Source organism: Melampsora larici-populina (genome assembly GCF_000204055.1).
Source record: "Melampsora larici-populina 98AG31 unplaced genomic scaffold MELLAscaffold_24, whole genome shotgun sequence".
NCBI lineage: Eukaryota > Fungi > Basidiomycota > Pucciniomycetes > Pucciniales > Melampsoraceae > Melampsora > Melampsora laricis-populina.
Window position 1 is genome coordinate 606498 of NW_006768788.1, and position 140523 is coordinate 747020.

The 140523-nt window shown below is 40.4% G+C and overlaps 33 protein-coding genes across 33 annotated transcripts; 16 read left to right on the plus strand and 17 right to left on the minus strand.

The window, feature by feature from the left end:
• Positions 1-2099: 2099 nt before the first annotated feature.
• On the plus strand, positions 2100-4942 carry MELLADRAFT_107604 (uncharacterized protein; the record flags this gene model as incomplete). The annotated part of the gene is made up of 4 exons (XM_007411213.1): positions 2100-2215; positions 2854-3521; positions 3596-4407; positions 4499-4942. 4 exons carry the CDS (start codon positions 2100-2102, stop codon positions 4940-4942), a joined length of 2040 nt encoding a protein of 679 aa, XP_007411275.1.
• A 1984-nt stretch (positions 4943-6926) lies between these two features.
• Positions 6927-8846, minus strand: MELLADRAFT_107605 (uncharacterized protein; the record flags this gene model as incomplete). Its single annotated transcript, XM_007411319.1, has 1 exon — positions 6927-8846. The coding sequence occupies one exon, from the start codon at positions 8844-8846 to the stop codon at positions 6927-6929; it is 1920 nt and encodes a 639-aa protein (XP_007411381.1).
• A 4240-nt stretch (positions 8847-13086) lies between these two features.
• MELLADRAFT_64146 (uncharacterized protein) lies at positions 13087-15128 on the minus strand (the record flags this gene model as incomplete). The annotated part of the gene is made up of 4 exons (XM_007411318.1): positions 13087-13203; positions 13299-13712; positions 14708-15015; positions 15050-15128. The coding sequence occupies 4 exons, from the start codon at positions 15126-15128 to the stop codon at positions 13087-13089; spliced, it is 918 nt and encodes a 305-aa protein (XP_007411380.1).
• Positions 15129-18578: 3450 nt separating this feature from the next.
• MELLADRAFT_116823 (uncharacterized protein) lies at positions 18579-20301 on the minus strand (the record flags this gene model as incomplete). The annotated part of the gene is made up of 2 exons (XM_007411317.1): positions 18579-19984; positions 20193-20301. The coding sequence occupies 2 exons, from the start codon at positions 20299-20301 to the stop codon at positions 18579-18581; spliced, it is 1515 nt and encodes a 504-aa protein (XP_007411379.1).
• A 1055-nt stretch (positions 20302-21356) lies between these two features.
• Positions 21357-21841, minus strand: MELLADRAFT_36777 (uncharacterized protein; the record flags this gene model as incomplete). Its single annotated transcript, XM_007411316.1, has 2 exons — positions 21357-21481; positions 21622-21841. The coding sequence occupies 2 exons, from the start codon at positions 21839-21841 to the stop codon at positions 21357-21359; spliced, it is 345 nt and encodes a 114-aa protein (XP_007411378.1).
• Positions 21842-22460: 619 nt separating this feature from the next.
• On the plus strand, positions 22461-23511 carry MELLADRAFT_48820 (uncharacterized protein; the record flags this gene model as incomplete). The annotated part of the gene is made up of 4 exons (XM_007411214.1): positions 22461-22646; positions 22721-22877; positions 22989-23048; positions 23147-23511. The coding sequence occupies 4 exons, from the start codon at positions 22644-22646 to the stop codon at positions 23509-23511; spliced, it is 585 nt and encodes a 194-aa protein (XP_007411276.1).
• Positions 23512-27062: 3551 nt separating this feature from the next.
• On the minus strand, positions 27063-27702 carry MELLADRAFT_107610 (uncharacterized protein; the record flags this gene model as incomplete). Its single annotated transcript, XM_007411315.1, has 3 exons — positions 27063-27186; positions 27256-27328; positions 27366-27702. 3 exons carry the CDS (start codon positions 27700-27702, stop codon positions 27063-27065), a joined length of 534 nt encoding a protein of 177 aa, XP_007411377.1.
• Positions 27703-27864: 162 nt separating this feature from the next.
• On the plus strand, positions 27865-29259 carry MELLADRAFT_107611 (uncharacterized protein; the record flags this gene model as incomplete). The annotated part of the gene is made up of 4 exons (XM_007411215.1): positions 27865-27938; positions 28095-28361; positions 28451-29025; positions 29102-29259. 4 exons carry the CDS (start codon positions 27865-27867, stop codon positions 29257-29259), a joined length of 1074 nt encoding a protein of 357 aa, XP_007411277.1.
• Positions 29260-30071: 812 nt separating this feature from the next.
• On the minus strand, positions 30072-31179 carry MELLADRAFT_107612 (uncharacterized protein; the record flags this gene model as incomplete). The annotated part of the gene is made up of 3 exons (XM_007411314.1): positions 30072-30651; positions 30734-30995; positions 31086-31179. The coding sequence occupies 3 exons, from the start codon at positions 31177-31179 to the stop codon at positions 30072-30074; spliced, it is 936 nt and encodes a 311-aa protein (XP_007411376.1).
• Positions 31180-32216: 1037 nt separating this feature from the next.
• MELLADRAFT_64152 (uncharacterized protein) lies at positions 32217-33328 on the minus strand (the record flags this gene model as incomplete). The annotated part of the gene is made up of 3 exons (XM_007411313.1): positions 32217-32799; positions 32871-33132; positions 33232-33328. 3 exons carry the CDS (start codon positions 33326-33328, stop codon positions 32217-32219), a joined length of 942 nt encoding a protein of 313 aa, XP_007411375.1.
• A 670-nt stretch (positions 33329-33998) lies between these two features.
• Positions 33999-34825, minus strand: MELLADRAFT_64153 (uncharacterized protein; the record flags this gene model as incomplete). The annotated part of the gene is made up of 2 exons (XM_007411312.1): positions 33999-34599; positions 34683-34825. The coding sequence occupies 2 exons, from the start codon at positions 34823-34825 to the stop codon at positions 33999-34001; spliced, it is 744 nt and encodes a 247-aa protein (XP_007411374.1).
• Positions 34826-36197: 1372 nt separating this feature from the next.
• Positions 36198-37765, minus strand: MELLADRAFT_78105 (uncharacterized protein; the record flags this gene model as incomplete). The annotated part of the gene is made up of 3 exons (XM_007411311.1): positions 36198-36881; positions 36961-37515; positions 37615-37765. 3 exons carry the CDS (start codon positions 37667-37669, stop codon positions 36631-36633), a joined length of 861 nt encoding a protein of 286 aa, XP_007411373.1.
• A 377-nt stretch (positions 37766-38142) lies between these two features.
• Positions 38143-39692, plus strand: MELLADRAFT_56405 (uncharacterized protein; the record flags this gene model as incomplete). Its single annotated transcript, XM_007411216.1, has 4 exons — positions 38143-38799; positions 38879-38937; positions 39104-39156; positions 39254-39692. 2 exons carry the CDS (start codon positions 38214-38216, stop codon positions 38881-38883), a joined length of 591 nt encoding a protein of 196 aa, XP_007411278.1.
• A 1867-nt stretch (positions 39693-41559) lies between these two features.
• On the plus strand, positions 41560-42921 carry MELLADRAFT_48823 (uncharacterized protein; the record flags this gene model as incomplete). The annotated part of the gene is made up of 4 exons (XM_007411217.1): positions 41560-41734; positions 41809-42055; positions 42132-42193; positions 42272-42921. 4 exons carry the CDS (start codon positions 41560-41562, stop codon positions 42550-42552), a joined length of 765 nt encoding a protein of 254 aa, XP_007411279.1.
• Positions 42922-43670: 749 nt separating this feature from the next.
• Positions 43671-45697, plus strand: MELLADRAFT_75016 (uncharacterized protein; the record flags this gene model as incomplete). Its single annotated transcript, XM_007411218.1, has 5 exons — positions 43671-44217; positions 44383-44470; positions 44541-44813; positions 44903-44992; positions 45064-45697. The coding sequence occupies 5 exons, from the start codon at positions 44036-44038 to the stop codon at positions 45130-45132; spliced, it is 702 nt and encodes a 233-aa protein (XP_007411280.1).
• A 2440-nt stretch (positions 45698-48137) lies between these two features.
• MELLADRAFT_72149 (uncharacterized protein) lies at positions 48138-49733 on the minus strand (the record flags this gene model as incomplete). Its single annotated transcript, XM_007411310.1, has 5 exons — positions 48138-48681; positions 48763-48978; positions 49052-49070; positions 49184-49254; positions 49331-49733. 5 exons carry the CDS (start codon positions 49481-49483, stop codon positions 48451-48453), a joined length of 690 nt encoding a protein of 229 aa, XP_007411372.1.
• An 8487-nt stretch (positions 49734-58220) lies between these two features.
• Positions 58221-58763, plus strand: MELLADRAFT_64159 (uncharacterized protein; the record flags this gene model as incomplete). Its single annotated transcript, XM_007411219.1, has 1 exon — positions 58221-58763. One exon carries the CDS (start codon positions 58221-58223, stop codon positions 58761-58763), a length of 543 nt encoding a protein of 180 aa, XP_007411281.1.
• Positions 58764-60205: 1442 nt separating this feature from the next.
• Positions 60206-60742, plus strand: MELLADRAFT_36743 (uncharacterized protein; the record flags this gene model as incomplete). The annotated part of the gene is made up of 1 exon (XM_007411220.1): positions 60206-60742. One exon carries the CDS (start codon positions 60206-60208, stop codon positions 60740-60742), a length of 537 nt encoding a protein of 178 aa, XP_007411282.1.
• A 1849-nt stretch (positions 60743-62591) lies between these two features.
• Positions 62592-63341, minus strand: MELLADRAFT_107622 (uncharacterized protein; the record flags this gene model as incomplete). Its single annotated transcript, XM_007411309.1, has 1 exon — positions 62592-63341. One exon carries the CDS (start codon positions 63339-63341, stop codon positions 62592-62594), a length of 750 nt encoding a protein of 249 aa, XP_007411371.1.
• Positions 63342-65060: 1719 nt separating this feature from the next.
• MELLADRAFT_78109 (uncharacterized protein) lies at positions 65061-67343 on the minus strand (the record flags this gene model as incomplete). The annotated part of the gene is made up of 4 exons (XM_007411308.1): positions 65061-66455; positions 66515-66870; positions 66945-67022; positions 67107-67343. 4 exons carry the CDS (start codon positions 67341-67343, stop codon positions 65333-65335), a joined length of 1794 nt encoding a protein of 597 aa, XP_007411370.1.
• A 6670-nt stretch (positions 67344-74013) lies between these two features.
• Positions 74014-77904, minus strand: MELLADRAFT_88045 (uncharacterized protein; the record flags this gene model as incomplete). The annotated part of the gene is made up of 8 exons (XM_007411307.1): positions 74014-74303; positions 74407-75702; positions 75774-76221; positions 76297-76389; positions 76502-76749; positions 76853-77045; positions 77161-77546; positions 77625-77904. 8 exons carry the CDS (start codon positions 77902-77904, stop codon positions 74014-74016), a joined length of 3234 nt encoding a protein of 1077 aa, XP_007411369.1.
• A 5601-nt stretch (positions 77905-83505) lies between these two features.
• MELLADRAFT_29046 (uncharacterized protein) lies at positions 83506-84176 on the plus strand (the record flags this gene model as incomplete). Its single annotated transcript, XM_007411221.1, has 2 exons — positions 83506-83643; positions 83763-84176. Coding segments are annotated over 2 exons (552 nt in total), but the record flags the coding sequence as incomplete, so codon positions are not given.
• Positions 84177-86146: 1970 nt separating this feature from the next.
• MELLADRAFT_72153 (uncharacterized protein) lies at positions 86147-87051 on the minus strand (the record flags this gene model as incomplete). Its single annotated transcript, XM_007411306.1, has 5 exons — positions 86147-86444; positions 86517-86625; positions 86718-86783; positions 86878-86919; positions 86993-87051. The coding sequence occupies 5 exons, from the start codon at positions 86993-86995 to the stop codon at positions 86263-86265; spliced, it is 402 nt and encodes a 133-aa protein (XP_007411368.1).
• Positions 87052-93249: 6198 nt separating this feature from the next.
• MELLADRAFT_88048 (uncharacterized protein) lies at positions 93250-95376 on the plus strand (the record flags this gene model as incomplete). The annotated part of the gene is made up of 7 exons (XM_007411222.1): positions 93250-93457; positions 93531-93599; positions 93664-94217; positions 94287-94352; positions 94410-94577; positions 94647-94974; positions 95048-95376. 7 exons carry the CDS (start codon positions 93250-93252, stop codon positions 95374-95376), a joined length of 1722 nt encoding a protein of 573 aa, XP_007411284.1.
• A 4217-nt stretch (positions 95377-99593) lies between these two features.
• On the plus strand, positions 99594-101333 carry MELLADRAFT_88049 (uncharacterized protein; the record flags this gene model as incomplete). Its single annotated transcript, XM_007411223.1, has 3 exons — positions 99594-100416; positions 100507-100947; positions 101068-101333. The coding sequence occupies 3 exons, from the start codon at positions 99594-99596 to the stop codon at positions 101331-101333; spliced, it is 1530 nt and encodes a 509-aa protein (XP_007411285.1).
• A 2139-nt stretch (positions 101334-103472) lies between these two features.
• On the minus strand, positions 103473-104522 carry MELLADRAFT_88050 (uncharacterized protein; the record flags this gene model as incomplete). Its single annotated transcript, XM_007411305.1, has 2 exons — positions 103473-104335; positions 104396-104522. The coding sequence occupies 2 exons, from the start codon at positions 104520-104522 to the stop codon at positions 103473-103475; spliced, it is 990 nt and encodes a 329-aa protein (XP_007411367.1).
• A 9058-nt stretch (positions 104523-113580) lies between these two features.
• Positions 113581-115479, plus strand: MELLADRAFT_64167 (uncharacterized protein; the record flags this gene model as incomplete). The annotated part of the gene is made up of 1 exon (XM_007411224.1): positions 113581-115479. The coding sequence occupies one exon, from the start codon at positions 113581-113583 to the stop codon at positions 115477-115479; it is 1899 nt and encodes a 632-aa protein (XP_007411286.1).
• Positions 115480-116700: 1221 nt separating this feature from the next.
• MELLADRAFT_56415 (uncharacterized protein) lies at positions 116701-118010 on the minus strand (the record flags this gene model as incomplete). The annotated part of the gene is made up of 3 exons (XM_007411304.1): positions 116701-117163; positions 117256-117485; positions 117578-118010. Coding segments are annotated over 2 exons (508 nt in total), but the record flags the coding sequence as incomplete, so codon positions are not given.
• Positions 118011-122036: 4026 nt separating this feature from the next.
• Positions 122037-122339, minus strand: MELLADRAFT_88052 (uncharacterized protein; the record flags this gene model as incomplete). The annotated part of the gene is made up of 1 exon (XM_007411303.1): positions 122037-122339. The coding sequence occupies one exon, from the start codon at positions 122337-122339 to the stop codon at positions 122037-122039; it is 303 nt and encodes a 100-aa protein (XP_007411365.1).
• A 294-nt stretch (positions 122340-122633) lies between these two features.
• Positions 122634-122909, plus strand: MELLADRAFT_88053 (uncharacterized protein; the record flags this gene model as incomplete). The annotated part of the gene is made up of 2 exons (XM_007411225.1): positions 122634-122788; positions 122852-122909. The coding sequence occupies 2 exons, from the start codon at positions 122634-122636 to the stop codon at positions 122907-122909; spliced, it is 213 nt and encodes a 70-aa protein (XP_007411287.1).
• A 2936-nt stretch (positions 122910-125845) lies between these two features.
• MELLADRAFT_107631 (uncharacterized protein) lies at positions 125846-127730 on the plus strand (the record flags this gene model as incomplete). The annotated part of the gene is made up of 3 exons (XM_007411226.1): positions 125846-126287; positions 126363-126875; positions 126991-127730. The coding sequence occupies 3 exons, from the start codon at positions 125846-125848 to the stop codon at positions 127728-127730; spliced, it is 1695 nt and encodes a 564-aa protein (XP_007411288.1).
• A 1357-nt stretch (positions 127731-129087) lies between these two features.
• Positions 129088-133596, plus strand: MELLADRAFT_107632 (uncharacterized protein; the record flags this gene model as incomplete). Its single annotated transcript, XM_007411227.1, has 6 exons — positions 129088-129526; positions 129619-129896; positions 132780-132955; positions 133066-133138; positions 133379-133486; positions 133531-133596. 6 exons carry the CDS (start codon positions 129088-129090, stop codon positions 133594-133596), a joined length of 1140 nt encoding a protein of 379 aa, XP_007411289.1.
• Positions 133597-139234: 5638 nt separating this feature from the next.
• MELLADRAFT_107633 (uncharacterized protein) lies at positions 139235-140020 on the plus strand (the record flags this gene model as incomplete). The annotated part of the gene is made up of 1 exon (XM_007411228.1): positions 139235-140020. The coding sequence occupies one exon, from the start codon at positions 139235-139237 to the stop codon at positions 140018-140020; it is 786 nt and encodes a 261-aa protein (XP_007411290.1).
• Positions 140021-140523: the final 503 nt, after the last annotated feature.

The window sequence follows — 140523 nt, forward strand, 5'->3', positions numbered from 1 at the left end:
GGAACAAGCACTTGTAGTTCACAATGTCAGCTCTCTGATCAGAGCTTCAAAACGATCCCAATGGGATGACGCCTACTTCCCATCAGAAAAACCGGTGTCAGACTCTTACGGATGCCTTTACAGGCAGCGTACAGCCCTTTAAGGTGTTTGAAGGCAATGTACACCTGTATATTACCTGTACAGCTTCCAGAGGAATCCGACCTAAGGAAAACCGGTGTCATATGTGATTTCAGGTCGGCGTGGTTTATCAATCGCCTATAATTTTTGTGATCTTATCTTTTTATTTTGTTTATTTTTTTTCTGAGGGACAGTGACATTACTGGTTTTTCCCTCTTTAAATTCCATTGATCACCATCCTCCTTTGAAGTTGCTCCACCCACCATCAACTCAAAGTCATCACTTCAGACACAAGTGTTGTCTTTGTATCATCAACTGCATCATGTTAATATGATTTATCATGACATTAAACTGGGCAACATCATGGTACACTTCTCTTTCCTTGATATTGATCTGATGATTGTTGTTGATTGGTACTGTGCATTTTGTCAATATACTTCCTTCACTATTTTTCATCAAATGTGCTGTTTTATTATAGATTCTTCTCTCCAAAGACTCATTGTTATCTTTGATTGCTGTAATCCCCTCCTTGTTTATTGTGTTTGTTCACAAATTTTTACACTTAAACATCCTTTATCACAGCTTTGCAGGGCTGATTTGTCCTTTGTTTATTCAATCTGTGTTTCAGTGTTGTCCATCTTCCTCCCATTCTTGATAACCCTCACTTGTGATTCATATTCACTAATTTCAATGTTTTCACTTGTGATCTATAGTTCCTTTGTTTACAGATTGTTTCCTTGTTAATCACCAGGTCAATCATCTTTTGGATTTTTATATTGAACTCAATTCCTTTCTCTGAGCCTTCAAATAATACTTTTTTTGATGTTCTCCCTCCTCATGTACCATATATAGTGTTTTTTGCAATGTAATAAACAAATGATTGATGGTAAATGTAATTATGTGAATGCATTCAAAAAGCCAAGCCTGATTTGTACAGGCAGACAGTGAGCCATGATGAGCCTATTGTCATTCTGATGTGAGTCATCTCATATCACAACAAGGTGAGACAACTCACTGGATAAATGGATGACTTACCTGACTCAAAAAATAGGTGTGCCATCACCTTGAGGATAGGTGGTTGTGTTAGGTGGTGCTTCCACTGGCGGTCATGTGTAACTCACAAAGAGTATGCTCTTATGAACAGTACATGTTTGAATGGCAGAGCAGGAATCTATTTTGTAATGTCTCATTGTAGTAGTAGTTATTTACATTCACCTTTATCACTTTTGTGGTGCGCTTATATGCGCAGATTATAGTAATGAGATGAATGCGTAGCTCAGGTTTGGCACTTGAGGGAAAACACCGGAGGCCGCTGAAGTGAGGTGGTCAACAAGTTACATTTCCTGGTGTACTAGTTTCCTATCAGTTTGCTGTTCAGTTAGTGTAATATGCAGATCAGCAATTTTGCACTTTAAAAAAAGGGAAACTGCTGTTGCGTATTAACAGGATTCAAAATATATCTTATGACGCTATTGTTTTTACTATTGAGCATTGAGGGAGATGCTAGTTACACTAGTTTTAAAAAAAATTGTCAAAAAAAAATTATTGAGCAGGGGCCCAAGCCTGGTGATTGAGCATTTTTAATTGAAAGTGGTGCCAAAGCATAACCAGATTCAAAAAAAGAAGCAAAAAGCCTGCAAGCAGTGCTGATGCTGTGTGGGCTCAGCTTGATTCAGATAATCTGTAGATCACCATCCAATTGTAATCAAAAATGCTCAACCACAAAGCTTGGGCCCCTAGCGTAAGGGTGGCTGGGTGGCAAATGCGTGAGCTGAAGGTCTTGCTTATAATAATCACGGACTCCCCTTGTCGTCTTGTCTCTCTCCAGCTCTCGCCACATTGGAGGTTATCGAAGGTGGTGGTTGGTTGACCTTCAATATGGAGAAGTTGACCGCACATTCTACAAGGGCCTACAAGGCGGGTAGAATCTGCCAAATGAGGTCGAGGTGGGAGCGCGCTCATCTCCGGATGTGTCATCTGAAATGAGTGGTGGATACTCAGGCGGGAGCTGGGAAAGTGGTTGTGGCTCGATTCGGCTCGTGGCTTGGACTCGCTCGCCAATCACAACAGAGTATGCTCTCGAATCGGTAAACGCAAGGTTAAAACAGTATGAATCTCTGCGAGTGACGACCCTTTATCGCTGATTTCCTTCAAAACTTGTTTTGCGATGACTTCGGATAGCGAAGTTATGCAAAAACGTTGTGATGTACGTTCACGACATGTGAGAATCTAACAAGAAAATACCTGTCATTTTGTGATTGATATTCCTGATTTCACATCATATGTCCTGGGCACCACCCGAGTCGACTTCGACCTTTTGCGAAAGATACATTGATTCTTGAAGACATATCCCAGGAAGAAAAAGAAGGCAAGAAAAGAAACCATTCAACAATACACTCCCGTCTTTCGCAATTTAAGAATACTTTCTCCTTAACCAGCCTTAACGCTTTTTTTCACAAATCGAGGAAAGAGTAAGGTGTAATCAATTCAAATCAAATTGATGCTAGAAGATATTGAGTGACTTGCGTTTTGTACTTCATATTCCTTTCGGCCGCTCAACTTGAGTATATCTCTTTCCTGAGAAGTTAGAACCGAATCAAATCCCTTATTTTCCTTTATAATTTCAAAATCAAAGTCCAATCCTTTACCGTTGATTTTAGTTTAATGGCCTGATTGTTGTTTTGGATCTCCACCATTCCAACGACTCCACACAGTACTTTCATTCTTTCTTTCCAGTCATTCTTTTATCCTTTCGAAAGCTGTTTTAAACAGCCTACGAATGGAAAAACTACGAAGAGGTCAATTCGCTTCGAATCCTGCTATCTCAAATCAAATTGAGCTCCTCAGAACTCGAGCTGTTGAATCTGAAGATGAGCTGTCGAAAATGGATAAAAGGCAAAACCCCGATCATCCGAGTCGACCCACAACGGAAAATGCTCATCAAACCACTTCAAAGCCTGCTTCTGATCCCAAAGAGCATGTAAAGTCACCCCCCACTCAGAAGAAATCTCAAAATAAACAACATAACGAACCGACCAAGCCACATAAAACAACACATACAGCTACAAACAAAAAAGAACAACATCGTCCAAATCACTCTCATAATCAACAAGCTAATCAGAAGCACGTTCCTCAGCGACAAGGATCTAATCAAAAACATGTCCCTTCGACAAAACATCCCAATAATCATAAACAACATCCTCCACCACATCAACCAGTAGCTGCCGTTCAACACAAAGCTCCACCGCCTCCAGCAGCTCCAGTTCACCAACCAGTAGTCAAACCAGCTGTAGTTCCACGTCCACACAATGTTGCCCCAGCCCCCGTTCAACAGGACAAAGTTTTACCACCACCTCAGGTAGCGGCTCCCTTGCCAGTTGGCAATCAGAACCCTGTTCCCATTCGTAAGTTCAAGTTTTGATTGACACTTCATTCAATCGGCCTGAGCTAACTTGCAGGATGTAAATGCATCTGATAGCTGTACCGATCGTGAAACCAGAAAACACATCGGACAAGGCTCTTCCAACCTTACCAGTGGTTTCTGCGGTCACTACGCCTAACAATAGCGCCACTGTTCCTGTGCAGGACGAGGGGAAGAATACCAGTCAAGGATCTAGTTACTCTACGCTTGCGGTACAGAACGGTAACAATACTCACAATTCCAATGTCACCTCACCTTTTGTTGATCCGACTCCACCGGAAAAAGTTTGGGGTCAATCTGCGATCTCTGACTCAACTACCACCGGACTTTCAAAGGCAGAAAAGGCTGCCGTGATTTTTTGTGTACCGCTGGGTGCTCTAATCTTATCTGCGGCTTTGTATAAACTTTGGAAAATCCGACGTTCTAAGCGTTCTAGAGTTGAGAGTATTTTAGTCACAAGATCTAGACCTACTACAATCTCGGACGTGATTGGTGGTCATGAAGCTGAAGAAAGTAGCTTTGGTCATCATTCTGCATTTCATTCTATGCAAAACGGATCACAACGTAATTCATCGTACCATTCGGCTAATACTCCACCTATGCCGATCAATGTGGCGATGCCTATGATCAACCGTGGAAGTGATGAAAAATTGAAAGAGAAGCCGATCAATCGTAAACATGAATTAATGGAACCTAATTTGAATATTCGAGGCAATGATTTAGCTTTCATCCGTCAAAGTGAAGAAACTGGTTATGAAGACAGTTTGGAGACTCGAGTAATGAGTCATGATGCAAATTCTCAAAGTGGTAATATTGCTATTGTTGCTAGAACCTTTGACCCATTTCTTCCGGATGAACTTGTGATCAACGTGAGTCAATTAAATTTCATGATCATGTTTTTATGCTTGATTTTGTGAACTAATTTCACAACGTTGTCAATTTCTTCTTTTGCTCTGATAGCCCGGTGACCGTGTTAGGGTAGAAATGGTATATGATGATGGTTGGTGTTTTGGTACGAATTTAGACGCAGATCGTCATAGAACGTCAGGAGGAAGTGCGGTCGTTTCGACTGGTGTCTTTCCACAAGACTGCTTGCAAAGACCAACAGATACAGATTCGGTCTCAGATAGAAGTCTTCCCGATGCTAATGCATCATGCCTGAATACATATCATACTTTCGGTAATCCTGAATCTGGTACCATAGAATGTCTTGAAACTACACAACAATCACCAATTCACTTTACTCCCAGATCCAACAAAGTCCCAGATAACCTCAAGAGTGATCAAACACCAAAGCCGACTCCTACTAAATCTTTGTCTGAAAAACCACCACGTGTTAGTAGTATGATTCAGGACCGCGACACTCAACTGCTTCAAGAGCTGGATACGGCTCTTAATCTCTAGATGAATTTTTGGTACAACTTCAAGTTCAAATAGAGATACTTCAAGGAGTCACAAATGGCTTCTCACAGACCTCCAACTACTTGTTCGATTTTTTACTTTTCACCTTCATCGCGTAATCAACTGGATATAAGTCCAGCGATACAGCTAATCTCTCTCTGTGGTTAGTGACTTATTCAAATGGACTCGTGGGTTCAGCATCCAGAACATCTTTCGGACTGTAGATCTGAAGCAGTCAGGTTTGTGTGAAGAAGTCAAGATGTTTTAGATTCTCGGTCCTTTTTTCTTTTTGAGTTCAAGCTGCAACTTGATCAACTTGACCTGTTGAACGATCTTATTGATATGGTCTTGGAGCTCTCCTTGATCTTCCCTTGAATATTTTCTATCATCTTTCATCATTTACTATATGCTAGTAAAAATCGCATCCTGTTTCACTTCTCTTGATTTTCATGACTCTTGAGATGTGCTTTGGATCAGGAGTAATTCTATGCATTTTATTTCTTTCTGACATATTTCGATCAATCTCGACTTTAATCCTCGTTCTTATACTCGTTTTTCTTTGTTGGTGATTGTGGATCAAATTTTCAATGACACATCTGGTTGTTCTTCTAAATCCTATGTGATCAAATACGCTCGTTTACATCATTTGATTGTTTTTTGACTAAAGGATATCTACCATTACCTTTTTGTCGAATGCGTCCCACTTTTCCCCTCTTCCCCTCTTCCCCCCTTCCCCCCTTCCTATCGCTGTTCACGTGTTTCTTTCTTGTTGATCTATTTGTAATTTCTTTCGCAAAAATTACAATTTGTGGTCATTGTTTTCAATTTTGAAATCTTGAGTCCCTGGAAATTGATTTGAAAGTTGTTGTGTTGCATATTCTTTTGTGTATGTATTTTGGGATCATCCTTTTTTAACAAACTTGAACGCATTTATCAATGAGTTTAGAAAAGCGAGCATGCATAGATCTTGAGGATCCGATAGCGGTTAGAGAATATATGGAAAGATGATACTTGTCTCCTCCTGGGCTTTTGATATCACTACTTCTTGGGCTTGACTCTGAGGATCACCTGAAGAAAAACAAGGGTGATGAATACTAGATCAAAAACCACAGTTGTAAACATTCTCAAGTTGCTGGGGTGCACTGACCTGCCAATGACTTGTGATTGGGGGCTGTGAATACAATTGAAGGATAGATTTAGCTAAGCACAGACCACACTATGAGGCCAATTGAATAGTGATGGCAAAGCACAGCGGAATTTCTGGAAGAAGTCTTCACATCCACTTTGGGTTCAGATGAGCCCTGGGTACCAGTCAAACAAGGAGAAAAACAATTGGTTGCCAGGTGTGGGAGTGGAATGGCAGCCTGCATAATTTGGTTAATAGTTCAGATTTGCTTAGGTACAGACCAGGCCAAGGTGAGAATCTACAATGAGAGCTGGACTGGATATGTTTTGTGTCTAGGATTGACTATAGCCATGAACCTCAACTGTAGACAAAACAAATGGTCTTGAATTGGGAATCTGTAGGGGGGTGTTGTATCACCAGTGTTTGATTCAGTTTCACACAGTCAGTCAGAAGTTAGAACACATCATTACTTAAGTAAAAGGTTCAATGTATGCATGTATTGTTGTTATATGTAATATGTCATCATGTCTACAACATCACATACAACCAGTATTACTCTTACCTCATATAAGCATATCTATTTCAAACATCTCTATATTAGTTTCTATATCTATTTGTTCTCTTCACACCACCAGTTGTCTGGGCACAAGTTGTTTCCACTTCATCCCAAACTTGGATCAACTCATCCAGATCCTATCAATATATATTTGTCTACGTTTCATATAAGTATAGTATCTAATTGTGTTGATTCCTATCATGTACAACACACTGTATCCTTCCAAGTGAAATATGATGATGCTTTTATTGATGGTTGCCCCAAACAAAATTTGGACCTTCAAAAGCTCAAGTGTCTCCCCCTGTTTATTGAAGTGAAATTGTGCCAGGTGATTGATACATGTGATTATGACTTCTAAGGGATAAGTTCCATTGTTCTATGCTTCCTAAAGGGATGCCTTGAATTGCAGTTTGAGTCTCCATGTATTCCTCTGAACCTGGCTTGCTTTGAGTTACTGACTTCATCCATGAATTAAACAAATAAGTAATACACTGCTTTGGAAATTTATTCTTACTCTTGTACCCAACAAGCCCATGAAAAAGAGCTTCAGGATTATCAGCTTGAGTGCCACACTCAAATTGTGCTGAATCATAGTTGAAGATGTTTTGAGAATCTTTTGTATGAAAATTTAACAACCTCCATTCAGAAAACTTCTTCTTGAGAAAATTCCATGCATTCATTATCAACCTCTCAAGTTGGGAATCAGTGAAGTGTTGTTTGTTCAGAACCCTTATCATGCCTAGTACCACAACAGTAACTCTGTACTCTGCCATGCTGACAGCTTTTGCTATGATACCCATCTCGTGGACCACTTCAGGTGCTATATCTTTTAGATGTGGATGTCCATTCATTGCCAAGTATATCTGATTTAGATCCCTGATCAGGTCTTCAAAGAAAATATGAACAGCTCTACACATTTCTCTGCCAATGGGTGTATGAAACTGTGCAGCATTGGAGCTCAGGAACAAGACATCTTGTGGTGATTTGGCTGTATCTCCATATGAATACCAATACTTTCTTGAAAACTGCTCTGCTCCCCAGAATGCATGGTTCCTGATATCTATCCTTCCATAAAGCCCACCTTGAAATGAGTTTGAATCAGCTTTACATACATCCACAAGTCTTTGTATATGTTGAGATATTCCATGCCTAGGTATGCCAGTGGTTTTTCTATTTTGTGACCAATATAAGGCAAGTAAATAAGCCAGCAAGAAAGGTACTTTATTGGGGTGATTAATTCTCTTCAGATACCTCAGGTGGAAATAAGGTTCCAATGCATATTGTGATTCAAATTTAATATCTTCCTGCAATGAAAAATCTCCAAGTTCTGCATTCTTCCAGGTCTGAAAGAAGTTTTCAAGGTAATCCCAGCCGTCATTCAAGAGAACTTCAAGATTATCCTTCCGGCTCCCTTCAGCCTCAAAGACCCTTATAAGACCAAGAAATACCATAACAACCCCATAGCTAGCATTCTTCACTGCCTGAGTTGCAGCTTTAATTGCTTCATGCTTATGTCCACATTTGAACTCCAAAGCCTTGTATATTTCATGAAAAGACTCAAATATTAAGTAACAAAGTGTTGGAGACAAATTTGCATTGTGAATCCCAACCTTCTGAAACAGGAAGAACTTGTTATTTGCACTGGGACTCTTCCTGACTTTCCAATAAGATTGTGAATGGACTCTTGGCCTTGGGACCTTGTTTGTAACTTCTTGTAAATTGAGCTTCCTAGGCAAAGGAACCCCCATATCAATTGTCTTAAATATATTTCTATCACTGTTCTCTACAACCTTTTGAATTTGTTTCTTCTTTTTTCTTGATTTGGATTGATCTGAAGCTGGTATCTGTTCCAATCCACTCTCTTCTTCCACTGGTGTTTCTTCTCTTAGGACATTTTCAATTTGTGAGTTTTCAATGGATGTGTGCATGTGTACACTTCCTTTTGATCCTGGAACTTGAGCAAGATAACATGAATCTGAGTAGAAATCTTCTGGTGGATTATAATCTGGAGGATAATCCACTTCCATCCAAGAAGTATCTTCTGAGGGACATTTTGGACTACCCAAAATTCCAGTTTCTAATTGAAGCCCTGTGCATAACCCAAGAGACAAGAACTTCAGAAAGAGTACAAGGAGAGGGATCCATGGCCACCAGGGTTTTAGTTTTCCATGGTTGTAAACTATCATGAATATTGTTGGATATAATGATTTTTCTGTTGCTGTCATGCTGGCACCAAGGAGCAGAGACATCTTTATATGTGTGTGCTAATATGTGATTGAAAGTTAAACCTTATCACATGGAACTGGATGGTGTGGTGATTGGTTCAAACATGTTAAGGATTGAGAATCACCCAGATCAAAATTATATTTCAGTGGGGTATCATTATGATTTTCAGATTTTGGTGGGCTTGATTGTTTTGTATCCTTATCATCTCATTAGCCGCAGTACTGTGAGGGTTGGGTATTCAAAAGAGTACTCAAAGCTCACTAAAATCTGGCAAGGTGGGTTTATAATTTTAAATAATTATAGTATATTTCAAATATAAGGTATTACAATAAAATTATAAGGAAAGAGAGAGGAAGAAAGAGGAGGGGAACTGGTCTGTTTGGATGAATCCAGACAGACTACAGTTAAATGACTCCTAAAAAGGAGGTTCAAGGGATTAATTATAATATTATATAATTATTGAAAGCTGGATCCAGGGCTTTCCTTCAATCTTCAATGGGACTGATTGAAGAGTGATAGAGGTCACAAATCTGGTTGTTATAAAGTCACCAACTTATGGTTGTTCCAAAGGTACACCAACCTTGAGTTGATATAGGTCACTAACCTGTAGTTGTTCTGAAGGTACACTAACCTGTGAGTTGATATAGGTCACTAACCTGTAGTTGTTCTGAAGGTAACTAACCTGATGTTTATTGGAAGGTCACTAACCTGGTAGGGGAGGTCTACTTAGGGGAAGTAGGGATCCAAAAGAGTGAAGAATAAGATTACTTTATCTTTTAGTCAGGAAGCTACTTTAAAGATATGAAGTGAATCACTAGTCTTATATTTATAAGACTTTTGATTATGTACTTCAAAGGAACTTTAAAGGGTTCTTTAAAAGAGATGTGTAATAATAATGCTTGAGGGAAAATCCTTGAAGGCTGAGAGAGGAGGGGTTTATATATCCTCCTCTCCAAACCTAATTGTAATGATATTTGATTGTATCATCACTGTGGTTTAGGGTTTAATAATTACTAGTAATTATTATTATTATTAATATAACATAATTACATATACGTGTTATGTATTTTATGTAGTATAAGCATTTTAACTCTTGACACTGAGTTATGAGGTGTAATTGGTATTTTATTACATGTTACATATGTTTTTAAGTGTATATACATATGTAATTGATGTTTGTATATGTTTTATTATATGTTACATGTGTTTTATAAGCTGTATGTACATGTAATAAGGTTTATAAGTAAAAGTACAATATTATAAGTTAGTTTTGGGTACATGTATATGTACCCAGGGCTGACAAGTACAAACTGACAACATTCATGTCTCAAATCTCCATCTTGATGTGCACAAGGCTTTTCAGGAGACATGATGAGCTCATATTAAGTTTCAATATTGTGGTACCAGCACTTTTTGAGAACAGAGAAGCTTCCAAAAAATTGGCATTCAATCCATTAGCCCCTCTCAAACCTGACCCAGTTCCAAAAATTCCTGGTTGACCCAGTTGTTTTTTGGTGGTAACTTTGTGTATCAAGTGGACATTTTTTGACAGCTCCCAGTCCAAAATTAAACCGGGCCAATTTGGTTTTTTGAACCTGGGTCAGGTTTGAGAGGAGCCAATGACCACAACTCACAAGCTCCAGGGTGGATCAAGCACTAGTCTATGTATGCCTATCACTAAACTAGAGTCTTGAACTGAGCTTCAACAACTATCTGCTTGACTTATGAAAGAATCTCTGGCCCTCTTTCAGACTTTAAAATCATGTTTTTCAAAGTTTCATACAGTTCATACCTTGACTGGACTACCTACCAGATATCTGGTGGTATGTTGTATACAGAACCAATTTTGTGTGAATATGTGTGCCAGCTAGAGTGCATCATTTCATGACTATTAAAAAAATCCTACTGCACAGGGGCTGCTTGATTGGGTTGCTGGGAGTTTTTTGCAGGATTTCCATATACAGTCATGGAACTTTAGCAAAAAATTCAAAAGCACTGTTTGTGGGTGCAGTGGTAAATGTCCTATGTTTCCCATCTGCATCTGGAATACCTGATTGCTTGGGCAAGAGCAGAGAAATACTTACTCTGACATAACCTGAGTCAACCACAAGAGTCACAATGGTTTCAAAAATGAAATCCATAGGGTTATTTCACCTAATATGTCTATTATGTCAACTGTTAGCTTGTGAGTCTTTCCATTGTTGAAAACATCTGTGAGTGGTCTATGTGAAATCCACAGAACACCCCCAACACCTTCACCATGATAAGAATTGTGGTACATCACCAACTTGGTTGGTCCAAAGTGAACACTGTGGATGATAGACTATACCCAAAGGCATGACAGTACTGTTGTTTTTCATGATACATTGGAGATATCTCATGTGGCTGTTTTTGGGAGTTATCCTTATGTCAAAGATACTGTTTCTTTGACACATGCAGTGGACAAGCTGAAGAATTGGAAATTTTTCTTTTCACCTCTTTGCTTCTGTTCTCCAGATGTCGAATCTCCCTGCCATCTCTGATATCTCACTCATTTGGACCAGCAGTCTATATCATCTCACATCCTCACAACTTTTCTCATACTCCTTTTTTAGAGCCCACCCACCACCAAGAAGGAGGTTTCAATCCAAGGTTGTAGCATAAGTCACCCCAACAGATTGGATTTGGTGACAGAGTATCTATTTTTGAAATCTTTTTTTTGAGATCTACTTTTTTTATCCAAGATTCTTACCATGTGTCTGTATGTCCAAATGTTGTTGTTTGTTTGTAGATAGGTTTGCCTAGCTCACTGTTCACAACACCGGGCCGCTGCGCTGCGCTGCGTAACAGCAACGGGGGGTTGCGGAGCAGCGCAACCTATCAGATTTCAAGCCATAATGGGCAGCGCAGTCAGCAACCGCGCTGCCCGTTGCGTTACCGTTGCGCAACCGGGGGGACAGGTGGGACAGGTGGGACGGCATAGCATTTGATTGCATCATGTTTATTAGGGGTGTACTACGTGTATATTGAAAGAAAGAAACTTTTTTTTAAACTGATTCGATTCATTTACCCATTTTGGTCTTCAACTTCCCACCAAAAGTCTTGATTGCATCGTTTACCTCGGTATACTTATGTGCTAAAGGCACCTCTTGAAGGATCCAAAGCCTCAATCCCACACAACATTCAATAGTTCGTGGGATTAAAGATGCACGGTCGGATGAGCATATATCTGCTGCAGCAGAGAAAGTCCATTCAACTGTGGCTGAGCTCGCCGGAAGAGACATATAGTCTCTGGCTAGAGCAGCCAAAACTGGAAAGACTGTACTGTTTGCCTGCAAAGAACAACATAAAGCAATGATGAATAAATTGATCATGCAAGGTTTTATATGAGAAAAACAAAAAAAATACCTTCCACCATGGCAAGATTGCTATGCTTTCACGGGCGTTGTCTTGGGCAGACATTGGATGTGACACCTTCAGGTAGGCTGCGACTTCATCTACCTCAACCTTGGGCTCTTGAGCTGTGAATAGCTGAAACACGCTATTGACCAAATGAGAGTCCGAGTTTTCCTTGGCCGGGGCTGGATTATTCTTGGGCTTAGCGGCTGACACCAGTTCTTTACGTTGCTTGTCAAATTTTGTTCGAAGGAGGTTTTCCGCACGGATGGTGTGGGGACTTTGAGCCCCAAAAGCCTTCTTGTAGAACTCGAGTCAAAAGAACGGGTTGAGGAGACTTGCCATTACAGTGGTATCGCATCGTAAAGCTTCTTCACGGTATTTATCAACACGAGATTGCATCGAGATAATCATTGGTAAGAGTGCATCACCCACTTGAAGGTCCTTTGCACGACTTGCAAGGTGCACCTTGAGTGCGTAGAACTCGGGAATGACCATCGATCTGGTGGGCCCATCCCCCTCCATTTGTTTGGTCAGGTTGAGGAAAGGCTGATGAGAAGCAAAATCATAAGTAAAAGAGTCCGACTTAGGAGTTGGTAAAGGTCATGGACTCACAGCAAGTTCATTAGTCAATTCCTCGAGGGAATTCCAGTTGTCCGGTGAGAAGTAAATCTCGTGGAAGTATCCACGAGGTTTTTGGGAACTCCTGTTGCGTCTCTTCCTACTACGCACATGTTCCAAGTCCTCAGCAAGAAGTTTGTTGACCACCTAACATGTGACAAGTGTATCATGTCAGCGCTAAAATACTATGGGAAGCAGGAAGATAAACCCACCTTCTGTGCCTGCACCAACCTGTTGAGGGAGTCAAATTCCGCGTTCCATCATGTGGCGTTGTAGCCCGGAATCAAAGGCAACAGTTTGAGATTGAGAGCCTTTGCCTTCCTCGCGAAATGTCGCCTCCAAGCCGCTGATTGAGCCACTCTGCGCGATATGAAGTTAGCCTACAAACAAAAAGAAAATAGCAGTCAGTTCCAATTTGGAGATCGATATGACCTTAAAGCGATATGTCAACTCACCTTACTGATCAAAACGTTGAGCTTGTTTGTGTGCTGTTTGGAAGTGGTGTTCTTGAAACACTCAGCACCTGAAGGCTCAGGTGCAGCTGCTGATTCAAGAGGGTCCTCCGCATCGTGATTATCCTTGACATCTTCATCATACTCTGGAGCCGAGAGTATGACCTCATGTTGTGAATCATGGTCAGTCTCGTACTCATCTTCTTCATCAGGTGTAACTTCAAGGTCGTGATCAGATTCGTCAGTATCGATATTGATGACTTTGGGTTGCTCTTCGCCTTCGTCTTTGTCTTCTTCGGCAATGACGGGCAACTTGCCAGTGATTGGAAAGGCTCCAAGGGTTGACTCACGCAGCTGGGTTCGTGATGGGGAAGTTTGTCCGAGTTTGGCTAGACCTCCTTTAACGGTGCAAGATATCTTGTGGAGGAAACACCGTGCATAGTCCGTTCTAGGGCTCCATGTGTAAGATCCTGTGGTAGAATTCGCATTGGTGTGTGATGCGTCAGGAAGTTTGTCTTCGGAAATTCGGAATTGAGTGTCCATCTCTTCGGCCATAGTTATGTTGTTCGAACCGGAATCGGTGACCTGGGCGAGCATGTGGTGGAATCAAAAGGGGAAACCATATCTAAATTAGTTTATTGTTCTAATGAAATATGGAAAAAAATGAAATACTCATCTTGTAATGAAGCTTATGCTTCTTCAGTGTGAACACCAACCAAGGGACGACTTGGTGTGGAGTTCCACGAGCTGAGTAGTTGTGTAATGAGGGTGGAAAATGCTTATAGCGGGGAACCACGAGAGTGGTTCCTCCCAGAATTGAGTTGTAGAAAGATTTGCATAATACTCTACAACTCACCGCTCCCTAAAGGATAAGCTTCTCTGCACCATAACACAACTCAGCTCTCTCTTTCAAGTTTCAAAAGTTTATTTCATTAATCTTTAAATTTCCACCCACCCACCCGGCAAAGTCGCAGGCGCCAGGTTTGAGAGATGAGACATTTTTCTCATCAACGCAAACCTGGAGGCCCTGCGGCGGCGCCCCCCCCGTACCTTAGAGTGACATAGAATCTTATGTTAGTCTAAGGGGGTAGGCGGAGATATAGATGATGTAATCAACATCGAATAACAAACTCCAGTAGAGTGGATAAAGTGAACCAACGGTTGAGCTAAACATTTGCCGTTGTGGTGCCAAGCAATCAGCTTGAGTGTAAGATGTCGCACTTGAAATCACCAGTTGTCGTCGATGAAAGCCACCAAAGCCCCTAGGAAGGCATGGATGTTGTTGGCAGTGGTCCAACCATTGTGAATCAGGGTAAACCTGCCCTTGTTCCTCTGCCACAAACACTATGTCAGTGAATTTGATCTTGGAAGGAGAAGGAGATAGTTGTCAAATACATCACCAATAGACTTACCAAGATCTCTTTCAATACGGTATCTTGCAATGACGTATACATCCCGGCTGCCTCTCTGGCCACCCAAGTTCGTCCAAAGATTTTGATGTTGCTTCTGATATATCGGAACGCCAGGCGGAGGTGGTAATCCTCGATACGGCTCCAAGGCAACGCCCCAGCGAGAATCCACACCGCAAGGATCTGATTCAAGGTTTCGTTTTTGAACTTAACCTTGGATTCTTTCGGATCAAAAAACTCCATCATTTGGCGTTGGCTTTCAGCTTTCTGCTTGCGTTCTTCATCGTAAGCTGAAGGCGGAAGATTTGCACCTGCGTCAATAGCATGCTGGTGTGCTGTACATACTGGTTGACGGCGAGTGACGGTGATGTAACCGTCTCAATGTGCCTTCAGGTTGCCGTTTGAGTCCAAAGATACTCGGCATGTTTGGCCGCACCAAAGGCAAGGATAAGATTGAGGTCTCTGGTCTTTGTTCTACCGACACGGTAGGACAAAGTGGTAAAAATGAAACACTATGAGATTCAAATAAGAGAATATAAAGGAAAAGACAAAGTTAAACTTAAACTCACATTGTTCTTTCCGAATTCCGGTTCACCAAAGTAATCTATAACCGCATCATACTCTAACTCTTGATCATCTTTCACTTTGAGAACCTTTGCTTGCTTGGCTTGTTGGCGCTGGGTGAGTCCATCATCCAAGTCTTGATTCATCTCGGTGTCCGAAGGTACACCTTCTTCGGTCAGCTGGTCATATATTAGATTGACACTGCTGTTAGTGATGTGGAATAACTGTTATCGCAAGTTCAAAAGAACTTTGCTTTCCTGAGGCTGTGTGTTTTTTGATTTGCTGGCCCTAGTCCTTTTCTTGGAAGTGATCGTCTGCGAGTTAGGCACTTCGCTTTTGCCTGAATTCTTTGCATCCTTAGATTTTTGACTCGATTTCTTCTGGCGAGACGTAGTAGATGATTGTGAATGTTGTGGAAGAGTTATAGTGATTCTGCTATCAGCCAAGGGCTGAATCATGGTAGAGAGACTTTTACGAGGAGTCGGTGGACGGCTGGAGCGACGTAAAGGAGTGGAAGACACATTATTCTGAGATTGTGAGGTATTATCCAGATCACGTTCGTCACCTGGGCTACTAGCCATGACGATTGAATAAGAAATAAGTTTGAAAGGATGAAAACCCGATAGAAAGTGTTGAAGGCTGGGCGATGGAGGGGAACTTGATATTGCCAACTTCCGGGACAAGGAAGGTCTGAAACGTTCGGGAATGAAGCATAGGGCTTCTTCAATCAAGGGTGATATCATCACCCTTGATTTGTTGAGGTGGATTTGCCTTTTTGAGATTAGTTGGGGTTGCTGATGAAGTGAGGTTGTGATTTAAGGTGAGAATGTGCTGATTGGTCAATGGATCGATGGGCAAAGGGTTGTACCATTAAACCCTTTGCCCAGCTACCCGGCCCGCTGCGGGGTTGCGCTGCCCGAGCCACGGCTGCGTCCGCACCGCAACCCCTTGGTTTTCAACTCAAATTGAGCAGCGCAGTTGGCAGCTGCAGAAACGCTGCGGTGCGGCACATAGCGGCTGTGGTGCGTTCCACTGCGTTGCGCGATTTTGGCAGCTCAGTGGCCCGGCGTTGCTGTTCAGAGCTCCCCCTCTGCAGTTTCTGGTGGTTTGATCCTACCCCCCTCAGCTCATCTTTGGGCAGATGCCCCCCAAGAAGTTCAAACCTCCCAATACTTGGAATGTTCTGGTTTACCTAGGCCATACAAAATACACATAGAGTCCACATCTATTACATTTGCAAATCAAAATAATATGTAATTAAATTTGATTACCTCATCTGATATCACTAAAGTTGAGAATGGAACATTAGGGGGTTTCAAGTCAAAAAATCTTTGTGAAACTTTTCAAAAAACAGACAAGTTTTTTAAATTTTACAGTGTTTTTTTTATGCAAATATATGGTCAACAGCATTTAGGACACCTAAAAAGGTGTCCTGATTTTTTTAAATTTACAGTATATTTTGCAACATTGGACAACTTGTTGGACTGTAAAATACTGTAAATTTCTTGACTTGGAACCCCCTATCGATTCAAGATAAATCACCAAAGGACCAACAGTGAATTGATTCTGTGGTGAATTCTGATGATTATATTGTTAATTGTCAATCATGTCCTTATCTTTCTTTGCTAATGACCAATCATCCTTTTCAATTTCATTGATATTGTGCAAAAAAAGTTGATTCAATGAGAAAGTTAAACCCAGTTCTTTTTTTCCAGGTCTGTCAAAATAAATGAGATTTGATCCCTCTAGAATAAGGGGGTTTCAAGTTAAAGGTTGTCATGTATTTTACACTAACCCTAACCCTAACCCTAACACATTCGGGGTTGGGTGAAAGGCCAACCAAGGTGTAGCCAGCAGTTCTGGCGCCATAGAATATGTAGGAATTCAGCTGAATTCAGCCACATTGTATCAACAAATGTCACAGATTTACTTTGCTGAGCTACCCAGGGCTAAGATAGAAATCTATGGTGTGTTGACGGATAGCTGTGACAGGAATCAAGCCAGCCAAACAAACAGGCTTTTCAAAAGCCTCTTTGTTTGGACAGACAAGTGTTTTTGAGCTGGTAGGCGGGTAGACTCAAAGAAAGGTGCGCTGGGCTTAGGGCACGTTCACTTAAGGAATTTCTGACCAAAAATCACATTCTGTAAAATTTTTAAAGCAAAAATGAAACATGCGCCACCAAATAGACACTTTAAAATTTGCAGAATGTGATTTCTCACCAGAAATTGCTTAAGTGAACGTGCCCTTAGTGTCACACCACCCAGTTTTTGATTCTTCCAGAAAGATGAGAAAAAAATTTTGCTGGCTTTGATGTTCTTTGAACAGTGGCTGATATTCAATCCCTTTTGAATTAAATCAGATTTAAACTACAACTTGGGTCACCATCAAGCAGTCTCTGCCCAATCCCTAATGTTGTGAAATATCCAAATTTGTAAATGAAAACCAAACTTGAAACTCATTAATAGTGATGTTTAACTATAACTTTCACTTATAAAAAACTTTGTCTAAGGTCCACTCACATCAGGGTGGTTCAGGTCAAACAATTTTACAGCTTTGACTGTAAAAAAGAAATCCCAAATCCATAAATTCATAAATTCTTGTATAAATTTTATGAATTCAGGATTCCATTTATGTAACAGCATTCCAAATTTGTAAGACCAGCCAATTTCCAGCCATACAAAAACCCAAAGAACTATCAAAACAAGACAAATAATGTGAGGTGAACAAGTAAAGAAAGCTATCAAGACTGATACAATAAGTAGCAAACACTGGCATAAGAAAACAGATTATGAGTCAATGGCTTTTCAAGAAGCTGTTGATCACTGTTGACCATCTTTTTTTTTACAGAACAGGAGAACCTTTTACAGAGCAGAGTACCATAAAAAGATTTCCCCGATTTGTTAAGGAGACACCTTAAAAATCTTGACCTGAGTTCGCCTATTGAGCCTTTAAATTATAAACCAACCTATGTACACCAAAAGCTTGATTTCAAACTTTTACAAGTCAAGAAGAATCCTATATGACGATGAATTATTGAATCTATGAAAAACCACCACAAAGAAAGCATAAGAGATTATTACATGATCTGATCATTTTATCCTATGGTACACAAAACAACTTCAAAGCTATGTAAAGAAGTAACTGCTGATCAACTCCTCTTACTTCATATTTCTAATCAGACAAACACAAGAACTGACCAGTCAACATTGAAAAAGAATCCCTCAAGAGCCTTGAAGCCATCACAAAGCTGACCAAACCTTGCTCACAACCATTGATCTCGTCGTTTTTCACTTTCATCACGCTCCAGATCTATTCAAGGCATGAATGCTTCTCAATCCATCTAATCGTATCAGCAATCAAATAAAGACTACCACAAACAACGACCAATTCATCTTGACGTGCCTGATCTCTAGCTTGACTCAAAGCGTTTCCTAACTCATCAAATACTAATCCTTCTTGGATAGGTATAGACAAATCAACCATAGATTTCATGATCTGATCAGGTTCAACTGGTTTAACCCAACTCATTCCAGTTTCGATTCCAGGTGATTTAAAACGAGTGATAAAAACCTTAGGTTGATGAATTTGATAATTTAATTTACTTAAGATCGATCGAATCATTTCCGTCGGATCACGTGGTGAACTAAAGCCGATGATCAATGTGATCGGTCGAGATTCTGATGAGATCACTTGACTTAAACATTTCGCTCCAGCCGGGTTATGAGCTCCATCAAGTAAAAGTGAGACTTTTGATCCAGAAGGATGAGCCGGTGGTAAAGAAGTCCATTCTAATCTACCTCTCCATCGAGTCGAAGCTAAACCGGTTTGGATGACTTGATCCGTTAGTTTTCCCCTTAAACTCGGTAGTAATTTAAGTGGATGTGGATGTGATCGTAGAAGAGAGCATAAGAGGACAGTTGTATGTATGTTGTTAGATTCGTAATGAGCTAATGGACGAGAAAGAGATTCGAGAAGAATCGATCCTGAATTGTTTTGCCCATCAAAAGGTATGAGTTGAGTTGAAGTATGAAGGAATGATTCAGCTGGTTTAGTAGGTATTTCGATTTTTTTAACTTTAGCTTGGGTTCCAAAAGGTTTAGATTGAATTTGCTGAACAACAGGATTAGTCAAAAATAAATCAGAACCAGTAGACTGAGTATGAGTCTTGAAGATTTCACGAATCGAATGATTTGGATCTTCAATTGATTGATCGGCTAAAACTAATGGAACTTCTTGCTTTGCAATCCCAGCTTTCACCTTTGCAATCTCTTCTAAAGTATTACCTAAAAAAGTTTGATGATCAAGACTGATTGAACTAACCACACTGATCAAAGTATTTGAAGTAGAACAAACATTGGTAGCATCATTCATTCCACCTAATCCTACTTCAATTATAGCTATATCTAAATCTGATTCGTTTGTAGGTCTATGAGCAAATAATTCAAATGCGATTGCAGTAAGGATCTCAAATCCAGTGGCATTAATCTTTTCAGACTTTGATAAACTTTCAACCTTGGCTTTAATGTTTTCAAATTCGATTAAATTAACTTCTTGACCATTTAATCGAATCGAATCTGATAATCTTAATAAATATGGACTTGTAAATCTACCTACTTTATAACCTGCATTGGTTAAGATTTCATCCAAATATGCACATATTGAACCTTTACCATTCGTACCTCCAACATGTATGATGGGAATTTTTAGATGAGGATCTGAAAGTCGTGAAAGAAGTGAAGTGATTCGTTCGAGTCCGAGTTTGATAGACATGAGGATTGAGATTGGTTAAGGAAGCGAGACAAGCTTGAAATCGATCATGGAAGCTTGGAACGCTGAACCGTCAAAACTGATCATGAAACCTCAAAACCTGTAATACAGTCTACAGAACTGCGGTAAGACTTTGAACCACGACTCAGCCCTTACCTTTTTCTCCTATTAAAATCTTTCCATCCTCTTGCGCTGAACCCGACCGCCACCGCAATCCAATAGTCTTTCTCCTCAACACAGCACAACTTAACCCAGTGCGCGTCATCGTTCATCATGGAAAAGGTTAGTAATCTTGATCTAACCAAATCAGTCTTCCGAATCCCCTCACTTCGACTCTCTTAACATGATGAATATTTTAGTTATCCCTGTCTAACTACTCATAACGAGTGTCTGGCGAGAAACTACTCCACTAGTAACTTTTGCTCCTCTTTTTTAAGAGGACTTGGAACACTGAAACCAATCTTACAACTAAGATCTATCTGTTCATCAGCTCAAGATGCTTATTAAGAATTTATACTGACTTGACTCGATTCTTTTTCTTTATCAAACAATTTAGTCTTCATGAATAACGATTGCTATTATATATTTCGTGGTTTTGTTTTGTGGTGAGATCTCAAAGTATCTGTTGTATGTTGAGCCACCAGGAATGCATCTACAGTACATATGCACTTTACTTTGTTGCTCCAGTGAGATCAGAAACATGTATCATAATCTATATGGTCATGACTTGAGCCATCTGATCGTCAAACTAGACTTGACTTTGAGCTCAAGTCTGGAGGAGTTCACGGGTTCATGTCATTGTAGCCATATATTGCAATTTTGTTTGGAAATTGTCCTTAGAGAAGAGAGTAATAAAACACAAAAAAGATCAAAAATGAAGTCTACATGGATTTGCGTGAGCGTTTGTTGAGCGTTTGCCTCTCTCGACGAGAGAACCCAAGTCAGCACCGTAATATAACACAAAAGAGTCCAATTCGTCAGGTCCCATTGCCTCACGAGTCGCAAGGGGAGTGAAGACAGTTGTCAATCCTCGAGAGTGACCTTAGCTTACCAATTCTGATAACATTATATTCAACACGAGAGTCATAATCTGACACGAATTGATCATTCTCCAAGGACACGCTCGAGACCATTGATCTTATCAGGAACCAGGAGTAATAGGTTCTAAAACAGTCGTAGTATTTGTCGAATTCTCAACATTCCTACTCGTAGGTCCACCAGCCGTAACTAAAGAAGCCAAAAAAAAAGAAAACCAATGAATGAATTCCAAAACGAATTCCAAAAAAGTATGAAATCAAAGAAATCAAAGAAATCAGAAAATCAAAAAAAAAGACGGTACATACCCCAAGGTCTACGATCCATCGGACAAGCTTGTTTACTTGATTCTTCACTTATCCATTTTAAAAGACAATGCATATGAAAGATATGAGAACATTCACCCCAAACTTTTTTAAATCGATCCCAAAAGAAAAAAGAAATCAAAAAAAACATTGTAGATGTCCATCAATTTCTTTTAATTTTAATTTTTTTTTTTGATTTTTTTTTTGTTTTCTTTTGATTAGATTTTAAAAGGTTTAAAACTTACTCAATGGACAATCATCACCCGGTATTTTACAATCTGGACAACAACCTTCAAAAGCAGATCTACAAATCCCACATAATTCTTCGTCTTCTTCTTCTTCGTCTGCTTCTTCTTGGGATGAATCTTTGGTTGGGTTGGATGGATTCGATTGATTTGGTTTTTCATTTGATAAATTCCATCTCCAGTGTGCTACTGCATTGACTTTTTTAATCTTGATTTTCATGATTGGTTTCTTTGGAGATATGTCTTGGTGGTTTCTTTTGATGATGATGATGATGGACACGACTTTGAAGTTGAATGAGGTCAATCAGCCTATTATCAGGTAAACAGCGAGTCCTTTTAACGCACAGTTCGATCGCATGCACTATCTGGATTCTGGCCTGAGTGTGCTTTGCGTGCACATCCTATGTGCACGCCTGCACGCACTTTCACGATATAGGATGTGCCAGATGCGGGTCAATGAATATCAACTTTTCAATAAATCTTTGGAAATGTCATGAGACGTGAAATCCGATTAACCAAATCGATCATAAAGGCTTTCAGTTTTCGAATCAATTCAGTCAGGAAATCCTTCTTTTGTTGATGATTTGAGTCTTGATGAATCGATGATTGATGGATTTAGTAGTATGGGATAAAATCGAATTAGGAAATTTCTAATCTTGAACCATGAATATGATGATGATGGAAATGCTGAGAAATCGTCATAGGAGTCAAGTCTATCTTCCAAATCCGACTTTAAAGAGTTCAAAATTAATTTCAAAATTAAAAATTAAAATTAAAAGCTAGTGTTAGAAGTTAGTTGGAATCTTAAAGGAGTTCTACATATACTTCAACCGAGTCAACAAACATCTTCACAACTCATTCATTCATTCTCATCATCATCATCGTCGATCAAACTCCTATTAAAAACCAACCAAAACTCTTTCGATTTCCAACAACCTCAAACTCGATCCTCAATTGATCTGATCATCAAACTTCATCCTGTTCAAGTTTCTTCTTTGGATCATACCCACAAAGTTCAAAACATGGTAACTCATCAAACCTTTGATTTCCCAAAACTTTCGAATACATAACTCATGATGTTTTCTTTCATTTCAAATAGACTGATTCATTGGCACCAAGAGTCGTCAAACGGATTAACAAAGAATTTAATGTATTAAGAACTCAACCTCCTGAAGGAGTTCGAGTCATTGTGAATGAAGATGATATTACAGATGTGAAGGCTTGGATCAAAGGTCCTGCTGAAACACCTTATGCTGGTATGTGATCAGTTTGAATCTCTTTTACTTCTACCCAGATCACTTTGACTTGAAATTGACCTTTTTCTTTTTTTTGACCTTTTTTCGGGCTTGGGAATGGGTGGAGTTTAGATGGTTATTTCAAGATTGCTTTCGCTTTTGGATCTGAATATCCTGCTGCTCCTCCACGATGTGAGTTCAAGTTTTCACAACCCTACAATATCCCAAAAAGAACCCTACTAAGATTTATTCATGATTTTCTTTTTTGAATGAAATTCTTACCAAACTAGGTACCTTTTCAACCAAAATCTTTCATCCAAATGTAGGACCTAGAGGCGAGATTTGTGTGAACACATTAAAGAAAGATTGGGTTTCCACCAATACCTTAACTGAGATCTTGATGGTGGTGAAATGTTTGTTGATTTATCCGAACCCTGAATCGGCATTAGATGAAGAAGCAGGTCGATTGCTTTTAGAAAAGTATGATGAATATTTTCAAAGAGCTAAGCTATGGACTGAGATTCATGGTCGGAAATCGTATCCTCCTATCGAATTTGAATCATCTGATCTTGTTAAAAATCATAATAATGATGATGATGATGATAAAGTTTTAGATACGAATTCTAAAGAAACTAGGTTTGTGGATCAGTCTTGATGTGATTCAGTTTGTTGACGAAACCAAACTTAATGGATCGATTTATGTTTGTTTTCTTTAGAGTTCTTCATCATGAAGAATCCAACTCGACTGAACCGAAGCTTTCAGGCATACCAACCTCACCTCAACCGTTTGCAGCCTCTGCACATGCTAATCATCTGCTTACAAGTCCTAGAAAATCAGATTTAAAACAATCTATCGAATTGGTGGGATGTCAAGATAAGAAAAGGTTAGGCGTTGAACCGGGTCTTGAAGCGTTGGATTCATTAACTAAAGAAGATGAGAATCGGAAACCAGAAAAAGTCAAGTTGAACCCTACTTTAGCAAACGGGAATCATTCTACTAAAGATCTTAAAGATCGTAGAGGTAGAAAAAGATTATAAACCTCTTGTTGGATTTCTTTTGTATCTTTTTTTTTTCGTTTGGTTTTGATCTGTTGATGGGTACATAACTAGCACCGTTTGGAATTTTTTCTTTCTTCTTTTCTTGGAAATGGAAAACATAGAATTATAGTTTATTTTTTTTATTTTTTTTTGTTTAATTCTTTATCTTTTGATTTTTTTTTTCTCTTTTTCTCTTTTTCTTTCTCTATTTGTATTTGGAAAGTTGTTTTTTTTTGTTTAATTATTACAAAGATTATTATTGTAAGGTTTGGTTTTACATTTTAATCAATTAATGAAGAATCAATCAAATCAGAAAGGTTTGTCTTTGTCTTTAGGAAAGTTATATATGTATGTATGTATGAGTGAATTGATCTGATGGAAAGAAAAAAAGTTATTTTTTGTAACAGTAAGAGATGAGTTTTATTTTTAAGTTTGAAAAGTTTAATTTAATAAAAAAATTCATGACTTTGAATGGAATTGGGAATGATATAAAGAGATGATGGGTTTGGATTACACAAATCATTTTAAAGGATTGGTAATTTTTAAATTCTCATTGAAGGTGATGATTGACTGGTGTATTTAGGCCATACCAATATGGTTCTGGAAATTTCCAAAAGGGTTTTCCCGGTGCTAGGAGCAACGTAACACGGGTTGTGGCCTGTATGCTAATGGTGTTCTGATTCCTGAAGAAAAGCCTTTGTTGCGCCGCGCGTTTTCCAGAACACAAGGAGGCATCTGGTGTTCTGTTGGAAGAATTTGTCTGGAGATTTCCAGAACAAGATTTGTATACCCTAGTCATAATAGGGGGATTCAAGTTGAGATCTTTTTTCTAAAGTTGGCAAAATGCAGTTGCTTGTTTTAGTTATATTAGACTTTTATCAAACAAGCCTGCTCCATGTTGAGGTGAGGGATGGTGAGGTGCTACATATGATGTAGTGATGACTGGGCCTTAAAGCCTTAGCTCACCTATTTTTGGTTTAGACCAGTTGAAGGTCTCTAAGGTTTCTATGAAACCTTCTTCTGAGATGACACTTTGAGAGCACAAGACAGACTTTATCACTTCTGTTTATATGGCCAGCTAGCTCTAAGAATGGCTCTTGAAAGAGTGAGTGACCATATAAAAGAAAACAAGAGAAAGCCCAAAACTTGCCTAGCTCAGCCTCCAGAAAAGTCCAAGAATGGCTCTTGTAAAGAGTGAGGACTATCTGGAGCCAGGCATCAGAGAGAAATGTATAGTCCAATCTGTCCAAACTCATTCCTAACACCCATAGCTAAATCCCATGCCTGTAACCATTACACCCTCTTTTGCTTAAAAACAGTGCACATTTTTGGAAGAGAGAGAGAAAAAAAGAAGAAAAGATCTTAGAAAGAATGGTATGAATTGCCCCAAAACAGACTATAAATTGTTTAAACTGAAAGCAGAAAGTTATTTTGAAGAAAAAGCAAAGGAATAAAAAAGGAAACCACAGCAAAATAGAATATGTAAAAGATGGTTGTCTTGATTTTGATTGAGTTGTGAGTAAAATAAAAGGAAATCACATTGATGACTGTAAAATTGGTTGACTGTTGGGAAATAAAACAAGAGTTTTGTGCTCACAAAGTGGCCAAGGTATTGGTTTTTGACACGGATTGTAGTAAGGCAATGGTGACATACTGAGGAGGGGCAACTTACTTTTGAGCACTTTGGCCAATGCCATGTGCTCCTTCCTTCATCCCATGATCAATATGGTTTCAGCTTTGAGACATGAAACACAGTAAAAGCCAAAATTTCCACTCCTAAATTTCCCAACTTATCACAACCTCAATCAGCACCTGTGAAGAAGCAGAAGAAAAATAGTACAGTTGTGGTTCTTGATGAAAGTTATTTGATCTATCTCACCCCTTTTTTAATACTAGAGACTATGTGAGCATGCCTGTACCAGTTCAATTGTCATATCATTTCAATTTTCAACTCTATTTTTCATAATTCAATTCAAATGCAACAACCAAAAACAACAGGTGGTTTACAGCTCTCATTACCCCTAGTTGAAACCTCAGTACTTAGGTACACCTTATTTCAAGGCTTTTGACTCTAACTAGCGATATATTGAAATATTGTATTTATGATGCACTGAAGAATGTAATAAGTGGCAGTCTTACTTATAGGAGCATGTAAAATATTCCCTTGTACTTGGATCCCTTGCTTGTAACTATCTTGTAGTATCAGGCACATCTTGCCTGTGCAAACACACCTTTTCATCTGTGGCAGAGATTATGGTGCCTAGCTGTGAATTATTAACAGGCAAGATGATTTAGAAGCTTGTAGGAGCACACAAGTGGTTAAATTCAAAGAGATCACTATCTGTTACTTTTTCTGAACCTGCAGCTTATATCCTAGCTTACAAATCTTCTAACACCAAGGCTATGAAGTAGTTTATGCTTTCTTCAAGTTATTTTCTTTTTCTATCTCCCTTAATAATTTCTTTTCATTTTGATTCTCTCACTTTCTGTTGTTTGCTTTTTGGACTATAGGGCCAACAATCAGGTCTCAACGTAATCTACCATAGCACGGTGGGTAAACCATAACGTTATGAGGTGGTTCTTGCAATCTTATTATTCAGCAAATCCCCGCAATACCTGATGAAACATCACCACACTTATATCCTTCTTTCAGTCCAACAGGGTGTTTGATTTTCGGACCCATTTTGCCCTGTTGAATTATACCTTTCACTTGTCCTGAAATATATACTTCTTCCAGCACTCGGGCTCTCAGCTTGCAACAATAACCTTTCGTTCTTTCGTCATTCAGCAAGCATTGCCAAACTCTTCTCCGGACTTAGGAATCAAGGCTAACCTTATGTTGAAGGCGCCCTCAGCCGAAAAGTCTATGTACATACCAAAAAAATCGATGTCATATCCGTGAGGTGTGGGCATGTCTTTTTTGCAATAGGGTTGCGGGGATTCGTTGAAACATGATAAGTTACCACAGTCAGGACACGCACGGGTTTAAGAGAAAAATCAACGATGAAGAACTTTCTTGTAAACGACTGAGGGAAGCCTCGAGAATCGAGATTGCACCTGATTTGACCAAACGTCTGAGTGCCGATCTGTTTGAAAACCTTACTTGTTGATCTGTTTGAAAAGCTTAACAGACTGTCGATCTATCAGGCAAGCTCAACAGATTGCACTTCACCTGACGGGAAATATTTTAACACGATCTGCCGGCAGGGACTCGCCAGGTCCTGTTATCGATCGTTTCCAAAGCTTTGGTGATACACTCGAAGTTTTTGCTTCAACTCGTAACTTAGTTTCCCTGGTTTACATCCTAAATACCTCGGGCACAGATTCACAGATTCGCGAGTTGTGTAGCCCTCTGTCTTACCTGAACTTCGCGTAATCTGCGCCTATGGAGAACTTATAGACGTTTTTCAAAGATCTGGTGAAATCTCTTTCAGCTTCACCACGAATCATTGGTCCAAGGAATCTGCTCACATTTCTCTAGAATACCTAGGAATCCCCGGTCGATTTCTTTTAGATCTGTAGCTGACATGACACCGTGGACATGACGGGATCCTGTAAGATACAAAGTTATGGCTGCATGGCCAGGATGGGCTGTAACAAGCAACCGGCCTCGCGCCAAATTGGGCCCATCTCCGCTCGCAGAGGATATCACAGACCCACCGGCCGGAAAGGCTAATGTCGATTGTCTGGATAACGCTGCAGCGGTATTGAACAAGATAAAGTGGGAATCAGTTTGGATAAGTTTTGATACTCCCTGTAAGCTTTCGTATCTTTCTCCGTCCTTATGGATTGCTGTTTCTTTATTCATTGCTGAATAGACTTTGACCAGATTACCGTTACTTGACTTAGGATTAGCTCTCTGATATCATTTACACACACATATATATATAACGCTCCTCCGCTTTTTACTTGAATCTCAGCATTTCTCTTCGGCCACCTAGTGAACAATTTATCAGTCTAGAACTTCAAAATGTACCCCGAATTAACATCCCCTTTTAGCTCTAGTAACATTACGCGTAACTTCTCTCAAGGAAATGTAGCCACGTACATCATGTCAACCACGGCTAGTATATCCTTATCAAAGGCATTTTTCTTACTCCTCCTCCAATGCGCTTTACTTCATCCGTCTTTTCAACATTCCAGGTTGTCCTTGAAGACACGGATATGCTTGACGCCAATCAACTTCCTTACATTTCTTAGCTTATCCGTACAAACTTTTTCTGCGCCCACTGGCCCTGCTAATATATTCAAGGATATGTGCTTGGGTGGTTTCTTCCTCTGCATGGCAATCAGATCATTAGAGTGGGGCTTTTCCAAAGGCTCGTATTATACAAGGCCCTTGGTAGAAGTTGATGGCATAAAACGATGGGAAAAAGTTAAAGACATTGACGAGACTCATAGAAAGCAAGAAGAAGAGCCTTGCAATGTGTTTAAATTAGCTACTTGGACGTTGCTACAGCTCTTTTCGTAAGCTTAGTACCACTCAGTCTCACATTCAAACAATCTCAACATATCCTTCACTGACGACATCCCTTTGGGGTCCTTTGTGTACGTAGACTCCGAGGACTGCAATTTACATACGGTCCTGGCATTGCTGCAAACAACCAAAGTACTTTTGGTTTATTGTGGAGGATGTTTCGCGTCAACATTCCACTAACCGCAGCCCTTAGTTTTCTTATCTTGACTCGCGACTCCAGCCTTGGTACCCCCGAATCAGCTCTCCTGTCATTGGATGTTCCAAATTTTCCTGGATTAAAACTTTTATCGGAGGGTCTTCATATCACTTGCTTTGGTATATGGGTAGCATGCACACTTGACAATATGTACAATATCCTCACCCTTTTTGTTACATGTATTCACAAGATGGCAGTATTGTCAAATTGTCCTCAAGCACTACTAGAGCTCTGCGATCCAAAATACTTCCCATCAATCTTCAATTCGCCACATAAATCCGATTCAATCGCACACTTTTGGTCCAAAGGGTGGCACACAGTACCACAGCGTATGTTTTTAACTACCGGTGGCAAACCAATGGTCTGGATCATGAAACGATTAGGCGCTAGTGAACGGGTCCAAAGACTGGCTGTAATGTTCGGCGTGTTTGCCTCTTCTGCAGTCATTCATGAATATGGTAAGTTGTTTTTGCTATCACTTGACCGTGAGGTCCAGGAAGATTTACGGTGTCTGACCTTTTAACTTTTTCGCAGTGTCATTCAGCGTTGCTCGACGCTGGAATCCTAGCTTGGAACTTACGACTTGGTATCCCGCCTCGATTGTTTACTTTATGCTACAACCGTTCGCTATCTTGGTTGAACCTTTTGTGATACCCCTCATTCCAAAGAGAATAGGAGGTGGAATGCTTTAGGTGTGGTTTTTTGGTCTTCTTACAGCTCCCCCATTTCAAGATCAATATTTGTCTAAAATCAAAATGCACTCTGATGTCCCACCACTTTCGGAATGGTCCTTGTTATATCTTTTCAAACCTGTAAAATGATGATCAAGTAATCGCTTTTATCTACACGAATTTCCAAATATAGAGATTTATTTCTTGTCTAGCAGTTATTGTAACCTTTCAAAATCTTAACACCATCTTCACGACATTACTCCTTTTCCTCGAAATCCGCAGAGTGCAAAGTGAACTCCCAGTGTTGTCACTTTGATTACATTCAGGAATCAGATGCAAGCTCTAATACTATGGAAATTGCAATTGCTCAATGCATTTAACCTTTGTAACAACACAACTGAGGGACTACCTATTTGGTCGATCTACTTGGACATCGATCGAATTCAAGGGTCAACTCATCGCAATTAACCTTACAGAACCAAACCTAAGTAAAAACAACAATAAATCATCATCCTCATTTACAAGCTTCATCTCCTCATCAACTTCAGGAAACTCGAATGCTCCTCGTGGTTTGTGACATTGTAATTTCCCTGCTTCATCAAAAATTTGCAGTCATACATAATAAAAGGAGAGATTTAATTTGTTTTATATATACATAATCTTGAAGCTGAAATCTGACATTATGTAGAATGGCATTGGGGTTTGTGAAAAATGAAATAAAATTAAAAGGTTTGATGAATGATGGAAGATTGCCAGAATCAATTTGGTACATCATGATTGTTCCCATGAAGCGAAATCCAAATGACTTGACATTTTGATGAATCAATCATGTGCTAGGCGAGACTAAGTGAGGTGATTTTTCTGCTCAGTTTTGAAAACATTCCTTCAGTTGAGGGTGATTCGAAAATTGCCATCACGGTTGCCTCATAGCTCATTCGTGTTTGATCCGCATCGCCCTCTAAATAAAATGAGGCATGTGGCACATTTCCATGAAATACAAACGCTTCATCGGGGGTTTGATGAGACAGATAATGCCACCTTTGACCTTCTCTATACTTCCATGCTTCAAATGCGTTTGAAGCATCTACCGATTTGATCTTTTTGCCAAAATTCATAGCATCTCCTTCCAAAAGTGAATTCAAGCTACAGAGACCAAGATGATTATCTTCGACAGTTCGAAGCGGCCTCCAAACGGTATACATAACCACATCTTTACCTTGCTTCAAATGCTCTCGGAATTTCACCTTCGTTGGATCGGTTGATTTCGAAAGCTCCTCTTGAAACTGTTTTTTGAAATATTTGGCCCCCTTCGGTGAAATATCAGAGTGAATCGTTGGGATTAGGCGTTGGGTTTCTCTTCCAAAATCAGCTCTATACGCGTCTGTATAGGCGACTGCGAAATCCGCTTGTGTCCTAAAGGAGTATGATCGGAATGTAATTAGTTCAATCGTTTCTGTTCTTCTTGATATGTATAAGTTTGAAGACGATATCTTACAATTCTTTCACAAGGTCAACAGAATCCGCTTGGAACGTCTTCCTCATTTGGTCTCTCGTATACCAGGAGTCCAACGGTGCGTCATTGTCAAAATGTCTTCCGGAAACCCAGGTAAATCCATGAGTTTTCAAATTCGGTTTTTCGTCCATATCACGAAGATCTTGAAGAGGAACTTTGATAATCTTGGATCTGTCTTCTTCATATGACTTGCTTAAAGGTTCCCATTCGTATTGGAAAACTTCTCCCAAAACCTTTCCAGGGCCTGATAGAAAAAAAGTGATCAAAGTTAATGCGAGTTTCGTGTGATTATTGAGCCATAAGCGTTCTTTTGGGAAAGTAATTGATGACCCACTTTTCAATTCCCTCTTTGAAATACTTTTGCAGGTTATGAAGGAACGATAGAAGAAAATGAAAAAGACGATTCTTTGAAACGAAGATGAACACATTTAGGATGATTATTTGAAACCTGACTGTTGTGTGTAAAAAATCACTTTGAGGAAGAAAGTCGAGGGAGGGTTCGCTCGATTATCAGATGATCACTATATATATATGCTGATAATCTTCACCTACAATCATGGAGTGAGAAAACACTCTTTGTACTTCTTTCACAAGCCTCGTCAGACGCATACTGTTAGAAATCCTGATCAAAAGGCGCTAGAATGCGAGTTCCAGGTATGCGTGACTGTTTGATTTAGGGCTAGAGCAAAAGTGTCTCATGTTCGGAGCATCGTTTTAGATCGCTTGGGGGCACCCACCGAGCACCAGGGGATTGTCGGAAATTGGGAGTTGAAATGTGACTGGGAATGGATGAAAATATGGATGTACAGGAATCAGTCAACACCCAATTCAGCTAGCTTGACACAAGGCTCGAGCAAAATTTAGGGCTTTGTTAAGTTGGCCAGCCAATTTGGTATATCTTTTCTTTGAAACATCCAGCAGCTCAACGTCACACTTGCTCGACTGAAACAATTTCCTCTGACTCGAGAGGTGAATGGTTTTTAATCCTCCTCACACACCAGGCGCGTTTAGTAGTGGGCAAGCCGCAAAATATCTACATATGAAGAATATGATTTCTTGGTCCACAAACGTCGCATGCTGATATTCCAGAATGCATCTTCTTTCGGGCCCGCCAAAAATGTTACACAACAGTTTAGAATCTTTGAACTCCCAGCGGTATGAAGACCAGGATTCATCAAAATTCTCATAGCAAGCGTGCAAATATCATTAGTTTCTCCATTGTTTTACATTTATGACCACTGTAAGTTTATATATAACGTCTTGATAATGAAGACAGTTGTGTTGTATGAGGCTTTTTTCCGACTTGAAAGTTGAGACCCCCACACAATTCTTGATGAAATGTACAACTTTACGCATTGAAAATATTTACGGATAAAAGAACCTCGTCAAAAACTCTATACACGTCAAAAGCTCCCGACCCATTCTTTCTCCAAGTCTCTTGTTATCTGACATCTTCTCATGATCTTCACTCCAATGAAAATTTTCCTCCTTGCGATGGTGAATCAACAAGTGCAACAATTCTAGTCTCAAAACTAATTCGAGTAGGTTTCCTGGCCTGCTTGTCTTCCAAGGTAAACGAAGCATGAGGAACATTGATCCCGTGTCCATCTCTACTGTCATGCTGCACGAATATATAGGCCTGATCCGGTGTTTGCTGAGATATATAAAACCATTGCTGTCCTTCTCTATACTTCCATGCTTGAAATGAATTTAACGCATTTGTTGCCTCAATTTTTCTATCAAAGTTTATAGCATCTTGTTTCAAAAGTGAACTCCATTTACAAATTCCAAGCGGATTATCCTGAACAATTTTGAGTGGCCTCCAAACGTTCAAAATCATCACATCTTTACCTTTCTTCATCTTTTGTCCAAATTTAACCTCGCTTGGATCCTTTGATGCCAATAGTTTTTGTTGAAATCCTGTTTTAAAATAAATGGCTCCTTCTGGTGACATATCAGAGTGTATAGCTGGAATTATCTCGTTAGTTCCGACTGAAGATGCGTCTCTATAAACACTCCCAAATGCGATTGCCGATTTTGATCCTGTCCTAGAAACAAGATCAAAATTTGATAAGTCAGATGATCTTGATTATGATTCAAAGATGAAATAAATTCTCACAAATCCTTTACAAGTTGAATAGAGTCTTTTTCCAAAAAAGGTTTGAGTTTATTTCTACCCTTTTGCTTCTTAAAATCTGCCCCATCTATGGTAGGTCTATCAGAAACATAGGTAAATCCATCGGTCTTTAAATTCGGTTTTTCGTCCATGCTACGAAGGTCTCGAAGAGGAACTTTATGGCTCTCTGTTGTAACAAGTTCATAAGATTTAGCTCCTTCATTCCATTTGTAATTAAAAGCCTTTCCAACAACTATTTCATGCCCTGATATATCATATATATTTCATTGTCAATCAAAAACAGTTGAGTCAGTATTGAGGATGATCATTTGATTTTTTTTTGGAAAAATAAATAATTACTAACCTTTGAGCTCTGCTTTTGGAATGATATTACAATCTATGAATGAACGATATAAGACCATGAAAAAGACTAATTTTCGAAATGAAGATGAACACATCATTGTTTCGCATATGTGTAAGATATTCCTCCGATATATAAATGAGAAAGTGAGGAAATATTCCTACAACGATCATCCAACAATCTAACGTATAGGATGAGAATATTCTTCTAAAAAGTATGGAGTGAGATAAAACTCCATGTAAACTTCTGTCACAACCCTGCTCAGGACTCAGACTCACACTGGGTTCTGAAACTGAGTTTGATTCGACGCTAGAGGAAAAGTGTGACATCTTCGGAGCATCATTTTACGAGATTACATTCACGGGACGTCTTTGATCTAGATGAAACCTCCCAAGTGTATGGAGTAAACTCCACAATAAACTTGTCATAGATATCCACATCGTCTATCCTGAATCAAAAATTTCTCTTTGAATTCTGATTCAAATTCGAACTTATATGTCTAGAAGAGCACAATTTTCGATTTACTTTTGTTCACCTTCTGTCAATTTATATACACAATGAAGACCAGGAACGTTTATGCAAAATTCCGGCTGTAGGAAGACAAAATATTGCTTTGGTTTTTTTCAACTTGAATGCTCTCATAGTTCCTCAAGAAGCATGAAACTATAGGCATTTAGGAATACAACATCAAAATCCCTCGTGTAAAATGGTATCCGTAGAAGATGCACTGACCCATCTTCTCAGTGAAGGTTCTTCAAGTTGATATTTTTTCAAGTATTCCAGTTGAATTGATTAACAAGTGATTTGAATTTTCTATCGAATTTTGAAATCATTCCTTCTTTTGATGGCGAATCAACAATCGTCATAATTCTTGTCTCAAAACTAATCATAGTGGGTTGTTTGCCATGCTCTCCTTCCAAAGTAAACGAAGCATGAGGGACATTGATCTTGAATACAAAAGCCTCATCAGGTGCTTGATGAGGCACAAAGTACCAGCTTTGACCTTCTCTATATTTCCATGCTTGAAATGAGTTGGAAGGATTTGTTGGTTTGATTTTTTGATCTAACTCTATAGCATCTTCTTCTAAAATTGAATCCCATTTAGAAATCCCAAAATGATTATCTTGAACTGGTAAAAGTGGCCTCCAAACTTTATAGATAGCTACATCGTTACCTTTTTTCAATTTCTTTCCGAATTCGAGCTGATCAGGGTCTTTTGATTCCAATAATTTCTTTTGAAGTTCTCTTTCAGAAAATTTAACTCCTTCTGATGACAGATCTGAGTGAATAGCAGGAATAGTTCTTCTAGATCCACTTGAATATTGATCCCTATAAACACTTGCGAATGAGATTGCCAATTTTGATCCTGTCCTAAAAGAACCACAAAACCAAAATTCAATAAGTACAATGATTTTGGATTCTGTTTTGCAAAAATCAAATGATGAACTTCTTACAAATCTTTCACAATTCGAATAGAATCGTCTTCTAAATCAGCTTTATATCTATTTTGGACCTGTTGATACCCAAAGTCTTGATCTATAGTATGTCTACCAGAAACCCAAGTAAAGCCATCGGTCTCTAAGTTCGGTTTATCCATATTACGCAGGTTTTGAAGAGGAACTTTATGAATTGTATCAAGATCATATGATTTTGTTACTTTATCCCATTTCAAACAAAAAGCTTCTCCCAAAACTGTCGAGGGACCTGGTTGAATTACGTATATAGATATCAAAGAGAAAATGTGTAAACAAAACGGGTATTCAAAGGGGTTGTTTTGGGAGAAATATATGATCACCAACCTTTCAATTCTCTTTTTAAAATACGATTACAATTTACCAATGATAAATAGAAGAAAATCAAGAAGATTACTCTATTGAATGAAGATGAATGGACCATTATCTTGGTACGAAAAAAAATCTCTGCTCGAAATATAGAATAGGAAATCAAGGAGATATCTCTACACCAATCCTGTCAAATTATCATCACATCGATGTAAATCCCGATGAAATTCTCCTAATGATCCCGAAGTGAGACAAATTCCCAATCCCGCCGAAATTCTCCTAAAGATTACGAAGTGAGACAAATCTCTATATGTGTAATTCTGTCACAAGCCTGATCAAAAGGAAATCTAACCTAAAGCTACTATAAATTAATCTAAGATCCTCCTACGGATATTGTGTGACTCTTCGATTTCAAGCTAGGAGAAAACTAACTTATCTTCGCAGCATCATCTGTTTAGTGAAACTATGCGACGTCTAAGATCCAGGTAGGCACAGTCATGTCAACTTGAGTGCCACATGCAAAGGGTACGAGTTGCCCAACAGTGTACAAAACTTCCAAGTACGTTGGCCTCCCAGCGCAGCAAAATTACAAAAAAATGTCTTCTCAAGTTCAACTGAATAGATCAAACTTTCAATCGAGTAAAAGGGTCAAATCCTTCTCACACACCAGACGCGTTTGGTACTGGGCAACAGATCTATGAAGAATGTGGTTCCTTGGTGTTCACAAAGCCCACATACTGATTTTGCTCAATTTATTTTCTTTCACACCGGCCGAAATGTCGTGTAAAATCTGACAACACGTCTCCCAGCGGTATGTATTGCAAGACTTATGAACACTCTCTACCAAGCATGCAAACATCAGGATCTCAGTTGTATGTTATGGGGCTTTTTCCCACTTGGAACTCCTTACATAATCACTGATAAAATCTTTACGCATCGAAAATATTCATGGGCAAAAGATCATCCTCAACGACTCTATCCGTCAAAAGGTCCTGACCCGATTTTTAATTCAAAAAATACTTTAGCCCTCAAGTTGCAATGCTGCACAATTTCACAGAAAAATCTCAACCATGTGCTTCCCAGATGAAGTTCACCTGCATTTAAAATCAATCAAGATGCCTTTTTTTTCATGGGTAAACTAAGGGTTTACGTTCTTGGGGCTTGTTTGGCAACTTGAATGCCCCATGTATGTAAAACTATACATTCATCATACACATCATTCACATCCATTGATTCACCTTAACAAAACAATAAACATGTATCTTAAACCAAAAACTCTTTATAACACCAATCCATGCTCTTTGTTAAAATCTGTCTTCCAAAATGAAAAAAAGACAAATCACAAACTATTAAACAAAGTGAGTGAGCAAGAGGAAAAAAAGAACTTCAAGATGATCTTCTGCTTTACAAATATTTTCATTTAATTATACAAATCTTTTAAATAAGGCTGATAGAGATAAGTGAAAAAAGATCAACTAACTACTATACCTAATACAAAGAACAAATCATTTCACATAACTAAACATAACTGAAAACATAACACACACACACATGACGACAATCCAGTCTACAATAAAACTAAACCAAACCAAACAAAATGATAAGAAGAGGGAAAGGTTTTTCAAGGTTCATATAAAGGAGGATGATCATCATGATGAGTAGGATTAAGATTAGTTGAAGATTCTAAAACCAAATCTTGTTCAATTCTTTCCACTTCTAAAGCAGTTTGAGCAGCTAAAATCAAATCTTCATCTGGCATTGTATCTCTTCTTTGTTGTGATCTAGAAGAATCCACGTGATCCAAAGTCGGGATTTCTGAAGTTGTTTCGATTGGAATAAGTTCATTTGGTTGAGTCGTAGGTGAATAAGTGGCTAAATGAAAAAGAAACAACAGATTTAACTTTATTCGGCAATCATTTTCAACTCAGGTTGGTGAAGATCTTTAACTTACGCAATTCTTCCAAAACAGTAGTTCTTTGACCATTAGCTTCCGAATGTAACCGTTTGACTTCTTCTAAAGCTTCATAAAACTCAAACCCATGACCTTCATTAAAGACAACTTTCAAAGTAAACAGAATAGGATGATCCGAATTATTTGTAAATCGACTCGAAAGTAATTCTTCAAGATTACCACCATTAACAGGTAAAACTGTAGAAAGATGATAATTAGCTGATAACCATGGTTGAATAAACCTTCCATCTAATGAGTTTGATAAGGGAATCGTCAAGGTTTTGATGGATTGATCTTCTGATTCATGATTCGAAATAAATAAAATTCGTTGGTTTGTTATATAAACCGTACCAGGATAAAGTTTTTCGGAATTCTTTAATGTCAGATTAGAAAAGAGAGATGATAATGGTAATTTTGATTTTGATGAGTTGGATTGGTTTTGGGTTTGATTGGAATCGGTGGGTGAGATCGGTTCTCCATCTGTGGTTCCTGAACCTGGTAAAGTTGGGACTAATGAAATCGTGATCCCATTAACTGTCAAAAAGATTTTCTCATCTAGATAAGTTCAAAAAGAGGATGATAAGAGAAATAGTAAGTTTAGTGAGTTGGGTTTGGAATTGAAATGTGAAAGATGAAGATGATTTGATGATTGACCTGGAAGTGGGATAGGTTTGTTTTGATTGTCTAACATTGAACAATTGAGTGCCATTTTGAGTTCTGATTGTTTTGGTTTGGTTAATGAGATGAGATGAATGCTAAATGCTGAATGCTGAGGTTGAGTGTTGAGAATGCTGAGAGATGAGTGTGTTGGGTGATGATCAATGAAGTTGACAAAGGTCGTTATCACTTCGGGAGATAAGGTACCGAGTCGGACCTTTTCGGCCAAATTACATTACAGTGTGTGTGACATGTGCAATTTCCCCCAGAGTTCAAATCCAATCCAAATCAATCCTCGTCCTTCATCAACTTCAACTTCAACTTCAAATCAAAAATGAAATATCATCAGACTCAAACTCAACATAGGCTCAACAATGGAATCGAAACTGGAAATGGAAACCGAATTAGAAATACAAAAGATAAAGGAAAAGGAAAAGAAATTCCAAAATCAGATGAACAAAACACTTTAGACTCTTTAAATCAATTACTCAATCAACTTTCAATTCCAATCTCATTATCAAACTTATCATTCACAACACCTTCTTTATTATTAGCAATCTTAGAATCTTTATTAGAAAGAAGATTTTTAAATTTGAATGGTATGTCACTTGATCTTCATCCTACAATTTGTTTTTCTAATAGTTGACTTTTTTCTCGTCGGTGTAGATCCGATTAGAACATCCAGAACAACTCAATCTCGTGAAAAATGTTTAAAAATCTTACTTACAATCCTAGATGAATCATTAGATTATGAACTAGATCAATGGTCATCAAGTTCTATTAATTTAACCAAACTAAATCAAAACCAAACCCACGAATTGATAAAGTTAGTTAATGGTTTGATCAAACTTTCAATCAAATGTAATAATCCATCAATCGGATTGATAGAACCTTCAATTCAATCTGATCATCAAATCACATTTGACAATTCTATTTCAACTGAATTGAATCCCATCAAATATAAACCTAATAAAACAAGTCTACCTACCAGTACCGCTACTCTTACCACTCAACTTGCTTCATCCTTGTCTTCAAATGCTTCATCTTATTCGACATTCAAGCCCACCCGAATGAATTTCAAATCAAATTTCAGCTCACCCATCGCATCCCCACTATCCCAATCCTCACCAAACCATCAACGAGCAGGATCATCAACAACAAGTACACTAAGAAGATCATTAACTAGACAACATATCTTATCAGAAATCGAAACCGAAACCTCCCAATCATACGAAGAATACCAAAGGAGTAAACCACCCACATTAAAGAATTTATTAGAACCACTACAAGCTCAATTAAAAAGACCTCAAACGCCTCGTACTGCTCATAGAAGAGTAGTCAGTAATCTTCGAAATAAACTTGAATCTTATTTTGATGATCCTAAACTAGACCAAGATGAAACGAAAAAAGAAGAATCGCCAGAAGAAGAACAAGAAGACGAAGAAGAGGAGATGGAAATGATGAGAGGAGGGATTGGGATGCTTACATTAGATGGAATAGATGATGATGATCCATTTGTTTCGATTGAAACTCGTAAAGCTATGGGTAGTCAATTTATCAATTTACCAATCACTCCCTCGTCTACTAAAACTAAGGATGATTCATTTTTGAATCATGATACTGATGATGAGCTTACTAACTTGAATTTTAACCCTTCAAAACCTTTTATACGTTTTACTTCTTCTACATCCTCCGTGACTTCAAATCAAACACCTTTCTATGAAGATACATATTCTCCCAAGATTTTATTAGCATCAAATGGAGCGAAACTATCATTAATCGAATCCGATATTAACAAATTCGAAAACTCAAATCAATCCATCGAAATCAATTCAGATTGGATTACTGAAACTTCTTTACAAAATGAAAAAGCAGTAGAAGCAGAAGCAGAAGTTGGAGTTCGGATTAGAGTTTCAAGATTAGAAACTTGGATTGAAAATTTAAATGGAAAAGACAAATTCAAAGAAAAGATTGGGTTAGGTAGAAAAAAGTTTGATAGGATTTGTGATGATGAAGCAGAAGCAGAAGACGAAGAAGAAGATTGGATTTAAATGTTAAGGATTTTGGGGTCTTGTTAGGAATGTATAAGAATATAGGGCCTTTAGAATTTGAAGTTTCATAAGTTGATAGGTATTCTTAGAATCATTTTACGGTTCATTTGGTGTAACTTCATTGGATTGCAGGTATCAAATCAATTTAAATCCTTCTTCTTGTTCTTTTTCATCTTTATATCGTTATTAACGTGATCAAATTGAAAAAACTCAAGCTTTTGTATACGCAAAGCCTTGATAGGATATTATTTCACAAGATCCATGTACATATCTTAATTATATATAACTTTATTTGCTAACCAATGTATGTAATCAAAGAAAAGTTTGGGTCGGAATTTGTTGGATTTAGAGTGATGTACCCTCTTGCAAGTACATAATAAGACACTTCAATACAATTACATGAGAACTTTTGATATTCTTCTGTTCTGCATAAGGAAAACTAGATGCCCTTGCTTTTGGAGAGGAAGGGCATTTATTTAGTGGCAGAAAACTCTCTTTCTTCCACTTTACACTTTTTTGTCTTGAGTGATTATCCCTCTCCTAAAATGTGCCGATCTGCCAGAAAGATGAAAAGGCTCAAGAGGCAATCAAGCTGTTTGGGGTGAGTCTTGGCATGCTTTCATTCAGGAGTTGATCTGAAGCTCGCAGCGGTTTTGAAAGCAGTGGGGCACCGGTACCGTATTTGCTCCTGATCCGGCACACACAGATCGGGAGTGTACTTAGCTCAAGAGACAGGAGGCTGACAGGTTGAGATTTGACTGGGCCCTGGGGTGAAATGGATTACGTTTTGTTGACGTCGATTGCTACATGAAATACAAAATACAGAGATTGCATAGATGATACAGTCCATCTGCTTCACTTCGATTCCAATTCAAGCTTGATTACCACTTTATCAACTTCAACACACCAATCAATCCATTCTCAACAATCATCTTTTCGTAGTACATACATCACTTCATCTTATCATCAATAATATATGATGTTATCTCCATCTAGACCACCAGCGATCTTACCACAACCTATTGTTGTTAAACGAAGAAGAAAATCAGGAAAAGGTCAAGGTGAATCATCTCGTGAAGCAAGTGCAGGTAAGTCAATTGAACCCTTCTATCTCCTTTTCTTTTATTATTTCTCTGAAGTGCTCAGCAGCTTTTTCTGACTTTTCTGGCTGTATGATTTCATCAGAATCTAATGATGAAACGGCGAGTTGGTCATCATGATTCTCCGCGCTCTTGTTTCCCTTTGATTGCTTACCCTTACCTTTTTGAAATATCATTCTTCAATCTTTCTACAGGCAACCGATAACGATACGATGGCAGATGATACTGATACGGCTTCTATGACGTCACCTAGAACTGCTAACACTCAATTTCGTACACGAGCCACATTTGAAGAAGCTCATTTACCACCTGCCCATCCTCATCGACACAAACGACCCCAAACCTTAGTAGCAGCGGCTACTGTGAATAGTAGTATGGCAATTCTAGAAAATCTGCCACAAAGAGAAGCAGCTGGCTTAAAGTTTGATAACCTAAGTTACGATGGTAGTTTAGAAAGTGGGATCGATAGTGGTACGAGTACATACGATGGAGATGTCAGTAGTGCACCAGGTCCAGCAAGTAAACGTGGTCATCCAAAACATCTTACTCATACTTATGCTTACAAAACTGATCTTACTGGTGATTCAAAACCCACTAGTGTGGCTAGATCATCTCTTAGTCAAATGAGCTTAGCACATGATCAATCAGATGCAATGGACTTTGTTCCTACTGCTCAATCTGTGGAAGCTAATCCTATGTCGGCTTCGGATTCTAAACCGTCTAATCCTAATCTTCCTCCTGCTCCTCATGGATTTCTTTCTCGTTTACGTCCAGAGGATTTACAAGAGAAAATGAAGGAAGCTATTGCTGAATCTTCTAAACAACGTAGTGTTGGTTTTGTTCTCATTAATAGTTTGGAGTCGTTGAGATTCGATTTACTGATTTCGATTGTTCGGTTTTCTCAGTACTCTATAAACCCTCCCCCCGTCAATCGTCCTGTAAGAATCTACGCCGATGGAGTCTATGGTGAGTGATTTACCAACCCACAAGTCCGATGATCCAGTCCACAGATTTACTCACCCATGATTCTAAACCAACAGATTTATTCCACTACGGCCACGCTCTCCAACTTCGACAATGTAAACTATTCTTTCCAAACGTTTATTTGATGGTAGGAGTCTGTTCAGATGAATTAGTTAGAAAATTTAAAGCTTCGCCTGTACTTACCAGTATAGAAAGGTACGAAAGTGTAGCCAATTGTAAATGGGTCGATGAAGTGGTTGAAGATGCTCCATGGCAAGTTGATGCTGAGTTCATGCAAAAACATCAAATCGATTATGTTGCTCAGTAAGTGATTGTTTGAAGATCCTGAAACTTTTTTCTCTCGATGACTTTTACTTAAGGTTTTGATCTTGTTTTTTAGTGACGAAGAACCTTATGCAAGTGTAGATTCAGATGATGTATACGCTTACGCCAAATCCCAAGGTATTTTTCTTCCCAAATCCAGAACTCCTTGAACATTCCAAGCTAACGTTCAAAGCAAAACGATGCATTTTGTCCCAGGTAAATTTTTACCAACTCGTCGAACCGACGGAGTTTCGACCTCTGAACTTTTACAAAGAATAGTAGAAGGATATATCGAAGGAACCTACGATAACAAATTAGAAAAACTAGGTGTACCCGAATTATGTAGTAATAAAGCTTTGAGTGAAACAGGTAGTGGTGGGATTGCACAAAGAGCAGGATCAAGAACTCCAATGGTAATTCCTAATAGTCCTAAAGCTGGCACTGCTATAGATGCAGAAATGGATGACGGCACGGCTACTGCTAATGAAGCTCCTTAGGAAAATGAGCACTTCTTCTACATCTCTTTGTACTCTTATTTCTTCGAGAACTCGTCGTTTTTGCACAAGATTCAAGGTAACAGATCGGTGGTTTGGTGGTATTGATTTGAAAATGAAGTCAAGAAGAATTTCTCGAATTCCTCTTTAAATTCTTCTCTGTATTGGGTTACTTAAATCTCTGATCTCGGCATTGTATGTATTTCAAGATTTCTCGTTGCAATTCTTTCAAGATTGTTTATTTTTCTTTGGCTTTATTGAACTCATCTTTATAATCAAGCAAGAAATGTTATATAGTATATATTTACTTATTTTTCGTTTTACATCATAAGTGATTCTTTTTGACTAATTTGATTTTTTTCTTTTGAGTGTATGCGCATTTACGAAGGGATCATTTTAGTGGATATCCAGAGCTCGAGGTCAGTTTTTCAGTTTTTGCTTAGATTATCAGGATTAGCCCAAGGTTCTACTGATAACTGCAAGCGATGGTGGTGAGGTTTGACGAAAGGGGTTAGATTCAGTTCACTTGACTCATTTCTGACTCAGCTTGGGCTTAAATGGGTTGATAGGTTTGATTTGATGGATTGAGAGCTCTGATGAATCAGTAAGCTTATTCCCACTTCAGGGATTCATTCTCATTTGATGATCTAAGCCGAGCTCTCATTAGGAGATCTTTAAGATGGCCTGGATTGATCACCTGACCTGGCCCTGACCGATGTGCTTGAAAAACTAGTCTACACTTCTTGAAGGGAATCCACTGAGGTGTCTCGCTCAACAAACTGTTGATGATAATGTGCTTTGTAGTACTTGACTTTCATCATCCTGAACTGTTAATGTTGACTCATTCACATCGTTTCCTTTTCAAGGGAAGAAGGGAATTTGTTGAAGTTGAGTTGAAGTCTCACAGGCTAAGTAAGGCTCATAGTGTCGTCCCAATACAGCAATTGTCGTGTCATCGAAGCCACGTGACTCCCTGAATAGAGTTTTTGAATCCTTGACAAAACTAGATTAAAACACTGTTTCGTTGAAAGCAGACCGAGGTTAGGTTTAAAAAATAGATATAAAAGTCGTTCCGATTTCTGGTCCTCTTCCCCCCCCTCAAGTTGACTTCATTCCCACCTGAACCACATTTTCGTAGCTCTCCCTCTACATTCAAATACTGTTTTTTTTACACTCGAACCTTTTACTTTTGCGGTTGAACCCTTTATCACGAGCGTTACTCTTTCCTTCACTGTGATCGTAGTCGTCTCTTCAATCCGCTACTTCATCTTTAATCGATTCCTTGATCGTGGTTATCAAGTTCGACTCGCAACTTGCCCTAGAACTTCATTGTATCTAGTGGTCTTGATCTCTCACCTCTCATCCTCTTATAAAGTCATCGTCACCTCATCTCATCACCTCTCACGCCACTCTTATCTCTTATTCTCTTTAACGACTGCTGTTATCTTTCCTCAGCTTTACCTTACATCCCTCTCGTACCGCCATCATGGCCTCTTCTACTTTCGCTTTGCCCGGTCCCCCTGCTTCTGCAACGCTTGGAAGTTCAAGCTTCCCCGATCGACTATCTCTACCGCAGGCTGGGGGCCAGGACGCTGGCAAATCTACTCATCATCCTGATGATCCCAAGGGAATCATAACCAACGTTCAAGGCATCGTTCCTACCCTTCAGTGAGTTGCCGATGCTTGATATCGATCACTCATGCCTTTCTTTTAGCATCCGACCTCGCCCGTGTTGTAGATTAGTTCAATGCTCTATCCGTTTCATCTACAAACGGACTAATGTCTCGAGCTTTTCCCTCTATCTCTTTCCTTGCAATCCTTCCCTCTCCCCAGAAACATTGTTGCGACCGTCAATCTCGAATGCCGGCTTGATCTCAAAACAATAGCACTTCATGCTAGGAATGCAGAATACAATCCCAAGGTAGCCCCAAACCCCATGCCTTCCATCTGATTGCTCAGGTGGCTTATTTGCTCGTTCCCACATCTTTTAGCGTTTCGCTGCAGTGATTATGCGGATACGAGAGCCCAAAACAACTGCTCTGATCTTTGCCTCTGGCAAGATGGTCGTCACTGGTGCCAAGTCTGAAGACGACTCTCGATTAGCAGCACGCAAATACGCTCGAATTGTTCAGAAACTTGGTTTTGAAGCCAAGTTTACCGAATTCAAGATTCAAAACATTGTGGGTTCGTGTGATGTGAAATTTCCGATTCGATTAGAAGGTTTGGCCTACAACCACGGGCATTTCTCATCTTATGAGCCCGAGGTTAGTTTGATTACCCTTTGTGTGCTCGTTTCACACCTTACCCTTTAAGACCTATCATGCTAAGCTCTTTGAGCTGTATTTGGCTACAGCTTTTTCCTGGTTTAATCTACCGTATGGTCAAGCCTAAGGTTGTGCTACTGATCTTTGTATCAGGCAAAATCGTCCTGACTGGAGCCAAGGTACGATTCTTTCTCTACTCATACCCTTCATCGTTTCTTTACCTTACTCTTCTTTCGCTCTTCTCTTTCAGGTCCGGGAGGAAATCTATCAAGCATTCAACAACATCTACCCAGTATTGTCTGAATTTCGGAAGCCTTGAACTCCAACCTCTCCTCGTCGTCATCATCATCCCCTCACTCATCCTTACCTCGACCGACCTACCCATCTGCCTCTCGCCTTCTCTTCTTCACTCCTCCGCTTACTCTGTTAAGACCGACCGTGAAGACTTCACTTATTCAAAAATTACAAAGTCAACACTTGGTTGAACGTACATGAACATTTGCCATAATAATATTTGCTTTTATTCACCAATCACACTTTACATCGTTCAACGGTCTCCCTTCCTCTCCTTTTTGTCTGCCGACGCGATTTTCTTCTTTTCTTTGGGTTGTTTCCTTTTTACCAAGGATATAAAGGGGGTCCTAGGGTGTTTTTTTTTTTACTTTTTTTTTCCAATCATCATCCCTCTTAAAACTTGTGTGTTAACAACCCTGTATTCACTGTTTTATCAGTTCTTTTTTTCACACAATGGTAGAAATCACGATTTTATGTGAAAAAATGAAGTACACTTAACTATTAAACTGATTAGTTGTTGCAATTTAAGAGATTGATATGATACAAAACTGTCCGCTACTCGAAGCAAACTTGATCACTTTTGAACTTGGACCCACTTCACTTTTTGGTCGGCACATTTTTCTCAAGTGTGTTTTTCAAAGCTTTCACCTTTGTTATCAATCTTATACCATGTCTTGCATGGGCCCCCGGCAATAAATGACCATCAATCTAGCACATGCCTCGGGCAAGGTCTTGCATTCCACTTCACAACCTCTGTCTTACCTGGACTTATATGCCTTCCTTCACCTCAACATTATGATGACTTGAATGGTCATCTTGATTGGCAACACTGAAAAAGTCCTACTGGTCTTCATCCTCTCTGTTATTCATCAGGCCTTGAAGAACTTCCTCAATGGAATCTGTGATCTTCAAGAGTTTGCTGCATCACAGCAATCCATCCATTAAGATGCTTTGAAGTTGGTATGGGATTAGTCAAGAGCCCTTAAAGAACTTACTCACCTCTGATATGACATACCAAGGATTCATGACGATAATGAATTAAAGATTGAATTTGAAGTTGTCTCAGATACAAAACAAAACATATAATGAAACAATGAATGACTGAGGAGAAGTATAAGTTGATCTATATAGCCTTGCATCAAGACTACTAGAACACTCAGTATGGTTTTAAAAGCTGTAGAGGAAGTCAGTTTTGAATATTATTTTTTTGGATTTGATGATTTCACTTTTGAAATGGACACATTCACCATGTAAATATCCGTGTGGCACATCGACGTGCACACACGGAGAGTTTTGAAATAAAACTCCAAGTCTTTTGGTCAAATTTAGACTGAGATTGTTGTTGAGCACCCTTTGTGCTTTGTGATTTGTTCAAAGGATTTGCAGAATACTTTGTTGTCAGCAGGGGTCAACTGACTTTCAACCTCCCAGGTGATAAGGGGAAGATGTGCTTGTTGTGGCACCTCTTTGATGGGTTGTTACAGGGTCTAAGGAAAGTCTTTTGTGCGTGCATGTCGACGTGCTACAAGGATATTTACATGGTGATTGATAGTTAGATATTTTCAAAACCGTTTTTAAAATTTTCATGAGATTAAATCATAAAAATATCAAGAGATTGATTGATTACCCAATGACTAAGTTTTTTTCATTTCTGTTAAGCTTAAAATATTGATGGTATACAGATATTGGTTGAGAGGAACACAGTTGTGTGCGTATGTGTGAGGAAAAAAAGTGAAATTGAGATTGAGTTGTGTGAGCCAGTTTTTGGGACAAAATAAAAAAAAGAGAAAGGATGAAAAATGAAAAGCAGATCATTAGCTAGGTGAGCCTTTGATGAGATTGAAACAGATGATCATCTGCGTGATCAGTGACAGTGATATCTAATGATGTTATCAATCAGATAGGCAAAACATGTCAGATATCATTCAGATGGGTTATGAGTTATAAAAGATGAGGTTTACACATAGTAGAGTTTTGGTGGTCAGATTGATGATGCGCAAGGGTTAGAAAGATTGATATATGTATTCAGGTGTGGTGGAAGTAGTCTTGCAGGTCATCAACTTGTTCAAAGGGTTGTTAGTTACAATGTGAGACTATGGAATTGTGTCTGTTGTGTTAGACATCTGATCATTTGATTCCTTGATGATCGAGTTGACTCCAGTCATGGTCAATGATATTGTTATTAATCACAAGTGGTAACTTGGTCAAGTTTGAATCAAAGCCAGATATTACTGGCATCAGATTGGAAGCTGTCAAAGGAGGTTCCAAGTACGTTCCACAATGAGAAAACAAATCTTCTTTCATATTGTCATAAGGTTTTGAGCTTCTAAGAATCCACTCAATAGTAATTTATAGGTGGCTCATAAGGGAATTTCTTTAAAACCATATGTATCTGTAGTCACAAAACTCATAGGACATGCAGTTCATGAAAAGATGTTTGGCTTGGGTGGAAATTGATTGTATGCCTCTTTAAAAGTATAAGTTTGATGAAGCATGTATGTTTATTAAAATCTACTACCTAAGTAAACCAGAGTAGCACTTATGTTTGAGTTAAAATTATGGATCATGAGAGGAAGGATAAGACAATTGCAATATCTTTGTCACCTATCATGGGAATTGTTTCACAAACTAATGTTAAGATGGATTTGATTTTGAATTCTTGAGGTTGTATGCAGTTTTTTTCAACTTTTTAGAAAATTGCAATGTATATGTAGGTAACATATCTTTTTCAAATTGACTGAGAATCTGATCAAAATCTTGGAGCTTCCTCAACTTCTTTCCCTCAAACAAATTCATGGTGAGAGTGGGATTTTTGACCATTGCCACTCAACCATGAAAGATACAGACCATAAAGAGTGTGGATCAGGCCACAGTATGGCTCAGTGGACCTATTGGTTTTTGTAGAGACCAATGCACTTAATAGAAATTTTACTTTCATGTCTATGTCTAGCTGTCTTGCACTTGGGGTGAGTAAAGTTGTAAAAGGGCAGGGTCATCACTTCAGCACTAGATTTCAATGTCAATTTTTGAAGTGAACAGCTATAATCTCATTATCATCCACTTCATTGAGAACAAATCTAAAGCCAACATGTTTATATTTCTGATGCAACACACACTCACAGAGAGAAATAGAGAGACGTATATACAGTCCACAAAAGAGGTTAAGGGAAATCGGGATACACTGCTAATCTGCTCCCAAGCACTTGCCAATCTAAGCAACCGTACACAACAAGCTCACCCATAAAACAGAAAAAAAACAATATGATCCAAAAAAGATATATATATATATAAGACTAGTACCGATAGATATGTGAAGAAGAAAAGATAGAAGAAAGTAATAATGTTACGTGATCAAACAACAGCCTTTGTCATTCTTTTTAGCTTTCCGACGACCACTCGATCCTCGTTTCTCTTCTTCGTTTTGTTGCGTTGTTGTGGTAGTACCATTTGCTTGCTGACGTACTAACATGGCTGCTCGGGTTGCAGACTCGAAAATCGCATCTACTCCTTCATTCTTCAAGGCAGAACATTCCATATAGCACCTCGCATTGATTGAATTAGCTACAAGCTCCGCCTATTCCAAAATAATCCCTTGCTCAGCCACAGCTTAAAGATGTCAAATAATGTAAAAATCGTAAGTCCCCGAGACACGCACCTGTCGTTTCTGGACAAACTGTTCTGGATTTGCACCCCCGTCTGAATCCCTTAAATCTTTTTTACATCCAACTAGGATGACTGGAATGGCTGCACCACAAATCGAGCGAACTTCTTCGATCCATTTGACCGTTACGTTTTCAAGAGAATCGGGTGTATCGATAGCAAAGGCAATGAGAATGACATGAGATTTAGAATAAGAGAGTGGTCGTAATCTCTATGTCAAAAAGATAATGGAAAGCAATTTGATTAGAACATGGTAAACAGGTAAAATCAGATGAAAAACTTACTTCATATTCTTCTTGACCACTAATGAGATGATAGGATAATCCACGATAGAAGTGGCCCGGTGGTGGAGAATAGGTACTAATCGTCAGTAATTGAACTAAAATTGGTAGACTACTTGAGATGAAACGACCGACGCTGTATCCCATAGAGCCAATTGTACCGCTTTACCATCTAGCCTGATTTCAGCCACGTAATTTTCAAAGATCTAAAAAGTTTGCAAAGAGATGATGATTTAGCAAAAAAAAAAACGAATAGAATAAGAAAAGACTTTTTAACTAAACGGTAGGTTCATAATCTTCAGGAAATTCGCCCATAGCAAAGACACTGAGAAGCGAAGTCTTCCCACAAGCACCATCTCCGATGATCACCAACTTTCGACGAATTGCTGCAGCTGCTGTTTGAGATGATGATGAAGTTCGAGCAGGTGGAGACATTGTGATGATAGCGAAGGGATGGAAAGAGAGTATGTAAAAAGGGTTGAAGGGTTGAAAATTAAAGAAAAAAGATTACTTAAAGAGAAAGGAAAGTTGAGCAAAGATTTGAGTCTGAGATCCAAATCGAGTTTAAATTGGAAATTTAGCAAGAGGGCAGTGCAGCAAGTACAGAATCTGTATCAAATCAGCTACAATTTAGTACTTACCTTTATATACTTAAATCTCTGTACTTTATTCTTCTTGTACCTCACTAAAACTTCAAATCACTCATCACTCATCACTCATGATCAGGACATCCGACAGTCACCTCATGGATTCAGGTCACTCCGGTCCAGACCCCCTTCGACTCTCCAAAACTCACATCTCGAAATTAGTTAAGAAAGACTTGGACCTCGACTGTAGAATTAATCTCAAGCACAGCTTTCAATATTCAAGCTCATCTCACTGAATCGATATAAAATCATTAAGCAATTCACACACCAATCTGAATGCAGCATTGCTCAGATGAGAAACAAAGATATTATCTGTAGAGACTTTCACTATCACCATTATGTTTGGTATGATAGAAGACACGAATGTGAATTTAACACTGTCTGTTCCCTATCAAAGCTGCCAGACTGATCCATTGTTATGTCAAGTGAGATCCAGCTGATTTGAGAATAGATGATTTTTTTTGAACTGTAAATCATGGTGCAAATCCTGCTTTTATTTTCAATCAGGTTCCGTTTCTCTGCTGATTTGGAGAATCAAGAGAATACAGAACCTGTAAGAACACTTTTGGGTCAGTTTTGACCATTGTGGCAATGACTTTTTTTCAAAAAAAAAAGTGGTCAATCATCCTCAAGTTAGCCGTATATAGAACAAATGGGCAGTAGGCGCTGCCATGTCATGCTCTGAGCTCACTGAAGACCTTGAGTGTTTTCAATGCTATGAAAAGCTATCCAAATTACTCAAGTTGAGAAATGATGCATGCCAAGTTAAATAGAAGGATTTAGATGTCTGGGTATGTACTCTGAATAAAGCACTGAATGGGAAGAAATCATGACACTTTCAGAAGAAATGATATACATTGACCATTGGAATAACATAACCAGTTGTCTTAAATACTCAATACTCTTTGCAAAGAAATCTAAATATACATGATCAGATAGATCTACCAGTTTAAAATAATCTTTTACATAGTTAGAAATCAATTTCATGACACTCAAACCTGACAAGCATTGCAAGACCAATTTTCCATATGTGAATTGTTTCAAATTAATTTTGTCTTCTCTGGTGATCTTCAAAAACACTATCATGAGCCTCAACAACCACAATGCAAAGCAAATATGATTCAATCAGATTTGAAATGTTTGAGTTCAGTTTCAAGATGAAAGTTTCTGACTCAGGCTGTGAGGATACCAAATTGTGGATCTATACAACAAAAAGTGATTGATCATGAATTTGTACATTGGCAAAGTGATCTAAGCTCAAGTCAACTGTGAAATGGGAGCTAAATTTTTCCATGATTTAGTGGTTGACCTGTTCCATTTCATAACCTATTGGACATTCCAACAAATCACATAAAAGCTTATATGCTTACATCCAGACTTGCTCAATAATCATAATTTTGAAAATAAGGTAAAATGTCATCAAATTGAATGATTTAGAGGTTTGAGTTGAGTTGAAATTCTTAATCTCCAATGGAAGCATAGTTTTGAATCAAGATTCCAATGTTGTTTGAAGATTGAATTTTATGATTGCTGGTTTGCTTGTTACTCAAGGGGTTTAACTGCCTTATATGTTGATTTGACAACAATGAAAGTAATTATAGATGGAAACCTTTGATTTTTTGTCAAGAAATCCAAGTGTAATAACTTGATTAAAGTTTAAAAGACCTTGGTGAGCTTCCTAGCAAAAATTGTGATCCACAAGCAGGCCACACTTAATTGACGAAGGACTACTTTGCTTGAAGTTGTACTCCAGTCTATGGAGAAGGTCTATTCTGCAGTTGGTTCCAAAGGATCTTTTATATGTTTCTGCACAATTGTGACTGCACTTGGCAAGCATCATGTGACTACAGCCCCACAAATTGGGACAAAAGGCCAAGAGTCATCCTCTATGTATCAAAACTAATAGACACTTGTCTCACCATCCTTCCTGGCCACTAAGACATTCTCCTCAGTATATAAGAAACCAAACACCCAGAAACCCTCTTACCAAATTTTCAAATAATCATGTGGTACAACCCTCCAAGCTCTTTGTGTGGAATGGTTATGCTACAGTGGTGTCTAATACTGCACCACAATTGCCGCATCCCAAGCATACTCACCACAGATTTCAACTTCATCATACTTACTGGAGTCCACCTACTTATCACCGTACACTAGCAAAAAGATTGATCTCACTTTTCAGCGGAAAAGGGTTCAAATTAATATCACCAAGAGGAGTACCCACAAGATCCTAAATGGGTACAATCCCAACAGCCATCAATATAATTTGGGCTAGCTGGAATATCACAGAGAAGATCACTGACAGTGAGGTTATCACTGATAGTGTAGCATCAGATCACTATCCAGTAGCCACTTTCCTAGACTTGTTTTTCCTTCCACCAGTGAGCTCACATAAAAATATTAAACACACTAACACACACCGTGTCCTTGTGGCAGTCGGCCGACGACAAGCACACACGGAATGCCTTTGAGGCACAAAGGCAACTCCTGTGCACTGGTCAACAGGCAAACACCACACAGACATGGTGACAATGTATTCCTGTTTCAGAACAAAATCCAGGAACAACTGATCCTCCCACCCATGTACTTAACAAATGATGACAGTGATCTTGGTGCAATCAAATTATCAACAATCATCTTGGAAGCAGCTCAAGATCAAGGTAAACAATTCAAAAGAAACATACAAAGTTACACAAGCTGGTGGGACAAGGACAGGCTCAGCCCCATCATCAAGAATCAAAACTGCACCAGACAGTGAATGATCAGGACGGATCTACCATAGACTCATAGGTGCTATGCTAAATGGCAAAAATACCTCAAGTCACAGACTCTCCTAGCCAAGACAACACATTGGAAATCCTTCCTAGCCAATAGCTCAGGAAATACAACCTTTAAAGTGTACAAACTGACTAAACCATTGTCCTCAAGTGAGGTGTCCCCCCTACTTTGTCAAGACGGTTCCACAGTAGCAGACATACAAGAACAAGCTGAACTTCTTCTCAAAGGTACCTCTATAGGTCATATAGAAGCCAATCTATCAGATATCCCTCACAAATTTTTGAATCAACAACAATCGCCTGTATACCTGTCCCCAACACTCAAAATCCCAGAATTAGTTAAAATCCCAGAATTAGTTAAAATTGTCAACAAAGCTCCTAATAAAAAAGCAAGAGGTCTAACATGACCTGCTTCTGATGCATGATAAATACTTTATTTAGCTTTAAAGATTGATAAAATAAGCTTTTTGTCATGTAAATGTTGCTACATGTGTGTATGCAAGCGCAAAAGTTGATATTCACACTATTCTCTTCAATTCCTTATACCTTTTCACAAATTCTCTGTTACTAGTGGTTTAAAGTGTACATTATTAAATGGAACATTCCACATTGATTGAGCCATGACCCATCCTGATCTGACCAGGTTTGACATATGTAATTAGCTGACAGCCTTAATTTTTGACAACTTCCACCCCTTTTCACCTCTTGTCACATCAATACCAATTTCTTCTTCATCATGAGATTGTTGTAGATCAATCCATTTATAAACACAACCTTATAAATCATTATAAAACTCTCAGCATCCATAAAATCCCTCAATCCAATCATTGGTGGCGCCAACAAAGGCACGGCTTGGAGTTGAGTTCCATGACTGAGTGGCAAGTTACATCAGACGGTAGCATAAATGCTTATAGCGAGAACAGTGCGAGCCAGCAGGGAAAAAATTTCCCCCGCGCCAAACCGTGAAAATTTTCTCCTCCTGCGTTCTCTCTCACGTCTGGAAAACAAGCACTAGTCATCAAGATCTCTAAAGTTTCTATCTTCAAATCCTTTTTGTGTATTTGATTTTTCAAAATACCACCCACCCACCCAGCGTGCTTGTGGGACGGTCCCGGTCTTTGCGCGAGGAAGAAAAGATTTTCCAACCCACACAAAACCGGGCCGGCCTGCGGCCGCCATCCCAAATCCGGCTTACTCTCAAAGTATGATATGCGATGAGAGAAAGCCAGGATGGTATTTTTTTTTAGGTTACATATAACAAACCCAACAGATTAGCAAGTCTAGAAACTCGCCTTCACCAAATGGATTACATATGAATAAATCCCATATTATTAGTACCCTTGTTTACCATCCTCAACTTTCCCTCTTTCTTGAATAATTGCACTCCTCCCTTATCATGAATCCTGATGATTAAACTGATCTGATCATGCTATTTCATAGCTTAACCTTCTTGAACCCTCAAATCCATTACTAATACCCTAAAAACCATTTTCCAACCTTTTGTACACATATTGTCAACTTTTTCTTGAATTCTTAATCTTTCAATCCTCTTCTTCCATTCTTTTTATAACACATTTTATTCTATTGATCATAAACTAAATGTCACTCAGCATCAATCTCAACCTTAATGATACTTCTCCAATTGATCCTTACTAATATTACTATTTTTATGATTTCTTGACTTTTTCTTATCTTCTTTTCCCCTTATCAAATTGTGTAATTGATGTATAAATGATTAATAAGCAACTACAAAACCCCTGCTGACCATCATTACAACTAACAAAATATGAATTTGACCAAAAAAATGTCTTTTACCACAGATTTTTAAATTTTATTTGTCATCACCAGAGACAGGAGGGACAGATGCAGCTGGGGTCAACGCCCAAACCAATCCAACACAATACAACTTTTTGGAGATTTTCCATGTCATATTGGTCAACCCATATATTCAGACCAATACCCAATACAATATGAGGACAAAAAATATCCGTTTGGCCATGTCATGTCACTGAAGCAATACAAGCCAATACCGTAGTTAAAAATTGGTTGCAAGGCTTTTCAAGTAAGAAAAGGGCAAATTGCCTCCATCCTGTATCACATTGCCAATACCCATTATGAGAAAAGGGGACTTCTTATGTTGGGTCAGGTGAAGCAACATGGAGAAATCCAACTTTGATGTTGGATTGGCAATACAATACCAATACAATACCAACTTTTGTGTTGGATTGGTTTGGGCATTGCTGGGGTTGATGCTTCAGCAGAGGTACCAGAAGGCATGATAATGAAAGAGGCAAATCTATGGTAAGAGTGATACCAATAGTCCATCAAATGTTTATGGTTTGAATCAACTTGACAATAGGTTGTCTTCAAGTTCTTATCTTTTGACTTGTGATGTTGTCTCAGACATAGAATTGGGTCCATCTCTACTTATTTATGCAATGAAATTTCTTGATCATAAAATTTCTATAGTGGTCTTGATGCCTTCTCTTTTGTGTGTGAGAAACCTCACTTCAAACTTTAGCTTGAGATTGTGCTGTTGGGGCCCCTTGGGGGTTAGGGTCAAGCTTTGGGATGCTCCTGAGCATGTTGGGGAGTCATTGGGTAGGGTTAGGGTAGGGGAGAGCCACCTGAGGATTGGGCTCAGGCTTGGGATGGCCACCCCCTGTGTTTTTTGGCTTGGGGATCAGGTTGAAGTTTGTCTTTTAGTAACCTTTCTTGGACCGTTTAAACAAGAAAATTCAGGTCAGGGGCACAGTGCAGAAAAGTGCCTTAGGTGCACCTAGGCATCAGAGATTTTGAAAAATTGGTGGCCAGCGCGCCCTTTAAAAATCACACCAAATCTAAGAAATCCTACATCCTGTCACTAATATTGGAGTTATTGACAACAGCAGTAGGACTTGTATACTCACTGTGAACTCCAAAGAAAATTCTTGCTCACCTTTACATGGCAAAACTGTTGTGGTAGGTGGCTTCAGTAACTTAAAAATCAGAAAAATATCAATGAAAAGCAACATTTAGGCCTCCAGCTTTTTTTTGGAAAAAACACGCCCGGTGTGCCAAGTGGCGCCTGGGTGCAAGAAAAGTAGAAAAAACATGCTTCCAAAAATATCATTGCGCCCACAGCCTGAGAGAAAATTTGGCATATGCAATCACAATTTGGACCTATTATGTATGTCACAAACATGTCACTCAAGAAGCTCAATTTTGACCTAGTCACACATCAGGATGATCCCTGAGACCTGCCAAATCAGGGATCCCCATGGTACAACCCATTGGGTCAGGGGGTTGTTCTGGCCTTCAAAGGTTCCCAGAACCGCGGGGATCATCAGGCCTGGGGGTCATTCTGAGGTCAAAAAAAAGTGATTCTCCTTGGGGAACCCAAGGAAAAATAAAGCTGTGAAAAGTGGACAAATACAAGCTTGGGAGAGCTCCCGCTCAGCAGTATTTGCTGGAAATAACCGGAGACTTGGGGATCCCCGTAGTTTCCCAGGGATTTGGTAGTTGGTTGGGGGTCAGGGTACGGGAGCCGGGCTTGATCTTTGGGACAAAAAAAGCTTGGGGAATACCAGGGTCGGTCCTTGTTCTGACTTTTGGAAAGTCTGTCACCCAAGCTCAATCCCCGGAATTTGGGGGTTGGGGCTCATAAGTTGACCAACGCTTTCCAGGGTCCTCCAAAGACCTTGTTGTTGGTAACTTGTTATTAACACAGTGGAATGGGGAAGTTGGACTTTTACATATGTTGTGTAAACTGACAGGTCGGACTATTTTCATTATAACTTTGATCTTTGACAGTTATGACATCATAGCTGTTTACCACCAATCTTTCTAACTTCCCATTTCAGTCACAATTGTCGAAGTCATTATCTTTGAATTCATAGTTCATTCATCTTTTACAAACAGTGGTATCTTTTCAACCCACCCTCCCATCCCTCTCAGTCAATTTAGTTTTATAAATTCAAAAAAATCATGGTTCCATATATTATCTTTCATATTTCTAAGAAGGGAGTTGTTATGTTTGGTTATATATTTTCTTTTTATAAGTTTTGTTATATTATTTATGATATGTTTCTTTTATTGTGTTATTTTTACTTTTTTATTCTTTATTCTTTTATGTCAGCAATGTAGGTTGATTTGAGTTTGGTTCCGTTACTATGTTGTTCAGGTTATGTTTCTTTATTTGTTTTAGGTGGTCAAGGGTTATTGTAGCTTATATTCAGGACATGTTTCTTATTTCTGTGTCCGCTAGCCGCCCCGTTCAAGTTGTGGGCGCGTGTTTTGAAAAGTCAGGCGCATTTGCCAAAAAAAATTGCCTCACACCCCTGTGCGACGGTGCAACACACCCTTGTCTCAATTCTCTTTGTTTTAGATAAAAGCAGTGGAATACATATATTTCATCATACAAATCTTTTACATTATATGGATGGAACTTTGATCAGACAGGATAAATTGAGAAGTTTTGTAGGAAATCATTTGAAGAGATCATCGGCACTCCAGGCCACTCCTGGACTGTCTGGAACATCCATAACATGCGACTCTTGAGCCAGACTAGATGAACTACTTTTCTCAAATAATCAGAAATCAAAGATGGAAGTGATAAATCCAGTTTCATCCACATAAAGACTGGGATAAATAGGGTCCAGATGAGTGAATACACCTTCTTCAAAATATTCCAATTCTTCGGCCAGGCCCAAGTCTTGCTCAGCAAGAGCTTCTTCAGTATTGATATTGCTTTTTGAAGCTTGTTTTTGGGCCTGAGGGCCCTTGTTTGGAGTTGGGCAGACTCCACTTGGAGCTGTTTGGACCTGACATTGAAGTATGTGAGAGGGAGCTGAAGAAAAAAAATCTGCCTGTTGGCACTGGCAGGCTCAAGATCCCTTGCAGCTCATCCCTGTTGCACCCCACGCACCCCCCCTTTTTGGCTCATTGGGTGTGACAGGTGCGGTGCAGCGTGCGCCCGCACCCCTGTTTCATTATTCAAGTAATTTTATTCCCGGGGCTTACGCTGCGGGCTTCGCACCAAAAACACTGTTTGATTGGTATTTTTCTATACCATAAGGGTACTCAAAGTACTATGTGGTGCCACATATCTGGCGTCACATACTTTTCAAATTTCATTTTTGACACCGAAATTACCATAACAAGTTGAAGAAAAGGACATATTGAATTATATTTGGCATATTGTAATGTCAGCGTAGGTCATTTTGCCTCTCAAAAACAAAATTTGAAAGTATGTGGTGCCACATACTTATGTAGCGCCACATACTTGCTTTGAGTACCCTTCATATCTTTGTGAGTTTATGTAACAGGCCCATTTCAAATGATTCTTTTATGCGCTCGAGATGTGCAAGAGTCAGCTTGGGAAGTTGTTGAGTTCAAGAGTTCAATTTAATCCAATATAACTCAACAAAGTCCCTCAATGCTGTGACAATCGAGGGACTTTGACAAAGCTTGCCAGAACTTACCACATTTTGGGTCAATCTGCTCGAGTTTTGCGGGAAAACCAGCTCAGAATTCGACATGCTGTTTGAAATTGACAGTACGTAAGTTAGGAATTTGATCAATTCTAGCCTATTTCAGCCCATCTTTTGCTCGACGTGGATGTAGGTAGCTTCAGTAGCGAACCCCAGCGCCAGTTCAGACCACCAGTCTTTATCAGATACTTTCATACACGACTCACAAGTTCTCTTCCATCCATAGTCGAATCCAAAGCACTTTGTTACTCATACGCAACACTCCCGGCACCAGAACATGATAAAAATTCTCTTGCTTATATTAGCTTTCCACGACTGCTTAATTTCTGCCTCTTCATTGTCATTCCAACTTGAAAAAAAACCCGAACCAACCCCTGCGGAAGCCGATGCCTATAATGGGATTGAAGGAGCCATGGAGGCAGCAGTGGCCCGCTACAATCGCTTTGTCAAACTCGAGGTCGAAAAACAATTAAAAGTCGAGTATTCACCGACCGTTGAGACAGCCAGGAGCAATCACGATCTGGGCGTGATACAGTTTGGCCCCAACTCAGAGTATTGGACCGAACGACAAGCATTACACGAGATTGCACATACTTTGGGAGTGGGTTTCCGAGCATTTAACGAGAGATGCGAAAACAAAACCTGGTACAATGCCACAAGCGTCCTTCGGCAATTATCGAAAGACCCACAGGCCGAAATAACTTGTGGTGGACAGCATTTTTGGCCGTACGGCATGAACTACGAAAAAGAGTTTTCTGAAGAAAATGCGGATATTCATTGTCAAATAATCCAAGAGATGATATATGATGGAATGAAATAACCTATCGCTGGCCTCAAACTAGAATTGTAAGTCGTATGATCTTCAACTGAGAACCGTTGCTTTCTGTATGCGTATATGGATAGTTTTTTTCTGATCTCAGTTTGTTGCTAATATGTCTATTTACAAGGTCTAGTCAGGCTTCCGTTGATGTGCTTCAAGGCAAACATTTCACTCAACAAAACAGAAAGGATATCTCACATCAATTGAGAGACGAGATGCTGGGTATCAATATTTATGATGTGTGATGCTCTTTTATTGTCTGAGAATTTTAGTAATCGTCTCTTACAGCTGTTTTATTTCGTGTTTTGTTGATATTCTCTATATCTCGGAATCGTTATCTTAAGACCAAAGGATGCAAGCTGCCCGATTCATTAGTTCTTGCTACCCGGGTGTTGCTCTTCTCGTTGATTTGTCAATTCAAATCAAAACTTAATTTCTTTGATTGATCACTTTTGATTTCCTTGACTCCTTGACTTTTTAATGAAATTTGAAAGTCCGATTGCACTACAACTATCCCCACCCAATTCCGTCAAGCTGAGTGAATGCTGCAGTATAATGAACGTTATCCAGAATAGTACGAAGTTATCTGATTGTGCATAGAACAATAAGCATCTTTGGTATCCCCACTCAATTCACTTAAATCTTTGTGGAAGCTTTGTCAAAGTACAAACTTGTGTTTTGTGCCCTTCCTTCAATTGACTATTCCTAGATTACCCATTTGCTTCAATCATAGCATAATGAAAGCTTTGTTACAATTGTATTTGTATGAGAACATGTTATTGTGCTTTTTTGCTTTTCCTCACAATTTACAAAAACTTTAGTCCAGGGCAAGTTAAAAAACCTACATATCCATAGCCTTGCGGTAAACGACATGGGGTGCTTTTCTTTTGAAATCGAAGTCGAGCTACTCACAGGTATCAAATATGTATAGAAAACTGACCTGATGTAGTGTCATACTATAAAATCTCACCAGAGCGAATCTCACCGTCTTCCAAGATTAAATTATTGCATATAATCAGCATCTCAATTTTTCTTGCCCATTCTTTTTGAGTATGTAGGTCGACTGAGTTTATCAACTTTATTGAAGAGGCGATGATTTGATTGGTTTTCTATATGACAACATTATTCGTAACCAATACATCTTGCTAACATCCATAGTCCTTAACTACTGTTTCCTTCTCAATTTTTGATAAACTATATCAAACATTAGTACACCCACCCCGAAGTTGCGTATGAAGCAACAAGTCATCGGTAACTTGGCTCTAAAAATTGAAGCCGAGGTCTAGCAAAACCTGCATCAATCTCATTTTATCTTTTACTCGATATGCAGGGTTAGTCGACTGTGATTAGCACTTCCGCGCCAGCAAACCAGTCTTCATCAAATATCAGATTTTCATCACCAATTCACAAGACCTCTTCCAATGATGTTCCAACACCCAAGAATGAGAATCGTTTTCTTGATCATACTAGCTTTCCACAGGTACTTCATCCTTGCCGCCATCACCTTCAAACTCGAAATGAAGCCCGATCCGACCCCAGAGGAGCGCGCTGCTTATCTTGCAATTGAAAAGGCCATGACATCAGCCGTGAAGCGTTATCAAAAATATGTGGACGTCAATACAACCATAACGGTCAAGTATATGCCAGGTGTCAAAACAGCAGATGCCGCTCATGATGCACGCGAAATCCGGTTTGGCAGCCACCAAGAATATTGGAACGAACGAGTCGCACTACACGAGATTGCGCATATTTTGGGTGTTGGTTGGCATGCATTTGATGAGAGATGTAAAAAAAAGACTTGGACGGTGGCCACAAAAGTTCTTCGACAATTTTCAAAGGAAAAAAATGACGCCGAAGTACATTGCGGGGGAGGACATTTCTGGCCCTACGGCCTGAACTACCCAAAAGAGTTTTCTGAGACAAATGCAGATCGACATTGCCAGATGATCAAGGCAATGAGAGATGATGGGATGCACTGACTTATTGCTTGACTTCAAACTAGACCCACAAGTTGTCAAGCCATCAAGTGAGCACTGTTCCTTTCTGATTGCATATATGGGTTGAATTATTTATGATAATTCTTTGGATTCACTGGTAGGTTCAATATTTTTTTTGGCGATAGCGAACATCTCTGGTCAAAAAATACAGAATCAAACTAATTCAGATGATGCTTAGCATTGATATGGAACGCTTCCAATCTCCCCCGACTTTTGGTACTAATATCTTGTGAAAATTTTCGAGGTTGGTGTTCGATTAACGGAGTGGAATAAGTCAAGTTGGATTATGAAGACAAACGACAAGTGGAAGTCTCCAAATGATTTGCTACCTTATGTCCAATGTGTGTTGGGGAAAATTCAGGATACAACAAGTAGACATGTACCCCAAAGAACTGTGTACGAGTACGTTGTTGGGTACCAACATTGTCGAACAGCTGTGGCGACATGTGTTCCTCTTTTTTCCATTACCAACATTCGTACACTTTGTACTCCATCCCATTTCCTCAGCACGCTAGGCAAATCTAGACATCTATAGCAGAATCATTTTCCATCTTTCGTAGCCAAACTTTCCATCTCTGGCGCTTTGTCTGAAAATTTTTCTTTCCCACCCACCCACACCTTAAAAAAAAGTTTCTCTGTTTCTCGTTTTCTTAATTCTTAAAAAACAATTTTAGATAGATTTTTTTTTTTCAAATGTTTTGTAGAAATTTTTCAGTAGCGATTTCAAATTTGGGAGGGGTTTATGATCTTATTCTAATATTTTCTTAACAGTTTCTTTAGTTGTGGGTATCAAATTCTTTTGTTATCAGTTTGTAAGGCCTCAGGCCTCCCCAACAGGGGTCTTTTTGTGTGTGCTCAAGTTCTAAGTTAGAAGCAATACAAGAGACTTCGTTTGTGTGTGCCCCCAAGGGCAACACTCCGCGTACTCCTGGTAGCTTCGAGTGACCAATGTGAGAAGTCTAATCCATCCGACGACTCATTTCTCCCGATGTTGTTAATTCTGTGAATCTCGTAATACACACTAATACTTTTAATATGAATATAACTTTCTGATTGACCTCGCCTACGGCCTTGACTATAAGAGCTAGCATACGAACGTACTACGGTTCAGGCGGCAAAAAATGAAGATGCCTCCAGTAGCCTCCAGTACAAATTGTCGAGGTCGATGAAGGGTCATCCATCCTGAAAGCTCATGATTCCATGTGGTTGAGTCAGTAGATAGGAGTCTAGGACTTGATCATAAGGTCATGAATTAGAATAAGATTTCAAGAGGGAAACTCCCATAACCTTTTCCGGGACTCTCAAATAATTCCAAATGTAATCATGTGCAAAGCATAATCCTTCCCGTATTGGACAATCGCATTCCTTGGTCTGTCAAATACATGATCAATTAGTCTCAACAGCATCCACATATCTCATTTTCCAAGCTAGCACAGAAGTTTTAGGATAAAGTACATATACATATGTGCAATGTTTTCATGATCAAAAGAATTTGAATTTAAAAATTTAAAGGGAAGAGAGAGAAAGAAAGTGAAAAAGTGTATGTTGCAACGTGATCTAATTACTTTAATCCGCCATCCGAACTTCTCTTTGGCGCCTATGATATCTACTACATGTCGAGACTTGACAACTCATTTTTCTTCCAGTTCACAAATTGAGGAAGGATTCCTGATATATATCCAGTTTTACCTCATCTGACCAATTGGATTGATGAAGCCCAGATGAAGGTTTCACTTCATAGGCTTCAAAGTCATCTTATAATCAAAACAAGATGAATTCAAATCCATGTCAATCCAAAGAAAAACAACATTTATGCACAAAGCGATCATACCTAATTGCTCGGTTTTGGGTACTCCCAGTAACCTTTTGCTTTTTGCGTGTTCGAAAACCGAAATGTAGGATCTGAAGTCCCTTGTTCTTTTTCCGAATGCCAAATCGGAAATGAAAAATCCGGGTCTTGTGGGGTTTCAAGGGCACGAATCTCGGCGCCAGTCGATTCATCAATAGGCCTATGCTTCCCATTCAGGGTTCTGCTGGTGTCTCTGAGATCAGGATGTTGGGTCGGGCGTTTTGTCTCATCTGCCTCCGTGGAAAGCGGTAATGGCCAAGATTGTTGGAATTTCTTCGGGTGTCTTGGAGGGCGTGAAGCGCGATTCCTTGGGGTACTGGCTTGAGGTGATATCTCATGTTGTGACTCGGCCAATTTCCACTCTTTCTGATCAAGTTGACCTATATGCTTGATGCCACTTTCTTGTGGTGATACTAAATGACCATTTTTCTCGTGCTTAAACTCGCGCGTTGTATGGTGGCCTATCATAGGACGAGCTTTTTCCGTTGTTGAGCCTTTGTTTCGAGATAGGTCGCTTATTTTCCGAGTCGCAGGTTTCAAGAAATCCAACATACTTCCTTGTACCGTTATAGACATAGAGATAGCGATGAGTAAAAGTAACATTTTCCATCTATGGTGTCTGGTTTTGGATCTAGGTCTAGATCCGCTTTCAAAAATTGAAGCCTGATTGAGCAGAGATCCCATAGCTTGAAGAACAGAAAACAGAATCCCATAAACTTTCATCTGGGTCATAGTATATGTAAAAATATGGAAATATGGCTTCGGATGTAGCAACTCAAGATGACAATCAATTTGGAAATATTGATGAGATAAATGGACGCGCCAGTATTTGCTTGCTGGTACTTTGTGAGGGATCTACTGGGTTTCCGGTCCACTATTTATGTTGAGAATTGCCTCCTGCTCACCTGCTCCTGCTAGAACTTTTGCGATCGCCACACGCCGGCGTTTTGCGGGACGGCTCCTCAGATGAGACACTCTCAATTAAAATTTGACTGAATGCTGTGTTAGGCTATCTGATCAGCATAACTTAGAGTCAAAATGTTTCACTGGACAAATTTGTACACCCTAACCTACCTTGCCAGTTGCTGTGTCCCCAGCACTCTAAAACCTGTTCTCGCTACCAGGTTAGGAAAATGGCCATGAAAACACCTTTCATGGGCTACTTGCGAAGTACATCGGCAGTATTGTTACACTGGGTAGAGGTGCGGATGTCCGGTCAGTCCAATCACACATTAAAGACATGCAACCCGGATGAGGTCGTAAGGAGCGAGCAATCATCACAGGACATTGTCGGCAGAATATAAAAATTTCGGAAGAAGATTCGGTGACCCGCGCTTGGAATGCTTCAATTGGTCGTGGTATTTCATTTACTACCTCGAAAGATGGAAGCCAGCCGACTTCCGCGTCCTCTGCTTCAAAAACATCCTTGGACTAGGCTTTTTCTCAACTTCCACGATGCATGGTGGCGTAGACGTGCATATACCTTTGATTTCACTTCTTTTCCGGATTTCCCCTGGCTTACGCACTTATATATATATCAATACTTTTGCGTTCTTCTCTTCATCGTGATTTTTTCGTCGAGGGGTGTCGAGTTTGGATTTGTGCTGCCTTGGTGTGACTAGTTAGTTGACATTGCTGCTGTAAGTGTAACACTCAAGAGGATATGCTAGACGCCTACAATAATACTGTGCTTTGAACATCGAGCAAAACAATTGCTCGTGCATGTCTAGTTGTATTACTCGTATACGAAATGAGTATACTAGTGTAAAAGCCTATCAGGAACCAAGGTTTACTTCTTCTCTATCTATCCCTAAACATTGCATGATAGTCCATAGCAACTTACAATGCTTGTCACATTTATGGTGTGTTTGATTCAATTGCTAAAGTTACTGTCCTCCGGAGCCTTAACAAAGCCCACATACACTGTCACAACTTTTCTTGAAACTAACACCATCTCTTCTTTATGTATGATATACAGGCAGTCTTATTCTCTAATCACTTTGAACTTGTATCGCATTTTTGCGGACTGCTGTTTCAAACTGCTCAGCCCCGTCACAAAACGATCGGACTGCTTCAGACTGCTCAGCCCCGTTAAAGATTGTTTTGATCACCAATCAATTCTACACGGGATTCGCTACAGACCACCGCCTCATCAGACTGCTCCGCACCCTTCGAAAGCGATGTGACTGCTTCAGACTGCTCAGCCCCGCTACAAACCGATCTCACTACTGATTCAGACTGGCCTTGCTGCATTGTACACTGCGCTGGCTGGATTTCTCCGTTCTGCGCGCCGTCTATACCAGCTTTCCTGCTTTGTATTTTTCGTATTTTTCCTTTGCCAAATGCATTGATACCGATGAGTCAGCCGACTATTAGTCTTACTGAAGGCCTTTCCTCAGTGTTGCTTGGCTCAGTCAAGACAAGTAAATTTTTGACTCTGTCCAGTTTATGGGAAGTCCAACACCATTGTTTTGCCGCCCCCAATGCTCTAGTTTTACAATTTTGGAGATGTGGTGTTCAGTACATGAAGGAATTGAATGAAAGGCGATGAAGAGATACAAGAAGAACCATAACAGAAGATTGTCATCAAATCAAGACGATAATAAGTGAATGACAAGAAAGAACCAAATATACTACTAAAATTCTCCACTGATATCTCGACTACATAAGGTGAATAATAAACCAACAAACTCTTCAAACCCAAAACACTTTGAAATAAATCATCAAGATTTCTTCCAACCAAGTGTTTTGGAAGCAAGTACACGTCCAGCAACAATACCTAAACCAAGAGTAGCCATAACGATATATCCACCAAGTTCACTCCAGCTGGTTGGATCATCAGCCATCCTATCAGATCTAACACTGGTACCAGATACTTCCCTTGAGTTCATTAGAATTTCTTTTGATTTTGATCTTTTCAATCTATCTTCAATCTCAAACATTGAGCGTTCCATTGCTTTCAATTTACTAGCTGAAACAAGAATTGTATCCCTTGAATGATGATCAGAGTGAAACCCACTAGGAAGACCTAAAGGTTCAAGCCTTGGTTTTTTTTGAGGTGTGCTGAGGATCTCTTCGGTATGGGCCAATAGCTCCTTAATCAGGAAGCATTCATCTCTCCCATCATCAAGATTAGAATTATCGCATACATCTGATTCACCCAAAGTTTGAGGATTGGAGTATGATGAAGACGCATTGCACGTGCAGTTTTGGAGAGAAAGCGCTCGCGATGAGTTGATTATTGATGTGGAAGCGATTGGAGATACTGTATTTAATGGGAGTGTGGCATCGGCTTGTCCTACGATTGAAGACAAAAGCCCCGAAACTTCCTTTCCGTCGGGTAAGGGAAGGGTTGGAATAGGGATGTGAAGATCCTTGAGAGCAGAACGGCCAGATTTGATCGACAGGTTCAAGGTCCGGGCTTGCAGGTTAGAACATTCGTACTTATTTTGATGCAGAGCTAAATTGTTTGACGAGGTTGGCGGCGAGTCAGACATCCTATGAAGATTGCCCAATGGACTCGGTGATCGAAATAGTGTGGTGCCTTCATTCCATTCTACTGATTTCTCAGCTTCGACCAGTGTGTTGCAAATCAGAGCGGGGGGGATCTGTGGGATAGATGTGATATCGATCTCATCGGTACTCAACACGCTTCCAAAACTGTCAATGCTTGATGTCCGAGAACATGTTCTAGACAGCCGAGATATAGCGTCACGCGACGGTGGGAGTGCAGGTGCAGTCTTTGTAGCAAGAGGTGACGATGGGTCATATGGACGATAACTTCGATAAGTTTTGACTAAGAAACTTTGATCTGAATCATCCACCACACCACCTTGAAAAGGTGCACTATTCATAAAAACACATCAGCATCTGTAGACAGGTATTGCTTGAGTCACAAGACTTACGGAGTGAGACGAATTTTGGGGTCTTCATCTTCAAAGTACTTCGTTATACCCCGAACTTGACCAGCAGAAATAAATTTAGATGGATGATTTTGATTTTGAATCCGAGAAGCTGTGGTATGAGGACTCTCGCCCTGTAGTGGATCCGGTGATCCTTTCTCATCATCTTCCCAATCTACCTGATCATGTGTTTCACTGCGATTGCGACGACACTCTCGGCGAAGACGATTTCTAGCCTCACTCATCATCTTCACCCAGTTTTGATTCAGTCCAGAATCTTGGAATTCTTGTCTAGTCATCTGCAGGAACTTTCGACCGCCCATACCAGCACCAATCACGTAGGCTCGGATATCTGCAATCTACAACGATATCCGAATGGATCTCCATTGAATTCAAAGTGAAGTTGAACTTCAAATCAAGCGAAGTAACTGACCAGTCTAGCAGGCCCAAGATTCAAGACATGTGAAAGGTACATGGCCAATTCGCTCGGACTCCAAGTTGTGGGGTTCGCCTGACGTGATGTATGAAATTGAATCAGTCTTCTATGACATACGGTTGTCAGAATTCAACTGTATAAAAACCTATAAAAACTCACAGGTAAATTCGCACATAGGTCTCCCGATGACTTGGGTAGGTTAGGCATAGTGACGCTATGTGGAATGGATCGTATGCAGGCATTTTGCTGAACGACCTGCGAATGACGATGCTTTCGACGTTGAGAAACAGCTTCAACTTCTTCCATTCGTACACTTCTTAGCCTTTCAGCGTGTTTATTGAGCTCAGCCGCAGCCGAGACAGATGTAGTGATGCGTTGTAATAGGTTGTCTGACATCTTTCGGTTCACTGAAGGGCTATTGGTAATTTCGAAGCCTGTGGATTGTCGTCGATGTATCATGGGGACAGAGAAGCTGACCGAAAGAGGATGTTTTGAGGCATTCCGAGAGAGGAGCTCGTCTGAATAATCGCAGGCAGGAAAAATTCGACTTTTATTCTGAGCTTTGTTTAAACCTGTTTGAGAGAGATTGCTTGTGTCTCTAAAGTTTGGTCATTCGGAAAGACTTCATCAGACAAACTGGCTAGAAAAGATGGCGAATCAGAAGCCTGGACATACTGCATACTTTTTGCATTCAGTCCCGCTGGTAGACTGGATGGAAGAGACTGAATAAGGTAAACTTTGACTGCGAGTGAAGGAGCTCATAATAATATTGAAGGAAAGCGCCAACGAAATAATTCAATTTATGAAGCACTCGAACGAATAAGAACACTTGCGGCGCGAATTGAGAAGCGAAGGGATTATATCCCAAGCCATGGACAAGGGGTTTCAACCCGTGTGACAAGTAAAGCAGGTGGGAAACACTAAAAAAAATCACATCTGACGATCCTGGGCAGGACACATGAACGCGTGATGAGGGTGCTTTTTCAAAGGGTTCTTGCCCTGTGCTCAGGGGATCTCACGGGTCTACAATCTATGCGGCCTCGCGTGTTACAATATGGCTGCGAAAAGACACCCTTGACAAGTCGATTAGAGCAAACTGAGCTGAATATTCAATGGACTTCAACATCAACAATTTCGTCCCACTCAACGCTTCTGATCACATTCCCTCAAGAAGGTGGAATCTGGATCTATGTCAAAGTTGTCTCAGAGAGAATCCCCGAATCTTACATTCACACTCCCACTTGTATGTACAGTCGCGACTCGCCGCTCGATATAGGCACACATCTGACCTAACAAAGTCACTCTTGGTGAGCAAGCCTGCAAGAGAGGGACTAATTATGGGATATCCACAAAATTTGGCGTGTGAGAAAGAAGCTTTTGGCTGGGGAGTTTTGCAACCCGCCATAACATTTTACCATACAAATAAACAGCCTTCAGACCGAATAATGAATCTGCGCGCCCGCTCAACCTACACATACTGCTTTTTTGGAATATCTCTCTGGGTTTCAGGAAAGCACTACCGGAAAACTTGAAAAATGAGTTTATGTGCAACATCTCAGCATCAGGAGCTTTTGACAGGTTGGACAGCGTTCTCGTTCATTTGGAATTTTTGCAAACTTCAGCTTCTATTACTTGGCTATAATTGCATCAAGTACGCAGAGAGATACATCAATGTAGGGAGGTTCGGCAGGCGCATGGGAGTTTCCTTTGGTCCAAAGACTGTTTATTTGTAGGGTAAAAAGTTATGCCGGGTTGAAAAACTCCCCAGCCAAAAGTTTCTTGCTCACATGCCAAATTTTGTGGATAACACATAAGAGCATCCCCAGCCGTGTGCCGTAAACCGTGCCGTACGTAGATTTGGGGTATTTTTATCCACAGCCGCTATCCCCAAACACATACTTAGCTTGGGCAATTCTCTACGTGTGAGTCGAAATAGGCCAAATATGGTCTTTTTCCACTCGCACCCCAAATCCCTCTGTACCTCACTTCTCCCATAAAATCCGACTTCTACAATCCTCTCCGCAAATCACACACCTCGATGATCAACTGATCCATAATACATCTCCCCTATTATGCTACAAACCGTACTGTAGGAAACCACGGCTGTACATTGTTTGAAATTCATACCTCAAACCCTGCCCTAAACGATCTGTGCAACCATCCGTACGTTACAGATTTACGGCACGGCTGGGGATGCTCTAAGTCCCTCTTTTGCAGGCTTGCTCACCAAGATGTTAGGTTAGGGTAGGCCTTTGCCCCGGCCCCGCAATTCCGGGGACTCCCCAACTCCCGCCCCTGCGAGGTCGGGAGACGGGATGAGTGTTGGGAAGAAACAATTGGCAGGAGCTTGCAGGGGCAGGCTTTGGGCAAGCTGGAGGTGCTAAAAAGGGCTAAACGCAAGGCTTGCACAGCAAAACCTGCGCCGCGCCCCCAGAATTGCGGGGAATCCCCAACTCCCGCACTTGCAAGGTCAGGAGCTGGGACCAATTTTTGCAAAAGTTTTACCGCAGAATTTCAGGGGCGGGCTTTGGGAGAGCCAAGAAGGGCCGGGGAGGGGCCAGGGCAAAGACCTAGGTTAGGGCACACATTGAGTAAGCATATTTTGCTTGGTACTCAAAGCTACATATGTACACATATATAGTTGTCATATATACTTGTTTTTGGTGGGGAAAAAAGGAATATACTTTTGGACTTGTTTTCCCTGCCAAACAAACTATGTAGCAAAATGTATGTAGGTGTACATACTTGCTTTGAGTACTGTAGCATATGTGTTTTGTGCAACCAAATGTGCACCACCAAAAATGTGCAGTGATATTTGCTTTCACATGTCACCCAAAATTGTCATCCGGTGAACCTGAGTGCAACAAAAGGCGCACACATATTTTTGCATATATGTGCAAAAATCATGCATATTCTTGAAAACAAAAAAAATGTTTATTTTTTCAATACATGCAACTTTGTGAGTGTGCAACTCTCTTTTCCTCTTGTTTCTAAACCCATCACAGTCACTCTGATCTCAACAATCAAGCTAGGTCATTTTTTTGGGAGAAATGGAGCAGCAATATCTTAGAAAAAAATAAGATCTCTACTTGTAGTTGTAGAAACTTTATTTCACCCTTCAGGACATAAACAAGAATAAAGTATACGTAATGGGGATAAAAACCAAGGTAAACTCATGGGCCCATAATTGATTGCATGATACCAAAGATTCTGTCATTGTAATGCATCTATTTCATCTGTGCTGGATCTTATGTCCAGCTGGGCGCATGTTGAAATTATATTGAAAATATATTGAAGTTTGCTTGAAGTTCTCTTGAAGTCAGTGGTAGTCTCTGGCCTGCCAGTGCCTCTAAGTATCCGGGGGCTGTGCATGTGTTGCACCTGTTGCACCTAGGATTTCAAAGGTGGGGAGGGTGAGAGATGCAAGGGCATGAGGAAATCTATGTGAGCAGGGGAAGAAGAACCAGGTAGGATCTCAATATGAATTTATCAGCTTTTTTACATATACTTTTACCATGACTCAACTCTTAGATACTTACTTTATCCCAACAACTCAGTCTGCAAAGAGATCAATTTTCAAATCAGTTCCTCATCTATACACAATCTTAAGGACCTAATCACTTTGAAAATTCCTTTCATAAGATATTTCCTGTCTATGTATAAAGATGCAGCCTGGAGTGATGCAGATCTTTTCACTTGAAGCTTCCAATTTACTTTGTTGATTTCTTGTTCAAAATTAGAAACAGATGAATGAATCTACACACATTCCATAAGATATTAAATGGTTTGAATCAGATCAAATGAAAAATGAGTGAATTTCAAGGGGCAATGTGAGGTAAGATTGTCCATAAGGACACTCACTTTATTGAACAGTAACTCATCATAAAAGTCGAATTATGATTCACAAACTAGAACAATAGTTATAATGAATTTAGAAGACCAGAGCATAGCTATAACAAACCCATGAACAGATTCAAAGAATTTAAAGAGCTAAGGCTGGTGTAAAGGGCCCCTGGAGGCTTTTAAATCAAAGTTCTTTGTATAGTTTTTTGATTGAATAGAAGATGAAGAGAAAGAAGAATTAAAAGAGACAACAACTGGTCTTGACATAGCATAAAATTAGCCTACTACATGTTTCCACATAACATTACAAATCATCTGCCATTACTAAAATATCCACTGGAGAACCACATGGTGTGTCATATCTAAATATTATTCCCATGCTCTATTTAGTCAATGATCCACGCACACACATCATTACTAATCAATGCAACCACTCACCCATTTGGTTCTAAGATCATCCCAGACTGTTGGACCATTGTTTCCCACACAGCAAGTCCAATTTAGTTTTAAGTTATACAATGCCAGGCTGGGTCATCAATCCAACCCTTAGTCAAAACTGAGAATCTCTCTTGCCTCCTGAGCTCATGGCATCACTAATAATAAGCTATGAGCTTTTAAATCTTATTTGATATATCAGTAATGATTGTGAGAAAAGAAAAGATAAAACAGAATCATAGAAAGAAATAGAAAATGGCAGAGTGGGATATCTAAATGAAATTAGTAATAAAAAGAAAAGAATGTATTCAAACATAATCCTATGCAGACTTATGTTGACCAGGAGATAAGGTAGACCTGTACTTATGCCCTGGTTGACAAACATCTTGCATCCAATGTCTGTGCACCAACACCCACCACCAGCAGTAAGAGAGAGAATCACTTTCAACCCTGGCTCCAGGGAATTCTTTTTGGTCACAGAGTTTTCTTCAATCAGTGTAATCATCATGAAATCTCAATGTTCATTGTTCAACTGCAGGATACAAAGTAGAATCCGGGCACATGCCCAGCTTTGTGCCTGGAATTATTTTGGCAGTAAATTTTGATTTTCTGGGCAAAAGTCCGGCCCAGAATTCAAATTTACTGCCAAAAAAAAATCTGGGCACAAAGCCAGGCACGTGCCCGGCTTCTACTTTGTATCCCGTAAATCTAGACTTGTGATCAAGTTTTTCATATTTCTCTGGGATTTCAAATCACACAAGAGGTTTGGTGTTACAAAGATTTCCATTGTGTGATCATGAACAGACCAACTCATGAGCATCACAGCCAATGTTAAAGCTATAATTGAGTACAGAAGGTACTGACCAGCCATTACTTTAAGCTTGATGCAGGCTTTCCAAGTTATGCTGGTCATACTTACCTCATGGTCTGGATAATTGAAGTCTTAGACGAAGATGGTATTTTAGGGTTATCTAATCTTATATTTAAATCCTTTTCATAGTTGTCTATTTGTTTCTTATGATTATTATCTCTTCTCATATACGATGATATCATACTGACATCATCTGCTGTGAATGCTGTGTCCTTGTACGTGATGTGTTTGGTATATAAAGAGCCCTTATTTTTACTCATTGTACTTTCTCTTTTTCCTTACCAATTTCTACTCATCACTTCGAGCAGGTTTGTTCTTGCTCGTCATCGGTCACAGAGATAGTAATCTCTTCTAGTAACTTACTAGAGTTCCTCTCAGGTTTGTTCTTGCTTGTCATTGGTCACAGAGATAGTAATCTCTTCTAGTAACTTACTAGAGTTCCTCTCAGCCATATAGGTATCTCGCAATTTGAATTCTGATCATGCAATAAGAATCAGTTGAATAGCCATACACAAACATGAACACCCAACCTGATTGTTTTTTTTTTTGGATTTTGTTCAACATGGAAGTGGAAAACCAATGGAGAAAAGCTCCTAAAAACAATCAGCTTATCATGAGTTTTGTCCATGGGTATTCAGGTTTGAGTACCATTTTCATTTTCAAAGTAAATCAAAACAAAGAAAAACTCACCTAATTAGGGGATACAAAGTAGAAACTCAAACAAACTGAGAAATCAGTGTTGAACTGATCTGCATAATAAGCGGAAGACAATCTTCAACAGGTAGAATGGAAGAATCAGCAATCCCAACATAGAATCAGATGGCTTGGGTTGAGAATCATCCAAGCCATCATCAGAGGCAAATCCTCAGACAGACCTTTTCCAAGGTTTCCATACCAGGTATTCTTTGGCACCAAGACTTACCTCAGATCAAAACCTTGGTAAGCTTCTGTCCAAGCTTTAGCACCCATAGATACCTCAGATAAATATCTTGATGGTTCAGTACTGGTGGTAGACTGACAGAAGAGAAGATCACAAAAGACCTAATCACTGCACTCTTTAAGATCTGTTACAGTCACCTTGATAAGATCACCAAATCCAAAGTTAATGTGCAAAAGAAAAAGAAAATAAAAAAAACATCAAATAGGACACCAATTTCCCAAAAAGCCATCCATATATAATATTAGTATATATGAAAAAAAAGATCCTTTCTTCAAAAAAAAAAGGCAAAAAAAAGAAGTAATCAAAATTCATTTGTATTTATAATATATATATATATATGGATCTTTAAAAGTAAAAAAAAAGTAAAAATGAATGAAATGTATAGAAAAAAAAAATCGAGCAAAAGAATCAGAAAACAAAACAAAACAATCAAACATCAAAGACACCCCAAAGGTTTCATTTTTCCAACAAACCACCAGGAAAAAAAAAAGAAGGAATTTATCATAATATCAACAAACCAACCAACAAACAAAAAAGAAAAGACAAAAAAAAATATAGAAAATCACCACTCATGAACATCACTCTACACAACATAAAGAAGAAGAAGAAGAAGAAATCAAAAAATCAAAGAAAAAATCAAAGATGAAAATGAAAGAAATGAAAATCAAAAACCTAAATCAAAAACCTAAACCAAAAATCAAAGATGAAAACCAAAGATGAAAACCAAAGATGAAAACCAAAGACAAAAACCAAAAAACCAAAAAAAACCAAACCCCCTTCCCCTTCCCCTCCCCCCCAAACCAAACCCCAACCCATTTTTCCAAAAACCAAAAACCTTTTGCAAATCTTTTTTAAAAGAAAGAAAAATGATTTATTTCCTTTCCTTTCCTTTCCCTTCACTTTCAAAAATCATTTTTCCATTTTTCCATTTTCCCATTTCCCATTTCCCATTTTCCTTTTCCCCTCTTTTTCCATTTTCAATCCACCATCAACGACATCGAATTCTCTCCAATCCCATACATCCAATCCAATGCCATCCTAATATCTTCATCATTACAAATCAAAATCCAATCCCCATCTTCATCTTCATATCTAATCTTTAATTTCTTTCCACTTCCTCCTCCTGCTCCATTTGACAATGGTAATTTCATGTTAATCTTTTCAATTAATTCTTCATATGAAATCGTAGGTAAACAAACAATCACATAAACATCTTCACCTGATCTCAACTTGAACCTAATCGATGAATTTCTTAAATCTCCTACTCCTAAAAAGAAAAAAAAGAAGAAAAAAAAGTCATCATTAGAAAAAAAAATTGAAAAAAAAAATGAACAACAACAACAAGAGCTTTTTTCTAAATCATCATTTACCTGTACTTCCAATTGATGATCGATCAGTACTACCAACACTGGTTCCCGAAACCCTCTTTCCTGATCCCGTACCTCTTTCTCTTTCCCTTTCCCGATCTCGATCTCGTTCTCTTTCTCTTTCTCCTTCAACTCCATTCCCTCCAGGATAAACCCCAACCTGAACCCCAGCTGGATACTGATTCATCCCACTTCGACTATTACTATGATGATGCTGATGATGATGTAGAAGCGGCACTTTAGGTAACGGTAAAGGAGGTCCAGCATTCAGTTGACCGGGTGGAAGGCTCCACTGAGTGTTTGGTAAAGGATGGTTTTGATGAATGTTAGGTGAAGAAGCTGATCGGGATCGAAAGAGAGGTGGACTCAAGTCTTGTGGATTGAGGGGTGGTGGTGCAGCTGCAGTGATCGATCCATGTTGTCTTCTTTGTGATGATTGTGATGATTGAGTAGAAGGTTGTGAATAGGGTGGTGCTTGAAGTTGTGAAGAAGCACTAGGCAAATGTGGTAGAGCTTCTTCTTCGATCTGATAATAATGTGGTTGACTAGACGTTCCCCATTCGTGGGATGGTTTGGTTCTTAAATGTTTAGAACTAGTCGACGATCGTAATGAAGGTGTGCTACCATCATTCATCATACCTTCTCCAATCCCACTACTCATCGTCGTCATCGTAGTTTGACTTGATCTAGGTAACGGTGGCATCGAAGCTGGCATTTGGTTTCTCCATGTGGTGAGGTTTAAGGAAGTCACATCATCCGTTTGAGCTCTTGCTCTACCTTGTGAAAAGTTTTGATCTCCTGATCTTTCAGCTGGCATAGATCGATGTCCATTCGGTCTTCTTAAGCCTCCTCCGTCCGATGGTGTATTCCTACCACTAGTAGATGCTTCATGATCAGTTTGATAATAATCATCTTCATCATCAAACGTTCTAGAACTACCACTGATCGAACTAGGTCCATGTAAAGAAGAAGTATGATATCCATATTCATTGATCCTACTACCTCCTCCATTATGATGATGATGATAATATCCCGCTGAATGAGGTGGTGGAGGTGGTCCCATTTCAGATTGTGGTGTGTTTGGAAATTGTGATAAGGGACTATTAGCTTTAGTTCTAGAACTAGATGAAAGATGATGGACATGTTTTCGTCTTCGATCGACTGCTTCATCTACTGCTTTAGTAATCGCTGCTTGCCATTTCTTCAATTGTTCTTCTGTTCTACACTTGATTGAAAAATATTCTTCTGAAATATCTCCTCGCCATGTGACTTGTAATAAGTTGGGATTGTTAATACAACCTATCCATCAACAAGACACTTGATCAGCTTCAAATCAATCCATTCAAATTAAATCAAAACCATCCACAAACCTGGAGGAACCGGTCTTGGATTAGCACTCATCACATTAGCAATAAAGATTCGACCTTTAAGTTGTTGAGTATTCTTTTTCTTCGGTCCATTCACCAGATTAGCTTGACTCTTCTTAAGACTCATAGATTGTTTACTGGCTTTCTTATCTAATTTGATTCCAACTTCTTTACAACAAAGTATGATCCTTTCAAAAAGATAAACATGATATTCTCTTTCTGAATCGTTCTTGACGACTGTGAATGTATCTTCTAAGACTAAGGCTCCAAATGAACTTAGCTCATGTCCTTTCCAATCTTCTACTCTTTCTTTCAAATCGTTCACTGCTAATTCGTTTTCTCGTTGTCGAGTCGTTTCATTCACTGCATCTGTTACTCTTGTGATTGAAGCTAAACCTTCTTTCAATTCTTCAAAGAATGGTCCCTTGGGATCTGAATGTTTGACCAGTTGCTATACATAAAAAAGGTGCAAAGTAAAATTGAGCTCAAAGGAATCCGACTCAAGAGTTAGATCGTCAAAACTAACCTGTAAGAGTAAAGGATATTTACATATCCGCTGAACCGGTTTAATCAAGAAAGTTGGTAGTTCATAATTAGGATCCAAGATTTCCGAAACTTTCTATTAAACCCAGCCGGCCCCCAAAAAAAATCACATCAGAAAAAAAACATCATCTCCTTGAATGGATTTTCTAGAATTTCGATGAAAAGAAAAAAAAAACCAAAAACCGTACCGAAAGTGCTGCATTCTCATCTTGAGCCAATTGAGAAGCACTAGCAAAATTCGCACAAAACGGTTCATAACAAACAAAATGTTCTTCCATGGTAGCAAACAGATGACCAAAGCGTTGATCTTCATGTGGTAATCTTGCATTCGCTTCGACTCCGATCAGAAACCTACGTTGGAAATCAACTAAAGAATCTAAGTTCATAAAAAGTGATCTGATTTGATCTGATGGCATGATTTCTCTTGTAAGTAAAGCTCTTTGATAATTCTGTGATACACACACACACCAAAACCAAAAATGAGATCATTAGTTTTTTGTTTTGTTTTGGAAGGCTTAGAGATCAAGAATTTTAGAAACTTGCTTGTAAGACTTCAAGATCTTGAACATATTTTCGTTCGGACTCTAAGATTTCTTTAACCACTCTTGCTCTATCATCCAATTTGATTCCAAGATCATTTCCACTTGAAAGAATTTCGTCTTCTTTTTGAGGTGGTTCTAAAACACCTAAAGTTTCTAAAAGACGTAATAATCTAAGAACGTTTGAAATTACCTATCAAGAACAAGAACCAAACGAAACCAAACCAGATCGATTAATCTATCAATTCTCACTTTTTTTGGAATTTGAAATGAAGGAGAGAGAGAGAGTAAAACAAAAAGAAACTCACTTTGACCGTCGCATTTGTATTTTGATCATAAAGCATATTCACCATTAAATTTTCACCTTGATATTCATCAATCTCAGTTCCCCAACCTAATTCAGTTTTGACTGCCATGATGAAATGAGCCGCTGATTTTTGACAACCTTTTAGATCTTCTCTTGGACACCAAGCCACATTCAACGTCTTAATCGTTCTCCACGTCTTACCGGCTGGTAAGGGAGGCAAACCCGGTTTCGATAAATCTTCATCCTTGGCTTGATGTAATGAATTGTATAGATAACATAATGAGGATCCTAATCTGACGATTTCCAAGGTTTGTGAAACCGGATCTAAAGGGTTTGAACTATGAAGTGTATGTGGTGTTCTAGGTGTTAAAGGTTCAGGTTGTGATTCTGTTGAGAAAAAAAAGAAACCGACGATCAAGTTGAAATCAAGTTAGATGAGATGAATCAGATCAGAAGCAAACTGACCATATTGAAGAGGATTGTTAGTGATCCAAGGCCCGGTTTCGAAACCCGGGACTCGACGCATCAAAGCACGTGCTTCTAAACAATTTTGATAGAGTGAAGCTGAACGATTAGCGGTCTTGTTGACGACAGAAGAGGTAGCTACAGGCATATCGATTGAGATGGTGGATGGTTGTCGTTGTAGAATGCTAGCTGAAGCTGATGAACGAGGTGGAGGAGGAGGATTTGGGACATATGAAGAAGTGATAGATGATTGAGGAAGTGAAGATCGAGTGGTGGCCATGATGACAGTTTTGAATGAATCGATTTGATTTAGTGATTGTAGTGATTGTAGTGATTGATTTGTTGATTTGATTCAAGAATTGATGAGATGGCGATGGCGATGGTGATGGTGATTGGGTTGGTTGGTTGGTGTGATTTTTGAAGAATTTCCAATTTGATAGGTTGATAGGTTGATGGATGGATGGACTGATGGATGGAATCGAATCGAATGGATTGATGGATTGATTGATTGAGTGAGAAGTGAGAATAAACTTGATTTTTAATTTTTAATTGATTTTAGTAATTAAATTTCTAAAATCGATCCCTTTCAAATTTTCTAAATTCTAATCCGATTGCACTCAAGTTACTTAATCTACTAAAACTACATTTATCAAAACTACATTACCATCACACTTAAACTTCAATTTCAAAATGTAAAACACCTTTTCTTTCATTTCATCCATCATTCTTTCACTTTTTCACTTTGATTTGGTTTTCAATCAGACATTCAAAAAAAAACCTAAAATAAATACCGAAAACTCTATAAGAACATACCCCCAAAAAAAATCAACCAAACTTTGATTGTTTCTCCACTCTTTTGAATTTGAAATCACATTCAAATTCTAAAAACAAAACAAAACCCAAAATCACGATTTCTAAATACACCTACAAGATCCGTGTCTTGAATTAGCTTGAATTGTCTTCAAAGTTTTTCTTTTCTTTCTTTTTTTCTACATATATTCTAAGGTTTGGACTAAAACCCATCACATAGTTTCTATTTCAACACCACAGCATCAATGACACATTTGTCTTACTTATCTCGTGGATTCATCAGAAAGAGAGGCAATCAGGCTTGTTGCTTGATGTGAAATCAGCTTATCCCCCATTCACAAGAGACACCTATGTATTACACACACTCAGACTGAAGACTTCTCCAGATTAAATTACACAACATATAGATAGACTCATTTATTACTTGTGGTTGGTAACTTGTTATTAACTAAAGGGAACGGGGATAATTTGGACTTTTTACATGTAACTTTACTAATGACATTGGATATATTACAGGTACCTTTTTATCCTTTAGACAATGATGTCATCAACTTTCATCCTCTTTACCACATCTGATATGATCCCCTTCAATTTCATTATCAGTCAAGTCTTTATTTCCATAAGACTTGTTTTATTTCTCAACCCTCCCTCTCCTCTTCCCTATTTATTTGTGTTATGTTTAGTTATTTTTGTTTCTTGTGTTGCTGAAAGAAAAAAAAGAAGGAGGTTATCTGATTGATTGATTGCTTGATTTAGTTCTTTTTATTTACATACAAGATTAATCATAAATATATGTTTCATCAATTTGTGTTGATTTTTATAAAACTTTTGTCAGTTTATTGTCTGCCTCCGCTTCCACCCTGTAGGGTGTTATATTTATTATGAAGAAATTTTATTATCCAGGGCATCACACCTTGAGAGTTTGCCCAAATTTCTTACCATCTTCTTTTAGAATATTTTATCAAGTTCCACTGTAAGTTTTATTTAGCCATGTTTCCCAAAAGGACAACCACTTTAAGACTGCAGGACTTCTTATCTGATACCTTCTACATAGATGATGGCTTACCTCAAGGATGCTCTCTTTTGGTGATCTATTATATTCTCTACAACTCGTCTTTGCTGATTTATGTTGATATTTCTTTACAGGCAGATAGGATCTCTTTGGCATTCATCAATAATGTGAGACACCTGCTATCCAACAAAGACATTGACCTCAACATCCTAGACCTTGGAGAAGAAGCTGATAGGTCTCTTGATCAGTGGGGGAGAAGGCATAGAGATATCTTTGATCAAAATAAAGTGCAGATCATGCATTTCACACACAAAAAGTATACAAATCTGCACCTTATATTTGGAAACCAACTACTGATCCCACTGACATCCAAAGTTAGAAGGCTAGCTCTGTGGAAAGATCCTAAGTTTAATTTATACAACAGATGAACCAAAAAGGGAATTCAACAATAACATAACTTACTAGCATCAGTCAATGCTACCATGGCTTGAGTCCAAAGGAAACAAAGAATCTCATAACAGCCAAATTGAACTCATGGAGTCTGTTTGGAAGTCTTGTTTGGTACAACACCCAAACAGAAGTCAAAGTCTCCAGAATTTTTAATCTACTCCAAAATTCAGCCAATAGACTGATATACTGGGAGCATTCAAAAGGTCTTGAAACAGATCACATGTTCCATGATGCTCACATGATTACCTCTAAGGACTTAGCAATATGAGATGACCGGAATTATAATACTATGCATCTGATATTGAAGTGGGTTATGTGGCATCATTGTGGTGACCTTCTAGCTAGGCCAGTTGACCAAAATCTCATCAGGCATGATCTACATAAGAAGGTGAGTATTTCCTATTTATATTTAGTATTATGATCTGCTTCTCAAGTTCTGGAGTTCTGACTTGAAAACACTCAAATGATTGGCCAGACTACCAATTCTGGGTCATCCAACAAACCAATGGCACATCTTTTCACGGAATGTGAATCACTGCTCAACTGGTCACCCACAAAGATCCACGTGAAGTATTTCTGTCACAAACTTGCCCTCACGGTGTGCCATGGACTCAAAACCCTTGCAATCAGTGCTGGTCATCCAAAACCAACCACCAAACCACACCGGTTGGTTCTTATCCCATCAATTTAGGTGATTGACCACAATGATGAGGTATCACTTGAAGTTGAAAAATCTGAAGATTTGGACAAAGATCAAGGGAATTTGCTACCCAACGCTTCTGAAGCAAATGGACTACCAGAAGACTCTTCACTAGAGGACACAATACCATTGGCTGACAATATTGCACATAGTGTTCACAAGGTGAGTTCAGTGAGATTCACATCACAACCAACATATCCAACTTGATCAGGACTATTTTGTCCATTTGTAGGTTGATGAACTTCTATGAATGTCATGTTCCAGTGCAACAAGAAGGAATTAGTTTGCTTCCAAAGCAAAAGGCCGAGGACTTTGGGTGCTAACTGTGGGGTATGGTGTGAGTTGGAATGTTGAGGCTTACAGTTGGTGTAGGGCTTGTGAAGGGGAAGAGGCAAGAAATTTCTTTCCATTAATACTGATAGAAAATTGTTTGATTAGATCCTCAATGCCTTGGCTTCACAGGATTGAAAAAGCAACAAGTACTGTTGTGGTATTTCTCTATGTGACAAGGAGTGGGATCCAGTTGAGACATTGAATTTGGTCCTTGAGGTAAGTAATAAGTATCTATACATATATATCACAATATATATCCATATGAACTTTGACTGAGCTGTTGTAAATCAGGTGTTTGAAGAACCCACCTTTTTAATGTAGGGTGACGTCTCCCCACGATGCAAAGCCCTTGCCAAAGACCTACACATCAAGAAGAAACACAAAAAGTGTCAAGCATAACATCACCTTCCTTAGTATCAACCATGAAATTGACAAGATGCTATCCTGGCTCCAGAAGTACCAGGACAAGGCTTTAGAAAACAAAATCATCATCATTGCCAGTCCACCATCCTCAATCCTTGAAGACAATTGAAGTTTATTCAAGATTTTGATACACATGCAAGTAATTCAGCTCATGACTCTATTCATGGTCTTTGAAGAGCGGATGATTGACTGGAAAGCCAAAGCCACCACAGATCCAATAGTTCAGGATACAACATCACCTACCACCATTGACAAGTTTGACACATTTACAGCTGCCTCTGAAATACAAGCATGAGCTCACCACACAGGGACCAAAATTGATACTCACATGTACAGGTGAGCATTGTACACTTTCCTGAATTCTATAAAAAAAGATTGTTTTTCTTTCAGATTCCTTCAATTCACAATCTTGGTAGTGCTCAGGTGATCAGGCTGTTTTGCTCAAGTTTTGCTCAAAATTGATGGAGAATGCTCATTCCCATCTTGGATGAGCATTCTTTAAGCTCAGTCTCTCAGAAGAGTCATCGGAATCAGCTCATGAGTCACTGTATATTCAGAACAGCTCAGAACCTTGTCCAACATCCCGGATCAGCAGGATCTAAGGCATGCAGCTGAGGAACAGCTGAGGGGCTGAGATGAAGCATGAGCACATGGGCCAGCCCTCCCTCAAGATTCTTTGCTAAGGAATGAAGCTTAAGGAAGGCCTAGTTCTTCCACTTAGTTCCTGTTGATCATGTAATCAGCTGACAAGCAGGAAGAAAACAGGAAGAAAACGGAAAGAATTTGGAATCATAATTGAACAAAGGTTAAAAAAACAAGAAAATATCAATGCTCACCCCAATGTAAGCGTTTATTTTTGCCCCTGTGCCAATTACCTGTCAGGAAAGTTTGGGATTTTGCAAGATGAGAAACCTTTGGACTGGTGGAGGGTGAGCCTGATTGTTTCTGCATTTCATCATGAGATGATTACTAATACAACTTTAGATCTTTCTCAGAAACATGAGAAGTCCTTCCTGGTCCTTGCTTCAATGGCTCAGGACTACTTGTCCATCTTGGCAACAAATTTCTGTTGTGAGCGCCATTTTATGTGGCTGAAGATGTGGCAGCTCCAGGGCAAGGTTCAATCCTTGCAAAAACCATACTTTGCAATGGCAAATTTTCAAAGGCAAGGTACAAAGACTATCTCTATGTACATACCTTTGGCCTAGCGTTGTATTTGAAACTTTATAATGCGGAATGATCGGGCTAGCTGATGAGTCTTGGCGATGACTTGACTCGTGTATGGAGTCGATTTTCCATTAGCTGCAATATGAAAATTGACTACATATGATAATGGACAAACTCACAATTTTGTTTTGAAGCACTCCAGTGCCAATTGACTAGCATGATATTTGTAGATATGGGTGGGGCATTCTAGAGCAGAATGAATATCAGTCTGGCTTCAAGGGCCACGGGAATAACATTGTGCTGTTTTTGTACATCCCGATTCCCATAGCCAAATTGTTTGAGCATTGCAACCTCACAGCTTTCTTGTCAAGCTCAGCAACAGTGCCGCCCAAAGAACAGTCCATACCAAGGCCGGCTAGTGGTGATCGAGTGGTCTCGCAGCCACACCCGGTCCGATGACCAGACTCCAGCTCCAGCTCAGCCAGGCTCAGCCCGTATACATGGTGCTCGGCCATGAGAATCGGTTCACAAAAGGTGCCAAGCTTTTCACCGCATTTTGAGCACGACGTGTGCCTGACCAAGCGAGCTAAAGCATTTTCAGCATTTTCTCTTTCTCCGCATTCATTCACCCATCACATCCAATTGTTTGGGGCATAGTTCTTTTCTCGTAGATTATAGGGAACACCTGAACACTTGGCAATTCCGTACTGATCGGAGCATCCACACTTCCGCAGCCGCAGCTCGTCTATACTCTCATGTCTCGGCTATCATTGATCGCCACGAAGTTCAAATACCCTCACTTTCGGCCCTCTCCCCACTCCATCCCTAGTACTCCGACTCTGCCCTTCAATCGGTCATCCTCGCGTTCTTTCAACACCACTACCTTAAGCTCATTTCCAGCGCTTGACAAACTGATAGAAACCATGGCCAACAATCGTCCTAGCTCGCCTACGCTCTGCCACTTCCTCGACCGTAATGAGAAATTTGTGGCTTCCACCGATCCGGATGTCCTAGCTCGTTGTGCTGAAGGCCAAAGCCCTAGCGTCTTTTGGCTCGGATGCTCCGATTCGCGTGTTCCTGAAGGCCAAGTCATCCGTGCTGGGTTAGGGGAAGTGTTCGTACATGTAAGCCCCTTGCTCGACTGCATCTCGCCTTGAAGTCAATACTGCCTTGCTTGCATCGCTCCCGATGTGTGATCATATGAATGTTCCAAACTAATGCGCCTCTTTTCGACTTCGCCCAGCGAAACGTGGCGAATCTTTTTACCCCGGATGATACCTCTGCCACCGCTGCTCTCGCTTATGCGGTTAACCACCTAAAAGTATCGCATGTAGTCGTAGTAGGCCACGAGAAATGCGGAGGCTGCGCAGCAGCCCTATCTGTAGCCCAAACCAAACCAGTATCTACGACCGATGATATCGGAGAACAAGCCATCGCCAAATGGATCGAACCCATTCGAGCCATCGCGGCAAAGCATCTCGAAAAAACACCAGGCGTCGAACTCAGTACGATTGTGCACTCTAATGTCTGCGCTCAAGTCTCTAACGTGGTGAATCACTCGGTATTGAAGAAAGCTTGGGCTCGTGGTCAAGCAGTCAGCGTTCACGGTTGGGTTTACGATCTCGCCACAGGAAAACTCAACGACTTAGGAGTCACCAACAACGGACCTTGATCATAACGAAGCTTATCAGTGTTTTACGTGATGACGAACGTATACTTTTTGTTTTTTTTGAATATGAAATTGGGTAGATGAGGAATATAACTTGAACAGGAAGATGTAAAAAACGTGCTTGTGTTGACTGGAAATGCTACATGAAATGCTTGCCAATTCATTTTGCTGTCTAGACCCCTTATCCCACACACTTTCAATCACCCGTTCTTCAAGTGACATACACAGAATACATGAGTGCAGGGTAGGGATTTGTTAACCTTTGGCCTGAAGGCTCCTCGGAAGCTGGTCTGAACTTTATGACAGTCTGTGACCAAAACATGGCATAACCACGGCGCTGTATCACGTTGAACAAACAATATATACAGAATGCCCCCCCACTACCCCATCCATCTGATTCTTAGTTTCCGACAATCTTGATCTATTCATGACAAAGAAGGCAGGTGATGGTGGTTCAGCTTTGGCACGGGTAGAATCTCGGTGAATATTATAATTCAATAGACTTGAGGAACTGAGCTGGTTGGTATCACAATTTTTTTTTACAATATAACGACAACTTCTGCTCTTGATCAGCAGGCCATCCTTTGATGGTCGCTGCCATTTTGTGATCCCTGAATTTCTCGAGTTGCCCAATCAAAACTTAGCTACAGCTAGAAAATTTCACAAATCCAATTCCATTGAGATTAAAGATTGACTCCAAGCTTGTTGGCTCAGAGAAAAGCACTTGACTCTGAGAATGCTGTTGACAAGTAACATGAATAGTCAGTCATAGGCAGCCCATGGAAAGAGTTGACTGGCTCATTGTTCAAGGTATCAAATATGAACATGGTTGGGTTTGTATGATTGCGTGTGGATATATACAAGACTGATTCTCTCAAGAGCTAGTATAGAACACAGTTCGACATGAAGAAATCAGAGTGAAGAATTGAAGAAGTGGTTGGAAATGCTTGCTCCTAGCAATGGCAAGGCAAAGAGTCATTGGATGGGGATAATAATATTTGAACACAAGAAGGAATTAGACCCAATGGCACACCTTGGTAGAATCAGGGTTGTATAGGTCCAGATGAGTCCGTACACTCACCTTTTCTCAGGTGCACCTAGACACTCTGAGTTCATGAGGCACACTTTCAGCTCGAGGAAAGCTGCAAACACTATATATCTTGCTTATGATGCAAAAAGTGGCCTCAGGACAAAGACTGATCCCACTGGCTGGGATGCTACCCAGCTTTACATATTGATGGGAAATGCCCTCCCCAGGTATGACCTCAGTACCATACACTGTGTCGAGTTTGCAACTGGGGAAAAAAGGATTGCACCCCCACATCCTAACCAAAGTCGATTCACACAAACAAAGGTGTGCACCCTGGATGCGTGGTTCAGGGTCACACCCACCTGGTGATGAAAGTGTAGATTTTTTTAGCTGCACGCTTAACTGAACCTATAAAGTACACTGCCGCAAAGGTCCGATCTTGGCTAGCCGCTACAGACTTGAGTTATCGAGTCAGTGCATAAGACTCAGAGCATCAACCATCGTTGCATCAAGGTAACCATGAAATCACCAACGGGTACTGCAGCTCCAAATACGTCTTCACAGAATATGTAAACAAAGGTGCGATCTGATCATGTTACTTTAGTGGTGACTGCACTTTACAGAAAAAAATGTGATCACAGACAGAATTGAAATTATCCAACTTGGTTATCTGATGAATTCTTGCAAATATACCTCAAAAACACACATTCAAAAAATCAATTGATGATTCGATCCTCAATGAGAACTGCCTCCGCCCAGCACCCTGATAAATTGGTTCTTTGTCACACACTCGCAGCGGCAGAGTTCGGTAGTATAAACGATTTGGTCAAAGATATTGGAATAATTCACTGCATAAGCTGGAGTTGCATACCCAAGCAAAGATGATGAGTGGGCATTTGTCAGGAGATTCAGGGGGGTCACGACATCGGAATAAAGCAATGTTGTCTGATTTCACATAAATGACTGAAGGACCTGAAAACCATAGGCTTGAAACTTGTGTGGAAGCGACCAAGTCGAGTGTTGCATAACATATTATAACATGATTTAAGCAGACTTAGGGGTTTTTCGGGTAGTCTCGGCGATTCGGGCTGCTCGGATGACAGCAGCCTTGACGAGATCAGGTCGGTAGCTGTTGGCGATCTTGGCAGCTTTTCCAGCAGCTTTCCGTGGAGCAATGCAAGCGCCCCTGGCTCGAACAGTCTTACGGGCAGAAGTGAGGTGTCGAGCTGTAGAGCGATCTCAGATGAATGAGCACGATGATTAACGTAACAAGCCGCTACTTTTTGCCGATGACTTACGGTTGGCACCTTCCTTCTTGGTGGAATAGAGGACACCGCCTTTGGGGGCGGCAGTGATGGACAAAGGCTTGGGCTGAGCCAATCCGGAGTATCGGTAGGAGTGGTAGTTCTATTGGAGGCATAGAAAGGTACTCATTATCAGCAAACCGAGTCCAGGTGAGGTTTTGTCAAAAAGAGGTCACGAGAAGCAGAGTGACTCACCTTGAGGTTACCAGCTTCACGACTGAATGTGATGCCACCTCGCGAGACCATCTTGGAGTTCCATCCCTGACGATGAGAAAATATGACCGGACTTTCGTCAGGATTTGTGGGTTGCGAATTGAATTTCCATGAAAGCTGAGTGACTCTGAATTGTACACACCCGTAGGAGAAGCCATTGTAGATCGGCGGAAGAAGCGTTTTCCTGAATTATAGAGCATGGTCAAGGTTAGCTACGCAAAGCGGCTCTGCCGGGATAAAGTTCACACCACGCTCACCATTTCGATTTAGGAGAGGGGACAAAGTTGATGGGATGAGGGTTTCGGAATGGGTGGCCGCGAGACGTGGGAGGCTGAAGGGTTGACGATATGGGTATGAGGCGGTGCTCCATGGGATTACATAAGGGCGCAGCAGTGGTGCCGCGCGCCCACAGCATCATTATTGTTCTCTCATCACGTTAGGTTAAGCTTGAAGTTACATCTATAAAGTTTGCAAACCAGTGCCTTATACATCACTCCACACCCACCACGACGTCATGGATCCAATCAGCCGGTAAGCAATTTGAACCTCCCTCAAATACCCTCGGCCCTCATCAAATTATTTTCCAAGCGATGATGTCAAAGTATTTCTTCACTTTCTGATCCTTGTCCGCATGCGGACAGGAAAGGTAGATTTGTAAATATTGACAAGCATATGTCTGAGCTTCTTGCGACCAACCATCCTTCCTAACTTACGCTTTGTCTGGATTGCTGACTCGGATGTTCACATTGGTTACAGGTCGAGAATGGTTGTGGATGTCCAAGACATCTTATTTCTCTGCAACACCTATGATCGTATTGACACCTTTACATGTGCATGTTGTAATTAGTCCTCTTATCCCTAAATAAGGTGCTCTTGTTGCATTTGGTCCTTACGTACCACCCACTTCGGTAACAAAACCCGAAAAAAGTTACATATATGATTTTTACATCACGGTGAGAAATATTCTCACCGTGTATGTATATGTAAAGCTGTGATCCTTGAAAACCTTCGGTAACCGAATCAAAGTGAAGATGATGATCATTCAACGATGAAATGATCATTTGTTGTTCGGTAAACAAGGTCACCGAGCTCATCGACTTGATGAGCTCACTCTTTCTTTTTGTAATGAACCCTTCCCGCCGCTTGTAGATGTAATAGAACAAATTTAATATAACCTCATTAAAAAATGGATCATACTCGAGCTCTTCAGCGCCGGAGACATCGACGTCGCCAAATTATATTCTTCAATCACTTAATCCTGATGGAATCCGCTAGATTCTACTACAACACAATCTTGAAGCCAACTATAATAAAAAATCCAAGGATCAGATCAATCCTTTCTGGCCAGATGTGGATTGATGAGTTACTGACCGGGCACGAAAAGGTTTTCTACGAAAATATGGGAATGAAAAAGGAGGTTTTTGTGGGATTGAGAGAAAGGCTCGAGGAATCTGGATCACTTGCTGATTCCAGATACGTTACCAGCACAGAGCAATTAGCTCTTTTACTTTACTTCCTCATCACCGGGCTATCAAATACGAAGCTTAACCAACGCTTCCAAAGATCTGCTGACACGGTTTCAAAGTGAATCCATTAAATCATTTATATTATTCATTTCAAAGACTGATGATTGTGTCTTTACAGGATCATCAACAACTTAACTCAGGATATCACCAAAAATACCCAATTGATCCATTCTTACATCATCCTCCCTCAACAGGATACTCCGATGTCAGCATCCATCCGTAATAACCCCGATTGGTACCCCTATTTCAAGAATTGCGTGGGGGCAGTTGATGGAACGCATATGCCAGTTCATGTATCGCCACTTGACGCCAAGCCATATTTCAATCGAAAAGGCAATATAACTCAAAATGTACTGGCGGCTTGTAATTTCAGCTTATGTTTTACGTATATTCTAGCTGGCTGGGAAGGTAGTGTGGCGGATAGTAAACTCTGGGATGATGCACGCGAAAGAAATCTTACCATCCCGGCTGGTAAGTATGTTTTGGGCGATGCTGGCTTTGCATTGAGTCTGACTTGTCAAACCCCTTTTCGAGGGGTGCGATATCATCTTCGTGAATTTTCCGGCGATAACTCTGAGTACGCCACCAAACCTCTTTTATTGAATAGCGCAAACTGATGTTTTTGTACTCTACAGACCTCGAACTTATCAGGAACTGTATAACAAACGACATGCAGCTTTAAGGAACTATATCGAAAGAATATTTGGTGTAACAAAGCAAAGATTTAAAGTGATGGGAGAAGGTTCTCACTATCCAATACTGATTCAAGCAAGATTAATACTACTAATGGCTTTTATACATAATTTCATCAGAACAGTCGATAGTAATGATGAGCAATTTAATGGGGAATTTGATGAAAACTATCAACCTCGAGTCAATCAAGAGGAGTTACACGCTGTTGGAAACACTCCTGAAGAGTCAACTGAAGCAGGAAAGTTGAGAACGAAGATTGCTAAAGCAATGTGGAGAACTTATCGCCAACAACGAACTGCTCGTGGAATGTGAATTAAGATACTCATTTGTTTTTCGATTTTTGCTTAGACGCTTAGCAAGTTATTAAACATTTATTATCATTTATTACAAACTCACATCATACTTAATGCCCTCATGTTTTAGGTGTTTTAGAAACTTGATAAAGACGAAATATTTTCATGTTTTAGTATTTATATAAACTCAATCAAGAGTCAATTACAACTTGAGCAATCAGCAGGCTTTGTTATTACAGAACAATTAAGAACCTCATAAGCCTTATGAAATTACAAATGTATTTAAAAAAACCTTTAATTATTGAATATTTATTTTAAGATATATGCGACTCGACTTTGACCAAAGTAAAAGATAAACTTATGTATGGAAAAAGTGATTAAAAAGTTATTGAATTGAATCGATTTAATTTTGATCACCTGCTAACTTTCCTCTGATCCAGCCAAGTTGTAAATCCTTTTCTTCAAGACCAACAAACATTTTGGCATAGTCAACATCTTTCTTTAACATTTCCATTGATTTGTACAGTTCATCTTGACTTAAACCGAGCTTGCGTAATCCCCGAGTAGCAGTGGTGAGAAAGTCGTAAGGTTGAGTCGAACTTCCAGAAGCTAAATTATCGTTGGCCATGTGACTAATAAATTTGTCTGAAATCGAGCCAATTCCATCTATAAAGTCTTCACCAGCTTGAGCCGCAGTCTTGCGTTGTCGTTTTTGAAAAGGTTTATGAACTTTGACTTTTGAATCGATTTCTGGTGATCGATTGTGTTTGGATCTCTTATTCTTCATGAATTTATTCTTGGGAAGATCTTGAGAAGTGCTGGTAGGTGCTGGTGTTTCTTCATTGGATTCGATAGCACGCTGAAGTCGAGATTCATCTAAACTCCCAAGTTGACTCCCATCATGGCTCATTGATTTGCCACTTGAAGTATCATCATCCTTATCTTTTTCACCTTCTCCAACAGCTTCCTCGGCAGGAGCAAAAGAATTGACCTTCCCAGTTCCCTTGGCCATCCCAGGATCGACGAGCACACCAACTGATTCATAAAGCGGGAAGGGGTTCCTTCTGAACCAACCTAAACGCTTGTTAGTTCCTGACTGGGATGAGAAAGTCACAGCATTAGCAATCAGACAAGAAAGAAGGTATGAAGGTAAGAATGAGCTGGGCATACTGGTACTTTGGCCATCTCGTTCCAGATGTCGGAACTGAGCTCGACCATATTCGTTTCGGGGTTCCATCCGGCACCGCTTTTCTTCAACAAATCGCTCGCATCTTTGTACCGTTTGTTAAGCTTAATTTGAAACAAAGATACAATTAATATACAGTAGAAAGAAAGAGACAAAAGCAAAAGACTTACCACATTATAATGACCATGTACCATCTCACCAGTCTTTTTTTTAGTCGCGCCTTCAGTACCCTTCAATTCAGTTGCAATCAATGCCCAAGTTGCTTTTGAAAAGCCTTTATTACTTTTATTGTTCCTATGAGTTTTTATAAGATGTTCGATCATTTTCGATTCTTGGTCACTGGTCCATTCGCACTTGGATGAGGGTGTTGAAACAATCGGACTGTCTTCAACTGATTGTGATATGTTGGTGGACGCCGGCATGCCGAGATTGAAAAGGTAAAGGTAATGTAATGAATCGATTGAATGAAATGATAAATAACAGTTGAAGGAAGTTTTTTTTAAGATGAAAGTGGCTTGAAGGATATTCTGAAGTCGACTTTGAGTTTCGATGAGAGGGGATATGAGGTTGACCAGATTGATTGATTGATTTAACTGAGTGAGCAAGGTTGAGGTAGTGAAGAGTTGAAGTTATTTGTGATGAGAAAGAAAAAAACAAAAAAAAAATGATTGTTTTCGGTGAAGTACGAAAAAAGACAAAGTGATACTTCGAGATGAAAGAGAATCAATAGATATTAGTTGGTTTTCATAAAAAAAAACGACAAAAAGTCGTTTTGGAGAATTTGTACAAATTTTACATATAAATGTCAAAATATGTATATCTGTTTCGTTGCAGTTTAGGTTACCGAATTGGTTTTCCGGGTCATATATATTACTTTTGCTAAAAAGCTTGGTCCGATCGAGAAAAAATAAAACAGAATCAGACCCAGATTTTGCCGCAGCAGTCACAACGCAGCAGAGAGAAGGATTTTGGGGGTGCTGTCTGGTCCTGTCGGCTCTGGTGCGACCTCCCTACTATTCCGCTGATCCATCACCCATCTCTAGGCTCTAGTTCCCCATCACCTTGACCTCTTTCTTTGCACACTCTTGCAAGATGACGTTGTCAAACTCTTGGTAAGTCACTTTACGAGTTACATTAAAATATATCTCTTCTTTATTATCTATTGGTGTGCTTTCTAACAAACTTTTCGTATTGTTTGATTCAGATGACCATCCTCACAACACAGTCTGATATCCGTGATCGTCTTGCCTAGCTTTGTCTCACCATCACCTCACCAGCTCTTTCTTCCCACACTCTTTCAAGAAGGTTTTGAATTGTTGGATTGATCATAACGAGCATTTGTTAACAAATCAAAAAAAGAAATGATGATGAAGTTTTTACGGAGCTCACAACTGCTGTGCTAATGTGAGAGAAAAGGCAAGTTGAATGAGATGTATCCTAATATCCTCAACTTGTCCGGTGCCAAGCTATGCTGAATAACAATTGGATATCTCATGAAAGATATCTCAAATGTGAGTGACTTTTCAAGGTAAGCAAGATCATCAGAAACATCGACTGGTTATGACCAATATCAAAACCAATCAATTCCTGATTGATTCTCCTACAAGGAAATCCTATGATCGCGACTTGAGAACAATCTCAAATATCTTATGAAATAAAACCTAAGATCTCATCGGGTTTGAAGTCAAGATTAACAACGATCTCATTTTTTGAAGACATTCCACATCCAAGAATCGATTGATTTTGCTCGGTCAAAACCAATCAACCTTCGTATGCTCCTACAGAAAAGATTGTGAAAAATCTCAGCTCTCTTGTGTAATCTAGAGACTGATTTCACGAACAAGATCAAAATCGATCGCTTTGCTTGTGATCCTTTGAAGAAGATTGAAACGATTTCAGTTTCACGCCAATCTTATCTATAATTCCTTGTTTCTAATTCCTATACGATGACAATCTTCTCTAACTACAATTCATCTAATACAAACAAACAAGCTCCTCTTCAAATATCTGATAACCACAATGATGATACAAAATTCCGTTCGACTGGATTTGACCTCGTAACTAAAACTTGTGATCTCGAGACAACAAACTTTGACACATTGAATCCAAAATTGATAGGGTTCAACTTGGGAAAGTATGGTGGTATGTATTGTAGAAGGATACCTAGAAATGATATTGGGGGTCATCAGTAAGTTCAATTAATTGCACTGAAGAGACAAATGGGAGGAATTGAAGTAAAAAAAGTGTACCTTTTTCCTACAGATCAGCAATGGGTTGGCCACGATTGATAGACACGTTTCCAGGATGCAAGAAGCAGCGAGCGACTGAGTTGAGTTTAGTGATGAAAACAAAGTAATCAACAGGGACAGGGATTTGAAGGATATGACTGGGAGCTCGCACCAGAGCCAACAGCACCCCCAAAATCTTTCTCTCTGCTGCGTTGTGACTGCTGCGGCGAAACCTGGGTCTGATTCTGTTTTATTTTTTCTCGATCGGGCCAAGCTTTTTAGCAAAAGTAATACAACCGAAATTCGGTATGTTTTTTTGGTGGTACATATTCGGTCGCATATGTACAGCCGATGTAAGAACTATCGGCAGTTTTTTGAGAAAGTGTGTCGTCGCCGGATTTATCTCTCAAAGTCCAAAACTCCAAATTTTTCGACTTTCAGACTGAAGCGTATCGTCCTTCTTCAAGATTGGACATTTACTTTGTCATTTCCTCATCACGAACGGTCACGAATCCATCAATCTCTCTCCTTCCGGCTATCCCTTCTTCAAAAAAAAGCAATAACCGGAAAACGAGTCTCTTATCGCCCATGACATCATCTCACACGATGTCTTTCCCTCAATTTCAAGCTTTAGATCGTTCACCCCCTCACTTTATAACCCCACCACCGTTCCCACTGAAATCTATCCTCGCAAATCACATATTATTGACCAAAACAACATTCATATTTCATATACCATCCACCGTATCAACATTTTCCTTTGATCCATCGTTTTTCCAAATACAAAACCGTATTTGTACGTCATTTCATTGATGTTCATGATCTTTCTTATCTCGGTATTGATCGTATATTCTTTTTCGTTTCGTTAGTTATCAGAATGTCTAAGGAATCTTCAAATGCTCCGGCCGAGACCCCCTTGAGTGGCTACATGAACCCTTGTGAGTCCCATTTCCACTCGACTTGGTTTCTTTTCTTCTTTAACTCATCCTTTGTCACTTTCAGTGTTCGAAGAACCAGAGGATCGGGTAGGAAACGATCGACGAGCAATCTGCAGCAGACAAGACCCTTTATTGCGTGTTGGCACTCGCGGTCGTGAAATTTTCGATAACAACAATCAAATGACAATCGAGATCAAATTCAAGATCTACACCGACCAGGAGGTCGAAGTGAATGCCCCAACTCAGAGCACCCCCAAAGTTGGGGCTGGTAAGAAGTCATCGAAGTCTGCCAAACTTAACCTCATTGATTCAAAAGCCATCAACACCGGTTACCTCGAGATGAAAGTCTGTCCGTTTGGAAAAAGTCTGATTGAATTCAAGGACCTGGTGGCTGGAGCGTGTGATAAGTATGAGGCTGGAATGAAAAATATCATTCTTAATAGTCCTTTCTCACCTGAGCTGAAGTGGAAAGCCAACATCGGGCGTTCGAAGTGGGTTCTCACCGAATACGACCAATGGCAAGATTTTGTGGTTACTCTTGAGAAATCGACCAAAAAGAAGGGTGTTGTTTCGATTGAGAATGAAAATGTTCAAGTTAAAGCCAAAGAGTGTAACATGGTGAGTGTTCATGATTTTGTATCGTATTTCATGTTTGAGTCTAATTACTTACTCCGATTTGCTTGACAGGCATCCGCCACGAAGATGCTCATTGCCTCGACTAACGGTGGCCCTGTGGAAAGCCAAGAATCCGAGGTGAGTGCTTTACCTTTGGTTATAGATTTCGATTTTGTTTACCATCTCGCTTCACAGGAATCCAAGAAAGAGAGAGAATTAGCGACTCACGCTAATAAGATCTTCAGTCAACATGCTATCGAAAAGCATGTTGGAGGGCCCGGTAAGATATTGACCCTTCCTTGGAATCCGGCATTTCGATATCGATTGACTTACGCGGCTGCCTGGATCTGGGCTCGCGGGGTGGTAAGTGGATTATCTGGATGCTTGTCGACTTAGATAAGTGTACTCAACTGACATGATTCGTTCATGTAGATGGCGAATATTGCGACACCTGATATCCCACCAAATACGGCTGAGTTCCGGTACGAGATCAAGAAGAGCGAATGGATCCACCCGGACATGGGCGTGGATCATCGGGTCGAAATGCGTTTAAAAGGTCGTCCTGAAGTATCTCAAGGAAGAGTTAACCCTCAGCCTGGTGGCTCGAGGTCACTTGATACTTCTGAGGTTTTAACTCAAAGTAGAGCCAAGGCTGATGTCAAACCAGACTTGGCTCAAATTGGTGATAAACGGATCGCCACTGGACCGAGCGAGGAGATGGATATCAAGCCAGACCTCAAGAAGATCAAAGTCGACGACCGTGAGCTCCCATCTTCATTTGATGCATTACCAGGCTGTTATACTGACATTGATTATGGATACGGTCTTCTCAGCACTCAAATCCTCCATCAATGAACCGATTTATGTTTCGAGCGAATTTGAAAGTGACTGGGAAAGCCAAAGTGACACTAGATCCGACTCCATCGAGATTGAGAACCCCTCCAACTGTCATACCTTTGAGATGGAAAGGTTCCTTCAAGAATGTGATATCGGATTCGAAGATTTAACCACTCGCACAATCCTTAAAGAAGCGGGTATCGTTTCCTGGACGGACTTGATACCTTGTCTTCAACTCACTGAATCAACTCTGACCTCCAAGGGGATCAGCCGTCAAATTGCCAATCGCCTCATGAGTGAAGCTCAAGCTCGAATCTCAAAATGAAATCGTAAGTTCGAATCTAACTATGTTACATCTAGGAGCCCCCGGAACTGAAAACTTTGCATCCTTGGTTATTTTCACCCTCAGGATCTTTATAACATACAAGTCAAACTCGATGACCTTTCCTTAACTTTGATAAGATACCTTTCAGTATCATATCAATGGTATTTTTCTTCGTTATTTGTGTGATCGTCCTCTCAAAAGAAGCAAAAGATTGTTTTTCATTTCCGTATTTATTATATTATCGAGATCCACCAATTAGCGTGAGGATCTCAGTATCCAAATACATCTAAGTGAAATAAGTGGTATTCCGTTGTAGTGTGGTCTAAGTTCCTCATGTATTTTACAAAGTAGTTATCCATTTTTATGTATGGGGCTTTTGTGTGGTCATCAAAGCCATGATCAAACCACTCAGCAAGATGGACAATATATATATTCATTTGGACTTGGTATCACTCGAGTGCTCCCATAACTGTGCCACTTTTGCCATTTAATTGACTTTTCGGCCAGTCAACAGGCCAATATATTGTCATACGTGCCAATTCTTTGACACCTCCCAAATACGATAAGATCTTATGAAGGTCATAAGATCTTATTGAGTATAACCAAGAGTTCAATAACAAAGAATCCAATTTCTTTGGACGCTTGTAAAACATATCCAAACTCAGTAGTAGTAACAAATAGCACTTATTGAGTATAACAAAGAATTCAATAACAAAGAATTCAATTTCATTTGACGCTTGTAAAACATTTCCAAACTCAACAAATAGCACTAGCGGTCATAAAAACTTGGTGTGAAACCTGCAATAACATCTGAATACAAAGTTATAAAAACCAACAACCATTTCAAACATTGGATTGATACCACAGAGGGTTTGAGAGACAATGAAGAGTCAAGATTCCATATATATCGACAGCTCTTGAAAAGTTTGGTGCAAAGTGACTCTGTAAACAAATTCATACAAGTCACAAAGATGGAGACTTCTTCCCCAGGCACATTGATTGCACGGTGAAGTGCTTGACTTCGTTTCAATCGGGACTTAAGAGGTGAGAAACCCATCTCGATAGGGTTGAAGTCTGGTGAATAGGCGGGAAGGTACAGTAAGCGGACACCTCGCGCTTCGCAAAGTTCCGGGATGTTGCCCCCGTGATGGATCGGAGCGTTATCCATCACGAGAACGCTGTTTCGAGCAGGCCAAGGGTTCATTGCAGGCAGCTAGACAATCGCACAAAGAGTCAGATCAGTACGGATAGGCTAAAAGAACATTAACTGCTACTTACTAGCGAATCTTCCAAAAATGCCTCAAAGTCGATTCTGGAGTAGCCACCAGGCTGGATGGCCAAAGCTACCAGTCCACCTAAAGATATCGCTGGTAGGACAGACCAGCGCTGAGATCGAGTAGCTCTGTGCAGTTGCACAGTTCGTTCGCCCCGTGGCGCGCGTGCGTATTCGCGGTATAGGTGCCGTTTATTCACTGCTGTTTCATCTTGGTATAACACAAGAGATCAGTATGATATCATAAGTCAAAAAACAAAGAAATCAATCACTCACCGGTGAACACAAGACAAGCAGGGTCAATTCCAAAAATCTGGCCGATGTATGCACCCCGTGCCTCTTCTGATTGATTCGGATGAACGGTCCGAGCTTTTTTTCTGGTCCAACCAAGACGTAATCGGACCTCGTTTGAGAGAGTCTTGAGCGAAACCACCATGCCAAATCTTTCATCAATTTTGGCTTGGAGCTCGTCGAGATACAATGTTGGATCATGTTCCAGTGATTCAATAATAAAGTTTTGTTCAGCCGGGCCTAAAATGTGTCGAGCGCCTTGGGTCATGTGCTCCTCGGGATTCGTGATAACTGCTCGTGTTGTTTGGTACAAGTGGAACCACCGCCTGACCGATGTCAAAGAAACGTCAACACCGAGAGTTGCGACTATGTCGTGGAATCGGAGTCCACGCAGGATCATTCGAACCACAACCATCTTTATGTCAGTTGGATAAGTGTTCACGGGCATCTGAAGTTAGAAAAAGAGCGATATCAATATTGATAAAGAGGTATTAAGGCCACAAACGAATCAAAAACTTACGACAGAATGATTGGGTGAAGTGGAGGTGACGGGACTCTTCTTGCGATGCGACTTAGAGGAATCTTGTGGCGCAACCCGTTTGAGAAGCAGGTGAAAGACAAAGAAGTGGACTCGAGGTGATACAAGTGTGTGGGAAAGCCGGTTTGGTGGGTTTTGATTGATTGGAGTCACTCGAATACATCAAACAAGTGACCAAAGGCCACCACGTGTGGCGCAATCAACGGCAATAGATGGGATGAAGATGCGAGAGGGCGATGCAAGCGATGGACGAAGCGGAATGTGGTGGGTTGAGGGGAAAGTGGAAATGAATGCAAACCGGTAAACAGGGACTATCAGGGAATAAAAAAAAAAAAAAAAAACAAGTAACCGGGTTTGGTATGACGCAGTAGGGAGTAATGGGAATATAGGGAGAGAGAAACAAGAACTTACTTGTAAGTCGAGTACAGGGTTCTACAATATAGTTTGGCATCTCAAAGGGCGTTTTTTGAGTTTTTGCCCTTTTCATTAAATCCGGCGACGACACACTTTCTCGAAAAAGTGCCGATAGTTCTTACATCGGCTGTAACATATGCGTTACCGAAGTGGGTGTACCGTATTTGTGATTATGTACTCTTGAGGACCCACTTGCAACACTATCCCTTGCGCGTCTCCCCTCCTCATGAGATGGCCATCTCACCCCCGCGCCCACCATTTGCTCAACAATCTAGTGGAAGCCCCTCGACTGTCATCTAAGTACAATCAGAGACGACGTTTCCTTTGACTCCATCCAGTGACCACGTTGACTTTGGGAAGCCAACAGTGCTACATGAGCCAGTCTGCCTGAGCCCATCAAGCCAGCCCTAATTTATAATCTCCAGATCAAATAACAAGTTGGGCTTGATCTTTAGCTCATCTAGAGCTCACAGATTTAAATCTGTATTTGTAAAGTTTTGATTCTCCTCATGTACCCGTCAGTGATTGCACACAACCACTGCAATGCATTTGAGGAGATTTTAGCTTTCGGATGATGACACCAGTGACTTTGAGGACGTTTCTTGAAGCAGCTGTAGATGCTGTAAAGCACTCTGAATTGGGCTCGTTCTTCAAGATCAGTATGCAACGCGGGGATCAATCAGATGCATTGGAGTCCTCGCTGACTAACTAAGTCCCTCCTGCAGAGGTTTAACATAGCAAGCGATGCCCGAGTTAAGTTAGAAGTTCTCGGCGCGTCTTTCAATTGAGCTCGCCAGCACAACCATTCATGATTTCATAATCTTAAAGTGGAGACGTGCTAAGCTGTAAGTACTCCCTCAAATCGCGGCCTCATTCGGACTCGGAGCCTTCGGAGGGGGGCTGATGACTTACCAGAAATGCTTGGCGTGATGCCTATCGCGTTTTTTTGTTATCTTGAGACTATACCGCCATTTACTCATCCTGCACTCAGCCGGGGGACGCGCGCGGTTGGTGGGGTTTTCCTTAAGCTAGGTAGATGCGTCGTGTGGGTTGAAGTCCGATACATACACGCAGATTCTATCCTCCTGCCTGGTCAACTGCAATTCCAGTACTCCCAGAGGTGGAGTGACTCCATGTGTGGGAGTCGGACCCATGACAAGCTCCCGCTATGGACGGTTGCGTGCGTTTCAGACTTATATTGGAAGCTGTTCCGATGATGGACATATATAAGATCGCCCACCTCACCGAAGCACAGCGTGGTCCTACGCGTGATTATGTCCTTCTCAACAGTCATCCTGGAACGTAGCCCTCATTTGAGATTGTATGTTACGATCCAAAGTCGCAGTCGCTGCTAGTCGCTGATATGTAATTAATTGCCCCTTTCATATTTCACATTGAGTTGAGAATGCTTGAAAGCGGTCAGTGACAAGTAGCTTTGAACGGACGGAACGCCCATTCTTCGTTTCAAGAAGATGTTACAAGCTTGACCTTGTCCAGAATCCTCTTCAAGCTCAGGCGTCGCACCTTTTTAGGGCATACTTTCTGTGCTTCTTGCCTTGATACTTACCTCGCGAATGCCTTGCCAGACCTGCTTGGAATAAAGGAGGCGTTGTCGTTCGATTGCTGCCGCGCGATTTCACCATCTCATTTTATTTATCCTCCTCGACTTAGACCTAAGGTGTATCGCTTTCCTTGAACACAATGCATTTCACACTCGTTCTATCAATCATTCTCGCTCTTTCATTACAATGTCAAGTGTCAGTCAGTATGTTACCCGAAGAACAAGCGGTCCGAGACGCAACAGCTGCTTCGGCTCATGCCGACGAAGTTCAATCGTCCACACATCGTGCCGTCTCCCTTAGTTCAAGCCAGAGATATGATTCATCGCGCGGGGGATCAGACGACGAAGAAGACGAAGAAGAAGTAGAACAACTTGCCGATCACAGATTCATGGATGACGGAACTCATGCTCCTCGACAAACAATATCCCCAGGTCAAAAGATCAAAGCATCCTGGTCCAGATTTTCGGATCGAGTATCATCTTTCTTATCGAAATTACGCAAAGTGATTTTCTTTTGGCGTAAATCTCGACCTATACCTCATTTCTCAGATGCTTCTTATATGATGCGTCAGCTAGAGGAGCTCCTCCAACATGTAGAAGCCTTTGTGCAGACTGGAGAAGCACCCAAGGAACTTACTGCTAAATTTGCAACCATCGTCAAAGGTAGAAAGGTGAAAAACCCTTGGAAGTTTTATAAACAAGTCACTGGAGAAAACTATGTGCAATATAAGGCAGAAGAGTACCGCAAATTAAATTATGAGTTGATTACACATCTTCAGAATCATTTCCAGCTTACTAGATATGCAATGGATACATACAAGCAAACTCAAGAGCGACTAGTAAAATCTGTGGCTGATTTCAAGGGTTTCCTTAGCGCGAGAGTCGATCCTAATATCGACATGGAGAAACTAGCTGACAACATTCGAAAGTACTCAAGTTCACTTCCCGTGAATGACTTGACAAGTAAGAGAATTTTGATGTGACATTCTTTTGTTTTTCCGTTTTACTGAACCTATTTCTGCACAACTTTTTTTTGTTGAACTTGCCAAACAGTTGCACACCAATATCAGTTGACTTTTTTGCATATGTTCGGTCAAGGTCATATCACCCTTCCCGATGTGATCGACGTCGACGGAACAGTCAGATTGGATGAACTTTCACGCGTCTTCCAGCTCAAAGCGGCCTTTGGACTTAAGGCAGATCAGTGGGATCTTTCTCCTGAGGAAACCGAAGCCATCATCAAGGCATTCCCACAGATTGAGAAGGCTTTGAAGAATCTTTACATTGTTCAAGATGTAACAACGTACCTGAAGAGAAATGGACAGAATACTATACCTACACATTATCAAGAGTTGAAATACAATGCGGATGTGACACTCGAACGGGAGCATGGAACCCTTATGCGAACGTTTGGCACGGAGGAAAAGGCAAAGAGCGTATTTTCCAAGATCTATCGTTCTACTCTTACTGAAGGACCATTGGCTGACAAGAAAGGTAAGAGCTTATTCCTACCTAGATATCTGAATTTGAAATCGCAACCTTCGCGATGTGATATTGGATGGGTTTACCGACTTTGTTTCTTCTAACATCATCGGTTGTCGCTTTCACTTCCAGGTTCACCTTTAGAATATATGCTCTTGCCTCTGTTGGAACCAGCTGGACCTGGTCGATCATTTGAGACAGCCACCAATGTGGAAGCTAAAATGAAATCAATGGGGATCATAGGTGGAATGATATCTCAGTCAGAATTTATCCAGAAGTATTATGATATCATTGCTCTCACGACTGCAGCCCTAGCCAATCACTATCGGAGTGCTCAAGGGTTAAGAGCAGTTCGAAATATCCTTGAACACTCGATGATGACAATGCGCCGATCTTGACATGTCTGCTATAGCTTATCCACCACTTCATCATTGCAATCACTTTCAGTTTTGAGATTTCTTTTGGAATGTGATTATTTTCAAACTCTTCTTCAAACGTTCATTATCATACTAAATAGTCATCAACAGTCTTTTCTTGTTCTTCTTGGAAGCTTCTTTGTCACACTCCTTTGATATTAAATTAATGTGACTGGAACACCGTTTTTGAGGTATGCGAGGCTATTTGGCTTTATGCTTTATCTACCGGTTCTCTTTCGTATATTGACTGTCATGTTGACCAGATGTAGTTTGGTAAGAGTACAAGCCTCTTCAGCAAATACCAGTGCAAGAGTGTTTATCAGGGAGATTTCAGTCTTGACATTATGAATTGAGTTTCATCAGTCATGAATGATGTGTCAACTAGCTCAAGGCTAGGGAAAAAAGAGTTCATCAGACATCTCATCATCTGACACACCAGTACACACCCTGATGATCTTTGAAATAGGATTCAGCAGTAGGATCAAGTCATAGATTTTTGGGGTGATCAAATCACACAATGTTGATGACGATGAGTATGAGCATCACAAGATATTTGAAGAGGTTCAAAAGTGTTTTGTGCATAATATTGTTTGGGGATGATGCACAAGAGTTGAAGGTATACAGGAAACTACACTAGGAATATCATTTCATGGAAGCAAATGAAAACCAAACAAATAACTTTCTTTACATCTCAGAGGATTCAACTCACTCTGACCAGGACCCCGGAATGCCTCTATAAGGGGTAGTCAACAAAAAAATTGACTTTTGAGCTCCCGCGGAAATCCGCCCCTGCCAAACTGCTAAGTCCATCCCTACCTTCACCCATAGGTTTAAGCCACATTTAATCTTTCCTCGGAATTACTCAAGACCTTTCACTACCTTTCACAACACCAACTTTGCATTCGCAAATGCTGTGAACAAACCTTTCCCAACTCTGACATTAACGCAAACTAGGAACTTGACGAACTCAAACTTGAATCAACCTCAATCAAACCAAATGTGATTTGAATCGTGGAAAGCAGTAGTGTGTTCGGGAGATTCGTCAGCGAGTGTAGGCTGTTGGAAGCCTTGCACCAATCAGACAGTCTCTAGCTAATAGAAAAGGAATGCTCATAATAACGATCCATGCGTAGCGGCTTGGAATTGAAAACGTTTTGACGAGTATGTTTTGGATGTCATTGTCAACGATTCAAAAGATGCCACCACTTCAGTCACTTCGCGTTAGCTCTGGCAGGCTGTCTTGATCAAACGAGCGTCTTTGGCCTTCAAAAGCAACAACAACAGCTTGCTGCAACTAATCGCAAGCTCCGAGTTTGGGTTGATCATGCATTGGTTAATTGGTTTTGCTTTTTGTAAATTTGCAATCAACAGACCTACAAGAGCATGTATGTTGAACTGAATTCAGACACAATCACAAGTCTTAGTGTAAGAGATAATAAGTCAATAAGAGATCTTATGGCAAGAATGTGAAAAGGACGCAATCAGATGAAGGAAAAAGTGGTTTCATAATACCGCTATAATGTAATAAAATGTAACTACCAACCATACAACTTTAAGTGCAAGCAACGAGATAAAAATACTGTCTAACAATATCACAATGAGCTTCATGGTGCCTTCCTCACACGCTTCTGGTTCTTTTGTTTGATAGGTTTGGGCATAAAACATCTCTGCCACTCGGGGCAAGTGGCTATCAAGTTTACAAGAGAATTGGGGACTTCATAATGACCAGGTCCGATACAGACAAAACCTGGTTCTTGGTCTTGAGGAGTGTAGAGGTGAACAATAAATTTTATCGGCATATGACTGAAGGTCCATTCCATTGGAAATTCTTGTTGATGAGCTGCCTGAACCATTGTTTGACCAGGGCTGTATCGATAAACCTCCAGTGAAACGTAGGAGATATTTCCGCGGGATTGAGCCTCTTGAACCCATGCGTGCTTTCCTGAGCTATGCTGAAAGACAGAGAGAACACGGCCCAGATAGAAGTACTTAACCGTGTGTGATCCGGAGTCGGTCAGTATGTATAAATACACCCAGGCATTTCAAGGTCAGCGCTTACGTCTTGCTTTATCACTAAAACCCATTTGTTTTTTGAAAGCGGATTTTCAACAGTTATTGCACCTATCCTAGCCACTTGGTTGTTTTTTTTGGCTCGGTACAATCGGCTCCTGATATACGTTCGATTTGTGTACCAGGAGCATCCAGTGCCTCTAGATTCTTCTCTGGGGGATCGTCTGTATCCTTGTGCAACTTACGTTTTCCGAGGGTTTTCCAGTGATTTTGACGGCTTTCACCGTACTCGGGGTCCTCATGAGATCGCCAGTAGAATGAGACAGCTTTGCTGTACTGACTTGGTGAAAGTATCTCGCTGCCAGTGTCAGGATCGTATTGAGGAACAGATAGGTCTTTTGATGTGGTACGTGGTCGCTCCGGACCGTGATGCTTTTGAACCTGGCTGTCATGAGCATGCCTTTTGGAAGCCATATCAACGATGTTCAAGATTCCATCTGGTGTCAAAGAGGCTTCTGAAATAGTTGTAGATTTCGCACTTTTGTTGGGTAGCTGGTTCGGATCTGGCTGCTGTACCATCGAGGTGAATGAAGCTCCAAACGCTAGATCTTCCAACTCCGATGTTAATTTAGACATTACCACATCGGCTTCTTGATGTTGACTCGTCAATCCAGCCGCAGTTTCTAATGCCTCTTCAGGAGTGACTGTGGCTGAGTTGAAAGGATACTCCAAGTAGGAGCGCTTGTGTATTGATATAGACACATCAGCATGTTGCTCTTCTAAGGTCTGCTCGCCTGTCGGCTCCTGAACTGAGACATCCGGATTATTGGTAGCCATACCGGCAAAAGCTGCAAGTTCCTCTGCCAAAGATTCTGCAACCTCCAGTAGGTCACGTATTTTGTTGTCACTAGGGTACTGACTGAGGATGTGAGTATGATCTTTTGTGCTGTCGTGCGAAAAATCATATTCATAGCCTATGTAATTTCAGATAAGCATAATATCCGCTTTGCAAAGACTTGTGAAGACAAACTCACCTGCATGTAAATTCTCATTTCTGGGCAAAGTGATATGCCCACTCATAATACTCTTTATAACTGCAAATATTTTTGGCATCATTTGTCTCGCATCCAGTACTGTGAAGGTAGGTGAAATGACCCGCATCCAAACCAAAGATATGCTCACAGCATTCGGTTCCATGCTTCCAAGGCATAAGCGGGTGGGTAGGGTAACGTTCGCGGTGAGAAATGATGAGTCCCAAGAGACTCTCGCCAAGCTGCTCAAAGATTTGGATGCTTTGATGTGATATGCAGTTTGAAGCCAAATTCATCAAGCTTCCAGGTTCCATTGAACGTTTAAGGAGATAAGCCTTCCACTTGCGGACAAAGAAGACTGCTGTATAACTTGAGATAATCCTATCTTGGTGTGGCATGCTCTGGTTCAACCATGAGTCAACAAGCTCACCAAAGATGTAGAGATATAAGACTAGACCAATGCAATCTGGTTCCGCGCAAGCAGCCTTGAAAGTGTGCTCGCTGAAGGTTTGGTAAGCACGGCCGTCATCTTGCTTGTCAGTGTTCAGTATATCCTTGTACCCAAGTGGACACTCAGCAGTTTTAAGTAAGGAAATCATCTGGTCGAGGTGGACATTGAACCATCCAAAAGCTAAGAAACGTGCACCAGAAAGTAGTTGATTGGAAGCCGTCTTCCGGGCGTGCTTGGGATCTTGTACTGCCACAATTGGTCTTTTAGAGGCACCTAGAAGCGGAACACGTATGTCAACCTTGAGGTTTGGAGCCGAAAACTCAAGATAATCGTTTGCCGAGTCAGCAAGTAGCTGTTGTGCAAGTAGTTCAGATGCAGCGCCATCAGACCCCAAAGAGATGAGAGGAATTCCAACTGATTTGAGCAGATCAATGAATTCAAGGTGCTGGTCTTTGATTTCTTCAGCAGACTCGTTCTCATGGCTAGATATCAAAGCTACAACGAAGGTAGGGACGTTTGGCAGAGGGACCTGTGTATACGCTCGAATCTACAAAAAAAACTCATGTTGATCAATTTTGATTCAAAGAGGTGGAGCTAGGATACTGAAAAGCACAAATGAACGAGCTCTGACCTTTTTACACAGGCGATCACCCTCAACCGCATCTTTGACCAATTGCTTCAGGTGTTCAATGTCAGAGAATTCAACATCACCACCTTCGAGACCAACTAAGCACCCTTGATTGTACCGAAGAGCTTTTACACATACTGTCTGGTCTGTGCCAGCCGCAACGGGTCCTTTGTATCCGCATCGCTTAAGCCAAGAAACGACTGGAAGAACGTTTTCGACGTGAAACTTGTCAAGCATCCGAGCACCGATCCACTGGCGTACTGATCGGGAGCTACGAGGCGATCGGCCACAGAGGTTTGCACGAAAGAGTTCAACTGCACCTTTCGAGTAAGCTCCAGCTGTCGTCAACATGTTATCAAGGTACTCGTTAAACGGCATTCCGCGTTTGCTCAGGTTTTTAGCTTCCCGCTCTGCCCGAATTCCAACACCCTCTGCTACCCCTCTAAGCACAGGTAGATTTTTGAACAGTCCAGCCCGGGCATGTACACCAAACATCGTCCAAAATTCAAGATCGCCAGCTCGGGTTGAACGTTCAAGTGACTGAAATAACATCCTCAGTTCAGTATACCGCAAAAGCAAGTCATGAAATGGACCCCCATTCATAAAGATTTTTGCAACAAATCTCAGACTATCATCTGTTGCGTAGCCTCGAGTGATAGCTTTGAGAAATGAAGGGACTTTCTTCAGCTCCAAGCATGGCTTGCAGACTTCGACAGCCTTGGGATCAAGAGTTGCAACCCTTTGGGTACAGTTGGTAGAGTGGATGGAACCCTTGCTTCCGTCGCGTCTGATGATCCATGACGACAGCGAGAAAAGTTCTTCGTGTAGCTGTTGTTTCTGACTATCTGACAAGGAGCTCTCTAGAGAGGTGCCGAACAACTTGAGGCATACAGTAAACCTGGGTGGATATCCATGATAGGCCGTGCAAGAATGCTCAATACATATAGATATAGGCTGTTGATTCAGTCGCTTCCATGTCTCATCGGTCAGTCCCGCGCATCGGACGTGAACAGCCTGCGGCTGATCGTTCGAACCGTTCAAGTCTTTTGGTCGATCTACTGCCCTGCGGAGGCTCGCTGTTGCCTCCTTACAGCTCACTATGTGAAATTAAAGACCCATCAAAGGTTCAGTACTTGCTGAAAGAAAGGTTCACCGCCGCCTTCAACAACCAAGACCTACATGTATTCCAATGCGCCTCAGCGACTTGGATACTGCCCCGTACCATCTTTACTTCCTTGCCGCAGTGGCATTTTAACCTTGTATCATCTCCGTCCTTTTGAAAAATACACTGTGGGCAGCTCTGGCCATCGTCCGTTTTCAAAGGGCAGTTTTTACGCCTTTTTGATTCTTTGTCAAAAGCTCGCTTAGCAGACAATTTCGCTTTGGCGGTACGCAAAACCGGCGAGGTTGAGGTAGGAGATTTGTCCATTGAATATATTGATATGACAGGACATGAGCTGATAAGAGAGTTAGGGAATTTGACAACGGAGGACTAAAATCGACTCAAACAAGTTTAATCACTCGAATCACTCTTTATGCTTCTTCACGCTGTCTATATGAAGCTTTGTCCTGGCCATCTTTTACGATCTTGCAATAAAGTTCGTGACATGTCACAATATGTGAGCACCTGTCAAAGGATGGAAACAATGGTGATATACGAAGGCAAAAACCGGCAGAAATCATAACTGAAGTGTAATCCCATGAAGCGGATTTCCGCGGGAGCTCAAAAGTCAATTTTTTTGTTGACTACCCCTTATAGAGGCATTCCGGGGTCCTCTCTGACCTCAAAGGCCAAGTCCTTCTCAACTCAGAATCCGTTGTCATTCAAAATATCTCAATGAGATGGATGTCTGTCCAATACTTCAACACAATGATATTCTTTGTCACACATACACCATTTCTGCCAGTTAAAATTGAGATAATATTGTGGAGTTAGTGAATAGTCTTGATGTGCTGTAAGATAGGCTTGAGGGTATACTAAAGTTTCATTGATTGAAGGTATCACACAAAGAGTGTACAAAAAGTTAGACTCACTCTCAATTTTATTTGGAATTTACATAGTTACACAGTTGGGATCTACTCCACTATACCTTATCTCTTCAGTATTGAAATTAGAAGCACTTTGTGGAAAAAGCAAAAAATGTTGTTGACTGCAAGGGAAGATAGATCTTCTTTATAATCCATCAAATTCCACCTCAGTACACAATTAGAAACTACATGATTTTCTTGTTTTATTTTGCCATACTCCATAAAGTATCATTGGCCACAGGAGATGATTCAAGTAGCCTTGTAAAAGCATCAAGCTGTGGGGCTTGAAGATGATATTGTGACATACAAATGGATTCACAAATTCTATTCCAGAAGCAGAACAAATGCCACCTTGCTTTTGTCACTTGGGAATCACTTTGGATCTCTTTGGATTGAGATGTTAGCAGAAAAAACCCATGGGAAATTCAAGGTTATCACTTTTGGCATAGACACCCAGAAATCAAGTGGGCCTGGCAAGAGATTTGCAGAAAAATGAAAGCCACCTATGCTACTACTAGCTCCCACTTGACCAAGGTTGAGAGCTCTGCTATATGTGTGCTTTAGTGATTTTGAGGAACTTTCATCTACAGGAGTTCTCAGAGGCAGGATATGGTAGGTCAAGCTATTGATTCCACCAGGCAAGTTGTTAAAGACCTCCTTTCACCATGTCCATGTGGTGTTTGCTGGTCAACGAGCGCACACTGGAGGAATTTTGTCGGAAACACCCAAAACCGCACTCGAATCAACTTGCACAGGTTGAGGCTGATGCTGCTCAAGCTGCAATGTCAAAGATAAAGCCAGTAAAATTTACCTCTCGAGTGGCCATCCAGAATTCCGGGGTCAAGTATTCAAATGGTGTTGCCTCTACATGTGAAGATGCTTTGGCTCTTGCTGGATTCAACCGATGAACTTTTGACTGGACTAGCTCCCTGAAGACCGAGTGGAATGAAGCCATGTCAACAATCTTACTTCAGGAGTGGGCAAAATGTTATAAACGTGGTGATGCTGATGAGTACTTAATCCTAGATTCTCAGGTGACTTCAGAAAACAAGTTTCAAATATTCAAGAGATGGTATTCCTATAAACGTCGGGAATATGTTTCTGGAGAGAATGCGCCTGATACTCCGGAATTCTCAAGAAAAATTAACAACAAACAAGCACAATCAAGAGAGAAAACTGCTCGAAAGCAGTCAAGAGCAACAGTGAGTAGAATCACATCCATACTGTGTTTGTACTATTGATTGATCTGATTGCAAAAATGATTTCACCTTCTTGAGTCGCAGCCATACGCAATGCATGCATGAAGTCTCATTTTCCACATGAAAACAACCTTCAAATGATTTTGTCAAACCCAATTGTTCATTCAGAAGACGAGGTTGAGGACGGAAAACGTGTCCGTGTACCTCAGGTTTGGCAATCAGCTGACCTGGATGTTTTCTTTGACGAGCTTGATACAACACATGTAGATTCTCAACTTGATGCTCGAGGATGGACAGCTGCAACAAAAGCACTTGATTGTGGTTTGCGCCGTCAGTTAACACCAGCTGAGCGGCTTTATTGTCATCCTCCACGACACTTCCCAAAGTCCTTGGTGGATGAAGATTACAAACAAAATCAACTCAATGAGTTAAAGCGCCAAGGACTAAAGCTTTCAAACACTGCAGTGTTTGATCTGAAGCCATTTATTAACAAGCTCAGGACCTTACGGAAGTAGTTTATTCCTAGATGTGTTGCAAAGGTCCTTTTCTTCCATGAGATTCAATTTTCTTTTTCCTTGTAAATAATTCGTCATAATGAGCTCTGCTTGAGAATTTTTCATGATTCACAATTACATAGTCAGTTGGGTTCAAAAAACGGATGTGTGTGTGTGGAGTGATGGGTCTCACTTTATATCAGAAGGTTGTGTGTGCTTTGAAACAGCTCACCCTTGGAATTCCAGCCAATGCAACGGATGACTACCAGGATTGTGCCAAAACTGGCAGATCCAGCAGTACAAAACACTCTTCAGGATACTCTCCAGCTGAGAAATTCCAATGCTCATCAAGAGCTACAGGGCAATCTCACAATGAAACTTTAGCTGAGGGAAGCGGGTGAATGAATTAGTGACATTAAAAATTAATGCTACATTTGCTACCATGTCAACAACTGCAAACAACTACTATACATTAAAAACATTTACTATAAAAAATTTGAGTTTACATATCAGATCTGTTGGATGAATGAGATTTGTGCATATATTCTTGAAATGAATATGAGGAATTTGATTGATTTTTGAGCTATTCTTATCTAAATGTTTGTTTTGTTTGATGATCAAGATCTGTATCTACTTTGTATGAGTATAAACACATGTTGGGTGATCAAGATTTGTATTGGTTTTCAATGAATACACCGGTGAATGAATATGAGATATTGAAATATTGAAATATTATCTATAAGCTATTGATAACGCTGAGCAACTTCCTCTTTCAACCCTTGTAGTATTCTCTTTGAAATCTCATTGGGACAATCCTCTTCTTTGGCCCGAGCAATCTCAAGATCTTTACTGTTGAGCTTGCTTTTCATCAAATTGGTTGCAATTCAATTAGATTCTTCACTAGCATCTGTTCGTCGGCTTGCCACTGCTGTAAATGATTTGATAGCCTCAATTATTTCAGCGTCAGTTTTTTTTGATTCAAGACGCTGCTTCTTTGCAGCCTTTCCACCAATCGGACGCTCGCCACTATCATCAGGTGGAGCACGATTGTTGGATCGTGTGGCTGCAGTTGAATCAACTCCTGTCGCATCTGAAGGGAGAAGGAGTTCCGGAGGGGGTGCTGGAGTGGGATGATCACGTGGATTGATAAGTCAAGTATCCCATTTGGGTTTGTACTGAAGTTTTTGCCAAGCAGAGAGATGTTTGAAAGGCCATTTCTCTTGATTTTTGGCTTGGTAGATCTTCATCGCATTGCCTATCCAGGTATCGGGTGGTGTTCCAGACGGTGGATCATGCTCCAGACGAGCCTATATACCTGAGAACTTTTGGGTTGCTGGATTCAAAGTGTGTGGTTACCGAGCGAGAATTGCAATGCACCAAAACATCCTCAAACGAAGCATCGCCTGACAGATTGTTTGAGTATTCCGGTCGAGTACTAGTCACCAGCCAAGAAATCGTGATTTGTTTGACCTTGTGTTCAGTCCATTTGTTGCCTTGTTTAGAAGTGGCTGTTGAAGGGGCAGAGGCCCGCATTCATAGAGAAATTGCGAGTTGTTCGAGCTTGGGTTCAGTCCATTTGTTGCCTGGTTTAGAAGTGGCTGTTGAAGGGGCAGAGGCCCGCATTCGTAGGATTTGGGTAAGAAGGCCTGCTCTTGATGAGTTTGCATGAGTTGGTTGTGGTGGTTGAGGTCGTTTGAGGTTGCTAAACGGCACAGTACTGCTCAGACAAGGACTCAGAGCAGCTGTGGTTCATAAAGTGCGGCTAAGCCCGGTCCCGCCTAAGCCAAGTTCAACCGGTGAGACCAAGCCCTCTGCCTGCTGAGGAAATTTGTGAGCCTATTGCCAGGGAACTCGCAAGCATTACTCCATCCAGTCACACGCTCACGTGTTGGGAGTGGGCTCCACAGACCAGGTGATAGCAACATTCTGGATACAAAAACAACAAGACTTTGGAGCCCCTTCTGGATTTCCTTGAGTAATCACACAAGCTAGGCAAGTGCTTGGAATGATCACCCTATGGTCAGAATCTTGATGCACTCTTGCAATTTCACTTATTTCAATTTCGTTGGAGACATAAAAGTAAAGGAATTTGACAAAGGCTGGATGACAGAACACCTTTCAACAAGGTTGAAGACAAAAGTATTCTCAGGTGTGTGTTGACAAGACAGCTCTGAGTATGGTGAAGACAATTAGAGCTTGAAGCTCGCAAACCTTTTAACAAGTTTAAAGGCAAAAATATTCTCATTTGTGTGTTGACAAGACAGCACTGAGTATGGTGAAGACAATTAGAGCTTAAGGCTCATACAACTGGTAACGAAAGGAGTTAAACAATAAAACCATAGATATTTTGTTCCAATTTGAAAGATATGAGGAACAAGCAAAACAAGGGAATCACAGCAGAAGAAGAACACAATACAAACCTTTTAACAAGGTTAAAGGTAAATGCATTCTCAGTTGTGTGTTGACAAGACAGCACTGAGTACGGTGGAGGCAATTAGAGTTTGAAGCTCACAAATCTGACAACACAAGGAGTTAAAGAATAAAACTAATGAGAAGAGAGAAATGTAGTAAAGTGAAACATAACCAAAATAGACACATTAATCTAGTCACACAACAATTGATAATGAGAAAAATAAATACCTTTAGATAGTGTGTTCCAATTTGCAAGATATGAGGAGCAAGAGATCCAAAGGACAACAGAGGCTTGATACATACAGGAAGACAAAAGAACAAAGAAAACCCCTGAATTAAAAATTCTCACTATGATTTTTACACCCCCTTGCTTCTACTTATCATGATTCAAAACTCCTCTCTGGTTCATCTTCACACCCATTTCAATACCATAAGATGAGCTAGTTAAACAACACTTACACACACATCACCCATGACTGGTCATGGTTGTCTTGACCAACAAACAATCATTTCCAACACAAAGAAACTCATGTTGTCAGTTTGAGTCAATAAAAGAGTACCCTTTTAAGAGACTGAAGCTGAATATGCTTACCAGTTTGTATTTTATAAGTAGGTGGCTTTGTTTCAATGAGATGAAATTATCTCTTCTATTGATATGAATTTGATCCAATGCTTGTTAGTAACTGTTGAATGTCCTCTTGGGATCTGATACAAGCAAAAAGGTACTCACTGAGCGCTTTTTTCTCTTGGCTATCAGATTGGAATAACACCATCAGGTCACGTTAACTTGAGCAGTTTCTGGTGAGAAATCACATTCTGAAAGATTTGAATTGTCTATTTGGTGGTGCATATTTCATTTTTGCATTTAAAAATGTACAGAATGTGATATCTGGTTGGAAATTCCTTGAGTGAATGCACCCTCACACTGCCTGCATAGTTGCCTTGGCAACAAACATCCGAGGAGTCCTCATATGCCCCCCGAGGAAAAGGGCACCCAAGGAATGCCTCCGAGGCAAAATTTGGACGTTGCTGTTGCCTCGGATCCTTGGATAGAGCTTCCCTTGAGGTCAAAATCTGAGGTCTCCTTGGATTTTCACATCGGAGGGTTGTTTCAGTGTTGAGAGTCAATTAAAACTGTGCTATTTCATTTAAAACTCATGCTTCTTGGTCCTTTGAAATTCAATTAAGATAATTTTCTCTTTTGATACTTGTCAGTACTGAATTCAACAGAGTTCTTCTTTCTGATTGTCTTGTTTGGGGAGGGCAGTCTTTAGAAATCTTCTACTAGTCTCTTATTGGTAGATGACCTTCCTTCCCTTTCCTCAACCTCTCTTGTTAGAGGTCTACTAGTTTAGTCTGTACTTGAGTGTACCACATGAATAACACAATATCAATTCTCTTTGCCACTCTCAGTAAAGATTGCACACAACAGAAGTGTACTCCTCACAGTCCAAAAGAGGGCCAAGAGTCTTTTTACCCATTGGGTCAGGTCTTTTGCAAGCAAGAGTCAAGCCAATTCTAGTTGAGTGATAGGTCCATGTAGGACTGATTCTAGATACACTCTGGAGCTTGTTGGTTGATTCCAATTCAGGAGAAGTCACTGGATAGGATTCTGATCCTTTGGTAGCTTCTCTGTTACTCGTCTTGTGAAGTGCTGGTGCCACAATATTGAAATTTAATATGAGCTGATCATGTCTCCTGAAAATGCCGTGGGCACATCAAGGTGACAGTGGGAGATTAAAGTTTTGATTCAGTAGTGATTATATTGATAGGATAAGGATAAAAAACACTCATAAACCACAAGACATAATGTCAATTGGGGTGATTTCAAGTCCTAACATGTTTTAACCAATGATCACACCATCCAGTTCCATGTGATAGGGTTTCAGTCCCATATTTGCACACACATATAAAGATGTCTCTCCCCCTTGGTGCCAGTGACAACATCAGATAACTCATCATATTCAACAATATTCATGACAGCTTACAACCAAGGAAACCTAGGGTCCTGGAGGCCATGGAGCTCTCTTCTTGTACTATTTCTGACATTCTTGTCTCTCAAGTTATGCAAAGGGCTTCAATCAGAAAAGGAAATATGGGGTAGTCCAAAATCTACATCAGAATATAGCTCCTGTCTGGAAGTGGATTATCCTCCAGATTATGATCCTCCAGAAGAATTCCACTCAGACTCATGTGATCTTGCTCAAGTTCCAGAATTCAATGGAAGTCTACACATGCGCACATCCATTCAAAACGCACAAATTGATGATGTCCTGAGAGAAGCAACATCAGTACAAGTAGATAGTGGATTGAAACAGATAGCAGCTTCAGCTCAATACCAATCAAGAAAAAGGAAGAACCAAATTCACAACATTGTGGAGTACAGTGATGGAAACATACTTAAGACAACAGATATGGAAGCTTCTTCACCCTCAAATCTCAATTTACAAGAATGTATGAAAAAGGTCTCAAGGCCAAGAATCCATTCACAATCTCATTGGAAAGTCAGCAGGAGTCCCAGGGCAAATAACAAATTTTTCCTGTTTCAGAAGATTGGAACCATCAATGCAAATCTCTCTCCAACACTTTGCTACAAGATATTTGAGTCTTTCCTTGAGATATACAAGGCTTTGGAGCTCAAATGTGGAAATAATCCTGAAGCAATCAAAGCTGCAATCCAGGCAGTGAAGAATGCAAGCTATGGGGTTGTTATGGTTTTTCTTGGTCTTATAAGGGTCTTTGAGGCTGAAGGCAGCAGGAAGAACAATCTTGAATATTTCTTGAATGATGGCTGGGATTATGTTGAAAATTTCTTTCAGAACTGGAAGAATGCAGAACTCAAAGATTTTGCATTGAGGGAACATACTAAATTTGTATCACAAAATGCATCCAATCCTTATTTCTACCTGAGGTATTTGAAGGGAATTGATAATCCTAAGAAAGTGTCTTTCTTGCTGGTTTATACACTTGCCTTGGATTGGTCACAAAAGAGAGGATCACCTGTCATACCTGTAGATGGAATATCTCAGCATATACAAAGACTTGTGGATGTATATGAAGCTGATTCAAACTCAATTCAAGGTGGTCTTTATGGAAGGATAGGTATCAGGAACCATGCATTCTGGGGAGTAGAACAGTTTTCAAGACAATATTGGTATTCATATGGAGATACCACCAAATCACCACAAGATGTCTTGTTATTGAGTTCAAATGCTGCACAGTTTCATGCCCCCATTGGCAGAGAAATGTGCAGAGCTGTTCATATCTTCTTTGAAGACCTGATCAGGGATTTGAATCAGAAATACTTGACAATGAATGGACATCCCCATCTAAAATATGTACCACCTGAAGTGGTCCAAGATATGAACATCATAACAAAATCTGTCAGCATGGCAGAGTACAAAGTTACTGTTGTGGTACTCGGCATGATCAGGATTCTGAACAAAGAACACTTTACTGATTCCCAACTTGAGAGATTGATAAACCATGCATGGACCTTTCTCAAGAAGCAGTTTTCTGAATGGAAGTTGTTAGATTTTTGTACAAAAGATTCTCAACACCTCTTCAACTATGATTCTGTGCATCTTCAGTACGGCACCCAAGTTGATAGTCCTGAAGCTCTTTTTCTTGGGCTTGGTGGGTTCAAATGCAAGAATTACTTTCCAAAGCGGTGTATTGCTTATTTGTTTAATTTGTGGAGGAATTTAGTAACTCAAAGTGTGCCCGGTTCACAGGAATACATAGAAACTCCAGCTGCAATTCAAGACATCCCTTCAGGAAGCATAGAAAAATGGAACTTATTGCTTAGAAGTCATAATCACATTTATCAATCAATTGGCATGATTTCACTTCATAAAACAGATGGAGACACCTGAGCTTCTGAAGGTCCAAATTGTCCATGGGACTGCCATCAGTCAAAGTGTCATCATATTTCACTTGAGAGGATACAGAATATTATATATGCATACATCAAGCCTTTTACTTAATTGTCACTCAGTAATGATGTGTTTTGACTGAATGTGTGCAACTGAATCATAATTTATGTCAAGACTGTAGCTTCAACTATCTTAAAACACCTGGAGTCTGCATTTCCACAGGACAAGCCACAACACATCATTTCAGTTGGGGGGTGGAGACAGAATGCATTTTACCAGTGCCAATTTTCTGAGAGAAGGCACACAAGACACTTGTTGAAGAAGTATTAGAGCTATGCAATACATTGTCTTTCATTAAAGAATTTTTTCCCTGTCTGGTATCATACTTTTCCTCATTATCTTGTCCTTTCATTGGATGAATCCTGATAACTTTATATTCCCCTGGATTTAAATGAATATGTGAGGTTTCCACCCTCACCAAGACTATGTCTGTCAGTTAAAGCACCTGATCATTTCAATGGAGCAACAAACCAGTTGATATGTAAAGGTTCACAACTAGAGAAACCTGGGATATGACCAGAGCTGGAAGATATTATTGCTTGTTGTGACATATGATCAGGTCCTCAGCAGTGGATCACAGGAAAGAAGATGTTGCTCTGGTGTTTTACTGTACATCTTGACAGCATCACATTTCCTTGGAGCATGGTGTTGTTTGTAGTCACTCACAGTATGTCTTCATTGCTTGTGGTTGAGTTTCCAATGCATCATATGGCTATGCTTTTCCACATGGTTGGAGTTTATCCAACCTCTGCCAATTCCCATAAATCTTCTGAGTTTGTGTTGACTGAGCACAAAAAAGCTGTCACTTGCCTATCCTTTTGTGCCCATCTCAAGCAGGAGCCACAATCCCCTTCAGAGATCAAACAGTTCATATGGTAGTCATGCTTGGATGGAATGTGTAGGTGTCTTGACAGTTTCAAAATTGTGTTACAAGGGACCTTCTTATGGCCCTAGACTAAATTACTGTTGCTGTCTCTTGCCTATATCTTGCTAGTCTACTCACTTTATTCAGAATTCAAAAACACGAGGCAATCAGATTTGCCCAGTGACTCAATGGATGGTCCACAGAAGAGACCACCAGACTGTCACCCATTTGGAGATGAATGGCCAACTGAATGTCGGTCAAAGCAAATCAATAATACGACGGCTGAATATTACTTCACTGAGTATGTGTGGTATATGTCATCAACTACAACATCCTTCAAAAGCAAAACACTGGTGATACAATACCCACCTAAAGATACTCAATTCAATATCATTTATCTTGTTCACCATTAAGGTTCATAGCTATAGGCGATCCTGGACGCGAAGCACCCTCTCATCGTAGAGTTTAACCTTGGCCTGATCACTACCCGAGCAAATCTGAATCGCTAACCAAATAATACAGGCTGTCATGCCGATCCCACAACTGGCAACCAATTGTTTTTCTCCTTGTTTGACTGCTTCCCAGCGCTCAGCTGAACCAAAAGTGGATATGAAGACTTCTTCCAGCTTCTTGGGTGATAAAAAGGTGCGGTAACCTTCTTTGTGTGTAGCCAAGAGTTCTGAGAATGGTAGAGAGAGTGAACCTGGAATGTGCCCACTCGATAAACTGGCCCTCGGCTCAGGTGCTGTACCATCAAACCTGTGATGTGAGCAGGCCGTACCACCGAATAGAATCAACTTCTTTAATTGGTGCAAAGTTCAATCATGGGGCGGATGATTGAGTCCACTGACCTTGGGCGGGGTCGAGCATCGAGGATTTCCATGCGTTGATCTGTGATGTTAGTAATGATATCGTTGTAACTGGTCACATATTGTTTCCCTTCATAATCCTCATGACTTGCTATAAGTTGATAATCTGATTTATTAACCGGACTTGGAGGCCCAGAGTCTGTTGGTAAGCCTTCAGCGATCCAACGTGGAAGGCCACCGTCAAGAACTGCAATCGATGGATGGTGAAATGACTTTTACGAGATGAAAATATCAACTTGTCACCTCAATGATCGAGTAATTCTCCCCAATCTAAGTGCCCGAGCAGCGAACTCATTCTACGTACGTGTAGGAGCCAGGCTGCGCGCGGCGCGGAAAATATGCCCAGAGAATCATAGAAGACTACAGTATCGGAAACGGATATTCCCAGATCGTTCATAGCCACTCGAAAGGTATCAAGATTGGGTCTCATGTGAGGTAAACCACCGGCATAAGTGAGATCGGCAATTTTGTCATGATCGAAGAACACAGCATTAGGTAGTCGACGTCCTTTTTCGAATTCAGCTAAAAGAGAACGATTCGTGTTTGGCATATGCCAGGATGCATCCACCACCTTGAACTGGTGATCGGGTTTCTCGATTGCTTTTAGCAATTGCCTTGGGGTCATAAGTTTAGGAACAACGCGAGATGAAAAGTTCTGTTTGATGAAACACATGCCAAGTCGAGGGATCATCTTGAGAATGCACCTGAGTAATTTGGAGAAATTATGAAAACCAAGATTAATAGAACCAGAACGAAGAAAACAATAGCGGAGTTAGACAAAGCCCCAGTAAAAGACTGAAGTGTCCCAAAGGCCCCGCACACCCTAGCTTGCTGCTTAACACAAGCCCCACCGACTAAGAGCATCCACTATCGTTACAGTAAAAGTTCAGTAAATTTTACAGTACCAATTTCAAAGTACAGTAAAATTAGGTACAGAAAGGTGGACATCCACTATCGTTTCAGTATATACCATTCTGTACGGTACGTACCGTACAGAATAGACCCTGTCCCACAATCGTGCTCTCCGTAAAAAAACTGCAAATCTCAATCAAGTTGGACTTTTTGGGGTTGCTCATGAGTTGACATCTCAGTTTGAGAACAAAAAATAGTTTGGAGAATCATCGATTCAGAAACAACTGATCTAACAGACGTTTTGAAACAAACGATTCAAAAAACGATTTGAAAACGAGCAATATGAGAAAAAAGATTTGAAAGCAAACGATTCAAAAAAGCTGATTTGAAAACAGATGATTTGAGAACAGGGAGACTTGGTGACAGTGGTCAGCAGTAACAATGTGTGATAGGTATGCTGGGAATCAGGATGAATGGCAAGTTTGGTGTATGTAGGTGGATCGAGAGTAGAATCAAAGGCAGAGGTGTAGTCAAACTTTGACTTTTGGGAGTGGTGATGTGATGTGCGCCTCGGTAAAGTCCAGTACTTTTCCAGATACCGATTTGGTAGAGGTCCAGTATATTTGCTGGACCCCTACCGATTTTCCACCGATTCTGTTGGTACAGATCTGTATTTTGACCACGATTGGGAATTTCGAGGCTCGGTACGGTAAATTTCAGTAAAATTTACCGTACCGAGGCCATTTACAGAGATGATAGTGGATGCTCTAATACAGCTGTTTCAACAAAGATTGATTTTTTTTGAAAATCTCGCCAATGTGCAAAACCCGGGTTTTGTCCTGTTTTGTCCCTCATCCGATTTTGTCTCTCCGCTAATTGGAAGAATACAGAAAAGAATAAACCTGTAAGTCAAATTTTGTCTCTGGTTTTACCTGCTGCGGAGACAACTTTCTCCAAAAAAAGTTGTCAACCTTTCTTGAAACGGCTGTAACAGATGACAGATGCTCAGTGTCAGTGACCATGGTCTGACTATTGGGGTTGAGATATAAAGATTGCCTGCACATCAAGACACACTCAGCGTTCATCAAGAATGAGAAAGAGTTGGATACTTCTTTTGAAGGGAAAGCATACGCTTTGTGCCTTTTCCAAGACCTTTCTGGGATCCCTTTAATCCAACCCTCATTGCCAACCCTGCTTATTGATTCTTGACCATACCAGATTATTGATAACCATAAGTGACTCTACAAATCAATCAAGAAATCTGATAAGAAATCTTTAGATTTCCACCCAACATCCCTCAATTTTGAAAAGCTATCATCCCCCAAAATGGGGACTTATTCAAGCTTTAGGCAAACCTCCTTGACTGGGGATTCAAAAAAAGGTACATAAGACATGTTCAAGGTTTTTTTCCTCAAAAAACACTTGTATTATATGTAAGGTCTACATTCCTCAAACGTAATAGGTGCCTTCAAAATAGGGAAAAGTTGAAATGTTGAACAGAAAAATTGGGAACCGTGTAATTACAATACAAGCGATACAACGCTGTAGTGAAATCATAGTTTTTCATTACACGCCTTTTTACTGCTTCAAAACTGTGAAGCCCTATGAGGGAGGCCCCCTCCAAATACAAAGTCTAACTTTGTGATTGCACTACAGCGTTGTATTGCTTGTATTGTAATTACACGGTTCCCAATTTTTCTGTTCAACTTTTCAACTTTTCCCTAGTTTGAAGGCACCTAATCATATGATGAATCCTGAAAATTTATTACCCAAGTTTGATTGCATTCAGACAAATCCTGAGTAATGATTTTTGCCTTAGTCATTGTCTTCCCCCTCTGACTTCCCTGCCACATTGTTTTTTTAGCCAGCACCATGTCTGTATCCTTATATATGCTGTACAAATATGAATCTGTCAATTTTCAGAGAGTTTGCCAGAAGGTTCCACAGAACAACAGATACCCGAATTTTCTTTCTGTTGTTCTGTAGCCAAATTTCAAAACCTTCTGCAGCTTCTGCAGCCCTTTCTCCACATCCCAATCAAATTCCGCACTCATGGATGAACAAACCACTGTAGCTACTCCCACCTCGAGCCAACCAAGTTCCCCTCAAGAAATATCAACACCATTTCTAACCCTCTTAACTTTTCAAGTCCATCCTTCGTCCCTTCAGGCTCTCCAAATCAACTCGGTGTCACCAAATTTCCCCTCAGGAGTCTATCCCGCGTCTCTCTTGCAACCGGCCGGCATTGGATCTTCGTTTGCCTTGATGGCCTCCGTGTCTCAACCAACCAACCTGTCACTACAAAACAATCAAAAAAATCAAAGGCTGCTGCTAACAGTAAAAAGAAACAAAAGTCTCAGTCGTCATCAACTCAAAAAGCAACATCCAGCAAGATACCAAAAGCGAAATCAGCACATTTTGTTGAGCACCCTTTGTGAATAATTGTTTGCTTATAGGATTGGTGGGATTCATTGTCAGCAGCAGGGGTCAACTGATCAGTGTCAATATCCCAGTTGACAAGGCAAAGACACCCCTGCTGTGGAGAGCTCTTCCAAGGGGCTTTCAAGTGTCTGTCAAAAGTCCTTTGTGTGTGCATGTCAATATGCTACATGAATCCAGACACAGTGCAGGTAATGTATGAAGTGTAGATTGTTTCCTTGGAAAGATGAGGCCAGGCAAATTTTCAGACAATAATGGGGGCTTTCATGTCAGTTACCTCTATCTGTGGATACTATTTTGGAAGTTCCTACATCCTGCTTGCTACAAGGAGAACACTGATATAAATTTTGCTTGAGAAAATGTCTTGGCTGGGCAGTTGAAATGTTTGTCTTGTCATTGTCAGGCTCTTTTCTGGAAGCTTGTTTAAGAAACTTCAATCTTTGGGGTATGATGTTGATTTGCATTGTGAACTTTAACTCAATCAAATCTTGGGCTTTCAGAACAATCTTATACATACCATTCTGAGCTCGCATGGTAAATTTCAAGGTTTTAGATGTCATCCTGAGGTCCTATACTCTGGACTTTGATTGAACTTGACCACTCCAAAATGCGGGTAGAGTTCATCAAAGAGGTTACATACATATGTATAAATATTTTGCAACAAGAATTGACAATTGAGTTGATGATACAACAATTTAGTTGACACAAAATGTGATTGGAATTCAAACAGATTGAAAAATTTACTGAAGAATTTTTGTCAAATAATATTTACCTAATGAACTGACTTGATCCTGATCATCCACTGATAAAACTTCATATTTTATCACTTGCTGATCTGGATCCTTCAATGATTTCAAAGTAAACTTTTCCACTTTACAGATTCGAAAAAAAGAATGCACGATCAAGATTAGCTTTTTGTAAACAAAACCAAGAAAAGAGATAAACAGAGAGCGATTGAAAAATTGGGACGAACTGTAATGATCAATATTCCAAATCGAATCAGAAAAGTGATTAAAAACTTTAAAGATTGGAGTTTCTTGATGAATTAAATTGTCTTGAAATTGATCAAGACTTTCTAAATAAATCAAAATCGGTGAGGTTTGGGTTTTTGAAATGTTTTCTTGAGTTGAAGAAATTAAACTCAATACTTGAGTTAAACTTGATAGATTTGATTCAGGTGATCTGATCTCCGCAAAAAGCAAGATTCATTAATCTTTTGGAAGTATTTTGATTTTGTTTCTTTTCAATGAGACTTACATATAAAAGCTCGGGTTTAGAATGATGATGGATAAAAGTTTAGGATTCGTCGAAGCGTCATTTGATGAAAGTTTAGATATCCTATTAAGAAGGTCGATTAACTGAGATAATTGATCACAGAAACTGATACCATAAAATCAATTCCATGAGTTAATTTTACTATTTTTCTTCGAAACTTTGCAATCACATCCTTGAGTCTTTTTATGTAAAATCATTCACCAGAATTGGACATTTCCAAGCAAGAGAGTAAGCTGAGGATCCAAATTGGACAGATGAGCATCTGCTTCTAGATTTATTTGCTGATTGAAATCGGCTTGAGATTTAGGTATGATGATGATGATATATTCATCATGAGCGGATCGATGGTTTAATAATAAATTCAATGAGATATGAAATGCGAATGAGGATTGTAAATGGGTTGAAATGATTGAGATCGAATTGGGTTGAGTTTGTTTGTCTGATTTTAGCTCATAAGTTAAGCATTGATGAATGGGATGTGAGTTGAAGTGATCTGGCATTAAAGGTTTTGAGGTTAACTTCTCGTTCTTGATGTTCTCTTTGTGGTAGGTGAGGGTGGTTGTGCGGTGTCATTCTCAAATTTGGCGGAAACTATTGAAATTATGGGTTATGAGAAAGGTAAATCACGTGACTGAAACACGACACCTTGATTAGGAAAAAACTTGGCAGAACATCCAAACTTCAAAGAAGCACGAACTACTACAAGGAAAGTTAGGCAAGTTAACAGCTCAAGACAAGGAACATAGAAAGAAAGAAAAAAGACGCGAAACAAAGGAAGAGTCGACTGCTGAAAAATGAGTCAAGATAAACGAATCATAGAAATTATCAAAACCCCATTAAACTTATCAAAGAAATTCACGAAAACTCGGCATCAAGCACGAGAGCATCTCACCTTACAATCTCAAACTCATTCAAAGAAGTATTTTCAAATCAAGAATCAATTTATAAAGTAAGTCATTCAAGTTTCATTATCCATGCAATCTGAGGAACATTGAACTGATTTTGAAATTAGATACCATCCATCACAAACCCATCAACTAGTCCAAGTTCATTGCCTAAATCCACTTTAGTGAGGTTCAGATGTATGATTCAAGATACCGGTTTAGGGAAATAAATTTATTCAAGTCAAAACTTAACATCCATTTATCAAGAATCTCATCATGAAGAATTCGATCCAACTTTGAATTCAACTGAATTTCAACTTCAACTTCAAGAACATGAATTGATTTATTCAGTAGGAATTCCTGGTGAATCTGATTGGTTAAAACGAAAGTTAGACGGACCAATCGATAAAGGAATGGAATTCAATTTAATGAACTTAATGGATTTATCTTCCTCGTCTGAAGCCGACTTCCATAAGAATGAAGATCGATCTAAACTTCCATCAACACGTGACAAGTTTGCCTTGAAAGGTCAACAACATTTAGGAGTCTTGTTGAAAGTTTATGACGACGATCAAAAAATTGAAATCGATTCAATCAAAACTCATTCTGCCATTGAAGTTGTCGGAATTTTGGATTGGATCGAGTCAGTATTCTTTGAATTCTCTGAAAGACTTTCTTTTTTCATTCTGAACTTTGAGATGCCTCTATGGTTGAATGCGATCTTGATATTTCACTTTGCCTCGATTTAGGTTCAACTCGATTCAAGAAGAAGATTTTATTCCCAAACAAAAAGCAGACGACATTCAGGCCAAAAAGGATTTAATACCCTGCATCCATGTCATTCTTTATCATTCAATACCTAATCTTGTCATGTCGGACCCATAACCTCGAACCCGATCGAAGAATGCGAAAAAATTAGGAGTCGTTTGATAAGATCTATCGCTTACAAAGCTTTCAATAATGATGAACTTGCGGCAGAATATTATTTGTGTTCAATTATCTCAAACGCGTAAGCCTAATTTTCTAAAAGAAACGCAAATGAATTTTTATCGATCCAAAAGCTAACGGGTTTGTGTTTCTCTAGACCAAGTGATGCAAAAATTTCAGTTCCAAACGAAACTTTACAGTTGAATCTAGGTCTAGAAGACTTCTTCGCCGTCACCGGACTGGTTGATTGCTTTGTTGTCCAAACTTTTGAGAAGAACAGTAACCGTTCCATTTGATATCCCTACCTTGAATTCGAATCGGCTATTTCCCATGTCAAATGAAGATCAGTTTGTTCCAGGTTCATTACAACTCACTTCAACAACACAAGTTATTTTGAACTCGATGAATATGAACGAAGGAACACTCAATTCATTAGGAGTCATGAATATAGGATGTTTGAAATTTTTGATAGAAGATCGAACTTTACTTTATCAATTTCCTTTCAATCAATTCTTTCTCAATCTTTCACTTGGATTTATTGTTCTAAGCTTTGAATCTAAGAGCTTTTTGGATCGATTTTGGAATTCGCCGGTGGTTATTGAAAAATGGATTTGTTGAAGAACCTGATGAATTTGGATTCCAACTTTGGAGAGAATATATTCAAAACTCGATTCAAAACTTGAGATCCATCAAAATCTCAGATGAATTATCATCGGTAAGTTTCCATCTTTCTCAAGACAACAAATTGAGTTGGTAACATCTCTAACACTTCGCTTCGAACTCTTTTTTTACGTTTCAGAAAATTCAAGAAAGTTTTGTAAATATCAGAAAATGTGCAAATGATTTAACAGAAGCCAATGTAAGATTAAGTTTAAATGAATTTTCAAGTCGATTGCAATTATCAAAATTAATTGGGACTCAACTTAATACAAAAGATTCAAATTGGACAAATTGGGAATATGCATGTAAATTAGAAAAAGTGAGAAAAATCAGATCTTCAAATCATTAGTTTCTTATTGTGATTTGTATATTTTTGTGGAAGGTGTGGTGGGATGGGGGTTTCAGGTGAGTTGAACAATATGTGGGCAGATATCTTCCGATGTGGAATTCATTTGAATGTATTTTAAAATTGTTTTCCCATGTGAAGATAGCACTCAGGTGACACCGATCCTCCATCACATAAGAGATGATATGTCCCTCATCAATATCAATCAAGATGTTCACAAAAAGAGTCATTTTCAGGGAGTTCCTCTCAGGGACAATCCTTTTTGCTCCCCTAGCTTGATCAAACATAACATTGAATTGCCAGTGAATGGGGAGCCTCAATATATGTTTTTTCCAAATTGGGCTTTCCGTGTCTGTTGTCTGACAGGGAGCTCTTTAAAATGGGCATGACTTCAAATCCAGACAAAAATCTTGGAATATACTAGGAGTGATGCCATCGTCTGATGCAGCTATGATGGATCCCAGGCTAGCTTTCCCCGAAAACGCCCTATAAACAAATCATAAACATCATCAATGGTTGATAAATTTCTCAACCTACCGAAACAATCTCATTTCAAACTGGATTCAATTTCAAGCCAATCAAGCCAAGGACATATACAAGATGAAAGTACTTTTTCGCAATCGTAGTGCGTTTCAGAGCAAAAAGTTCGGCCGAGCTGTGGCACATTGGGTATCTTCTTTTAAAGCTAGAAGAAGCCTGTCATGATAGCGATCTCTCACCTCCTGAGATTTCATGCATTTGTCTCCTCTCACGATTCAAATTCTGCTGACCGGAATGACAACGCTTTATCCCCCGAAGTGGATCGATAACTGAAACACTTCATGAGAGCCTGTCGTCCCTTTTGGGTCAGCGTCGTAAGGGTTTCAGCAAGCAAAGGGGCTTCAAGATCCATACCTTCAAGAGGGTGTCCAAGAAACATTGAGGACTTCGTGTGCCTTCTGGATTATTCAAGACCTCAACATCAGAGTAAAACACCCAAACCCGGAAAATCTTCGCCGTGTAGGGGATCTAGATCCTATCGGCTTTCCTTCCTTTCTACAATTAACGTCTCAATCTCACAAGGCGTGCGACAGACCACGAGTCTCTAACATTCGCAATCCGCTTTTGCTTTGAAAAGCTCTTTCATTATCATTCAATCCTCACTCGCTACAAATCTACAAATCTTCAAACTTTCGATTAGTTTACCGCGATGATCAAGACGGAAGTCTTGAAGCTCTTGAGCATTTACAACCTGTTACTTTTTTCTAAATTTCATTCCTCCATCTCACCTTCACTAACTGGAGTGATTGATTTCGCTCACGAGTCCGCTACAGGAATCACTGACTCGCATGATGCTGGAGCTGTTAAATCTACAATAGAATTAACCAGTGAAAGAATACCTCATTCTCAACCTCAACCATGCCGTAGAAACTTGGGTGGTTGCTTTGGTGGCTTATTTAGAGGTTCTGGAACGACCGCAAGGACTTCACAAGCTGGTATCAGAGGAGGTGAAACTGCCGAAGGATCTAGAGCTACAGACACTATTGCAAGAACGAAATCCTGGACATTCAAAATTTCATCAAACTTTCGTCGAGTTCAATCCAAACTGCTCTTTAGTTTTTTCCCTAAAACTAGAGAAAATTGGAATCTTGGTAAACACGCTCCCTTTCTTCAAAAAACCTGAAATCATGGATTGACTTAACTCCTTCCTCTCCTCACAATCTCAGTTCATGCGAGCTATGAAGAGATCCTTGCTAGTGCTATCAGATCGAGATCTGGCTGGGGGGATGAAGGAAGCTTGGCCGCAAGCCTCGCTGATTTGAGAACCGCTCGACGTCTATCAACAGAGGGCCTTGGATTCAATCCATACGTGAGACAATATATCTCGAAGACGGAGATCCCGAAGCTGCACCAAGATCTGGTGAAGTCGCTCGATACGGTATTCGAAAGTCTCCTGCGAGATCAAGGTGGAAGACCAGACAACATGCCATCAAAAGTAGCGATCATTAACAATCTTTTTAAAGCTGAACTTCAAGACCCGGAACTTGCACCGCTTCTCGAACCTTTTCAAAGTCGATTGAATCGTTTGAATGCAGGGCACCCAACGGAGTCTACCGACCTTCCGAGGACTTTATCTTCTGCTGAACTTCCACTCAAGCCATCTTTTTCCAATTTGAAGCAACTCAAAGCAGAGCCCACGCAGGCACAGGCAATAGATAGGTTTTGGAAAAAGATGAGTTGTGAGTTTCTTTGTAGAATTGTCTACAATGCATCCTTGATCCAATCCTTCAACAATGGATCCTAGGGCAATGAGAAACTAACCGCAATCTCTTCACTCTAAAAACACGCCCACAGTTCAATTCGATGCCGAACGGAATCATGTTGAATATCTTAGAAAAATACATAGGCCTAGGCTTACAGAATGGCGTAATCTACGGGATCTCACTCGAGATTTTGAGAGTACTACCTCCTCTTCAGAATGGTCAGCGCGAACTTTCCACCCAGAAAAATTCACCATACCGAATTACCAGAAATTAAGAAGAATAGGTACAGCTCGCAGAGCCTTGATCAAAGAAGCTGCTCGTGGTTCGAAAGCTAGATACTATGCAGAAAAAGGACTCACAGCTGACGAAATCTTGATCCGGCGTAAACTTGAACTTGAGACTTTATTGATCGAAAGTTTAGGAGAACATCACGACGAAGCAACAGAGATGGTACAAGATCTTATTACTAGGGCGCGGAGTACTACAGCACAGCCTTATCTCCATTACATCTATAACTACAATTCTCCCGCAATGAGATTCGAGACAAATCCATCATTCACATTGAATTGGCAAAGGTTTACACAACAACTACCTTTCACAAGAGGACGTGGAGAGACGCGGTCAGGCACGCCGGCGACGGCGCCAACGACTCCTCCACGTGAACTAGACTACAGTCGTTTTTCCGGTCCGATCGACATCGAAGATGGCCAAAATGTGGCATTTCCCGATGCATCTTTTGTGGGAGGAAGTGCCGTTTTCGATTACGTCGATCCTAGTGCTCAAAGGGAATTTGTTCAAAACGCATTACTAAATAGGCTTCATGGAAATTGATGATATTATGTTTGATACTGATCTGGATTCATTCACGTCCTCCTTTTGAAAACGTCAAGGGTTTGATGGAAATCCGCTCTTTAAAATTGCACACAATTCTTCAGAAACCACAAGCTTGTATTTGATTGGATCTCAAAAAGAACAAATCTGGTTGATTTTTATTCATAAAAATATCATGTGCTAGTCTTTTCCACACCACTTTCATTTTTTACTGTTACAGTGTCTGATCAACATTCATTTTTTTCTATTGTCTCTTATTTACTTTTTCGAATTGAATCACATACCGATCTCCAATTGTAACAATCACAGAGCGAACATTGTCGTAGATTTCGTTGAATCTCACATTGTCAAGATGTCAGTGTTGATGCAGTAGAGTCTAGTACTTTGTGCAGTGTTTCCAATGTTCAAGTCGAATTATCAAAGGATTCCAGTATCGGCACCCCCCTCTCTTGAGGTCATAGTCATTTTAACCTCGATCTTTTCAAGCCAGGCGTAACAGGCATCGCCCACTTGGCACAGCCATGTCGTTTCAATGTGAGCCAGTACTAATAGTAATCGTCACTGCATTGTAACACTCGCTTGCCAGCGGTTGTTAAGCCTGAGCCACCGCAACGCGAAATTAGTAAGCTTAACTGATCCCCTCTTGCGCATTCGTAAGCATAGGAAATTAGGTTACAGCTTCATGCCTCATGAAGTACATTAGGAACTGCTTCATGAGAGCCCCTTTCGCTGGATGGCTGTCTCGAGAATTCTAGGAAGTCTTTTAGTTACCTTCATGATGCATCGAAGACTTCTTGTGGCTCTGAAGCATTTGAGATATCAACTGACCAAGTTCAGAGCAAAGCTGTGATGGTGATCCTTGTATTTTAAGTTCGGGTCGGGTCTATAAGCGTGTGGCGCGTTCCTGGTGTAGTTTTATGATCTTTTCTTCCTCCTTTCCTTAAACGATTTCTTTACGCTTCATCATTCTCTTTTGACATACATAGGATGTTGTTCCCTGATGTTCACGTTGAAGTAGGCCTAGTTTTTCCAATCTGTCTTAGCTCTGGATACTCATCGCGTCCTCTCGTGCCATCCATGGTGTTGGTCCTTATGTAGGATCTTCCACCTACCTGGACAAGCTCTGATACATTGTTCTACGACACATTATGAAACATAACGCGTATCCAAGAAGGAATCAGATAGAAGACTATGTATACCCACGTAAAACTTGAACGGTCGGTCCCAGACTCTCACCAATTCCTTACGCTTGGTAAAGCCAACCCAATCTTCAGATAGCTTCAGATTCATTGTCGTTCATCAACTTCAACCCCGTTCGCTCTTCAAAAATCTTCGAACCTTCGATCAGTTTACCCATATGATCAAGACTTCAGTTTTAAAGCTCTTCAGCATCTACAACCTACTACTTCTTTCCAAATTTGATGCCTCCATTTCACCTTCACCACTTGGAATTACCGATTTAGCTCACGAGTCCGCTGAAGGGATTACCAACGCGCATGATGCTGGAGCTGTTGGAGCTACAATAGAAGTTGCAGGTGAAAGGTCACCTCATTCTCAACTTCGACCATGTCACAGAAGCCTGGCAGGTTGCTTTCCTGGCTTCCTTAGAGAACCCACGACGAGCGCAGGGACTCGAGCTGGCATCAGAGGAGGCGAGACCGCTGAAGTAACTAGAGGCGCAGAAACTCTCGCAAGACCCAGAGCTTGGAGCTTTTCAATTGCATCGCAGTTTCGTCGAGTTCAGTCCAAAGTGCTCTTTGCTTTTTTCCCTAGAACTAGGGAAAACTGGAATCTGGGTAAATACGCATCCTGTTCTCGAGAGAACAACCTGTATATCTTTGCCTTTATGATTGATTGACTTGACGCCTTCCTCCCCTTACAACATCAGTTCATGCAACCTATGAAGAAATCCTTGCCAGTGCTATCAGATCGAAATCTGGCTGGGGAGATGATGGAGCTTTGGCCGCCAACCTCGCTGATCTAAGAACTGCTCGGAGGCAATCAACAACTGGTCTTGGATTGAATTCAGACGTAATAAAATACATCTTGAAGATCGAGATCCCAAATCTACACCAAGGTCTCGTGAAGTCACTCGATAATGTCTTGAAGAATCTTCTGCAAGATGGCGGGGGAAGAGGAGGAGCTAGCGCCAATGTGGGATCTAAAGTAGCAATCATCAACAAATTTTTCAAAGCTGAACTTCAAGATCCGGGACTTGCACCTTATCTTGGAACCAATACCGGAATCGCTCCGCTCCGCTCTCAAATCGGACAAGTTTTTGCAGCGGAGCGGAGCCTCCGCTCTGACTGGCACCGCTCCGCTATCGCTATATTTTTGAAAAATATTCTTTGTCAAAGAGCGGAGCGATTACATTGCTATAAATCGCTCCGCTCCTCGCTATATAGCGCGGTCAAACGGCAGGAAAGCAAAAAAAAATATTTCGAATCTACGTGTACTTGCTTGAGCTATAGGCCTGGGCTAAGTATGAGAATAGTTCTAAAGTCTGTATAAAATGAAATAGAACAACCAAAAAGAAAAAATGAGAAAAATAAAGGGAAAATAAAACTTTCAAGTAATATATTTGATTTGATTCAACAAGATGAAGGTAATCCTATAAGACTAGCGTTTCTTTTTAGTTGTTCTTTGTATGTACTCTTGAAGGGCTTTTGCAGCAGCTGCAAAAGGTCCATTAGGAATCATGCCTTCCTTCAACCATGCCTGCGATCCGACCAGACGCTCCATTGTCTTTGGGAGCATGCTACCTCTTGATGGGGCACATACGTCGGCAGCAGCGGAAAAGGTCTGCTCGCAAGCACAGGAAGTGGCTGATACAGAGAGGTAGTCACGGGCGAGTTTTGCGAGCATCGGGAAATGTTGTTGATGCACCTGCAATCAAAGAAAAAGCACAGTTAGGTGGGTCAGGTGACATGGATAAGAAAGAAACAATGCATACCTTCCACCATTGGAGGGGGGTTTGGTCTGGAGTAATTCGGTATCGCCCTTGAAGATACTCGTCCAGTTCCGAGGTTGAAACTTGACGATCATCGGTTGACCCTCCAAAGACATCAAACTTGTCAGGGTCCACAAGCTTGCCAATATCTTGGGCTGGTGGGGTTGGCTGAATCTCTTTGCTTTCTGCCAAAAGATTCTCATATTCAGCTTCTAAGATGGCTTGAGCACTAGCTTCATGTTCTGGATAGTGCAAATTGAAGAATTTTCCTTGGAATTGGGGATTGAGTATTGTTGCAAGAGCTATGGTGTGGCAGTTGGCAGCCTCAGTTCGATATTCAGTGAGGTATCGTATCATTGTGTCAATCGCCAGGTTAAGACTTGTAAAATTCGTGTTTTCAACCTTATGTTGCTGAAGCTTGTTGATGACGCGCTTGTATTCGGCCAAGAGGATGCACCCCGTAGGACCATTGCCCTCAACTCAAGCAGTGGCATCCACAAATGTCTAACAATTGAAAGGAAGATCATGATCAGAAATTGAAACATGAAAGAAATAGGAAAGATGATAGTCGTACCTTTAAGACTTTATTGACTAACTCCACGGCATGCCACTTGGATGGCGAGATCATCACTCCCTTGAAAAGGCGAGCGTTACGATCGGCTGCTAGCATTGAGTTTATGACCTGCCAAGCCCAAAGACATGAACAGGATACACGAAAGAGATTGAAATCAATAATAGACAAAGCAAATTTGACTTACCTCCTGAGCCTCACAGGCAACCCTCCGACTTTCATAATGACTGTTCCAATGGGTCTTGCAAGGACGTCAAAGCATCTGACCCTTGTAACCCATACGCTCAGCGCGTACCTTGAAATCTTGGCGTCGGGCTGCACTACTGGCAATTTGTCCTGAGACAGTATCAATCTATGTGCAAAGAGACACAGCAAGAAGAATGTCAGCATCTTCAATTACAAATCCAGATGGAGCGGTTCTACATACCTTTGCTAGAGCCACAGCAACAACATCGTCCGCTGCACAAGCTCGGTCTGCACCGACACCTTCATCAACATCCTCGTCGTCGACTCCATCAGGTTTGTCAGGTAAGCCGTCTGAATCTTCAGACCCATCTGAATCGTGATACTCAACAGGATCCTCGCCATCGTTGACCTCAACACCGGGCACCGGGAGCGGAATGTTATGAGGAGTCGTTGGTTTGGACTTGGCAACCTTCTGACCAAGGCGTTTGAGACCATGTCCGACCACAAGGTTCAACTTGTGTGCGTAACATCGCACATGTTGAGTTGAGCTATCCCACGTGACAGGCTCAGCAGCTTTTGAGAACATCGATTGCATTTCGGTGGCCATTGTGGCATTGTTTCCTCCGCTGTCGGTAGTCTGCGCGACCATGTGAGGAAGGAAAGAAAATCAATAAAGAGAAGGATAGATTGAGAACAAAAAGGTTGAAACAAAAGAAAAAGTGAAAGTAAAAAAGTAAAAATTTCTGCTTATCTTCTTATGTAGGCCATGTCGAATCAGGAATTTGCCAATAGGCCTAGCCAGGAGAGCTCTGTAATGGCGCCAAGACACCATCTTGAGGGTAAGATGTGTTGATTTATACTCCCAGTTTTCGTCGATATAATTCGCTGTTGCTCCCACAAAGGCATGCCGATTCCCTTTGGTTGTCCAAACATCATGGACCAAACAAAACTTACCTTCATTTTCCTATCAATATGAAAAGAAAAGACAAGTCAAACATAGTTAGTAATCAAAATATGGTCGAATGATTGAAAACATTCTGTACTTACCTTCAAACAACCCTGGGTCAGCAACGTTCTCTGTAACGTTGCTTAGCGTTGCATAGCGGTTTTTTTGCCCCAGCAGCGTCACACAAAGCGCTCAAATGTGTAGCGTGTGGGACGCAGCGCAGCCAGCATTATGATTTTGGCTTTTTTTTTTGCCCGCTATGTTACAGCAACTGTACCGGATCTGTCTGTTACAGTTGCGTGTAACGGTGTTTTTGGCAGGCACCCCTTTGTTTCTCCTCGATCTGGCCAAGAACACCACCATCGACCTCCCGATCCGGCAAGAACAACCATCTAGCGCCTCTCAATGTGGACCATTGCATCAACCAACGAGGCCAGGGATGGATCCGAAGTAAGATTCAGATCGCAACCTTCCCAATCTGGCTTGCCAATCGCTCAAGATTCTCAATGTGGAGGCGGAGGTGGAAAAGCGTCAAGACTAGACAAAGCCAGGGAGCTTTTCACAAGTCTCAAGTGAGTCTTTATATTTCTCCTTCCCTCAGTTGGCTCCCTCTGAATCATACATTTGACCGTTCATTTTAATCACTTTACAACTTCACTTCTTTTCTTCATTTTCCCTATAGTTTGCATCTTTATCTTGTGTTATCTCAACAACTTTCGAGCTCGGCTTTTAATACTGGTGGTGGCTGTGAAGAAGTATGTTTTATCAATTCATCATAACCATTGCTATCCATTTCTTTCTTCTTGATCATCAATCAACTGTTGCATCAGGTATCATCGCTCTTAGCCGGATCTATGAGAATGATACCTGCTACATGAAGTCACAGGCACCCGGATGTGCCTGTGACTCCATGAAGCAACAGATTGTTGATCATCTCAAGTTCGAATGCCCATTCTAACTGATGCTATATACCTTTCATTTTGAACATACATTAGTTTTCATCATCGGTCATCTTTCATAGTCCAACACCCATCATGCCTTCATTACAACCTACCCCACAACGTCCAATTCGCGAACGCAGACCAGTTCTCACCCCAGGCATGGTCAGCCCAAGCCCAGACTCTCGCCGTCGTATCTCAATCGAAAGCAATGGATCAATCTCCCAATTCAACCAACCCAAGAAAAGATCAAACACCGTCTTGCAAGATACTGATGACGACGAAGTAGTCATATTAGGAAAAACCCAGAAGAAAACCAAAACCACGAAAACATCCAACAAAGAGAAAGGTAAGGGTAAAGGTTTGGCTCAGCCTCCAGCTTCGAGTTCGACCGAGGTAAGCTGTGATATATCATCATTTTTCTTGGTGTTTTCTTAAACTGATGATACAAACCCATATCCTTGTATAGGCAGTATCAAAGAATGTCACCAAGACAATACTCCGGGCTGATTTGGACAACGAAGATCGATCGGGTCCTAAACGGCGCAAGGCTGAAGGTGTTGATGACGAGAATGCTCGACTATTAGCTTATTATCATCCACCGATACACGGACCCAGGGATGTGAGTACATCATCTACATTATCATGCCATCTCTTTACTCTTCTACTACCCCTCTACTTGCATTTCTCACTACTTCTTTCCTTCCAACTCTCAATCATAGAACCACACCAAGCCACCTCTTGCCTATGCTTGCCGTTTCTGCGTCAAAAGGGGCAAAACAAATCCTGTTCGAGTTAGTTATAGCAATATGACCGGGAATCTCAAAGCCCATCAAGATGGTTCCAATCAAGACGGTCGATCCGATGTTGGCTGTGACGGTCGTAATAGAGCACGCGAGACACATCCCGAGTTACAAATTCCCCCATCGGTTGCAGAGCAACGCAAGAAGGCTGGAGGAAGTCTTGACGCTTTTGTCACTGTCACCCCAGCTATTCCGTTCAACAACACAACATTCAACCAGATGGCCTGTGCTTGGCTCATCCGGCAGGCTCAACCGTGGAACCGAGTCAAGGACCCCATTCTTCGAGGAATGGTACAGTACCTTAGGAAGGAGGCTAGTTTGTTTGGACGTCGCTGGGTTGCTGATGAGGCAAAGAGTATGAATTGGGGTTTGAAAACTTCAGTATTTTCTGAGCTGAAAGTTAGTCTTTTACTTTATTATGTACACATTACATATACTGATTGGATTATTACCACAACCAATCAACAGGGTCTCAAATCACGCTTCAACCTGGTCCATGACGGTTGGACAACCAAAGGAAATCGCCATGCGTTTATTGGTGCTTCGGTAACTTTTGTCGACGACAGCTGGACCTATCGTGTTAGACATTTGAGTCTTAAAGTTATTCAATGGCATCATCACGGTACGTGGCTTGCGGAACCAATGGTCCATCTTTTAGTGAAACATAGTTTGTTTCAAAAGATCAGTTGTTTCTCTTCTTGGATTTTCATTCTATTCCTCTTTTTTTGGATCCCTCATCTAATTTCGCCTCCAATTCTTTTTGCTGACATTTTTTTCTTTGATGTCTCACATGTTGTGCCAGACCACAGATTCTGGGTCGAATAATAAGACAATGGCCGCGGAAATGCACCGACAATTCCTCGAACAGCCTGACACTGATGGCTATAATTGGAATCCTAACTCTATGCACATCTTCTGTTTTTGCCATAAGTTAGCATTGATAGTCAATGCTGGATTGGCCGAGCTGGGTGTTAAAGCTCCTCCCCCCATAAAGGTAAAGTCTGCTGCTCGGGGAAATTTTCCAAATGTAGGTAGTATTATTGAAGAGGATGAAGACGAGTGTAGCAATGAGGAAATTTTACCTAGAAGAACATCTTCTAAAGAATCCACCTCTCGAACTCTCGACAACGAAGACAGTGAAACCGAACATGATCCTCAGGAGCTTCAAGAGGATATTGTACCTGCACTTGATCTGGACGATGAGGGAGAGTGGGATAATGCTGATGCTGAAGATGAAGCCTGTCCCCAGCTTTCTTTGGAAAAGGAAGTGGCACCGACTCACCGAAGGGAAGCGAACAACACAGATTTCATTCTGAGAAAGGTCAGCACTAAAGTAGCAATCTATCTATTCGTCTTAGCTGTACTAATAGTTCCCTATATTCTTATGTTTGTCAAAGTAGGTTGACTTCTTGACTCGTCGCATAACTCGTTCAGCAGCTTGGCGAAAAGAATTTGAGCGAGTAAGCAAATCCAAAGGCTTTAAAGGTTCTTTGATTGCTGGTTATGGCATACGCTGGAACATTAAGTATGAAAGCCGACACAAAGCGTGGCTTGCGAGAGAGGTAAGATGGCTGTCCCTTCTCACTTGTGATTTCATGATTGCTGATGGTACCTCAATCTCTAGGTAATCGATCAGCTTTGCAAAGATGACTTGGACGTTGTTCATGCAAAAAATCGACCTCCCCGTAAGAACGGTAAGCCATATGGATACTTTCACGAGATGGAGATGACGTCGCATGATTGGGCCCAAGTACATAAGGTCAACAATGAGCTTGAGGTAAGTGTTACACATCCAAACTATTCATGAACTTGACTCTGATAATCTTCTACCCCTTCCTGTATATCCGCCATCCGTCCATCCACTAACCCAGCCGTTCTTGAAGATGACTCTCAAGATGGAGGGTGACGGGCCAACTGGGTGCATGGTCATCCCACAGTATGTTGAGCTGCGAAATACACTCGACCGGAAGATCAATCGATTGTCAGCTTCCGATGCAATGTATCCTATGCTTGCAAAGATGCAAGAGAAAACTGAAGAATACCTCAACGAAGCGTTATCTTGCCAGACCCTGGTCATGGCCACTGTATTGCATCCATTTTTCCGGCTTAAATTCTTCAAGAAGTGGTTTGGCAACAGTTCTAGTGTCACCATCAAGGCTGAATCCGATTTGCGATCGCTGTTTCGGGACTATGAGCAAGCCGCACCTGACAAGACCCCGATTCCAGCTCGAACCTCACAGAAATCTGCCGATACTGCAGGGTCTTCACCAAAGCCTGCCATCTTTGCTCAGGACAGCGAAGAAGAGTCTGACACTGAAGATGTCTTGGACACCCAAATTGACGACTACCTTCGCATGGAGCATAAGATGAGTGCTTCTGAGTTCGATATCACTGATCCTCATGCAGCTCTTCAGTGGTGGCGGGTAAGTTTACAATCTTGTACTATTACAGAACTCAAATTTGACATAGGTTACGTTTTAAATAGGTCCATGAAAAGCGATTTCGAATTCTAGCCATGATGGCACGTGACTTTTTAGCTTCGACTGCATCATCTTGCGCTGCCGAGCGAATCTTTTCTTGTGCTAAGGATGTGTGCACAGCTTGCAGAGGTAGCTTACTGCCTCGTACAATTGAAATATTGGTATCTAGTCGACTATGGTTGAGGGAGGGTGTGGACCTAGGGGAGAATTTTACTGATCTGGTGGCTGCTTTCAAGAAACTCAATGTTCAGATGGATTAGATTCTGATTGGAGCCTTGTCTCACTTTGCTTTCTATTCAAAGTTTTACCTTTCAATTCTTTTCATTTATTTCAAAAACCTTTTTGTTATAATCGTTTCTAGTTTATCTCCTTCTTTCCTCACCTTCAACTCTTGTTTCACTTTCTAGTCACTCGTTTGAGAGCGCCTTACTTGCTTTGCAACCTTGGCTCATGTTTTGTTTATTTTTTTCTGCTCTACATCAATTTCACACTTGTTGCGTAACGGTTGCGTATGTTACGTTGCGCCATCAGTGCTACGTCACAAGAAATACAAATTTGGCATTTTTTTATCTCGCTACGTTCCGCACAGGTAACATGAAATCATTTTTCCTGTCATCAACGCAACTTAAAAATGGCTTGTTGCGCGACGTTGCGTTGCTGACCCAGGGTTGCTTCAAAGTGTTAATCGCCTTGTTGTGCAGACCAGCAAAAAGGTCTACAGACTGTTGGGCAGCCCACGTCGATGATCGAACCACAGCCCCACGGTTGCTTGAATCAAAAGCTGCACGGAGTGCAGCATCTTGAAATCTAGCCCATGGGAGTGCATGTCGTACAACCCACAGCACTAAGATCATGTTTAAGAGGTCGGCTGTGAACTTGGGTCCACTAAAATATGTTGTTAAGGTGGACTTTTTGTCTTTTTTCTCGGCTTCGAGCTTTTCTTTGTAGGCGAGAGGGAGAACCATACCAGCTGCTATCGCCTTGTGTCTTTGCGTGCAAACCGGACGTGATGCGCTTCCATCTCGATGACACCATAGGCTCCAATAAGTAGTTGGTCCCGTTTTGTATGTATTCTTACAAAATTTACATCTGAAGGATCGACCCTACATGAGAAGAGATAAAACATGAATTAGTACACACATCATGTAAAAGAACATGGAAAAGAATGTTATGGTCAAAAGAAAATCACTTACTTTTGGAGTTGTCTTAGGTGCATCATAGTACTCGCAAAGGTACTCCACATCAGCAGATCGTTTTTCATTATAACCGAGTTCCCTTTGTTCATCCTCAACAATCTCGATATCAGAGACTTGATCCACATCCATACCCAAAGGTATTTCATAATCCTACATCAGATAAGGAATGATTAAATCAAATGTGTAGTCCGACTATATATAAGATAATATGAACTCACATTGTCTTTAGATCTCTTGACAGATGGACCGGCACTACTTGTGCTTCATGCAGGAGATCAAGATCAAGCACGTTTGCTGCTTGAAGAAAGGGTCTAGGGAAAGATAGGAAATCAAAAAACAAGTAACAGTCAGCTATGTTGGCAGATATCAGAAAGAGAGAGAAAAGAAAGGGCAAACAACTAACCTTTCCCTTTGCAGTTGACTTCGGTTTTGCTGCTGGTTTTGTTTGTTTCTTTATAGAATCCGGGGGTCGAGGTGATGCAGATCGATGAGAAAGTGGTCCAGCCTCAGAATCATCTTCGTCTGGCAACGACAAAGTGACAGCTGCTCGGGAATCTCGGGGTGGAACAACAAAGCCTTGTTGTTTGCGAGAAGGACTTGGTGGCCGGAGTTGTCGAGTTGATGATGAACAACCCGGAACGAGAAGGCTTTGTGATGATGAGGTTTGCGATGATTTCCTAGAAAGACCCATTCTGAAAAGGCAGCAAAAACGAAGGGATAAGAGAGAGGTCTTAGCAAATAATACTATAAGATAGGTGTGGCAGTGGAGTGTTGAAGATGGATTAAAGTGATCAATACAATACACTCACCTTAAGATCATGAATAAAACCAGTCAAACATGTGAACCACAATCCAGCCAGATGAAGAAATTGAGCCAGGGATCTTGCTCCATCGTGTCAAGGGGTGTATTGGTGGCGTTGTCCATCTGGTGGTCACGGTGAAAATGCCGAAAAGGGAAGGTGTTATAATCGATTCGAGGTGGTATATCAATTGGCGCTGTGGGTACAGGGTTACTGGGTTTCCTCTGCTATAGAGCGGATGAAACTCGGCCCCGGAAGAATACGGAGCGGAAGCTCCGCTATAAAAATTCATCCTACCCGTGAGCGGAGCGCAAGCTCCGCTCTTTAGAGCGGGTATATAGCGGACGGGCCGGACCGCTCCGCTATTGCTCCGCAACCACTTTTTCATGCGGAGCGGTTCTGGTATTGTTGGAACTCTGAAAGGTCAATTGGATAAACTAAATGCATTACATCCTTCATCAGATTCTACCGCCGTTCCAGAGACACTATCTTCTGCTCAACTTCCACTCAAACCATCCTTTTCAAATTTGAAGAAACTGATACCACAGCCAGAAGAGGCTCCATCAAGACGGAATTTTTGGGAAAAGATGAGCTGTGAGTTTTCTGTATAAATGTTTAGAATTCACTTGTGAACATGTATCCTAGAGGTTGGCCGACTGAATGCAATCTCCTTTCTCTTCCAAACAAACCCACAGTTCAATTTGATGCTGAGAGGAATCATCTGACTTATGTTGCAAGGATAGATAGGCCTATACTCCCAGAATGGAGTCCGGTACAACAACACACTTCTCAATTTGAACAAACTACCTCAGCTGAAGCATGGGTAGAAAATGTTTTTCACCCAGACAAATTCACCATATCAAATTACAAAAAATTGAAAGAGATAGGCGCAGCTCGTAGAGCTTTGATTCAAAAAGCTACCCTTGCTTCCCAGGCTTCATACTACCCTGCAGGAGGAGTGAGTGATCTCAAAATTTCCTGGAGGCGTAAGATTGAACTCGAAACTCTATTTATCCAAAGTCTTGGAGAACGTTCAGATGAAGTCAGGGAGATAGTGCAAGGTTTTGTTGATGGGTTGGATACTGCTGCTCCACATTTTCTTGTATTCATCGATAACTTCAATTCTCCGACAATGAATCTAGGTACAAATTCAGATGTTGCAATGTTTCACTTGAGGGAGCAAGTACAATTGCCTAGAAGAGTCAGACCTACAGCAACCCCGCCAGGTACTTCACCACCATCCCATACTCAACTCGATCACGAGACCCATCAACACCCAACCACTCTCGCAGATGTCCAAAATGTGTTCTTCCATGATGTATTTTTTCGAGAAGGTGATCAATTTGGTCACTATTCTCCTGACTCTCACAGGAAATTTGTTGAAAGTTCATTATTAAGAAGGATTCAGGCATCTCACTGATCAACTGCTTGCACTCCTTTGGGTTTTTTTAATTATCCTTTTTGAAAAAAGTCTATGGAGAGTATAGATGATTTGTTTGATGAGAATTGACTTTGTAGAGCTAGATCTGATTTGTTTAAACTTACTGGTATGTACTTGAGTGAACACATGAAAGAGAAGAAATCCATTTAAGTATACAGTCATGACATATCCTTTCCCAGTCTTTTCATTCAAAACCATGTACCTGGTTTCTTCTTCCTTTCAATCTCTGAGCATCAGTCTTTTTTTCTATTACCTCTCCAACTACTTGAGTGACACATTTAATCCCACATTGTCAACATGTCAATTTTAGCAAATGAATCAAAAATGCCTAGTAGTTCAGGTGCAGTAATTTGAATATGTAATAGGTAAGAGCTTCATCAAGTTTCAAAGTGTCATGTTCACTCTGATAACTTTGTTCCAGATCAATGTTGAATGTGTTGATAGATATACCTGGCTGTGTCAATTCAACATAGATCATGAAA